Raw genomic sequence first — 144179 nt, 5'->3', positions numbered from 1 at the left:
CTATTCTTGATGTGATTAATTTGTTTGGTACCTTCTCGGGATACAGAATAAATTGGAACAAGAGTGAATTAATGCCCATACGGTTACAAAACACCTCCTGGCTAGAACATCTTCCACTTAAGTTATCTTCAGAAAAATTTACCTATCTAGGAATTGTAGTTACCAAACAATATTCCTTACTATTTAAAGAGAATTTCCCCTCGCTGATGCAAAAACTAAAAACAAACATACAATTTTGGAGAACTCTCCCAATTTCTCTGCTCGGAAGAATTAATGCCATTAAAATGGTCTTCCTCCCACAACTGCTCTACCTATACCAGAACATCCCAGTATTCATACCTAAATCCTTTCATAAACAACTGGACTCAATTATCAATCCTTTCATCTGGGATTATAAAACACACAGGATAGGTAAAAAACACCTCTGCAAATCCAAGATGGAAGGAGGACTGTCTCTCCCAAATTTTATATTTTATTATTGGGCCGCTAACCTCCGTGCGGTTACGTTTTTGCTGGATGACGCACGTCCGTCACCCACCTGGCTTAGTATGGAGCGTGAGGAGTGTCACCCCTTCTCTATTGGTGCTGTGATTTTGTCGCCTGTCAATCTGGAGAGGTCACTTTATCGTAACAATCCTATTATACATAGCACAGTCCGAATCTGGAAGCAAATTAAAACCCACTTTGAGCTTAGACCAATGTCATTCATGCTCCCTGTTGCCAGGAACCCCTCCTTTGCCCCCTCCAACCTTGATAACACCTTTGAGCAATGGGGAGAGTTGGGGATAAGTACCATAGGGGATTTATATATAGAAGGGACCTTTGCTTCCTTTGAGTTGCTGAGGGAAACTTATAATCTTCCCAGAAATAACTTTTTCAGATACCTACAAATCAGAGACTATGTTAGGAAACACCTCCCAACATTTGGGAACGCTAAGCCTTCCATGTTTGACGGATGCATAAAAACATCCCCCACCTCAGACAAACTGATATCTCGTTTATATGACTCTTTTCAATCGGTTAGCACACCCTCTACAGAGGCCATTAAGGCAAAATGGGAGGAAGAACTAGGGACTGACATTTCGATGGCAGACTGGGAAGATAGCTTGGAGTATATCCACACCTGCTCCATTAACTCCAGACATCGGCTCATACAATTCAAGGTATTACACAGATTACACTATTCCAAAACCAAACTGCATAGGATATTTCCTGATACATCCCCTTTGTGTGATAAATGTCAGGCTGCACAGGGTACACTTCTCCACTGCTTTGCCCTATGCTCTAGCTTGCATGGTTACTGGTGTGGAATTTTTAGGATCCTCTCTGAAGTTCTGGAGACTTCAATTGACCCAGACCCGCTTCTGATAATCCTGGGAGTGTCTGATTCCCTAATCGGACTAACCAACCCCCAAAAACAACTCATCTCTTACAGTCTCATTTCGGCAAAAAAACTAATCTTGTTGTTCTGGAAAAAGAGGGAAGCGCCCACTACCAAATTATGGCTCAGCGAATTGGCAAACACTGTACACTTAGAAAGGATTAGATATATTCTGAACAATAAATTATTAACATTTGATCAAATCTGGCAGCCTTTCCTCTCTTACTTGGACCATTCGGCGCTGTGAATTTGTACTTTTTAACGCACTCTCCATTGTAATATTTTAATCCACCTCTGGGCAGCACGTGCTGGCACCGCCACCCGAGCAGCGGGGAGGGGTATAAGGGGAAGGGATAAGGGGGGGGGAGGGATAAAGGGGGGGAATAAGGGGGGGTGACACCCACCCTCTTTCTTTCTACCTGTCCTTGTTTTGTATGTCTTGTTTTGTAATAATTGTTTTGTACCCAGAACTCTGGATCTTTTTATTTCTGTCTGCTCTTTTATGTTTAGTTAAAAATTGTATACCTGCCTTTCATACCTATACACCATTCCTGTGTGTGTTCAATAAAAATATTTGAACGAAAAAAAACTTGGGATACACCGGTGGTTTGGGTAATAGAACTTTCAAATTCAATTTCTGCATGAATTGGTCATTACATTTGATCTGATCTTCATCTAAGTCACAACAATAGGCAAATATAGTGTGCTTAAACTAATAACACACAAATTATTGTATTTTTCTTGTCTATATTGAATACATGATTTAAACATTCCCAGTGTCGGTTGGGAAAAGTATGTGAACCCCGAGGCTAATGACTTCTCCAAAAGCCAATTGGGAGTCAGGGGTCAGCTAACCTGGAGTCCAATCAGTGAGACGAGATTGGAGATGTTGGTTAGAGCTGCCTTGCCCTATAAAAAAACACTCACAAAATTAGAGTTTGCTCTTCACAAGAAGCATTGCCTGATGTGAACCATGCCTCGAACATAAGAGATCTCAGATGAAGAATTGTTGACTTGCATGAAGCTGGAAAGGGTTACAAAAGTATACCTAAAAGCCTCGATGTTCATCAGTCCACGGTAAGACAAATGGTCTATAAATGGAGAAAGTTCAGCACTGTTCTCTCCCTAGGAGTGGCCGTCCAGCAAAGATGACTGCAAGAGCACAACGCAGAATGCTCAATGAGGTTAAGAAGAATCCTAGTGTCAGCTAAAGACTTACAGAAATCTCTGGAACATGCTAGCATCTCTGTTGACGAGTCTACGATAAGTAAAACAATAAACAAGAATGGTGTTCATGGGAGGACAGCACGAAAGAAGCCACTGCTGTCCAAAAGAAACATTACTGCACGTCTGGAGTTTGCAAAAGTGCACCTGGCTATTCCACAGCGCTACTGGCAAAAAATTATGTGGACAGATGAAAGTACAGTTGAGTTGTTTGGAAGGAACACACAACACTATGTATGGAGAAAAAAAGGCACAGCACACCAACATCAAAACCTCATCGCAACTGTAAAGTTTGGTGGAGGGAGCATCATGGTTTGGGGCTGCTTTGCTGCCTCAGGGCCTGGACAGCTTGCTATCATCAATAGATAAATGAATACCCAAGTTTATCAAGACATTTTGCAGGACAATGTTAATTGAAGCTCAACAGAAGTTGGGGGACAACGACCCAAAACACAGAAGTAAATCAACAACAGAATTGCTTCAACAGAAGAAAATACGCCTTCTGGAGTGACCCAGTCAGAGTCCTAACCTCAACCCGATTGAGATGCTGTGGCATGACCTCACGAGAGCAGTTCACACCAGACATCCCAAGAATATTGCTGAACTGAAACAGTTTTGTAAAGAGGAAAGGTCCAAAATTCCACCTGACCGTTGTGCAGCTCTGATCCGCAACTACAGAAAACCTTTGGTTGAGGTTATTGCTGCCAAAAGAGGGTCAACCAGTTAATAAATCCCAGGGTTCACAATTTTCCCACCCTGCACTATGAATGTTTACACGCTGTGTTCAATAAAGACTTGAAAACGTATAATTGTTTGTGTGTTATTAGTTTTAAGCAGACTGTGTTTTATTGTGATCAAGATCAGATCAAATGTATGACCAATTAATGCAGAAATCCAGGTATTTCCAAAGGGTTCACATACTTTTTTCTTGCCACTGTACATGCATGAAAATACCATAAAATAAAAGGTAACATTCTGTACTGTCGCCTCATATAAAACATTTGCTCTCAAATCCAAAATACTGGAGTATAGAGCTAAATTAAATGTTTTAGCTTCACTGTCCAAATAAATACATAGGGAAGTGTATATCAATAGTGGAAGGTATATAATGTATAGCCTATGTTATGTTGTTCTTTTGTTGTGGACTTAAAATGAAGGGGAATAGCTTTGATTATCAAATTCTGTTTGGGGCTGCCTAAAGCTATTGCATTCTCTGCTCTGTCGCCCATTCCCAAGCAATCAACTTAGTGGAAACAAACCCAGCATGCTCTCTATGCTTAAAAGCCCTCTATTTTTGTACCATTGGCTTCCCTGAAAACAGGTACTGACAGGAATCGTGACGAAGACGCTGATGAAGCGACTTGTCGAATGTTGACAGCTGTATAGAACACATTTTGCTACGATACTCAAACTTAACTTATTAGCTACACTCATTGACACAGGAGAAACTTTATCCCTCATACTGGCCCTGACAACTGGTAAGTGTCCCCTCACTATAGCTGCGCTTCTCCACATGAACAGACTTATAGTGATCTTATCCAACTTTTAATACTCTTATGCTCATACTTGAAACATGCCATACTGTTTGAAATAGACACCAAAGTCGAACACACTTTACAAATAAATATCCTAGGATAAGTAATACAAAACGATGCCTTGATCTACTGCTCTGCTAACTAAAGTTGGAGTAGGAAGTTTACATACACCTTAGCCAAATACATTTAAACTCAGTTTATTTCACAATTCCTGAAATGTAATCCAATTAAAAATTCCCTGTCTTAGGTCAGGTAGGATCACCACTTTATTTTAAGAATGTGAAATGGCAGAATAATAGTAGAGAGAATTATTTATTTGGGCTTTTATTTCTTTCATCACATTCCCAGTGGGTCAGAAGTTTACATACAATCAATTAGTATTTGGTAGCATTGCCTTTAAATTGTTTATCTTGGGTCAAACATGTCAGGTACCTTTCACAATAAGTTGGTTGAATTTTGGCCCATTCCTCCTGACAAAGCTGGTGTAACTGAGTCAGGTTTGTAGGCCTCCTTGCTCGATTTTTCAGTTCTAACCACATATTTTCTATAGGATTGAGGTCAGGTCTTTGTGCTGGCCACTCCAATATCTTGGCTTTGTTGTCCATAAGCCATTTTGCCACAACTTTGGAAGTATGCTTGGGGTCGTTGTTCATTTGTAAGACCCATTTGCGACCAAGCTTTAAGTTCCTGACTGATGTCTTGAGATGTTGCTTCAATATATCCACATAATTTTCATTCCTCATGAGGCCATCTATTTTGTGAAGTGCACCTGTCCCTCCTGCAGCAAAGCACCCCCACAACATGATGCTGCCACCCTCGTGCTTCACGGTTGGGATGGTGTTCTTCAGCTTGCAAGCCTCCCCCTTTTTCCTCCAAACATAACGATGGTCATTTTGGCAAAACAGTTCTATTTTTGTTTCATCAGACCAGAGGACATTTCTCCAAAAAGTACAATCTTTGTCCCCATGTGCAGTTGCAAACCGTAGTCTGGCTTTTTTATGGCAGTTTTGGAGCAGTGGCTTCTTCCTTGCTGAGCGGCCTTTCAGGTTAGTGTCGATATAGGACTCGTTTTACTGTGGATATAGATACTTTTGTACCTGTTTCCTCCAGCATCTTTACAAGGTCCTTTGCTGTTGTTCTGGGACTGATTTGCACATTTCGCACCAAAGTACGTTCATCTCTAGGAGACAGAAGACGTGGTCCCATGGTGTTTATACTTGCATACTATTGTTTGTACAGATGGACATGGTACCTTCAGGCGTTTGGAAATGGCTCCCAAGGATGAACTAGACTTGTGTTTTTTTCTGATGTCTTGGCTGATTTCTTTTGATTTTCCCATGATGTCAAGCAAAGAGGCACTGAGTTTGAAGGTAGGCCTTGAAATACATCCACAGCAACACCTCCAATTGACTCACATAATGTCAATTAGCCTATCAGAAGCTTCTAAAGCCATGCCATCATTTCCTGGAATTTTCCAAGCTGTTTAAAGGCACAGTCAACTTAGCGTATGTAAACTTCTGACCCACTGGAATTGTGATACAGTGAATTATAAGTGAAATAATCTGTAAACAATTGTTGGAAAAATTCCTTGTGTCATGCACAAAGTAGATGCCCTAACCGACTTGCCAAAACTATAGTTAACAAGAAATCTTTGAAGTGGTTGAAAAATGACTTTTAATGACTCCAACCTAGGTGTATGTAAACTTCTGACTTCAACTGTAGCTAGATAAAGTGTAGGCAATGACTAGCTTAGACAGAGAAAGGGGACTGAAGAAGTTCAACTCTTTATTCAATTAATTTCAATACAGCACATGGATTCATCATGGATTGGGCATAGGTCTCTGATCGCGCAGAGATGACGTGCAGGAACTTCCTGCAGGAATTTGTAGTCTTGCTGAGGTCTTCTCTGTTGCTTATTAGCATTTCACATTTTTGAGAGCAAATTGAGGCAAATATATTGATAAAACTCACCTTGTCCGAAAGAGAATTACAGTTATCAAAACATTCAGGCCAAGGTAAGCCTACGCCACACATTAGTTTGAATTGTTTGGAAAATTCACGGACATTTCCTAGCGACAATAGTCCTTGCAGTGTTTCTGCCGTAAAGTCTTAGAGCCCCAAAAACTTCTCGGCTGCAGATATGATGTCTAGCTTCTTGGACTTCTTAGGCACTTGAGCTTTACAATTGTGGCTATAAATGACACAAAATCCACTTTCTTCACAATGAGTGTATCCAGATAACTCAATTGACTTAAAACACTAGCAACTGGTTGCAATGCATCCACCACCAAATGTTCAACACTGCTGCCTCTTGCCCCTCTGACTCTCTTCAACGTCTCCACATACAGTACCAGACAAAAGTTTGGACACACCTCCTAGGGTTTTTCTTTATTTTTTACTATTTTCTACATTGTAGAATAATAGTGAAGATATCAACTATGAAATGACACTTAAGGAATCATGTAGTAACCAAAAAAAGTGTTAAACAAATCCAAATATATTTTATATTTGAAATTCTTCAAAGTAACCAGCCTTTGCCTTGATGACAGCTTTGCACACTCTTGGCATTCTCTCTACCAGCTTCACCTGGAATGCTTTTCCAACTGTCTTGAACGAGTTCCCACATATGCTAAGCACTTGTTGGCTGCTTTTCCTTCACTCTGTGGTCCAACTCATCCCAAACCATCTCAATTGAGTTAAGGTCTGGTGATTGTGGAGGCCAGGTCATCTGGTGCAGCACTCTCATTGGTCAAATAGCGCTTACAGAGCCTGGATGTATGTCATTGTCCTGCTGAAAAACAAATTATAGTCCCACTAAGCACAAACCAGATGGGATGGTGCATCTCTGCAGAATGCTGTGGTAGCCATGCTGGCTAAGTGTGCCTTGAATACTAAATAAATCACAGACACCCTCATCCATGCTTCACGTTGGGGACCACACATGCAGAGACCATCCGTTCACCTACTCTGCATCTCACAAAGACACGAAGGTTGGAACAAAAAAACTCAAATTTGGACTCATCAGACCAAAGGACAGATTTCCACCAGTCTAATGGCCATTGCTCATGTTTCTTGGCCCAAGCAAGTATTTTCTTCTTATTGGCGTCCTTTAGTAGTGGTTTCTTTTTTGGCAATTCGACCATGAAGGCCTGATTCACGCAGTCTCCTTTGAACAGTTGATGTTGAGATGTATCTATGAAGCATTTATTTGGGCTGCAATCTGAGGTGTAGTTAACTCTAATGAACTTGTCCTCTGCAGCAGAGGTAACTCTGGGTCTTCCCTTCCTGTGGCGGTCCTCATGAGAGCCAGTTTCATCATAGCACTTGATGGTTTTTGCGACTGCACTTGAAGAAACTTTTAAAGTTCTTGAAATTTTCCAGATTGACTGACCTTCATGTCTTAATGTAATGAATACCTGTCATTTCTCTTTGCTTATTTGAGATGTTCTTGGATAGACTTTTACCAAATATGGCTATCGTCTGTATACCACCTCTACCCTGTCACAACACAACTGATTGGCTCAAACGCATTAAGGAAAGAAATTCCACAAATAAACTTTAACAAGACACACATTCTAATTGAAATGCATTCCAGGTGACTACCTCATGAAGCTGGTTGAGAGAAAGCCAATTCCCACACTGTAATTGTTTGGACACAAATGCTCTCGCCGCATACCTCACATAGAAGATGGCGCTAATAGAGATGGCAGCTTTGCTTCAAGTCCTTAGGAAACTGTGCAGTATTTTGTTTTTTTATGTATTATTTCTTACATTGTTAGCTATTTTTTTATAACCATGTGTATGTGACCAATAAAATTACATTTCCAAGCTTCACATATTCTGGTAGTCTCCTAAAGAAAATATATAATATCTACAGCCTTTTCCCCTTCCTTCCATTTACCATACGGGTCAGGCGACGTGCACTCGTGGGTCCTCCTCGTCTTTTTCCAACGAGCCTCCAGCTATAACTCCTTTGGCAGGAGCCCTGCTCCGTTACTTCTCTCGTGGATAATTGTGCCAGATCCAGTGCAAGCTTGTTCTGTTCTTCATCAACACAATTAACCAAAACAAGGCCGCTTCTAGTCACCTTGGTTGAATCCATCTTTACCACTGCTTTCTTCACAATTCTTGATATCACAAATGGATTTCCCAAATGAATCTCCTTGTCCAAAAACGTAGTCCAATAACAAATGCATTATTGGACCGGTCCTTCAACTTTTGCTCGTTTTGTTCCATTCTTTGATTTCACTATTTTTCATTCATTGTCACACACTTCACTTGCCGCACTTTCAGATTCTAGCACAGTCGCCATTATCTCCCAACCACCACCATGTAAGAGTTCTAAACACGTAGCTCCTAACCTTAACCCATTGTAAATGTAAACTTCTATGGGGTATGGAAGTCCCAAGGATTCCGGTTAGCACGGACCATTCGATTATAAGAGTTCCGGATGTGGGAGGAACAGCTGTTTCGGACACGATGACGTATATCCGCTTTCTTTTAGCTATCGGCTGGCTAGCAAGCTAACAACAACAACCGTTCGGATATTGAAGGACTTGTAATTGAATTTCACAGGTGATCAAGGCAAAGTACAGTACTTGAGCTTTACAGGTGATCAAGGCTTAGTACAGCCCCTGGAAGCTAAGGTGGGTACAGACAGAACGTTGAGTTGAGGATAACTAAAGATAACTGTTGTTAGCTAGCTAACGAATGTTAACTCTGATAGCAAACTTCTGCTGGTAGTATAGGCTGGTAACGAGATAGCTTGCCATTTCATTTAGCACGGATATTTGATGTTTGTTAGCTAACGTAAATTAGCTTGATTGTTTAATAAGTACTATCTAGGCTTGTCGATTAAGGCAGCCCCCCGCACCTCTCTGATTCAGAGGGGTTGGGTTAAATGAGGAAGACACATTTCAGTTGAATGCATTCAGTTGTACTGACTAGGTATCCCCCTTTCCCTTCCTTTCAGTGTCATAACTCAGAAGGGTCGCTTTATAAAAATGAAAAAGTTACATATGGTTAATTCTAATTAGCCGTAGCCAGCTAACGTTCTAAGAAAGCACCATCAGAGATGTGGTCCTCATTCCGCCTGACACTGTATGTTCTGACAAACCATAGCTAGGCATTGTAGTCTGTGCAAATCGAATCTACTTGCATAACACAGTGTAAACTTCCCCAAACAATGTGTCTTTCATCTTTTTTCAGGTTTCAATAGCGGTGACCAAGTATCAGCTAATGTTACATCTTGCAGCTGGATAACATTTTGTAGTCGTCCGCATTGGAAGAGACCATTCTGTTGTTCCAGCTCAACATATCTGGGCCATGTGCAAGGCACCATAAGACTCCAAGAGGACACTAACAGATGGTGTAAAACATGGACCAGGGTGTTGCCGACAGTCCTGCTATCATTGTCATTAAGGCACCCAACCAGAAGTATGATGACCAGACAATCAACTGCTTCCTGAACTGGACAGTGGATCAACTAAAAACCCATATCTCACATGTGTATCCCAGTAAACCGGTGAGTAGGTTATGGCTTACGTACAGTGAGATTGGTCTCAGTTTTCATTTCCCTTGAGGTCTGTTCAGATCAATAATATATATAAAAAATCATTGGTTCAGATGGGGATTGAACATTCAGTATATAAATATATTGCATAGTAGATTCAATCAAATAGAACAATAGAGCCATCCATGTCTGATGTGGGATGTCTTGATTCTGAAACGCACTTCCCTGTTTATTTAACTTTTTAATTCTTGGAGGTTACAGCCATCTGGGACAATTTGTCGCTATCCCTGAAACATCATATAGGCAGACTGTCAGTAGCACAAATGTTAAACTAGCTACTGTTTTCCCACTGGGCATAAACTGGTTGAATCAACATTGTTTACATGTCATTTCAACCCCCCCAAAATCTGTGATGACTTTGAATTAACGTGGGAAACGAATTGGATTTGCAAAAAGTCCTCGACGTAGTCTTTTTTTCCCCCACCCAAGTTTGAACCTAAATCCAATGACATGGTGAAATGTTTTGTTGATTTCACGTTGAATTCACTTTAGTTGATAACTCAACCAAATGTACATCAAAACTGACATCTGTGCCTGGGTTAGGCTACTGACATTGAACTGACATCTGGGTTAGGCCTACTTCTCCCTCAAATTTCCAGGGCTGCATTTGTATGCACAGTTACAGCAGCCATCATCGAGGATTATCTGTTGTACAAAGATGTAAGTGACTGGATGCGTTGTGATCTGATGCAGGGGTAGGCTATAAGTAGGATACATAGCCTAGTAGTCCAAGACTAATTTGAATTGAATCCTTTGTTTACGTGAATATTTTTCAATGAGTGGGCTTAATCCGATTAGTTGGAGAGCGAGAAACAGAACCTGGCTCAGTTTGTTTTGATGTGAATGAGCCAATTAGTAGTATAGGTTTATAAACCGTGTCATGTGTTTTATCTACCTTGTTTATTTGTCTGTGAAAAAAGGACTGCAGAATACTGACAGTCTAACTAGCTTAATTTAGTCTTCTGAATTCACCATCACATGGATAAAGCAATAATGAAAGGTTGTGCTGGGCCTGTATTTGAAAAGGTTCGTGTCTTGAAAGTGTGTAGATTTGACGTCAGGCTGGAAGGAGGCCAGTGAGATTCCTTTGTTCTCTGATTTCCTTATGGTTCCTGCTCAGTAAACACTGAGCACTTAAAATCACTCTCGTCTGGTAATCTCAGTCTGTTGTGTGTTCTCCAACTTCTCTGGTTAGCGTCATCTACCACTGTTTACCATAATAGTTTTAACCAGGTGACAGCCTTCTTTGTTAAAGCTGCAATATGTAACTTTTTGGGTGACCTGACCAAATTCACATAGAAATGTGAGTTATAAATCTGTCATTCTCATTGAAAGCCAGTGTAAGAAGCAGTAGATCTGTTCTATGTATGCTATTTCTTTGCTTCCCGGCGTTGTCATTACCCTACCCTACCCTACTAACCTAATCTTTGGTTTCCTAACACCTGTCGCAGGGATTTTTCTGCCATTGTAATCCTTGGGCGTATGGCCCAAGTGTTTTTTTCGGGCTACCTAAGCCCCGTTTTGATCCAGAAAAAAAACCTGTGTCAATCTGATTAACTAAACTGAGATTTAGGAGTACATGTGGCCAAATCATTTTTCAAAATGTTCATAGATGACCAGCAGGGTCAGATAATAAATACGTTGTTCTATGTTCTGAACTGTCTGATTTTCATTGTAGAGCTCCAAAGACCAGAGGCTGGTGTATTCTGGGAAGCTGCTCCTGGATCACTTAACACTGAAAGATGTGCTCAGAAAGGTCTGTCTGCTGCATTCATTTATCTTATATTTCATCTTCACCTGATATTCTGTCCAGAGATTACGGCAGTGTATGCATTCATCTTAGATTACATTCTTAAAGTCAAGATGATTACTTTGACAATTGTAGTTTAATGCAATAGTGTGGCTCTCCGTGTTAATGGCCACGGATTACTCTTACAGCAGGATGAGTATCACATGGTCCACCTAGTGTGTGCATTACGCACCCCTCCTGGGTCCCCCAAGGTCCTCAGGAGCCACAGTAACAAGGCCACTGGAGTCCCCTCTACTAGCTCCACGGTGAGTTACCGGTATGCATGCAACACCCATTGATTGCCACACATTTCATCATCCCAGCACACCTTGGGCTAGCCTGAGTGCCAGTCTCTTTGTGCTATCATGCCAACTCATTGTCATGCTAAAAATGGCTTGACAATGAGCTATGGAGATGACAAGAGCACAAACAGACCTGGCTTATCTAGGCCTACTTTCTATTGTAATCCACACCAGCTCCTGAGATGATTATACATACATACATACATACATACATACAGTTGAAGTTGGAAGTTTACATACACTTAGGTTGGAGTCATTAAAACTCGTTTTTCAACCACTCCACAAATTTCTTGTTAACAAACTATATTTTTTGCAAGTCGGTTAGCACTTCTACTTTGGATCCCTACAAATCAGCTTGGCTAGACAATCTGGACCCTCTCTTCATAAAATTATCCGCCACCATTGTTGCAACCCCTATTACTAGTCTATTCAATCTCTCTTTCATATCGTCTGAGATTCTTAAAGATTGGAAAGCGGCCGCGATCATCCCTGTCTTCAAAAGGGGAGACACTCTAGACCCAAACTGTTACAGACCTATATCCATCCTGCCCTGCCTTTCTAAAGTCTTCGAAAGCCAAGTGAACAAAGAGATCACCGACCATTTCGAATCCCACCGTACCTTTTCCGCTATGCAATCTGGTTTCCGAGCTGGTCATGGTTGCACCTCAGCCACGCTCAAGGTCCTAAACGATATCATAACCGCCATCGATAAAAGACAGTACTGTGCAGCCGTCTTCATCGACCTGGCCAAGGCTTTCGACTCTGTCAGTCACCGTATTCTTATTGGCAGACTCAACAACCTTGGTTTCTCTAATGACTGCCTCGCCTGGTTCACCAACTACTTCTCAGATAGAGTTCAGTGTGTCAAATCGGAGGGCCTGTTGTCCGGACCTCTTGCAGTCTCTATGGGGGTGCCACAGGGTTCAATTCTCGGTCCGACTCTTTTCTCTGTATATATCAATGATGTCGCTCTTGCTGCGGGTGATTCTTTGATCCACCTCTAAGCAGACGACACCATGCTGTATACATCTCGACCTTCGCTGGAAACTGTGTTAACAAACCTCCAAACGAGCTTCAACACAATACAACACTCCTTCCTTGGCCTCCAACTGCTCTTAAATGCTAGTAAAACGAAATGCATGCTCTTCAACCGATTGTTGCCAGCCCGCCCGACTATAGCATCACTACTCTGGATGGTTCTGACTTAGAATATGTGGACAACTGCAAATACCTAGGTGTCTGGTTAGACTGTAAACTCTCCTTCCAGACTCACATTAAGCATCTCCAATCCAAATTAAATCTAGAATCGGCTTCCTATTTCGCAACAAAGCCTCCTTCACTCGTGCTGCCAAACATACCCTCGAATCCTACCGATTCTTGACTTCGGCGATGTCATTTACAAAATATCCTCCAACACTCTACTCAGCAAATTGGATGCAGTCTATCACAGTGCCATCCGTTTGGTCACCAAAGCCCCATATACTACCCACCACTGCGACCTGTATGCTCTCGTTGGCTGGTCCTAGCTACATATTCGTTGCCAAACCCACTGGCTCCAGGTCATCTTTAAGTCTTTGCTAGGTAAAGCTCCGCCTTATCTCAGCTCACTGGTCACCATAGCAACACCCATCCGTAGCACGCGCTCCAGCAGGTATATTTCACTGGTCATCCCTAAAGCCAACACCTATTTTGGCCACCTTTCCTTTCAGTTCTCTGCTGCCAATGACTAAAACGAATTGCAAAAATTACTGAAGCTGGAGACTTATATCTCCCTCACTAACTTTAAGCGTCAGCGGTCAGAGCAGCTTACCGATCGCTTCAGCTGTACACAGTCCATCTGTAAATAGCCCATCCAACCAACTATCTACCTCATCCCCATATTTGTTTTTGTTTTTCTACTCTTTTGCACACCAGTATTTTCTACTTGCACATCCTCATCTTCACATATCACTCCAGTGTAAATTGCTAAATTGTAATCACTATTGGCCTATTTATTGCCTTACCTCCTTACTTCATTTTGCACACACTGTATACAGATTTTTCTATTGTGTTATTGACTGTACTTTTGTTTATCCCATGTGTAACTCGGTGTTGTTTTTGTCGCACTGCTTTGCTTTATCTTGGCCAGGTCGCAGTTGTAAATGAGAACTTGTTCTCAACTGGCCTACCTGGTTAAATAAAGGTGACATAAATTAAATAAAAAAAGTGGAGTTAGAGAAGTAAAATAATCCAAACATATTTGTCTGTTTTCTCAGATGGGTCAGAGCCCCAGTGTCCCCTCCCAGAGTCAATCAACCTCCTCTGAAGAGAGCTTTGACGCGCTGAGACATCGGACAAGCCCCACCCCTAACCATGCAGCACACCCTGCCTTTATGCAAGGGTAAGTCCTTATACACCAACACGGTTAGTTCTGGACACGTTATGATTGGCTAAGAGGTGAACTACTGTTGAGAGCTCTCACTTTATAATAGATTTTTGTGTGTTTTATGTGTTAATGCGCTTGTTGTCTACTGGTAATGCCCAAATCCCTTACCCCGCAGCTGTGTACTTACCTTGCAGCTACATGTGGAACCAGTTCCCACCACAGCAAGGCCCTCCCACCAACATGCTAGCCTACCCTGGCATACAGTACAATCCCATGACGCTGCTGTGGTGGCAGCAGGTGTACGCCCGGCAATACTACATGCACTAGTAAGTCTGCTGTCTCTCAATAACTGTGTGACAATATGCTCAATTACCCATGCTGTGTCATGGATTCACTGAGATTCAATCACAATTATCTCACTTTCACATGTTCTCTATATAAAACTAACCAGGTTCTCAGGTGGACGAATTATCTGACGCATGGAAAAAACGTCACGACCATGCTGATGGAACGAGGAAGTATCGGTACAATTTCATAATTGTCGACAGAAAATGTTTGTTCGACATGGGATCTTTTTGTGTCGTGAAAATGAATAGTGCGATAAATTGCGTTGGAAACGCCTTCATGCACAAATATTGTTTTTATGTGGATTTTATAATATTCGCATGAAATCTGTCAATAATTAGTTGGAAAACTAACTACTAATCCAGATTCTCTACATTAATTTCTCTCTCCTTTCTCTCCCTCTCTCTCTGTCTCTCTCCCTCGCCCTTCAGTCAGATGTTGGCTGCCTCGTCTAACCATCTCAGGCCTGACCTGCTCTCGGCCCAGCCTGGCCAATCAGATCCTCTGAACCCGCCTCCCCCGGAGGAGCGCCATGGCGACCCCAACATTCAGTTGAATGCCCAGGGAGCGGAGGCGCTGCTGAACGAGGAGGATCAGAACTGTGATTGGCTGGACTGGGTGTACACACTGTCACGCGCCGCCATCTTGCTCAGCATAGTCTACTTTTACTCATCCTTTAGCCGCTTCGTCATGGTGATTGGTGCCATGTTGCTGCTATACCTGTGAGTATTCCCATGCACCCTCTCAAACTAATGCTGTGTTTTTGTGTATGTGTGCCATTCTGAGGGTGAATGGGCAAGACAAAAAATGTGAGTGCCTTTAAACGGGGTATTTAAACGGGGAACTGCAACGCTGCTGGGTTTTTCACCCTCAACAGTTTCCAGTGTGTATCAAGAATGTTCCACCACACAAAGGATATCCAGACAATTCGACACAACTGTGAGAAGCATTGGAGTCAACATGGGCCAGCCTCCCTGTGGAACGTTTTCAACATCTTGTAGAGTCCATTTCCCAATGAATTGAGGCTGTTCTGAGGGCAAAGGGGGGTGCAACTCAATATTAGCAAAGGTGTTCCTAATGTTTAGTATACTCAGTGTATTTGTACAAATTGTGTAAATGGAAAGTGAGTTCTGAATACTTTATTTTAACCCTATACCTTTCTTTCCTGGTGTTCTTGGCTCTTTGACCCAACAAATGTGTTGTGAAATGGTCACCTATTATGTATCACAGGGTTTGTTATTGGCTGTTTCTCTGTGTTTTCGTTAGGCACCAAGCAGAGTGGTTCCCCTTTAACCTGGAGAACGAACTTCAGAACCCTGGGGACGGGCCCCACCAGGACGAGGTGGAGGCTGACCTTCATCATGACCTCCAAGAGACGGTAGGTCATCTGCAACCTCTGACCTTTTACCTTTAGTGTAAGTGCTTTTGAATGTCAGGATAGAACCCCTGGAATGATACAGTAATTTAATTTGCAATAGCAGTGATGCATGATTTATGTAATGCTTTTCTGGTAACGTAATATGGCATTGCTATGGTGAATGATTACAATTGTAAGACGGGGGGAAAAAATCTATCCAGTTTTATTTACAGTTTGTGTTGTTTTACCTACACAGGAGCGGGTGATGGATGACGGCTTAGGGGATGATGATGTGGACAGTGGAGAGGAAGGACCAGAGGATCCCAATGGTATTCCCCATGTTGGCTTCCTCAATACAACTTGGTCATTTATTGTCACGTTCTTCATGTCTCTTATACCTGAGGGGCCCCCCAATGCTGCCAACTGAGGCAATGAGCCATGGAAGTCAGAATGGCACTAGTGACTGGACTGAATACACTATCTTAGTATGCCCAGTGAGTTCACCCCTAGGTCTACACAATCATTGTACATCTACCTGATCACAGGGCACTACCGAAGAACTGAATGGTCACAGACAAAAAGGTTTTGAAGTGAACAACAGAATGACACTTTGGGGGAAAATGACATAATTTGAAACTTTCAATATCATGAGATCTAAATATTCTTCAGTATAATCTTCTCGGTCGTTGTAGTATAGGAAACTATGACTTGTAAGAAGACGGAGAACATTTATCCCTGTGTAATATTATCTGTTTAATACAATGATAATTAGCCCTATTTCTGTGTGAAAGAATGATCAAGTATGTACTGTCTGTATAGTTGCAATAATTGTTAAATTGTATAATAAGTGTATTATGTTAATATAAACTTCAAGCAATCAGTTAGAAAGTACCCTAAATCATATTTGTTGTGATGTGTTTGGAGCGTAATCTGTTAAAATGGAACCTTGTGGCGTTCGTTTGTTGGTAACGGTCGTGAGCATCACATACATGCTCGAGCTTTTTTTTTTAAGAAAATATTTTATCCAGTATAAAAAACATATATTATTGTTTTTTATATGAATTACTACAACAATGGTGCAGTAAAACCGTCCTGATACTGGGTTTCCATGGTTACTAAATAAATTGCGGAGTGTCACAAAAATGCTTGCTAGTTAGCAAACTAACGTTAGCTCATTACTTCGAAGTTTGACAAAGCAAATAACCGGTTGAAAATACTGAAACGAGTTGCCAGGCTGGTATCTCTGGCAATTATGTAATTTTTTGAGGCATTATCGGACTCGGAGTCTGAACCTGAAGACTCGATCAGGCCCAATTTTAGTTCTGAAAGGGACGATGAGTAATTGTTACAATCAACCGAAGTCATCCGGAATGGTGGAAAGAGTAAAGGCATTGAATTTGGCCGTCATGTCAACAAACGACAGGCACGGAAATGTGTTTCTCTCAACTAAGTTTTGCAAACCAAAGAAGATGGGAGTTGACGTGTCTGTTTTCATCAGAGATAAACTAGACCTAACTACGACGCAACGCGAAGTGCCTGAACACAGCCCTTAACCGTGGTATATTGGCCATATATAGTGTAACGACCCTGGGTTTATAAGCGCGGAAATCGACTCTGCCTCATGAGCATGCTTTTGCGGCACAGTCGATAGCGCGCCGGACCTCGGGATAGGAGGTCGAGGGTTCGAGACCTGCTCCCTGCTGTTTCATTACAATACCAACGTAATTAGAGCAGTAAAAATACATGTTTTGTCATACCCGTGGTATATGGTCTGATATACCATATACCACAAACACCCGAGGTGCCTTATTGCTATTATAAACTGTTTACCAACGTAATTAGAGCAGTACAAATAAATGTTTTGTCACGCGCGTTGTATACGGTCTGAAATACCACGTCTGTCAGCCGATCAGCATTCAGGGCTCGAACTACCCAGTTTATAATTATTAGTAGCCTATGACTGTCAGTGAGCATTCATTAATTTGATGACAAACCGGTGTGCCACTTTTTGACAGCTGTCTTGGTTGGACTTCTACATTGGTAGGGTCAATATGCAGGTACTGTATGTAGGCTATAACCTAGCTACTGTGCCTCGGCAGTCAATGGCCAGATGCAGAAATGTGAAGGTAATTAGTCTATTGCAGTGATTCCCCGCTCCCCCAAAATAATCGGCAGTCAATGGCCAGATGCAGAAATGTGAAGGTAATTAGTCTATTGCAGTAATTCCCCGCTCCCCCAAAAGAAACTCAGTCCAGCTTTAAACTTACTTTTGAAAGTTGTAATAGTAGAATGCACAAGGTGTAATTTCGAAATTGGGTAGTGCATCATCAGTTCATCTTATAATGCATACCTTAGAGAGCTATTTATAGAAATGTCCAGATCAACTAGCCCATGTCAGCTAACGTCCTTTTAGCCCATAGGTATTGCTGTAAACATTTTGTTGGTTTTATTTGTCAGGATCTGTATTATTCCTATTTCAAGTTCTTCATCAAAGCACCATCCTATTTGTATTGGCTCCACCTGATCATGGAGTACCCTCTTGTGATCAATGCTCTGAAGAGGCTCAATCTGTTCTCAGAGGCACTGTAGGAGTTGGAACGATCTGGTATTATTTTGCTAGCAAGAATGTATCATTTTGTAAATATGCAAGTGCAGATATTTATTTATTTCACCAAACAAAGACAAAGGAGAAACAATGGCTACCATTTAATTTAGATTATTTTTTTTCGCTGGGTCTCGTTTTTTCAGAGTTCCCAGTTGTCTTGAGCGCACCGAAGTCTGAGATATGCGAGTTCCCAGTTGTTTTGAAGACAGTATTAATCTCAGCGGAGGGAAGGAGAGAGCAGCAGAGGGTTCGCCTCTCATGGTCCCTGCTCTCTCCTTCCTTTCCTGTGGTGAGATTGACCAGAGAGAGGTTACGCTGTCTTGCACCTGATGGCGAAACTCGAGTCGCACCGCACCTGCATCTACATTTGCATCTGCCTCATTCACAAATAAAACATTTTCCTATGACCAGAGAAAGTGAAATATTCATCTATATTAAAATAGACACGACGAGCTGCTAATAATAATGAAAACGCAGCGCTATCGATACACTTGGCTACTTATTCATTGCAGCGGCAGCGCAATTGGAAGTAGGGAGAAGCGCGTTTTATGTTTTGCGATAGTGTTGAAGTAAAACAGTGTTGACTGCTGAATAAAAACTTAAACATGAACTCACTCATAAAAAGTGCAGCTCTTTGCTGTATGCTTTGACAGTTTCTCTCTGGTCATGGTTTTAAAGGTTATGAAATCTCACAGTCTAGTATCAAACTTTGCTTTGGCTGGGGTCGTGGAAGCTGCAGGCATGGTGATTTGAGCTATCCGATTGGCCAGCGCTGTAGGCACACTCGAAAGAGTTTGTCTTTTCAGACAAATGAAATGGTCCAAAAGGGAAACACTTTGCTTACCGGGTGCGCAGGGCTTCTGAATCAAGTGAACCTACCGCCAACAGCGCAAAAAATATATATGTTTGGTAATCAACTATGAATGCCTAGAAGATCGACCAGTCGATGACCACTGGTTTGTTGTAAGCCATGACAAGTAGTGGCATGATGGCACAAACAGACAGGTACCCAGGCTAGTTTCTCCCTATGATACTCCATAAAACCATGGTCTTTGGTATCCATGCGGTTTTGGTGCCCCTTTTTTTTGGGGGGGGGGGGGGGTCCTTTCCAGTGGCAGTTGTCTTGGAGGTGTCATCAACGTCCTGTGTCTCTTCTTCAACTACGGAGAAGTAAGAGAGAGTTTTGCACTTTGGAGCTGTGTACTGTGTGAAATCCATATGAAAGTTTCCTCACTTGGGGCTCCCGAGGGACGCAGAGGTCTAAGGCACTGCATCTCAGTGCTAGAGCCATCACTACAGGCCCTGGTTCGATTCCAGGCTGTATCACAACTGGCCATGATTGGGAGTCCCATAGGGTGGCTCACAATTGACCCAGCATCGTCCGGGTTAGAGTTTGGCCGGGGTAGGCCGTCAATCTAAATAAGAATTTGTTCTTAACTGATTTGCCTAGTTAAATAAAGGTAAAATTTAATTGAAAAAATTCATGTTTTGTTGAGATTCATGTAAATTGATTGTTCTAAACAGTGTATGGAAACTCTATCTTAGATCCTCATGGGGGTTGGCTGGTGGTGAATGCTATCTCAACTAGGGATGCACGATATATAGGTGAACATATCGGAATCGGACGATATTAGCTAAAAATGCCAACATCGGTATCGGTCTGATGTCTAGTTTAACGCCGATGTTAAATATCTACCGTGCATACCTATATAACATAGGTACATAACGTAATGAGTTGAGCAGTCATTTGAAAGAGAAAGAACATTTCAGTGAGACAACTCAAAGACGAAATCCATTAAAGCCAAGATAATGTAATTCGTTGACCTTGACAATCAACCGTTCTCTGTCGTGGGTGATGTTGGCTTTTGCCGACTGGTCGAGCACTGGTGCACACTACCAATTGCGCTATTTTTCAGATGTTGCCCTAACAGAGTTACACAGTAATAGCGTCACTGCTATTAACTTCACGACATACATACTATGGAACGCTGTTTGGGTATCAAAAAGGATACAGTAGCACTGTCCAAGCTGTACAAAAAAGTCTGCAAACACCGGCCATGAACGATGTTATTTACAATACCACGTTGGTAATAAAGCATAATTTGTTCGACCACAACTTCTGGGGTAGCTAGCTTTAGCTTGATACCTAGCTAGCACCAATACAACCAGCCTGAAAACAATGACCAGTAGAAACTGCAGTCATTTTCATTATTCTTAACAATGATTTAGGAATCCTTGTGAGAAAGTATTAGCTAGGTTGCCACTTGTTGTTTGCCCAGTCAAATTTAACTTCAGTTCATGAAAATAAATAGCTAGCCAGCTACCTAACCCTGTTGCCCAAAGCTAACGTTATAAGCAGCCAGCTAGCTTCATCTGGCTAGTGATGCTCTACCAGACCAGGTTATGTGTTGTGAAGCTAGCCACAGTAAGGATTAGGCACAATAGTGGAATTTGCGGATTGCCTTCAAAATAAAAGTATGTCATTGACAGTGATGCAAATTAATACAAAAAGTAGAATTATGCCATACCTTCCACTATTGTGGCTAATTCTTATTGTGGCTAGCTTCACATAGATGGGTCCGACCACCATTAATCAAATAAGAACTGTTTTATAAATTAGGATTATTTTAGATGATGACACTTAGCTATATAGTCAGCTAGCTAACTATAGCTACTGAAACAGATTATGTCCTTTTGATATGTTTTTGGGGAAGAACATTGTTTGCATCCATGAGCTAAGTAGGTTTTTTTTATGACCAGCACTATAGGTGCGCAGGACAACTTTACCAGCATCATAGCATATGTATAGATGAATCGTTATATATGAAATACGAGTGATAGTGTAATAACTACGTGAAAAAATTATGAACGTGTTAAATTATTTATGTGATGTGCTGTCATATTCAGGTCCTGGTTGGTCGTACCTCCCGGGTGGCGCAGTGGTCTGGGGCACTGCAACGCAGTGCTAGCTGCGCCACGAGTCTCTGGGTTCGAGCCCAGGCTCTGTCGCAGCCGGCCGCAACCGGGAGGTCTGTGGGGAGATGCACAATTGGCATAGCGTCGTCCGGGTTAGGGAGCGTTTGGCCGGTAGGGATATCCTTGTCTCAGTATGTAAAAAATTTAATAAAATGTATGCACTCTACTGTAAGTCGCTCTGGATAAGAGCGTCTGCTAAATGACTAAAATGTTTTTTAAAAAAGGTCAACAAGCTTATTTGACACTCAAATAGTGTTATTGGAAGTGTATCTTTTTTGACGCGCAAAGTAGCAAACGGTGTTCCATAGAAATCCTGGTAAGAATGAAGACTGAACAGCAAGTAAGTGAAAGAAATAGGTTTTGATTATGTTTTACTGGTAATGGGGACATACTGTACATAAATGCCAACAAATAACTTGTTGGTCAGTGTGGTGTGTGTGTGTGTAACGGATGTGAAATGGCTAGCTAGTTAGCGGGTACGCGCTAGTAGCATTTCAATCAGTTACGTCACTTGCTCTGAGACTTAAGTAGTGTTGCCCCTTGCTCTGCAAGGGCCGTGGCCTTTGTGGAGCGATGGGTAACGATGCTTCGTGGGCGACCGTTGTTGATGTGTGCAGTGGGTCCCTGGTTCGCGCCCGTGTCGGGGCGAGGGGACTACGTAAAGTTAAACTGTTACATTGATGCTGTTGACCCGGATCACTGGTTGCTGCGGAAAAGGAGGAGGTTGAAAGGGGGGTGAGTGTAACGGATGTGAAATGGCTAGCTAGTTAGCGGGTACGCGCTAGTAGCATTTCAATCAGTTACGTCACTTGCTCTGAGACTTAAGTAGTGTTGCCCCTTGCTCTGCAAGGGCCGCGGCTTTTGTGGAGCGATGGGTAACGACGCTTCATGGGTGACTGTTGATGTGTGCAGAAGGTCCCTGGTTCGCGCCCGTGTCTGGGCGAGGGTACGACGTAAAGTTAAACTGTTACATGTGTGTAACCTTTATTTAACTAGGCAAGTCAGTTAAGAATAAATTATTATTTACAATGACGGCCCGAACAATGCTGGGCCAATTGTGTGCCGCCCTATGGGACTCCCAATCATGGCCGGATGTGATACAGCCTGGATTCGAACCAAGGACTGCAGTTACACCTCTTGCACTGAGATGCAGTGCCTTAGACCGCTGCGTCCGTGTGTGTTAACTATTTAACTGTACTAGAATGCTTAAAAGGCCGCAAAAAAATGTAATATCGGTAATCGGTATCATTTTTTTTGGCAAGGAAAATGTTGTAAATCGGTATCGGCCAAAAATATCATATCAGTGAGTAATCTCAACTCATGCTATGTATTCCAGAGCACTCGGGTCATGTGGACTCCACCGCTGAGGGAGAGCTTCTCCTATCCCTTCTTTGTCCTGCAGATGCTGCTGTGAACACGTATTTTCAGTTCACATGCCATTCATCTTAACTATTTATAACCATCTTGGGCTTCACCACTCTTTTCAAAACCCTAATTATGTTTTATAGATAAATATTTAGTTAGATATATATTCACTTAGATAAATGAATACATGTCACTGATGATTCATGCAAAATAATAGAGTTGTCTTTGCACCATTTTGTAGGCATTCCAACCCTGGAGGAAGATCCCTAGTAATTTTTGGTGCTTGCAATGTGTTGTTCCTTCCTCCTTGGCCATTTGCCCGATTTTGTTTTGCTAACTCAGGTAAATAAGTCCACACACTGAGGTAAAAACGCATACCTGGGATGTAGCAGTCAATTTTCAAGATTCTGTTTATGTACTGAAGATCCTCAGCTGTACAGTAGGGTTCCGTGACAATACATTGAAATGCTTATGTTGTCTGTCTCTTCAGGTTGCATGTCTGTTTGCCTGTTATTTGATGGGCTATCTCCACTGCCAAGATGACGTCACTACTTGTTGTGCACCTGGTATTACTACTGAATTGATATTTAGACAGACTTGTCACAGGATTAAGAAACATACTGTTATCTGCTGTTGTTGTGAAATGATCAGTATAGTTCCAACATTAACATTTTTAATAAATGATGGTTTGATGATGGATCAATGTATTTTGATTTGATCAAATATTATTTATTTCTCTCTCTAGGCTTCACTTGCCATCTGCTTTATGTTGTTTGGGAATTTGGCACTTTGACATCCTTTTACACTTCTTCCCTGGTTGCTGGTTGGGTGAGTAGACTAGGAAATAGACTGAAATGCTTGCTAGTTAGCAAACTAACGTTAGCTCATTACTTCGAAGTTTGACAAAGAAAATACGCCGGTTGAAAAATACTGAAACGAGTTGCCAAGCTGGTATCTCTGGCAATTATGTAATTTTTTTGAGGCATTATCGGACTCGGAGTCTGAACCTGAAGACTCGATCAGGCCCAATTTTAGTTCTGAAAGGGAGATGAGTAATTGTTACAATCAACCGAAGTCATCCGGAATGGTGGAAAGGGTAAAGGCATTGAATTTGCATTGAATTTGGCCGTCATGTCAACAAACGACAGGCACGGAAATGTGTTTCTCTCAACTGAGTTTTGCAACCAAAGAAGATGGGAGTTGACGTGTCTGTTTTCATCAGAGATAAACTAGGCCTAACTACGACGCAACGCGAAGTGCCTGGACACAGCCCTTAACCGTGGTATATTGGCCATATATACCAACGTAATTAGAGCAGTAAAAATACATGTTTTGTCATACCCGTGGTATACGGTCTGATATACCACAAACACCCGAGGTGCCTTATTGCTATTATAAACTGTTTACCAACGTAATTAGAGCAGTACAAATAAATGTTTTGTCACACGCGTTGTATATGCCCAGGGACAAGTGTCATTTCGTCACACTCATTCCTGTACGGTGGTGTTTTCTAGGCCATCATCGCACTGAGAAACGATGTCGCACGAGTCTGCAAACCTGGAATCGTCACAATTGCAGTTATTTAGTTATATTCTGTGGTAAATTGGTGAAATTACGTTCCTCAGAATTTGACATTTTTTTGTGACCTTTTTCAAGAGAGATCTATTGAATTCCAATGGTATGATAGCATCCTAAGGGTCTCAGCTCTATACCCCCAATGTAACACCTGGTAACATGCAATTACATACAGACTATTGGGAAAGTATTCAGACCCCTTCTCTTTTTCCAAATTTAGTTACATTACAGCCTTATTATAAAATTGATGAAATTTGTTTTTTTTCCCTCATCAATCTACACACAATACCCCATAATGACAAAGCGAAAACAGGTTCTTAGAAAGTTTAGCAATTTTATAAAAAATATTTAAAAATTAAATACCTTCTTTACATAAGTATTCAGACCCTTTGCTATGAGACTAGAAATTTAGCTCAGGTGCATCTTGTTTCCATTGATCATCCTTGAGATGTTTCTACAACTTGATTGGAGTCCACCTGTGGTAAATTCAATTTATTGGACATGATTTGGAAAGGCACACGTCTATATAAGGTATGACAGTGCATGTCAGAGCAAAAACCAAGCCATGAGGTCAAAGGAATTGTCCGTAGAGCTCCGAGACAGGTTTGTGTCGAGGCACAGATCTGAAGATGGGTACCAAAAAAAAATCTGCAGCATTGATGGTCCCCAAGAACAAAATGGCCTCCATCATTCTTAAATGGAAGAAGTTTGGAGCCACCAAGACTCTTCCTAGAGCTAGCTACCTGGCCAAACTGAGCAATTTGCGGAGAAGGCCCTGATGGTCACTCTGACAGACCTCCAGAGTTCCTCTGTGGAGATGGGAGAGCCTTCCATAAGGACAACCATCTCTGCAGCACTCCACCAATCAGGCCTGGTAGAGTGGCCAGATGGAAGCCACTCCTCAGTAAAAGGCACATCAAAGACCGCTTGGAGTTTTCCAAAATGCATCCAAAGGACTCTGACCACGAGAAACAAGATTTCTGGTCTGATGAAACCAAGATTGAACTCTTTGGCCTGAATGCCAAGTGTCACGTTTGGATGAAACCTGGCACTATCGCTATGATGAAGCATGGTGATGACAGCATCATGCTCTGGGGATATTTTTCAGCGGCAGGGACTGGGAGACTGGGCCAACTTTGATTTGATTTGAGGGAGACATGGTGGAGTGGTAACGTGCGTGTAAGCAGTTGCTCCCGACGCCACTTGGGTACACTGCAGCATCCACCGAGAGGCTCTTGCTGCCAAAGCCTGCCAGCTTGAAAGACGTTTTGGACACTACAGTGAAAATGGTTAACTTTGTTAAAGCAAGGCCCCTGAACTCTCGTGTATTTTCTGCATTATGCAATGATATGAGCAGAGACCATGTAACGCTTTTACAACATTTACAACGTGCGCTGGTTATCAAGGGGCAAAGTATTGACACATTTTTTTGGAATAGAGAGACGAGCTTAAAGTTTTCTTTACTGACCATAATTTTCACTTGTCTGACCACTTGCATGATAACGAGTTTCTCACACGACTGGCCTATCTGGGTGATGCTTTTTCTCGTCTGAATGATCTGAATCTAGGATTATAGGGACTCTCCGCAACTATATTCAATGTGCGGGACAAAATTGAGGGTATGATTAAGAAGTTAGAGCTCTTTTCTTTCTGCAATTAGCTACTTCTGCTAGCATGTGTAGTACACGTGTCCAAACGCTCGCGCAGATGCAGGCAAACGTCAGACGAAAACTTCAAAAAGTTATATTCCAGGTCGAATAAACTGGTCAAACTTAGTAGAGAATCAATCTTCAGGATGTTGTTATCATTTATATCCAATAAGGTTCCAACCGGAGAATTCTTTTCAGTCTCTATAAGTAATGGAACGCATGACGAAATAATGAGGAAAGCGCGTGACCAAGAACTGGCAATCTGCCAGACCACTGACTCATTCCCCTCCCATCCGGTCCCACAACACAGCATAAGCTTCATTACACATTCTACTGACTGTTGACATCTAGTGGAAGGCGTATGAAGTGCAAACAGATCCATATATTACAGGGAATTGAATAGGCAATGACTTTAACAACGACCACTCTCAGAATTTTCCCTTCCTGTTTGGATTTTTTCTCATGTTTTTGCCTGCCATATGAGTTCTGTTATACTCACAGACATCATTCAAACAGTTTTAGAAACTTCAGAGTGTTTTATATCAAATAGTAATAATAATATGCATATATTAGCATGCGGGACAGAGTAGGAGGCAGTTCACTATGGGCACGAAATTCATCCAAAAGTGAAAATGCTGCTCCCTATACCAAAGAAGTTAACAAGGACAACACACAGGTCTTTCCATCATTGTATAATTTTTTGTGTGCAAATGAACGCAAGCTTACGGACAATGTCAAATGTGATATAGCAAAGAACCTGAGTGAGTTGGATGCACAATTACGCAGGTACTTTCTCGAAACGGACGACACAAACAACTGGATTCGTTATCCCTTTCATGTCCTGCCTCCAGTCCACTTACCGATATCTGAACAAGAGAGCCTCATCGAAATTGCAGTTCTGTGAAAATTGAATTTAATCAGAAGCCACTGCCAGATTTCTGGATAGGTCTGCTCTCATTTTCTTGCCTTGCCAAATCTCGCTGTTAAGACACTGCCCTTTGCAACCACATACCTATGTGAGAGTTGATTCTCAGCCATCACTAGCATGAAAACCAAATACAGGCACAGACTGTGTGGGAAATTATTTAAGACAGACTCTCCAATACAACCCAACATTGCAGTCATGTGCATCCTTTCAAGCACACCCTTCTCATTAACCTGTGGTGAGTTATTCACAATTTTTGATGAACAAATAAGGTTTTATATGTAAGATGGCTAAATAAAGAGCAAAATTATTGATTATTATTATTTGTGCCCTGGTCCTATAAGAGCTCTTTGTCACTTCCCACAAGCCGGGTTGTGACAAAAACTCACACTCATTCTTATGCTTAATAAATGTATCGGATAGTGTGTGTGTTGCAGGCTTACAATGATGTCAAAAAACAACATTTGAGAGTGCGCTGACCAAGGTGCTAGAGGGGGTGCGCAGCTGGAGGTTGAATGTTTGGGACTGGAACCACTGGTCTAGAATGTCATTGTATGCTGTAGCGTTAAGGTTTCCCTTCACTGGAACTAAGGGGCGTAGCCAGAACCATGAAAAACAGCCCCAGACCATTATTCCTCCTCCACCAAACCTTACAATTGGCACTATGCATTGGGGCAGTTAACGTTCTCCTGGCATCCGCCAAACCCAGATTAGCCCGTCGGACTGCCAGATGGTGAAGCGTGATACATCACGCCAGAAAACGCGTTTCCATTGCTCCGGAGTCCAATGGCAGCTAGCTTTACACCACTCCAGCCGACGCTTGGCATTGTGCATCGTGATCTTAGGCTTGTGTGCGGCTGCTCGGTCATGGAAACCCATTTCATGAAGCTCCCAACGAACAGTTATTGTGCTTATGTTGCTTCCAGAGGCATTTTGGAACTTGGTAGTGAGTGTTGCAACCGAGGACAGATTTTTACGCGCTTGGCGCGTCAGCACTTGTCTGTCCCATTCTGCATGTGTGGCCTACCACTTCCTGGCTGAGACGTTGTTGCTCCTAGACGTTTCCACTTCACAATAACAGCACTTACAGAGTGTGCAACGCTGTCAAGGCAAAGGGTGGCTACTTTGAAGAATCTAAAATATATGTTGATTTGTTTAACATTTTTTTGGTTACTACATGTTTCCAAATGTGTTATTTCATAGTTTTTATGTCTTCACTATTATTCTACAATGTAGAAGATAGTAAAAATAAAGAAAAACCTTGAATGAGTCGGTGTGTCCAACCTTTTTACTAGTACTGTATGTAAATGTGATATTTCTTTTTTATTTTTAATAAATTAGCAACAATTCTAGAAACCAGTTTTTGCTTTGCCATTATGGGGTATTGTGTGTAGATGAGGGGAAAAAACGATTTAATCAATTTTAGAATAAGGCTGTAACAAAATGTGGAAGAAGTCAAGGGGTACGAATACTTTCCGAAGGCACCGTAGGTCATTTATTTTCCTTTCACACACGTTTCCCTTGACCACACATAAGGTTCTGAGCTTTTACCACCACCTGCGTTTGACCTTGGCTCTACCTCGGTTGTCATGGAATATATTTTGATTTGTTTAACACTTTTTTGGTTACTACATAATTCCATATGTGTTATTTCAAAGTTTTGATGTCTTCCCTTTGTCTAGTACAAATAAAGAAAAATCCTTGAATGAGTAGGTATATCCAAACTTTTGACTGGTACTGTATATAAATAAAATGTTACTCATTGTGTATATATTCCATGTTATTATTTTTTATATATTTTTCTCTGCATTGTTGGGAAGTAAGCATTTCACTGTTAGTCTACACCTGTAGTTTACGAAGCATGTGACAAAACGTTTTCCAATAGAAAATGAAAACAAGTTTGTTATTGGTCACTTTCCCTCCGTTTCAGTCCGTTTTCTTCCATTTGGTGCGTTATGAACAAAGCCCTGTAATTTGTTCTCTCACACTGATTCCCACTGTGCTACACTTCACAGTTCCGGGATCTGGGACGTGGAGGATCAGGAGAACGGGAAAGTTGCCGCTATGTACCCTCCTGTCCATCAACTCCCGACCTCACTTCACCACAATGTTCCAGAACAAAGTCTACAAAGTGGTGAAAATCCCCAAAGCTGCCAAATATGACCTTTTAATATAGGGATATAATTTTGATTAAACATGTTAAATTTCACCTTCAATCTCAACTTCTTTAGTCTGGTGTTTTTCTTTAATCTCTACGCTACAGAATAATGCCTTTATCTCTTGAACAGTTTAAAAAGCTCTAGCTGAATCCCAAATCATCCTGTGTCCCTCGCCCCTCCATTTGCGCATTCACACGCGCCTCCACCATATGCACAAGTGTCTCAAAACCGAGTGACTGAAAATTATGGGGGGTGTAGAAGCTAATTGGACCCTCCGATAGCCACTTTGACTGAATCTGCTACACTGGCTTCCAGTGGTGTAAAAATGCTTGAAAGTACTACTTAAGTAGTTTATTGGGGTATCTGTACTTTACTATTTATATTTTAGACAACTTTTACTTCACTACATTCCTAAAGAAAATTATGTACTTTTTACTCCCTTCATTTTCCCTGACACCCAAAAGTACTCGTTACATTTTTAAATGTTGAGCAGGACAATAAAATGTTCTAATTCACAGACTTATCAAAAGAACATCCCTACAGCCTCTGATCTGGTGGACTCACTAAACCTATGCTTTGTTTGTAAATTATGTCTGCGCATTGGAGGGTGCCCCTGGCTATCCATAAATAAATAAAAACAAGAAAATGATGCTGTCTTGATTTGCTTAATATTAGGAATTCAAAATGATTTATACTTTTACTTTTGATACTTAAGTATATTTTATCAATTACATTTACTTTGGATACTTAAGTATATTTAAAACCAAATACTTCAAGCAGTATTTTACTGGGTGACTTTCACTTTTACTTGAGTCATTTTCTATTAAGGTATCTTTACTTTTACACAAGTATGACAATTGGATACTTTTCCCACCACTGCGGCTTCAGAGCGAAGTGGTATCCCATAACGCACTGCATTATTTTTGAGTTTGCGCAATTTAACAAATGAATATCGGCTTGCCTAATTATGAGTCACCTGTATTTATTTGTGTCTGATTTCGAGACATGACACTTTACATCTGAAATACTTCCCACATTAAATGTTTAACTGTTACCAAGGTTTTTATCGTGTAAAACGACAGGGGGAATTATTTCATTTGAATTTCATGCTTGTTTTATTATTTAAATGTGGAACATGAATTGCATCATTCAAGTCAAGGGTGTGTCCTGGAGTTGATGGGTTTATTTGATCCCTTCGCCACTCTTGAAGTCACCCTGCGAGTTTCGTCTGCAACACGTGACAACGGAGAGCCCTCCGAGAGAGTTGGTAGGGGTTTGGGATTCACCGTAAGTATTGCACATACTGATGGTGTGCTTTGCACTTGGCTTAAATATGCAGAGAGGAACAATAGACATTTAATTTACTTTTAATTGCTTTCCATCAACACTTACAAAAAATAGTTTCCATCCTACATGTTCTTATCATATTCAACAACATATTACAGGAGAATGTTCTGTGCTTGACTGACAGCAGTAATGAGGTCAGTGTAATACATGGTCCTAAAGAATACCCTGTTTATGGTACAGATCAGAGCCATATATTATTTATGGTAAAGATCATATAATACAGATGGAATCCATTGCACTGCAATACCATTTGTGTTCTACAATGAATTGTACCTACTGCATACATATAGTATCACAAATACCAAAACAACATTTGTAATGACTTAAAATAGCCAACATTTTACCAGAATTGTGTTCAAACGAATTACAACAATGCACATTTAAATTTTTGTTAAAAAATAGGTGTTTGGCGAAATGCATTAGATTTCTGTAAATTTCATTAGTGATATTGAAGTTACAATAATTCTGTGCACATTCACTGATATTGCATGTCAAAAATTACAATTCATACCCATTCGTGAACAAACACTACATCTGTGACATACAAACACATACAGTACATTATTGACAAATTAGTATGATGAAGTGTGTACTAATGAGTTCATATTTGTCATGTAATACATCAGGTTGGTTGTCGGGTTGCCGAGGACGTGACTTTCACAAAAACATTCAGAGCACTACTACATTCATATTTCACTTCGGTTTCAACCGATATGAACAGCCTGTCGATATGCCGTCCTAGTTTGCTCGTCTCTCTTACGCATTTTGGGCAATGTGTGTGTGTACTACTTGAACATTAATACTATGTCTACAATTTGAATAAAAGACCAACAAAGAGCATTCACAAGGCATGTAAGCTCTTGTCTGTATAAATCAGCTACACAATAATAGTCAATAGAGGAGACACACAATGTGGATGGGGTTTGACAACCTCCCCCTAGACAGCTCAATAGAAGCATCACTCCAGACATTGTATCGTACTGAAAACTCGTATATTATTGCTAAAACAGGAGCATGTGTGCTAAGCAAATGAGAAATATATAATTGCATTTTACAGATCATTTTTGGAAATATTTTTCAGCATAAAAATGACATCTGCAATATTGAACCTACTGATACGGTGTACATTGTGACACACAAGTATCAAAACTTGTACAGCATAAATTGTACAATATTGTGAGAATACAATTTGACTGCACAGAATAACGTTGTTCATTGCTTTTAGAAGAAATCTAACGGCACATTACTTTTTTGTTCACTTTCCTGTTTACCAAAAATAATTGTCCCGAGAATAATAAATCCAACAATAATACACAAATAGGTTATAATAGTGAATTACCTATTAGACAAGCGATGAGTGTAAAAAAACTTCACACAAATCAGAAATCATGTTGATTTCAAAGTTGTAACTTTTTCTAGACATTTGAGCAACAGTTCTGTGGATCTTCAGATTCAATGGTTTTTAACTCAATTCGGGCCTGTGCACTAATTCCTACTGGCAAACAAATCTAAAGTGCTTATTGTAGTATTCATCCCATCACTTTCTTAACCTTAAAATTAGTATTTCAGAAAATGTTCCATAGAAACATACAACAGAAAGCACAGAAACAGCATAACAACATATACTTACAAACAAAGAAATATTCTCAGTTGAACAACTTCATCTGAGCAGCAATACCAATAGTGAGAATGCAACTTGCAGAGTATACAGTACAGATACAGTACAGGGGCAGTGAAAAGATGTCGCCACTACAACCGTTGTCAATGTTTCACAAGCAAGAAAGATTATGGGGGTAAAGGCGTCCGAATGTCTACATTCTTCGTTTGGTTTGCAACAGTTTAGATTTAGATTACCCGTGTTAAGTCACGATGGAACCAGTTTGCACTGACGAAAATCACAGAAATAACAACTTGAATCACCATGGCTTGACTGACATGTGTTTCTGGAGCTGGTTTGTGTTTAGTACATTTTTGGAAAGGAAATATATATTATTTAAAAAATGTAGACAAACCAGAATAGCTCACATATGACATGTGCCCCAGAAAACAGGATGCAAGTGTGAATCTCTTAATTGGTAATAAAATATCACTTAAAATGTACATGAGAAAATATACCTTATATAGTACAATTAAGTAAATTTACGCATACACAACAATTGAAGAAGATTCCGCATATGTGTGACGGTGGTAGGCCCCATCCTTTGGCATCTGTGGCAGTGGGTGGGAAATGATTGGTTGACACGGGGTTTCGGTAGGCAGTGTGAGTCTGGTTCATTCATGTCCCGGCAATGTGCTCGCCACTGCGGGGCAGTCAGTCCTCTGTGCACTGGGGGGCCTCAAGACCCCCATAGCTACACTGGACCACTGGAGGTCACTGGAGCTCAACTGTTGACCCAGCAGACCCACAAAAGGGGCTTCTTTTCCAGAGACCAGTCTGATTGCTCTGCTCAAGTCCTAGCTTGCTCACTGTACCAGGGTGGCCCTCTGTGGGGTTAGGTGGGGATGTAGGACAAGGTCTCCTCCATCACAAGGCAGTCTCTAAGGCTGAACTCTCTCCTCCTGCCTCGGTAGTGTCCATGTTGACTCTAACACAGGCTACTTTCTCCTGGCTGCCAGAGACAAGGGAGGGAAGCAGATGGGAAGAGAGACATCAATGGGCTGGTTGTGCTGTGCTGGGCCAGGATATCAATGTGTCAAGGATGAGCAGCAAATGTGTTTCTGATGTAAGTGCAATGCTGTCTGTGAAAGTGTCAGACGGCAATGCTCAAATTAAACTCAAAGCTCATACCATGCTCTAAGAATATACGGTTGTTAACACCCTAGACTTGAAGATGGCGGGTTCATGTGTTAAATTATGTTGTTCTTAACTATTATAATTGGGACGGAAGGATGAAACGTGGCAGCAGCCAGCTAGATCCTCAGGACATGTAAGAACCTCAGGGCAAAGCGTCTTCGACGCTTTGCTTTTATATATCGTAGGCAAATATATCCGTAGGCAAATACAATATTCATGAAAATAGAATGTATCCTTGTTTTATGGAAATATCCAAACACAATTCAGATCTCACAACATACAAGCGACTGAACATGATGCAAGTTATGACACAGCAAAAGCAAGATCTTAATACTCTCGTTACATACGAATGGATAGATTGTCCTTATCATACCTATTAATTCATGGGCTAGTCAAAGAATTTAGTCGATTATTTAGTTATATTAGATTCGTTACTGTACATAAGAGTAGTCACAGAATATAATACAATTATATGATCTACAAAGGGTAAGTTATCAATGTGATCTTGTCTTAATCAGATTTCAGTAGACCTGAGGTGTGCCTGGGAAAAAAGGCCCCTCCATTTTCAGGACAAAGAGGGGTGACAGCTAAAGACGAGTCGTGGTCGGCATAGCTACCTTTGGCTACGCTTCATAGACGGGCCGAAGTCGGCGCTCAACGCCACTGCTTTGCACGCCCCGCTTTTGGCCATTTCCTCAGAGATATTAACATTGCCGAGGTCACATGAGCTACATGCAGCGAGGGACAGGACAGAACAAGGGAGGGGAGACAGACATGCATGCATATGGATAAGGTAAACAAACAAAAGATTGAAGCAAACAAGGGCTACTTGGCACCAGTTCTCGGTCAAAAGCGTTTCTCTGTCATGGTATCTCGCACTGAAAATGTGTAACAATTGCTTTTGGAGGCAATTGTGACTATTGGAGGATGGTTGTCTGGGGTGAGTTCTCTATGTAATCAATGTGTCCATTAGTCATTAGTATTCACATGGTTTTAGAGCCTTTTTACCTTGCCATGATACGATGTTGCAGTATGTATCATCATAACAATCCCCCCCCCCAACACACAAACGCAACACGCAGGGAGTGTGTGTGTTCGATAAAAAGGCCTTATCTACAGGTATAGTAAATAGCCAAGTTACGATTTTGGCCATGCGCTCACTGACGTTACTGTATATTCCTGAATAGGGTTAAAACTCAGCACGTGGGCTGGATATATCAGACACCCACCCCTACCGCCTCTTCATCCACTGGGAGGGTATGAGCGATTATTCTGTACGATCTGTTCAAGATAAACACGTTACCGAACTAACATCGTCACGGTTCCCTTCACGTTGCAACACCGAGAATGTAGAGATGGAGATTTTTTTGTTGTTGTTTTATATCATAATAAAATGATATCGTCAAATCATACAAAGATAAAGCCAAAGAAAAGGGTGCCCTTCATTTATTGATCCAGTGTAATGTCGTGTATTGTACTCCTGTTGCGCGGTGGGCGCCACTCACCTCCCTGAGAACGTTTTGACTGGGATCTTGAGCAGGTTCCCACCGTCATAATGGACCTTCACAGCGTTCGCGCCCACCTGTTCTTCTATGAGCAATAAAGCCTGGGACCAAAGGGACAAGCGGAGAATTACAATCGAGTGTACCCATGAGAGTGCAGTCAAATTGACATCGTTTGAGCGGCTTTGTCCGATCTAGTTGGATTTCTGCGGGGGGAAAGTCATGTTAGCGTGCTAGACGGTGAATGTTGTCGGGGGGGGGGGGGGGGGGGAACAATGGCTTTAAAGTGCCACCGTCTGTTACCCGTTTCTCCCTCTCCTTCTTCTTCTTGTCATCCTCTTTCTTCTTCTTGCTCTCGGGCATCAAGTCGTCCAGATAGCTGAGCTCCCTCTTGGTAAAGAAAAAGTCGAGAAGCTTCCGAATGAAGACGAGGGCCAGCACCTTTAAGCAAAAACAGGATATTTTAAGAGGGAGAGAGGAAGCAAAAGAACTACACAGGCACATACACACGGTTTGAGATATTTTCAAGTTTACAAACACCCTTGTTGGTAAACAAGATATCACATTTTTCCAGTTTGTAATTGTGGAGAGTGATATTAACCATGGCGAGATAGAGTGATGGCAGTACTACTATAAAACCTTCCGCTCTATGGGTATTACCATCATGGGGAAAACGACAGCGGCCGCGGACGCCTTGATGACCCACAGCAGTATGAGGCAGGTGAGCTGCACCAGGGTGAAAACATGGACCTTCCACAGGGGAACGTAGCGCAGGTAGATCAGGTCAGGCTGGTGCTTGGCTGGCATACCAAACAACTTGATACGGTCAAAGAACTAAGAGAGAGGGAGAGAGATGTGAACATTGTCCTGAGCACCATTTCATCATCCGTTTCGCATTTTTTTGTCAGGAAACACATTTGAAATGAAAGAGTTCAACTGCAATGACATGTTTTCTTGATCAAAGGGAGTTTAATTACAAAAAGAGTAAGCTCATCATTACAGACAAAAGCATTGCATTGCTTTACTGTCTAAAGATCCAAATCTCTGATCATATCTTCAACTAATCATTGAATATAATCTCACCTGAATGCCTTTGAGTGAAGAGGCTCCCATGTAGAGGAAGACCCCGTACAGCACCGGCATAGGAATGAACTGGAGGTTGGGGGAGAAAGATTGGACATTACAGTATATAATAATAATAATCGTAATCATTTCAAGCGCCTTTTAAAAAATCATCCATGTCAACATTTCAACTGTAAGGTGAACACATAAGAGTCATTCTCATTGCATTATGGGTCCAGCGCCCATCGTCTTATATTAATAACCCATCTTATTTTTTATAACACTTTTCTGAAACCCAAAGAGGTGTCACCTTGAGTGCGGAGGTCATGAAGACGGAGCAGCCCATGAGGACAAATATCATGAAGCCGGTGACCCTCTGCTCTCTGATGCCCAGGAACTTGGGCTGTTCTCCTGGCGCCGAGCAGCCCGACTCCACCTTTTAGATTTGATTCGATCACATTAGACGAATGTCTAGTATACTCAAGAGAAATACATTCTTTTTCTAACAAAAACCCAACTCACAACTAATCACTTACAACAGAGGTGTCAAACTTAATACCTGGTGGGCCGAATGTCTGCTGGTTTTTGTAATTTCCTATCAATATGTTCAGTTAAGAGCTAGACAACCAGGTGAGAGCAGTCCCTAACTAATTGATGACCTTAATTGATCAATGCGGTACAAGGGAATTGCGTTTTACACCGCTGACCTAGAACGAATAAACAAAAGACAGCAGCAGGCTTGCCAACCTTGAGGCTGTTGACGTGGGAGATGGAGAGCACGGTGGCGGCTACGAACCAGGGCAGGCCCATGATGGAGCAAACCCCCAGCATTACCGCCACCACCAGCAGGTCCAGATGGTAGCCACAGCCTTTCTACATGACGGAGAAGAAGGGGGGGGGGGAAACCAGGGGGGAAAAGACGAGGATAAAAAGTGATTATAGTATACTGTAGTTGGGAGCACCGAATTGTACACAGTGAATACGCTTCATGAAAACACTAGCTACATTCAACACAGTGAATGATAATATAATGGACAGGACAAGGTGACAGAACAAAACGTCCTTGTAAGAAATGCGTCTGTTCCACCCCGACTTGACGGTGTGAATGGAGTCTGTAGACTACGGAAGTCGATGCCATAAACCAGCGCCGGCTCACCTTGAGCTTGTGCTCCTTGCGGTTGATGATGACGGCGGTGATCTGCTGGTCCATGAAGATGAGGATGGTGCAGAGCAGAGCGGGCAGCGCCGCCACCAGCAGGGTCCACCAGGGGTTGGTGCCCAGCGGGGAGATCAGCCAGCCGCGATGCTTGGAGGTAGGCTGTAGACCAGAGCATAGAGTTAGCTTTTAAACTATAATGCTCATAGCTGGAGGTCAGGCTATAGTGTTCGAGTTAAGTTTATTTGTCATATGCACAGGAACGCATGGTGTAAACAGTACAATGAAATGCTTGCAGGTTCCCCTCTCGACAATGCGACAACAATAAGAATAGAAAATAATTAAGTAATGCAAATGTATAAAAAGAGTAGAAGCTCAATAGAAGCTAAAATAAAATAGATATTTAGCAGAGGTATAAATACAAGGAAGGCACATTACAATATTTACACGTGTGCCGGGAGAGATATGAAGTGTGTTGTGCAATATTAAACAGAAGTCCAATAGCAGCAGTGGTGTGTGTGTGTGTGTGTGTGTGTGTGTGTGTGTGTGTGTGTGTGTGTGTGTGTGTGTGTGTGTGTGTGTGTGTGTACCTGCATATGTGTGGGCTTGTGTGAGTGAGTGACTGAGTGGCTGAGTGACTGAGTGGCTGAGTGACTGAGTGGCTGAGTGACTGACTGACTGAGTGAGTGAGTGACTGAGTGAGTGACTGAGTGAGTGACTGAGTGAGTGACTGAGTGAGTGACTGAGTGAGTGACTGAGTGAGTGACTGACTTAGTGACTGACTTAGTGACTGACTTAGTGACTGACTTAGTGACTGACTTAGTGACTGACTTAGTGACTGACTTAGTGACTGACTTAGTGACTGACTTAGTGACTGAGTGAGTGACTGACTTAGTGACTGAGTGAGTGACTGACAGTGACTGACAGTGACTGACTTAGTGACTGAGTGACTGACTGAGTGAGTGCAGGTGTGCTAAGGTACGGAGAGTCAGTGTAAATGGTCAGTTCCAGTTCAAGTGTTTGGTTTGTGGGTAAAAACTGTCTCTGAGCCTCGTGGTCCAAGACCCGATGCTCTGATACCGTCTGCCAGACGGTAGGGGAGTGAACAGTCCGTGGCTGGGTTGTGTGTGGTCCTTCATGATGTTTTTCACTGTACATTACATTGTCCTGTGTACACTTTACTGTATCCTGTGTGACTTTGATTGATTTTAGCTATAATGCTAAGGCTAGTAGCTAGCTATCGCATTACACTATTACACCTGCCGTGGTGCTTGGAGGTGGATCTGCAACAGGACAGAGAGTTAGCTTCGACGCTAAGGCTAAAAGAAAGCCATCCCGTTGCGCTCGACAGATCTGAATAGGTCAGTGTCCACATTAGTTTACTGGTATCACTACTGCCTCTAGTATCAGCCCAGGATATATATATATATCATTGCTGTCATCAGTATCACATGACATGTTGATATGATCAGTATGCCATATGGCAGTACGCCGTCTTTTGAATGCCTACACAGAGATACAGTATCAAAAGAGTCCTACCTCAAAGCGGTCGGGTACGTTGAGTTTAGGAGAGGGGATGCCCATCAGATAGTCCACCAGCACCATGATCATAATGGTCAGAAACACGGCAAAGTCACTGATGGTGGAGCGTACCTGCATAATAATGACATTTTGCATAAACGTGGTAACGTGTAAACAACAAATCCATTGTAATTCCCTCAGTGGGAACACCCACGCACAGTAGCTAATGGTAACAGCAAAGCGTGAGACATATTGTGTGGGAAGAATGTGACGACCTTGAAATTAAACTGTGAATGTTGTTGCAGCACAATACCCTTTTAGAGGAACATGGACACACGCACACGCACACGCACACGCACACGCACACACACACACACACACACACACACCCTGATCGCAAGTGAATAACACACCATTGTAGGGAAGTATCGCTCGGTCTTGATCTCCTTGAGGAAGGAGGAGAGGAAGAAGGTGGTGAAGAAGAGGATGATGGACCAGAAGAGGACATCTGGGATGTAGGGGCCGTGGTGACCACAGGCAGGACCAGCAAACTCTCCATGGAGCAGGTTACACATCTGGCAAAGAGAGTAAAAGGGTCAGAGAAATACACAGGCTCAACAGATGTTTTTGCAGTGTGTGTGTTCCTTGTGTGTGTGTGTGTGTGTGTCCTTTGACTGACCGATACGTTGAGACTCTTCCAGGAGATAGTGTCTGGTGTGTGTCCTGTCTGGTTCCACGTCTGCAAGATCTCAGTGGAGGCGTTGGCCGGTGGAGAACACTGACACCTGAGTCAAGAGAAGAAATCTTACACACTCCATGCCTTACACTCCCCACACAACCATCATTTCCCCTTTTCCATCTTTGGGCTCGAGTCAGTGGTAATATCATCTGAAACACTGCAATCCAAATAGAAAAGGTACATTTCCTGAATAAAATGTGTGTTTGGTCAGCAATGTTTTTTTAAGGCAGCGAAAAAATGGCAGCTCCCACTTCCCGCGGCTTTTGCCCTCCGCCGAGGCTCTCTGACCCAGACTCACGAGTAGAGGGTGAGGTTGTCCAGCTCGTTGTGCATGTTGACTGGGTAGTGTTCCCCCAGGTGGAAGAGCTTCTCCAGGGCCTCGTAGATGAAGATGATGCAGATGAGAGCGGCGAAGGCCTCCTCTGTGAAGCGGGTGATGTAACAGACCAGGGAGCTAGCGTCCGTGGCAACCAGGACCAGGCAGAGGAAGGCCGTCCACAGGCCGATGCTGGTCCTCAGAGACAGGTAGGACAGGCCGTAGTCCCTGGGTAGGAGAGGAGAGGAGTTCGAGACTCAATAGTGGGGCTGTCAAATCACTAAACAATGCAATCGAGTTGACTCGCGGGATTCTCTGCGATTAATCGCAAATTACGAATTTGCTCAAAGTGAGCTGTAATTTAAGATTTTACATACAAGAAAACATAACAAGAATATTGATGTCTTGATTTTATCTAAAGCAACGGTTAGAAAAATTTGGTAAATTAAGAAAGCACACTTTATTTAACCTCAATATCAACTTTACAAGGCATTGTACTCGATTAGGGGCTGTATATATAATGTATTTTGGATGTTTTCAGTGTAATTTCACATTCATAGGTACTGCAAGCAGTGAGCTCAAAGCATATAAACGTTATGACAGTTGTAGGGGAGGAGCAATCACTCGGACCATGCCTTATGAAATGATTGAATGACCTTGAGCCTGTCCCGACTTCTTTCATAACTAGTTATGGCCCCGAGTTTTTCCTGACCATGTGATTTGACCAAGAAAAACTCCAGGCACTTGATTTACTGTGCATGTATAAAGTACATAAAACTCAGAAAGTTACTGATCAGAAACAAATTAGAAATCCCCAAATGGCAGGTGAGCTTGTACTTGCAGGTTGTTACCACCAGAGGGCCACAGTGCAAATGACAGTGAAACTAGGATATGGTTGCACACTCACTTGCAAAACTTGAAGAGGATCTTCTCGAAAACTAGGACAGGCCCCGTACTGCCTAGTATAGTGAGGGGCTGCCCCGCAAACAGAGAGAAGGCCACTCCTGTGAGGGATGCCCCAAACAGAGACTCTATGGCACTCTGTAGCAAAAGAAGAGAGGGAGGGGAAGAAGCAGTGAGAACGGGAGGAAGTGGTAAATACATAAGAGGAAACCAGAGAGAGGGAGAGACTAAGGGGAATAAGGCAAAGCGGACAGAACACCCCACATAACATAGCACATCAGTTTAAAGTGACATTCCAGATCAGGCTGCCTAGCATCAGACAGTGTAGATAAACTGCTTTACTTCATCCACCCCGTCGGCCTGTCTGTACTTATATCCCTCCGCCACTGGCCTTCTAATGAGTTTACTCAGACGCATCACACACCCCGGCACGCTGACGCTAGCTACGCCAACAGTCTCCCTCTGGAGTTACTGTAGGATTTGTGTGTGTAACTCATTGTCAGGATCAAAGCATGGAGACAGTATTCTGAGTAGCTCGCAGTGAGGAAGAGGGACACTGTCTAACCACATCCGATGTGCTTATAGTGATATGAATCCTATATGCTTTTAGTGATATTTGTATATAGTATTAAGCAAATAGGGTAAGACCTTTTGGTAAGACCTTTTGTTAAACGTATACATAATTAGTGCAAGGCTTACATCGACTTGTTGAACTCTAAGTGACTTGCATACATTAAGGGATACTGCACAGATAGAAGAGAGACTGCTGTAATCGGAGTGGCATTCATTGACACTCGTGGACAAGGACCCACTCACTATGTTTCCCTTAGTGGCCTCGCCCAGCAGCCCTCCGAAGGTGATGACAGGGGACATGCAGGCGCAGTAGAGGAACAGGACGGAGGCCAGACACTGCAGGTTCAACGAGTCCCGGATGTCGCTCCAGTAGAACGGGGCCTTCCGCTTTATATCCATCACCAGGCCTCCAAAGATCCTAGAGGAAGGGCAAAACCACAACGCTTTACAGCAGGCTAACTAAAGTATCCCAGATTACATCCTTAGACATCTGGATTAGGTTTTTTGGACCATACAGGGGACCGTACAAGCCACTGGGCACACACCTGTCGAGTCAACGTTTTCCTCGCCATTTCAATGAAATGACATTAAACCAACGTGGAATAGACGTTATTGACATCTGTGCCCAGTGGGAACGCATTATTGGACTCCGAGATAACTCTTTTGGATCTATAGGGCTCCCAGAGATTTGTTAGGACCCACAGATAACTTTTTCAGAACATCAGTGTTGTACGGTACACCATAACCTAGGTACTTTCTGATACTGTAACATGAGAAACGGTTCACTGACTGAGATGATCAAGCCTGTCTAGTAACATGACGACTGGGCCAGCAGCCCAACTTTTCAGCGCCTTTGGCGTTCCAGTTCGACAATTATACTGACCAAAAATATAAACGCATCATGCCACAATTTCTAAGATATTACTGAGTTACAGTTCAATAAAGGAAATCAGTCAATTTAAATAATTTCATTAGGCCCTAATCTATAGATTTCACATGACTGGGAATGCAGATATGCATCTGTTGGTCACAGACACCTTAAAGAAAACGTGCCTCACAATGGGCCTCAGGATCTCGTTACGGTATATCTGTGCATTCAAATTACCATCAATAAAATGCAATTGTGTTCATTGACCATAGCTTATGCCTGCCCATACCATGGAACATTTCCGGTATCTTTTGTTTCAGCTCAGTACACTGAACAAAAATATTAACGCAACATGTAAAGTGTTGGTCTCATGTTTCATGAGCTGAAATAATTGATAGAAGAAATTTTCCAAACGTACAAAAAGCTTGTATCTCTCAAATTGTGTCCACAAAGTTGTTTAAATCCCTGTAAGTGAGAATTTCTCCTTTTCCAAGATAAATATATAAAATGAAATTGTATTAGTCACACAGATGTTATTGCGGGTGTAGCGAAATGCTTGTGTTCCTAGCTCCAACAGTGCAGTAGTATCTAACAATTTACAACAATACACACAAATCCAAAAGTAAAATAATGGAAGTAATATTTAAAGTAAGTATGGAAGTAATATATATATATAGTAAGAAATATATAAATATTAGATTGAGCAATGTCGGAGTGGCATTGACTAAAATACAGTAGAATAGAATACAGTATATACATATGAGATGAGTAAAGCAGTATGCAAACATTATTTAAACATTGTTAAAGTGACTAGTGTTCCATTATTAAAGTGGTCAGTGATTCCAAGTCTATGTATATAGGTCAGCAGCCTCCAAGGTGCAGGGTTGCGTAACCAGGTAGAAGCTGGCTAATGATGGCTATTTAACAAGGTCTGATGGCCTTGAGATAGAAGCTGTTTTTCAGTCTCTCGGGGGCTGGACGGCTCTGGCTGGTCCTGGCTGGACGGCTCTGGCTGGTCCTGGCTGGACGGCTCTGGCTGGTCCTGGCTGGACGGCTCTGGCTGGTCCTGGCTGGACGGCTCTGGCTGGTCCTGGCTGGACGGCTTTGAAGGCTCAGTACAGACGGACAGCTCTGACGGCTCGGGACAGACGGACAGCGCTGGGCAGGCAGGCAGCTCAGACAGCGCTGGGCAGGCAGCCAGCTCAGACAGCGCTGGGCAGGCAGCCAGCTCAGACACTGGCTGCGCTGGAGAGGAGGAAGGCTCTGACAGCGCTGGACAGGTGGGAGCAGCTGGAGAGAGAACCCAGAGAGACAGCCTGGTGCGGGGGGCAGCCACCGGAGGACTGGTACGTGGAGGTGGCACCGGGTATACCGGACCGTGAAGGAGGACACGCGCTCTTGAGCACCGAGCCTCCCCAACCCTACCAGGTTGAATGGTCCCCGTAGCCCTGCCAGTGCGGCGAGGTGGAATAGCCCGCACTGGGCTATGCTGGCAAACCGGCGACACCATTCGTAAGGCTGGTGCCATGTATGCCGGCCCGAGGAGACGCACTGGAGGCCAGATGCGTTGGGCCGGCTTCATGACATCCGGCTCGATGCCCAACCTAGCCCTACCAGTGCGGCGAGGTGGAATAGCCCGCACTGGGCTAAGCACACGTACTGGGGACACCGTGCGTTTTACCCCATAACACGGTGTCTGACCAGTACGACGCCCTCTCACTCCACGGTAAGCACGGGGAGTTGGCTCAGGTATCCTACCCGGCTTTGCCACACTCCGCGTGTGCCTCCCCCCCCCCAATACATTTTTGGGTCTGACTCCCGGGCTTCCGTGCTAGCCGCGTACCTTCATAACCCCGGTTCCTCTCTCCGGCTGCCTCCGCTCTCCTCGCTGCCTCCAGCTGTTCCCATGGGAGGCGATCCTTTCCAGCCAGGATCTCCTCCCATGTGTAACAACCCTTGCCGTCCAAGACGTCTTCCCATGTCCATTCCTGTGTCTGTCTCTGCTGCTGTCGCTGCCCGTTTACACTCCGCTTGGTCCTAGATTGGTGGGTGGTTCTGTAACGGTTTCTCTCCTCCTCTTCGTCTGAAGAGGAGGAGTAGGGATCAGACCAAAATGCAGCGGGTTGTGAATACATAATGAATTTATTCAAAGACGAAGACGAACACGAAAAACACTTGGAAAATTACAAAACAACAAAACGACGTAGACTGACCTAAAACATGAGAACTTACAAATACACGAAGAACGCACGAAACAGGTACAGACTACAAACCAAAGCTACAGTCCCGTGTGGTACGAACATACATACAGACACGGAAGACACAACCACCCACCAAAACCACGTGAATCACCGGCTGCCTAAGTATGGTTCTCAATCAGGGACAACGATTGACAGCTGTCTCTGATTGAGAATCATCCCCGGCCGAACACAAACATCCCAACATAGAACAAACACATCGACAACCCACCCCAACTCACGCCCTGACCAACTAAAATAATACAAGGGAAAGGAAAAACAGGTCAGGAACGTGACACTAATGTCCACACATCAGCTACAACGAGTCAGCCTACCATTACTTCTGTGCTAGAATTTAGAACTTCCTTCACACAAAGTACGACAAAAACTCAAAAGATGCCCATAGGTTATTCTGTGACTTTGGCTAATCCACTTTTTTTTTTGCCTTGGTATCGAGTATTGATATTGAGTATTATGATACTAAACCTGGTATCGAAGTCAAAATTCTGGTATCGTGACAACACTACCATCAATAGGGTCTGCCAGAAAAAAATGTGGAGCCCCCAAATGTGGTACACATTTATAGACACTTCCTACAAGAATTAATTGACATTTTAGAGATCTTTGGTTAATGGTAATTTCCTAACTGTGATGCTTAGAGCTAGGTTCCTTGCTGAGGGGAACCCTGTTAGTTTCCCACCGAGGTTGGACACACTCCTGCTCTCTGACCCAGACACCACTCAACCCATTCACACCCAGGTTCCTACCTCACACACAAACTCCGCTAACTTACACAAACACACTCAACCTACCAGTCTCAGGTCTAAGTCACCACACCTTTGTGTGTTCAGAGACTGCATAACACCCCGTAAACACTATCCCTTATCCCTACCTTAGTCCCTCTCTCTCTCTCTCTCTCTCCCTTATCCCTTATCCCTTATCCTCCCCCCCTCTACCTCTCTCTCAGTCGTTCTCTGCCGGCATGCTGCTTTTTATAGCAGCACGCCGAGAGTGGATCTGGGGAGGGGTAAATAATGCAGTGCCCAGTCTGCGAGGTGTGTGTGTCCGGGGGGGTGTGAGGTCACAAATAATCACACTCTACCAGCAGGGCAGCCACGCGATCTCAGAGGCTTTCACCCGCAGACCCTGAGTATTTACTTATGTCAGCATCGTAATTGTAACGTGTGCAGTGCATTGGTAATGTCACAGTATGTGGGCATGGTATGTTATTCATTTTTGTCTTCATAAACAGTCTCAATAATGGATTACCTTATACGTGTTTAATGAATTTCATCAAGAATAAAAAGCATCAAAACAGTAAAAAAAAAAAAAGAATTTTACAACCTATTGCCTATGTCATACCATAGTATTTAAAACAAAGTCTTAGGCAGTGTCTCAAATGATACCCTATTCCACATGTATGGTAGTCCACTACTGTTGATCACAGCTCTTTCTAAGAAATAGGGTGTCATTTGAGATTTACCCTTATCAACTCTTCTCTATGGGGCAATTTCCCCCAGACACAGATTAAGCCTAGTCCTGGAATAAAAAGCAAGCTCAGTAGGGAATCTCCATTGAAAATGCTTTTAGGTCCAGAATGAAGCTTAATCTGTGTCCCTGGAAACCTCCCCTATGAATTCGTACGCATAGCTCACCGTCCGGTTCTCTGCAGCTCGGGCCCAGCTCCGTGGCCTTCGTCCTCCTCCTTCAACATCTCCCCAGAGGGTGAGGGCGACCCGTTGGGCTGGGAGGGAATCTTCCTCTTCAACTACAAGTGAGAGAGACATTATAGGTTTGGCTCAGATGGTAGAGCATGGAGTTGGCCACGCCAGGGTCGTGGGTTTGATTCCCGCTGGGGCCATCCATACGGAAAATACATGCACGCATGACTAAGTTATTACAGGGCTGTTATATCCTCTACTGCCACCAGGAGGCACAGTCATACACATCATGGAAACATCATCGAAAACGAACATGCAAGCCAGTGTTCTTCAATCCTGGAGACCCACTGGTGGTACAGGGTAGACTATACTTCCAATACATCTGATTCAACTAATCATCAAGCCCTTGATTAATTTAATCAAGTGTGCTCGTGCTAGGCTGAAACAAAAACCCTTTGTGGCTCTCCAGGATCAAGATTGAAGAGCACTATGTGACCAATCATCTGAAATCAGGCTTGACTTCAGACTTTATGTTGATTTTCTGTTTCTGTTTATATATGTCAATTTAGACCCTCACCTGCGATGGGACGTTCTTGGGGGGTTCGATTCGTATCGAGGGGTCCCATTCTCCTGGGGGCAGGACTGTCACCTGGTCCAGAAATTCATCTATCCCAGACAGCAGGTCCATCCGATCTTTGGCCTTGTACGCCACATCATGGAATATCTACAGAGAAATGCAGGAAAGAGTATAGCTTTTACATTTTGATCTTAAAATGTATCTAGTCTGAACGCCACACCCATCCCCCTGATGGGGAAAAAGTTACTCAAAGGAGTTAGTCTATTCTATGCCTCTCGGGGGGAGCTAATTCATGTTTATGACTGAATGTTACCAATCTTCATAAGACTATAAGGATAAGTGCACAAACAGCAGCACGTAAAACGTCTCCCGTCCTCTCACCTCATCTGTCATCAGTGTGGCCATGGATCTGCCAATCTCATGGTACTGAGGGCCTTTACCGTGTGGACCCAGCAGCAGAAACAAAAACCTGTGGGGGACACAAACCATTTTCACGCATTAGACTAAACGCAATGTCGATGGCCAGGTATAGGCAGATACATTGTGTATTATTCAAAACCCAACATAATTTAGTATAGTTGGTGATATGACTCCAAATACAAAATGGTTTAGGCTACTGGTAGGGGAGCAGGTGCATGAATAAAACCTAGAAACAGCAGGGAAAGAGCAGTGAAAGAGTGGGTGAAGAGATGTAGTGTACCTACCTGGTGGGCACGGGCACCTCCGTGAGCCCTGTGATGAGGACGGCGGGGGACAGGCGTACGAAGGCGATGATGGGCCTCTCCAGGAAGTCCACCTCCCCTACCAGCACGTTGGACGCCTCGGCGCCCGGAGGAATCTTCTTCATGAAGTTCATGTCCACCTAAAAGGAGCGGAATGGGACAGAGAGAGAGAGAGACTTTAGGAAGTAACAACTGTATGAGACAGTGTCTCCCAATCCTGGCTCTGTTTCTGTCAATCCTGGTCCTGTGGACGAGAAAATAAAGGTGAAAATTAAAAATAAAATAAAAACTAGCACACCTGATTCAAATAATCAAAGGGTTGATGATGAGTTGATTAGTTGAATCAAGTGTGTTAGTTTTTATTTTATTTTTAATTTTCACCTTTATTTAACCAGGTAGGCTAGTTGAGAACAAGTTATCATTTGCAACTGCGACCTGGCCAAGATAAAGCATTGCAATTCGACACATACAACATGTTAGTGTTAGGGGGAGAAATAAAAATAAAAAATGCATCCCTTTAGGTCTTCAGAACCAGGATTGGGAAATAGAGGACAGCGCCGGACTGAATTCTTAATCCCACACACTCCTTTTCTTACCGCGCCCGCCCGCTCCTGCTGACTTCTCGTCCGTCTCCCGCCCACTCCTTTTCTTACCGCGCCCGCCCGCTCCTGCTGACTTCACGTCTGTCTCCCACCCACTCCTTTTCTTACCGCGCCCGCCCGCTCCTGCTGACTTCTCGTCCGACTCCCACCCACTCCTTTTCTTACCGCGCCCGCCCGTTCCTGCTGACTTCTCGTCCGACTCCCACCCACTAATTTTCTTACCGCACCCGCCCGCTCGTGCTGACTTCACGTCCGACTCCCACCCACTAATTTTCTTACCGCGCCCGCCCGCTCCTGCTGACTTCACGTCCGTCTCCCACCCACTCATTTTCTTACCGCGCCCGCCCGCTCCTGCTGACTTCTCGTCCGACTCCCACCCACTCCCACAAGAACTGGTCCCAAATCTGTCCCCAGGCCCGCAATGCCAGCAGCTACCACTGCTGGCTTGCTTCTGAAGCTAAGCAGGGTTGGTCCTGGTCAGTCCCTGGATGGGAGACCAGATGCTGCTGGAAGTGGTGTTGGAGGGCCAGTAGGAGGCACTCTTTCCTCTGGTCTAAAAAAATATCCCAATGATCGGGGACACTGCCCTGTGTAGGGTGCCGTTTTTCGGATGGGACGTTAAACGGGTGTCCTGACTCTCTGAGGTCATTAAAAGATCCCATGGCACTTATCGTAAGAGTAGGGGTGTTAACCCCGGTGTCCTGGCTAAATTCCCAATCTGGCCCTCAAACCATCATGGTCACCTAATAATCCCCAGTTTACAATTGGCTCATTCATCCCCCTCCTCTCCCCTGTAACTATTCCCCAGGTCGTTGCTGCAAATGAGAACGTGTTCTCAGTCAACTTACCTGGTAAAATAACGGTAAAATAAAATAAATAAATAAAAAATGTAGGTGTATGGGACACAGCTTGCTTTTGCATCCCCGGTCCCAGCAATGTAGATAACACATGACATACAAAACAGAAAGACTAACCGTTTCGAAAATAACCTTGCACAACTTTAAAAGAAGCACTACGATTCGCAGGCAGACAAATTCATGCGTCATCAATGTTTATTTCCAGCCAATGTCGGAGCCTAAACTATAGCCAATCCTATTTAGGAAGTCATTTTCCATGGAAAGACAACTGCGCCATGCTTCTCCGACCGTGCATATAGGCTACAGGCTATTTAAACTAGACCACACAGGCGCATTTGTTCTCGCGCGCCCAACAAAAACGAGGAAGCAGAACTAGCCTATACGAGTTTGTGAACTGTGACACAAAAAGGTGTTTTTTATACAATAGATAACACATACAACACAGAAAGACAACCGTTCAAAATTATCTGTGGGACGGTAACATGTTTTCATCCCAAAGTTGTGTCTGACCGCCCGCCCACAGCATGAAAAATGCCAACCGCGCTGCTATGATCTGTCGGGGACCGTAGGTCCCGCGGGATACACACGGCAGTGCGGCCCTATATTGGGAAACACTGGTATAACAAATCAAGCCGAGCAAAATATATACGTTATGTCATGAAAAAAAAAGGTGAAATAAAATCTACCTGGAGCCCAATTGTCACAACAGAGTAAGGAGAGACTTCAAATGAAAGGAAGGAATGAATGGGGATGGAGGGATCATGCTCAGTGGCAGATGGACGCTAGGGTTGGAGGAAGCTACGGTGTTAGTGGCGTAGAGGGAAGCTATAAGGGGCAGTACTGAGCAAAGGAGTCCCTTTCATCACAAGGTCGGTTGTTTGAACGATGTAACAGAGCTGGGAGACCTTGCCCACTGAGATGGGTAATATCTGCATCTCTCTCTCTCTTCCACAAACACTCTGTCTCCTTCTCCCTCTTTTGATTAGACTACCCCAGTCAAGTATGAGCTTGCTTCTTGGCAAACTCATGAAAGCTGATGACTCCTCACGGCCGCCAGCCTACTTATTTCATGGCTGAAAAGAGTCATAAATGGATATAATGAGGGATAAGATCTCACTTAACCAAACCCAGTTATTGAATTAAAACAATGTACAGTTCACTTTGAGACTGGCTCTTGGTTCTAGCAGGCAGGGAGTGGGTGAAGTTTCTTATGCTCAGAGAGTAAGGGCTGTGATTGATGATGGTTGTCTTGGGTGTCTGGATGAGAGTGGCTGATGATGGGGGGGGGGATTTCTTTGCCCAGTAGCAGGGGTTACCTTGCTAAAGTCCACACTGCTGTTCTCTTTACTGACCCCAGCTCTGGAGGGCCTCCTGTCTCCAGTCTTGCTGCTGCTATCCAGGTTACTGGGGACAGAGTGCGTGGACATCAGTGGCCCTGTAACGACAGACAGACAGACAGAGACAGACAGACATGGGATAGCGGCAGAAGAGTGTTAGAAATTTCAGCTCTGGAGGACCGAGGCACCTGCTGCTCAGTGCATTCTCGTGGATACATTAGAATGCCTACATTTGATTACATTGTGTTTTTCATATATCATTTATATGCAGAGTTTGCAAAGCATCAAAACACAATACAGGTTCTTCTTTTGAAATGTATTCAGAAATCATGTAGCTATACTCTGACTGATTTGCAAATCTTTTTCAATAGGTTCTCTGTATAGGCCCAGACTACATATGCATATATAATAGTATTTGATACATAGATTTATACACTCTCAAAGACCTTAACAAATTGCTAACATAATGAAAATTCGTTATGGCCTGCAGTGATAAGGGTTCAAGATATGGCACATCCGCCTCCCCACTTCAATGCACCCTATAGCCATGTGAGGTGAGCCGTACACAGGAAACGCCAGCACTTCAGCGAGGGAGACATGCATTGAGGAAATGACCACAGAAATGAATGAACTGTAACATAGCGACACCACACACTCCCCTCCCTCTGTCTCAATCACCTAGAACGTAGATGAATGTTGAAAATGAATATGAATGGGTGAGTTTCCTTGTGGTCCTCCTTGACCTGTGACCTGTTGTAACCCGGCCCTGCGGGCTACTAGGCAGCCATGTCTGGATGAACAGAAGCGCCATCGCTCACATTCCTTACAAAGCCTCTGGGAGTGACGGGGATTAGTGGAGGTTGCGTCCGCGGACACACTTCATTCAGGAAGATAAAGCCCGGAATGCGGGCTCCACACTGGACCTCAGGCCACGGTCCATATGCAAACGAGTCCCAATAATCAAATCATATCGTTCCAAAACCAGGGGCACACGAGGACAAAAACTACTGACTCTATGATAATCTGCCTTCATCTGCATACTAAGAGCTGACACTACATGTTATGTGTGGTACTGTGGCATGAGTGCTTCCGTGGCATTAGACAGTTCATTAGACAGTTATTACCAGAGAATCCGGCAATCAAAATGTGAGTAGGTGTACTGTATATACAGTTTCGGCCAAATAATTTGTCACCCTTTCACTTTTCATAAATAATTCTCTATTTCTTCTAAAATAGGTTTAAAAAATAATAATAAATATATATATATATATATATATACACTACATATATACTACATGACCAAAAGTATGTGGACACCTGCTCGTCACCTGCTGGGATGGCTTTTTACTGGATCTTGGAACATTGCTGCGGGGACTTGCTTCCATTCAGCCACATAAGCATTAGTGAGGTCGGGCACTGATGTTGGGCGATCATGCCTGGCTCGCAGTCGGCCTTCCAATTCATCCCAAAGGTGTTCGATGGGGTTGAGATCAGGGCTCTGTGCAGGCCGGTCAAGTTCTTCCACACCGATCTCGTCAAACCATTTCTGTACGGACCTTGCGTTGTGCACAGGGGCATTTTCATGCTGAAACAGGAAAGGTCCTTCCCCAAACTGTTGCCACAAAGTTGGAAGTACAGAATCGCCTAGAATGTCATTATATGCTGTAGCGTTAAGATTTCCCTTCACTGGAACTAAGGGGTCTAGCCTGAACCATGAAAAACAGCCCCAGACCATTATTTCTCCTCCACCAAACTGTACAGTTGGCACTATGCATTGGGGCAGTTAACGTTCTCCTGTCATCCACCAAACCCAGATTCGTCCATCGGACTGCCAGATGGTGAAGCGTGATTCATCACTCCAGAGAACGTGATTCCACTGATCCAGACTCCAATGGCAGCGAGCTTTTCACCACTCCAGCAGACGCTTGGCATTGTGCATGGTGATCTTAGGCTTGTGTGCGGCTGTCCGGCCATGGAAACCCTTACATGACGCTCCTGACAAACAGTTATTGTGCTGACATTGGCTGAAATAACCGAATCCACTAATTTGAGGCGGTGTCCACATACGTTTGTATACATACTGTATATACACTGAGTGTACAAAACATTAGGAACACCTTCCTAATATTGAGTTGCACACCCTTTTGCCCTCAGAACAGCCTCAATTCGTTGGGGCATGGACTCAACAAGGTGTCTAAAGCATTCCACAGGGATGCTGGCCCATGTTGACTCCAATGCTTCGTAGAGTTGTGTCAAGTTGGCTGGATGTCGTCCTTTGGGTGGTGGACCATGCTTGAAACACACGGGAAACGGTTGAACGTGAAAAACCCAGCAGTGTTGCAGTTCTTGACATGCTCAAACCGATGTGTCTGGCACCTACTATCATACCCCGTTAAAAAGGCACTTAAATATTTTGTCTTGCCCATTCACCCTCAGAATGGCACACATACACAATCCATGTCTCAATTGTCTCAAGGCTTAAAAATCCTTCTTTAACCCGTCATCTACACTGATTGAAGTGGATTTTCACCTGGATTCACCTGGTCAGTCTGTCATGGAAATAGAAGTACGCTGTTTTGTACACTCAGCATCCAACATTGCAGAAGAAATTTTAGTTTTGTAAACTATATAAAGTTTATCATTTTAATTTAGAAAATAAAGACAAATGGCATGGACACAATTATTGGCATCCCGGAGCTAGTACTTGGTTGCACAGCCTTTGGCCAAGATAACTGCAGACAAATGTTCTTGTAGCCATCAATGAGCTTGCGCACCTTTCACGGGTCATTTGTCCTACTGTTAAGCAGCAAGCTGCTCTAGTTCTACGATGTTTGAGGCGGTGCCCTCCACCAACTGCTGTTCACAGATCTCGCCATAAGTTTTAGATGTGATTAAGATCTGGCCTCTTCTCTCGCCACTCCATTACGGTCCATCGTCTCTCTTGAACCATCCTTGGGTGCTTTTGGATGCGTGTTTTGGTGTCGTCGTCCTGCTGGAAGACCCACAACCTTCAATGGAGACCCAATTTTTGCACACCGGGTTGAACATTGCACTCCAAAACACCTGCAGGTTCATTGTGCTTTGTGCACGTTCAAGGCCCCCAGTACCAGAGTCAGCGAAGCAACCCCACAGCATTATCAAACCTCCCCATCTTTGATTGTAGGGAGGGTGTTCTATTCATTGTATGCTTCTAAAAGCTCCAACAAATCATCCTTAACCGCCTGTCTATGCCAGCAAGGGATTCAAACTCAAATGAGCGATACTCAGAACGAGGTGAAGCAAGTACGTAGTATATCGTTTGTTGGCAAATGTTGTCATGTTGTCAAGCATGGGATTCAACGTTCACTCGCGCGATACTCACAACGCCGTCAATTACTTTATATTGTTTCGTGGCAAACGTTGTCTTTACAGACATTAAGTAATGGAAGATTACAGAACCACACTGATAAGACAATAAGCTGCCACCCTTAATGCATGTTTCTCTCCAAACCAGCAGTCTCTAGTTGTCATGACCCAACCTTCCAGAGTCAGCTCTCTTCTACACACACTGCTATATATATATACACATACCGGAGATAAAGACTATCCAGGTCTGGGAAGACAAATAGTCACGGTGGATGACACCACCCTCCCACCCCAACCCCACTCTACGGCTTTATATTTAGCATGCTATTTGCACACGTAGGAGTCTCTAGCGAGACTCTTAATGGAGAAAACGTCTCTGAGACATCTGTGTGTTTATACTCAGGAATTACGGAGGAGCGACGCCAAACAATGCTGCTCTGGAAAAAGACGAGACGTCTTTAAGTTGTTTGAGTCTGTCCCGACTGTATATTCACAATAGGACAGTCATGCAGAGCAGTGACAGTTATAGCTGGGAGGATACGCCATGATATGAGACCTGTTGCCATAGTGGCGAGTCTGGCGACTCAACTCTTACACTGACTGGATTACAGTCAGGCCCTCAAGGGATGGGAAATGTGCAGTCGATTAAACCCCCTTCAGGTTTCATCTTAGGACTGAATGAGGAAAAAAAAGGTTTGCAATGAAAAAGTGGACAAAGAAATATCACAGAACCAGTGTTCAACCGAATCTTTTTTTCTTACTGTTGGACAAAAATATACGGGCCTGAACAGAATTTCTACAGGCCCGGACATGGTGTAGTTAAAATGCATTGCCCAAGCTGGCAATGGCAGGCTTCCTCTCTATATTCAGCTAGCATTAGGCTACATTTGGTTATTAAGGAATGTATCAAAACGCTGTGTAATAGAATCTAGCGATATAATTATTTAGAATTGCATGAATTGGTTAAGGGGGATACCTAGTCAGTCATACAACTGAATGCATTCAACTGAAATGTGTCTTCTGCATTGAACCCAAGCTCTCTGAATCAGAGAGGTGCCGGGGGGGGTGGGGGTGGGGGGGGGGGGCTGCCATAATCAACATCCTTGTCTTCGGCAACCAGTGGGTTAACTGCCTTGCTCAGGGGCAGAACAACAGATTTTTACCTCGTCAACTCAGGGATTCAATCCAGCAACCTTTCGGTTAGTGGCCCAACGCTCTAACCACTAGCCTACCTGCCGCTCTAACCACTAGCCTACCTGCTGCTCTAACCACTAGGCTACCTGCCGCTCTAACCACTAGCCTACCTGCCGCTCTAACCACTAGGCTACCTGCCGCTCTAACCACTAGCCTACCTGCCGCTCTAACCACTAGCCTACCTGCCGCTCTAACCACTAGGCTACCTGCCGCTCTAACCACTAGCCTACCTGCCGCTCTAACCACTAGGCTACCTGCCGCTCTAACCACTAGCCTACCTGCCGCTCTAACCCTAGCCTACCTGCCGCTCTAACCACTAGCCTACCTGCTGCTCTAACCACTAGGCTACCTGCCGCTCTAACCACTAGGCTACCTGCCGCTCTAACCACTAGCCTACCTGCCGCTCTAACCACTAGCCTACCTGCTGCTCTAACCCTAGCCTACCTGCCGCTCTAACCACTAGCCTACCTGCTGCTCTAACCACTAGGCTACCTGCCGCTCTAACCACTAGGCTACCTGCCGCTCTAACCACTAGGCTACCTGCCGCTCTAACCACTAGGCTACCTGCCGCTCTAACCACTAGCCTACCTGCCGCTCTAACCACTAGGCTACCTGCCGCTCTAACCACTAGCCTACCTGCCGCTCTAACCACTAGGCTACCTGCCGCTCTAACCACTAGCCTACCTGCCGCTCTAACCACTAGGCTACCTGCCGCTCTAACCACTAGTCTACCTGCCGCTCTAACCACTAGCCTACCTGCTGCTCTAACCCTAGCCTACCTGCCGCTCTAACCACTAGGCTACCTGCCGCATTCGCTTTGTTTCATTTTGAGAATATTTTTTTTACATCTCAAAATAGGACAGTGCCCCTTTAAGACGACTGTGTTTCAAAAGAGAAGATATTGATCTGGCCACAGTAGGCTAGCCAAGACAAATGCTAGGTGTCTTTTTGTAGCTTTCTTCGTGCAGACTATCAACAGTCGCCAGCGTATTGCTAGCATGTTCACTATTGAAGGTTGACGTTTGTAAATCAATTTCCCTAAAGTAAATGGATTGTTGTGAGCTCTTCTTTTTACTCTGGACGGCTCGCGTGTGCCGCGTGAGCGGATCAACTTATGTACTGCTCGAGAAGTTGTGAGTCGCGGTCAGCGTGGTTGAATGAATGGCCAATCATATTTCTCAAATACAAAACAGCATGACTTTTCCGCGTGTAGTCTTCAATGGTGTTCAAGACTGCAACACGGCAGGTAATCTCTGCCATCCCCTCCGATTATAAAGTGGACGAACTACAAGCACGTATATCCTACCAACGGGACATTAAATACAGGAATGTCTTATTTTTTCACAGAGTCGTAGCTGAACGACGACATGAATAACATACAGCTGGCGGGTTATACACTGTATCGGCAGGATAGAACAGCAGCCTTTGGTAAGACAAGGGGTGGCGGTCTATGTAGATTTGTAAACAGCTGGTGCATGATATCTAAGGAAGTCTCAAAGTTTTGCTCGCCTGAGGTAGAGTATCTCATGATAAGTTGTAGACCACACTATTTACCAAGAGAGTTTTCATCTATATTTTTCGTAGCTGTCTATTTACCACCACAAACCGATGCTGGCACTAAGTCCGCACTCAATGAGCTGTATACGGCCATAAGCAAACAGGAAAATGCTCATCCAGAGGCAGCGCTCCTAGTGGCCAGGGATTTTAATGCAGGGAAACAAATCCGTTTTACGTCATTTCTACCAGCATTTTAAATGTGCAACCAGAGGGAAAAAAAAACTCTAGACCACCTTTACTCCACACACAGAGACACGTACAAAGCTGTCCCTCGCCATCTGTTTGGCAAATCTGACCATATTCTATCCTCCTGATTCCTGCTTACAAGTAAAATTTAAAGCAGGAAGCACCAGTGACTGTCAATGAAAAAGTGGTCAGATGAAGCAGATACTAAGCTACAGGATTGTTTTGCTAGCACAAACTGGAATATGTTCCGGGAATCTTTCGATGGCATTGAGGAGTACACCACATCAGTCACTGGCTTCATCAATATGTGCATCGATGATGTCATCCCCACAGTGACTGTACGTACATACCCCAACCAGAAGTCATGGATTACAGGCAACGTCCGCACTGAGCTAAAGGGTAGAGCTGCCGCATTCAAGAAGCGGGACTCTAACCTGGAAGCTTATAAGAAATCACGCTATGCCCTCCGACGAACCATCATACAGGCAAAGCATCAATACAGGACTAAGATCAAATCGTACTACACCGGCTCCAAAACTCGTCGGATGTGGCAGGGCTTGCAAACTATTACAGACTACAGGAGGTCAGAGAACTGGCCGTGTGGTGCCAGGACAACAACCTCTCCCTCAACGGGATCAAGACAAAGGAGATGATTGTGGACTACAGGAAAAGGAGTACCGAGCACGCCCCCATTCTCATCGACGGGGCTGTAGTGGAGCAGGTTGAGAGATTCAAGTTCCTTGGTGTCCACATCACCAACAAACTAACATGGTCCAAGCACACCAAGACAGTCGTGAAGAGGACACGACAAAACCTATATTCCCTCAGGATACTGAAAAGATTTGGCATGGGTCCTCAGATCCTCAAAAGGTTCTACAGCTGCACCATCGAGAGCATCTTGACTGGTTGCATCACTGCCTGGTATGGCAACTGCTCGGCCTCCGACCGCAAGGCACTGCAGAGGGTAGAGTGTACGGCCCAGTACATCACTGCCATCCAGGTGCTAGAACGATGCTAGAACGAGGAGCGGAATGACTCTCTTTGCAAGTCACGGGCTGAATTTTTCCCTTACCATTCCCTTACCTACGAGATCCTGACTTGTCAGTGACGGAAATAACCAGTGACGGAAAACCCTAACACCAGAACTACTGCTCCCTGCTATCCCACACATCCCATTCCTTCCCAACAGATTCTAAGGTTTCCTGTTATGTTTCCGTAGATCTGTCCATTAGAGATTACATAGCGGGTAAATGTCAACTGGAACGCCAAAATGCACTGAGAAGTTACTGGCCCGGTAGGCCCAGTGACTGAGGAGATCCACTGGCTCGACATGTTTTTACTGGCGCCGCCGCAGCGGGCCATTGTTAATGTCGGACCCTGCAGAACTATGGTATGGTACATTGTGAAACACATTCTCGAGGGGAGCCATGCACACACACTGAGCAGAGAGAAGTAGAGGGACCAAGCCAAGCAAGGTGGGGTTAGTGTGGAAGGGCTGGATGAAGAAAGGTGGAGACAGAGAGAGAAAGGAACGTGAACAATAAATAGCCTAGGAATGGCGCGAGATATGAGAGAAAAGGAGAGAGTGCAGACAAATGTATTTGATAAGACTAAACTAGAGAAACACAGACAGAGAGGTATGCAAGAAAAGAACAAGGTAGAGGGAAACAGTGTGAGGTCTTGTTGAGTTAATAGAGGAGGGGTATAAAAAGTGAACCTTGCTGGGGGGTTTGTCATGGATTTGTAGTCGGGTAGGGAAGGAAGGCACAGCCAGCATGCTGGTGCTAGTGTTCTCTGTTCAAGCCGTGACTCACACTGGCAGGCTACACAGATATTTGCCTTCTAAGGGCAGCTGCTGGAGCCCTTTAGTCTGCAGCGACGGTTGCCGATTGGTATACGCCTCCTCATCCTTTGTAATGTCGGTGGGTGGCGACTCGTCATCCTCAGGCGGTGACACCACCACCTCCGGGATGGCCTGGGGGACCGGAGCGGGGCCAGGGGCACGGGGAGGGTCTGGGGAGCGGCGGGGAGTAGGGGGGGTGTTCTGGGGGGTGGTGAGGGGCGAGGGTCCGGGGGATGGCCCCCCAGCGGAGGTGGAGGAGGAGGAGTTAGGCAGGAGGAGGTTGAGGAGGACGGAGACCCGGGACTCTCGCCTCTGGGACAGGTTGGAGACGGAGGCCCCCGGCTTCAGGGAGTGGCGGGAGGCAGAGAGGCCCTCCCCTGGAGCGACGGGAAGACACAACAACAAACAAGGGAAAAGAGGGAGAGAAGAACGGGAGGAGGGAGGAAAAAGGGGGGGTGGGGGTGGTAAAAGGAGGAACATATGAGGGAGAATGTCATCAGAGAGGTGGTTTTAGGGGTGCATTCTCTGGGGGCAGAGAGAGAAGGTGGTGGGAGCTTGGGAGGAGTGTGGTTAGAGAGAGACAGAGGCGTCAAGAGGTTCTTGCAGGGGAAAGGTGAGGTGTCCACAACAGACCAATAGGCTTGTCCACTCACCAATCACACAGTGACAGACTGAGGGGGAGCATTTTGGGTAGAGAGATGCTTGCAAGCAGGAGAAGAGGTGTGGGCTGGTTAGCATAGTGTCAGGGTACAGTATATTGTGCATACAAATACAGAACCACACACAAACCAGACATATTTCAAATCTGTGCAATAACTTACTATGATTGTGTAGCACATCAATATATGACATTTCACACGTATTTTATACCCAGGCAACATTGCATTCAATGCATTCAATAGAACAAAATGTGACAGTAGGACAGAGACCATTACAACTGTAGCACGAGCTCGTTATTTCACTCACATAGAATAGTCACACACCATACTCATCGTACACATCACACCCTAAGGTCATGCTCAGCAAACGAAACATTTCAAACTGCAAGAAGAGCATCACCCCGACCATTCCGACAAAAGAGTAGAAGCCATTGTTAATTCTGAGGCCAAACCCTGAGCCAGGCCAGCCACACGCACCATCCGCACCCAGATGTATCTTTTACCGTGGGGGGGGTAGTAGTTGTCTCTATGAGGCTTATGTTCTCATTGTAGCGTCTACTCACTTCATTAGTTTGACACCTCCTGAACTGCCATGGTGGATTTGGTCTTGTGTGGCTCAGTTGGTAAGACCGTGGCGCCTAGCAACGCCAGGATCCTGGGTTCAAATCCCGCTGGGGCCACACATACTAAAATGTATGCACTCACTGTACTGTAAGTCACTTTGAATAAAAGTGGCGGCTACACGGCATACATTACATACATGATTGTTGTGGTCATAGCATCTCCAAACATACACTCTTAGGGAAAAGGGTTCCAAAAGAGGGTTCTACATGGACCCCAAAAGGGTTCTACCTGGAACCAAAAAGGGTTCTCCTATGGGGACAGCCGAAGAACCCTTTTGGAAGGCTTTTTCCTAAGAGTGTGTGTGGGAGATGCTGTCGCCTTTCCTTTTTTGGAATACCAAGGATTGCAAAGATTATGTGAACCCCCTCGAGGCTGGAGGAAAAAGAAATGGACTGTGCGTGGTGCAGGGGATCTCACCGTGTCTCTCAAGCAACAACGGGTCTGAATGTTTCTTGCCTATGTCTGCGATTGAGCGCACCAGCGGGATGCGGTTGCTGAGCTTCCTCTCGTTCTGATGGTGGTGTCTCTTCAACATGGCCTCACGCACCTTCTGACACAGCTCCTCCTGCAGCTGGCCTGACGCCACCATGCTGTCAATCAGCATGTCTGGACACACACATGTAAACACACACACGTATGCATTGTATTGCATTGTAACGTTGTTCATTTGGAGGTTTACACCACTGGTACACACACACTTGCAAATGAGCTTTCACGCATTCACACACACACACAAATTCAGTTTCACCTTATTCAACCAACTTTTCATTATTGCCTTGTTTCTCACACACACACACACACACACACACACACACACACACACACACACACACACACACACACACACACACACACACACAAATTCAGTTTCACCTTATTCAACCAACTTTTCATTATTGCCTTGTTTATCATTTGCACACCCAAATCGAAATAATCAAATAGCATGCACATGAGCGTACACACACGCACACATACACACAAACTCTTCTGATATGAATATACCTGCAATCTCCTCGATACAGGTGGCCCTCATGTCTAGCATGACGGTTCCGTTGAGGATGCAGCTCCTCAGCTCAAACAGGCTATGTAGAGACAGGGTGGCCACGTAAGGCTTGCTCCAACGCTCCCCTCCATCTTCCACGTCCTCCTCAAACTTCAGCCACCTAAACACGCACGCGCAAAGACAAGCACACACAATAAAAAAAATTGAAATCAAATTTCCCCCAATGCTGACTAAGAACAGCTTGACCAGAGGTTAAGACCAGGCCTGGACAGATCAGACAATTTGCATTCCCTTGAGTGGTTCCCTTTTGAGAGGTAATGGAAAAGGTTTGATAACGTTTTTCCGGCTTTTACCTCCTGTCAGCCCGAAACCAGTTTCAACCAGTTTTTTTAAGAGAGGTAAATTGCTGTGTATTTGTGTCTGAGCCGTGAGCGTAGGCTGACATTGTCTGGGATGGGGATATTGCCATGGCTATGGAGGATGACTAAGATAGATTGACTCACAGCCAGACTTGTAGGCAGTAGAGCTCTGTCAATCTTACCCATTACTCATGATAACACATTGCCACTCACACACAAGACGCGTCACTATCTTATAGTTCTCTGTTCCCCAGCCCCCGCAAGACAATTTCAAGGGGGTTATAAAAGGCCACAGTTTACCAGCCTACCGTTTTGGCCATTAAAAAGTTGGTTTCCCTGAATGTTTTACCACAGTCAAGAAGACGACTTCAACATTCTTAAGACGCAAAGCTAAACTCATCGACGTTTCATGGAAAACCTACGGTAGCAATAAAGTGCCGCTGAATTTAGACCTGAACGAACAAAGAACGACACGATGAAGTCACATGGACCCTGGAGTGTGGAGGCTGGACCCTGGGCTGGGCTGTGAACTACCTGGCGGTCTCCTTCCACTCGGTGGCGCTCCCGTCCCTGAAGGACAGCTCGTCCAGCTCGGTGAACAGGTCGTGGGGGACGTGCTCCACGTCGTCATCTTCCGTACCCAGGATGAACTGCACCCTCTGGGAGGGCGTGTCTAGAGGGGGAGGGGGGAGGGGAGAAGAGAAGAAGACAGAGATATAGAGACGAGGACTGGAGGAGAGCGTGCGAGGAGCAGGATCCAACGCTTAGCTTCTGAATGGACTGCTGGGAATTCCCGTAGATGTAGACGCACACACACACACACACACTCCCCCTCCATCAGTGTCACTGCTTGCTCCTGGAGGCCTGGGTTTTGCCTTTAAGAGAGACGTTCCATTCACAGCATGCACACTCTCTCTAAACGAACGGACAGATAGATAGGTCTCCATGTTTCTGCCTCCATTTGAAGAGCTCAGCCAAACACTCACAGATGTCTGAGAGACTTTGCCAGGTACCCTGGCTACCACAGGTTTCTGTTTCTGCCCCTGGGAAGCATGACACAACACACTTTTCAAATTGAGAATAATAATCCAAATGTTATTTAGGAGAATGCTTGAGGGTAGCAGCTGGGGTGGGAGTTGTTTTGAGTTGATGTGATTCCAATACGCTATGATTATGTCTAGTGCTACACTACTGACTCGTTATCCAAATTAGCCCATGGTAGCCTACTACAGAAACACATTATTTACATAAGTATGCAAACCCTTTGATTTGAGACTAGAAATTGAGCTCAGGTACATCCTGTTTCCATTGATCATCCTTGAGATGTTTCTATAACTTGATTGGAGTCCACCTGTCGTAAATTCAATTGATTGGACATGATTTGGAAAGACACACACTTGTCTATATAAGGTCCCAAAGTTGACAGTGCATGTCAGAGCAAAAACCAAGCCATGAGGTCGAAGGAATTGTATGTAGAGTTCCGAGACAGGATTGAGTTGAGGCACAGATCTGGGGAAGGGTACCAAAAAATGTCTGCAGCATTGAAGGTCCCCAAGAACACAGTGGCCTCCATCATTCTTTAATGGAAGAAGTTTGGAACTGTCATGTCTACTCCCGCTCCCCCTCTCCGGTGCTCGACGTCGCCAGATTATTCATTATTACGCACACCTGCCACCATCGTTACGCGCACCTGCGCCCCCATGTGACTCACTTGGACTCCATCACATTCCTGATTACCTCCTCTATATCTGTCACTCCCTTTGGTTCCTTCCCCAGGCGTTATTGATTCTGTTCCTGTGTTTTATGTCGGTACACTACTCATGTTTCTTGCTTTATTTATTATTACATTCACTCCCTGTACTTGCTTCCTGACTCCTGGCGTACACGTTAAAGAAAAACGCCTCACCAAAGGTATGCAACCGGGATGTTTTTTTAATTTTTTACTGGTGACATCGGGTCTAAGTGCAGCTGCCGAAGCAACCGGGGATGCCTCAGCCGGCTCGTCAGGCTCCCAGGCCTCAGTCGGCTCGTCAGGCTCCCAGGCCTCAGCCGGCTCTACATGTTGCCGCACCTCAGTTGGCTCTACAGGTTAATGCGCATAGGCAGAAGCAACCGGCCCGCTCCTGGTCCTCGGGACCGTCCCTCTGGTCGGCGTCCTGCGGTTGGGGCCGCGTGTCAGGGAGGGGGTACTATCATGTCTACTCCCGGTCCCCCTCTCCGGCGCTAGACGTCGGCAGTTTATTAATTATTACGCATACCTGCCACCATCGTTACGCGCACCTGTGCCCCATGAGACTCACCTGGACTCCATCACATTCCTGATTACCTCCCCTATATCTGTCACTCCCTTTGGTTCCTTCCCCAGGCGTTATTGATTCTGTTCCTGTGTTTTATGTCGGTACACTACTTGTGTTTCTTGTTTTATTGATTATTAAATTCACTCCCTGTACTTGCTTCCCGACTCCTAGCGTACACGTTACAGGAACCAACCAGACTCTTCCTAGAGCTGGCCGCCCGGCCAAACTGAGCAATCGGGGAGGGCCTTGGACAGGGAGGTGACCAAGAACCTGATGGTCACTCTGACAGAGCTCCAGAGTTCCTCTGTGGAGATGGGAGAACCTTCCAGGAGGACAACCATCTCTGCAGCACTCCACCAATCAGGTCTTTAAGGTAGAGTGGCTAGACGGAAGCCACTCCTCAGAAAAAATAGGCACATGACAGATCACCCGGAGTTTGCCAAAAGGCACTTAATGGACTCAGACCATAAGAAACAAGATTCTCTGGTCTGATGAAACCAAGATTGAACTCTTTGGCCTGAATGCCAAGTGTCACATCTGGAAGAAACCTGGCATCATCCCTACGGTGAAACATGGTGGTGGCAGCATCATGCTGTGGGGATGTTTTTCTGCGGCAGGGACTGAGAGACTAGTCAGGACTGAGAGAAAGATGACCGGAGCAAAGTACAGAGAGATCCTTGGTGAAAACCTGCTCCAGAGCGCTCAGTACCTCAGACTGGGGCAAAGGTTGACCTTCCAACAGGACAACGACCCTAAGCACACAGCCTAGGGTCTGAATACTTATGTAAAATTGATATTTCAGTTGTTTTAAAAAAAGATATAAATTAGCAACATTTTCTAAAAACTTGTTTTTGCTTTGTCATTATGGTGTGTGTGTAGACTGATGAGGGAAGAAAACAATTTAACCTATTTTTAACGTAACAAAATGTGGAAAAAGTCAAGGGGTCTGAATACTTTCCCGAATGCACTGTATGTGCCACCACAAATTTATTCAATTGCATGAGGAGATGAACGAGGACCACCACGGAAGGTAGAATAGAAGTTAATTGTGAGAAAAAAAAAGACACTACATTAACCTATTAAATTGTTGTCAGCATATATAGTGTCTGACTTTCTTCCTTTTTTTTTTTTTACTATTGCTTTAGTCAGCTAATGGGTAAAAATGGTTAACTTATTAAATTGTTGTCAGCATATAAAGTGTCTGACTTCATAAATGTATTACACCGTTTCCTATTCCTTTAGTCAGCACCTCTACGAACATTTCTAACAGTCAGCTTTCTACTGGACTTTAAGGTAGAAGTTGGTTACCATAAGTGGGGTCCTCACGGTCCTCCTCTTCATGGTCCTCCTCCCGCTCCCGCCTCTTGCGGTGGTGTTTGTGGCCTCTGCGATGGTGCCTGCGTTTGCTCTCCCGGCCCAGGGGCACATGGACCTCGACGTAGACCGCCCTGTGGCCTAAGACAAACCAGACCAGACCAGAGAGAGATTACCTGGTTTCCATTTTCTCTGAATAACCTACTTAGATAGGGAAGGAAAAGACCATCACTTTTTTTCACATTTGTTTATTTCTGCTGTTACTTTTTTCCACAATCCCTCATTATAGTTTCTGTTCCACTGGATTGCTAGATTGTTGCTCTGAAATGCAAATGTCCTAGTTTCTGTGCCAATAGTCACGTTGGAGGAGGAGTCGATGCACTTTGAATTGTGAGATACTCTCAAGTTAGGGAATAACGAAAATAAGACATGAGGGGAGAAGAGAAAGGAACGGATAAGAGAAAGACATGAGTCTATCAGATGAATATACAAAGAGAAAGAGATGAAGGGAAGGAGCCATAGAGTGTTTTAGAGGGATACAGAGACGGAGAATACAAGAACAGAACAATGGGAGAGGGAAAAGATAACGAAGGGAGAGAGAGAGAGAGAGAGAGACACACGACAGATACAGCGAGGGAGGAATCGGAGATACGTGTGGCAATGATACTGTCGCTAGCAGCATTCTCCAGACGTGAGCCTCAATTGACACTTCCTTCAACCCTCGAGTCTAAGTAGCCGTACTGCTATTAGCCCATAGCATTGAATAACAGATTCATACATGGAAAAATCGAAAATAAAGATCAAGAGGAAGTTTATTTTGAAGTGTGGGAGATATAGAAGAAAAAGAAAAATACTTTGACACACATTTAAACCCTTTTTAGGCACTAAACTACTTCAATATACACTGAGTGTACAACACATTAACGACACCTTCCTTTTATTGAGTTGCCCTCAGAACAGCCTCAATTCATCAAGGCATGGACTCTACAAGGTGTCGAAAGAGTTCCACAGGGATGCTGGCCCATGTTGTGTCAAGTTGGCTGTATGTCCTTTGGGTTGTGGACCATTCTTGATACACACAGGAAACTTTTGAGCGTGAAAAACCCAGCGGCATTGCAGTTCTTGACACAAGCTGGTATGTCCACCATACCCTGTTCAAAGGCACTTAAGTCTTGCCCATTCACCCTCTGAATGGCACACATACACAAGCCATGTCTCAATTGTGTCAAGGCTTAAACATCCTTCTTTAACCTGTCTCTCCCCTTCATCTAGACTGATTGAAGTGGATGTGACATCAATGAGGGATCATCATTTTCACCTGGATTCACCTGGTCAGTCTATGTCATGTTCTTAATGTTTTGTACACTCAGTGTATACGTCCATTTATTTTAAAAAACTGGTACCGGGCTACCTTCAAGTCCTGTGACGCTTATGGGGGTCGTAGAGCAAAACCACTGACATGTACGTGTTTCCATAGACATGTCATAATAGTTTGTAGGCTAAACCGTTCGGACACTACAGGCGTTTTCGTGAGAAGACCGATTTACGGGATGTCTCATGGTCCGACAAAACACGGAAGGTCAATATCGGCGGATGTGGCGGATTGAGACGCAGCTCATGCAAAACATATCTCTAGATTAAACAGACTTAAACGATTTGTATGCGGATTGTTTTATCAAAAGGGTTAAACATCTCTCCTCTGTCTGCCTCGTTCCCAGGAGATGGACCACAGAGGATCACTCTCAATCACAGCTGGCTCACTGCCAGCTCTGTTTCAAGGCAACACAGAGTTATTTTCTAAAATGAATATAACTTAAATATTGTCCTCATCCTGGAAAAATGCACTGTGAATGTATTTTTTTTTTTATTCTTTTTTTTTAGGGGTGTGAATGTTTGTGAGCACGTACTGTGAATGTTTCATGTTTCAAATGACTCATCATACTGATTTGTACGACCCTAAATAGCCTACTGACTATTTAGTGCTCTCTTGGATAACCATTCCGTATACTGCGCTGCAACCTCAAACGAAATATGCAGCCTTTTTCTGCCAGGGCCAGGTATTGGTATGTGTTGTCTTTGCTCAGTACCTAGTAATTAGAGATAATGACAGGTCCTGTTTGAAATCCCCTTGAATGTACAGCTCCGATCGAGAAAGCTAGCATCGTAACCTAGACAGCCGAGATACTCAGAGGCCATGTGGACAGCTAATCATGTCCTAATCTCCCAATGTGCGGCTAATCAAAGTTAGATAACCAGAGAATGTTTGCGGTAAGGAGACACCACCGTACTGTTATGTACTGTAGTTTTATGTGATATGACACTACAATACCACAGCTGATACTATCCCAGCGGGCAAAACTGGTCAAAATCCTCCCATAACCAGTTTCTGGTTGCAATGACATCATTTCAGACGTTTTTTCCCCACTGGCAAGGCATTTCATCCCATTGGAAATCCTTATTTGTAATTGAAACCAAAGCTCTAGGCTAATTCGGGAAAATTGTGACATAATTATACATCATTATTTTTTATATAGCCCTACAGGTGTGTTTAAAAAAAAAAACACACAAAGAGTCTCCAGCTGAACTTGAATAAAGCTGTACATGACAGATAAGTGCAATTACAGTTACAATATTCCTGTGGGCTCATGTACGCCTGGCTAATGAACATACCCTTCTGGGAAGCTACAGGAGTGGAGAGCCAGGCTGGGGCTGGCATTAACCTTGCCAAGAACTCAGCAACACCTGTTCTTTCTATTCACAGCACGTCTCTAGGCCTATATGTGGACAGGAAGCGCCCACACAGAGACAACTAAACAGGCATGTAGACAACAGTAACAAAGGAAAACGCACATACTGTAGCTATACACACACTGATACCAAGGTTGCAGTCAATTCAATATCAATTCAGGAAGTAAATTGGAAGTGGAATTGACCCCCAATTCCTGACTGCTACACCACTCCAACACATTGACTATGCACACAGGACTAGACATACACAACGTTACAGTAAGTGGGTAGGGCTGTACTGTAGGGTCTTACTCTCCAGCTCTTCCGTCTCATAGTTGGTGTGTGTGGTGGAGCTGGTCTTCCCGAGGTCAACGATGGCCTCCTCGTCAAGACCCTGAGAGACAGAGATGGAAAGAGGTGGCAGACCTTTAATGGACCAATAAAGGGACAGTTGAAACCAAGACTGAGCCAGAGGCATATCGAAAATGACTTTAGAAGACCGCCAGAGAGAAATAACAGCACATCCAACCATTAGTCTAGGTTTACCACCGAAATCACCGACAAGATAGATGTCTGTCTGATATTCAGGGAACAATATGTGTAACAGCAGCTTTTGTTGCCTTCGCAGAGAACAAGCTGCTTTGACACACACGCCATTTCAGTGTGTTCGATTTGATTTCAGGATTCAGGGGGGGGGAAAAAAATCAGGCTACTATAATATATTGTCTCCGGGAATAGGCATATTTAACAGTATTCCTGCACCTGGGCTAGGAAATGTTAACCTGATCCCACCATCCAGAACACTGTGCTCTCGTTTCGTTTCACTTAACTGAATCCGTGGAGCAAAACAGAATGAGATCAGCATGGTCCTAACGAAGCTAGGGGAAATGTAGCTTATCGGATAGGATGAAGATTTGTCACCTGGAGGAAAGGTAATGGTAATTTATCACAAGGATGTTTCAGTGAGTCTTCGTGGGGAGATACACTAGGGCCCTCAAATTAAAATCTGGACCTCGAAGCCAGTTTCACTGCTTTAAAAAAAAAAAGATCTAAATCAGGGACTGATTTAGACTTGGGATACTAGGTGGGTGTAATTCATGAATTATCAGGTAGAACAAGAACACCAGCAGGCTCCAGAACTTGCAGGGTATGATTTGAATAGCCCTACACTAGGGGATTAGGCATATATCTGCTTTAAGTATTCTTCATGGACCTGTACTGATACAGTACAAGCATAAGGTAACATAAATCACAGTTTGGCAAGAGTAAGTAAGTAGATGTATCATTTAGCATAAATGTACTAAATGGGGCAATTTAATAATAAAGTCTATTTGTTAAGGAACAGTTTCAAACATTGACACATTGAATTAGGCCTATCGTTAGTCAGGGCAAGCCCTTTTTTTTTTTTTTTTTTTCAACCAAATCTATTTTGGGGTGTAAATAGCATGCTATAGAAGAGTTCAGACACTTTTTTGTGATTTCACTTGGTTTTGAGAAACTTACCCCACCAGTGATAGACCTCCTCAGGCTCATTCGGCAGTATGTGGGCACGCAGAAAACACGAACAAAGCTCCAAAAACACCGAAATACGTCCTTTCAGAAACGGCAAAGCTTCCAGTATAGTGATGCAGGTCTTTAAATGTTGTACACAATGAAATTGTGGCATTCCAAACTATCCGCAATTATAGATTTTATTTTGTTGAACTCAAGCAATACTTTTTAGTGTGTAAGCATGTGTGTCCTTTCAGCAAAAAATAGAGATCTTAAAAAAAAAAAAAATTAAACACTGTCCTTTAAGCTTGCTCGAATTTGCAGCATCAGTCCATAGATGGACTTTGAAATAATATAATATTAACCAGCACTGTCAGCAATGCTCAGTAACTGGCTTTTAACTTTGGGAGTTACACACATCAGTTCCTAGATGGGCTTTAAAATAATGTCATAATAAAACTGAGTCTCAGTGATATGGTGGTACGAGCAGCAACGCAGATATTCAAATGAGCGCGACGTAACACTTTGCTCTCACACAGGCACACAGAATATCTGCGCATGTGCAAGGGCGCGCTTCACGCTGCTACAACGTGATAGCTACAGGACCAAAGCAGAGGAGCCTCATGCTCAAACGGTCTTAGTGCAGTAGAACAGAGGAGGTTCTGCCTGAAGATGAAAGTTAATAGAAAAACTGTTGTAGGCCAGTTACAGTTGAAGCCGGAAGTTTACATACACTTAAGTTGGAGTCATTTTCAACCACTCCACAAATTTCTTGTTAACAAACTATAGTTTTGGCAAGTCGGTTAGGACATCCACTTTGTGCATGACACAAGTAATTTTTCCAATAATTGTTTACAGACAGATTATTTCAATTGACATCATTTGAGTCAATTGGAGGTGTACCTGTGGATCTATTTCAATGCCTACCTTCAAACTCAGTGTCTCTTTGCTTGACATCATGGGGAAAATCAAAAGAAATCCGCCAAGACCTGGAGGCGAACATAGCACAGCAGGCATATGCATCGGGAGCTGCTGGAGGAACAGCGTCAGCAGACCGCTCTCCTGCGAGCTGATCTCAGCCAGCTGACAGCCGCCCAGGCCAAGATAGCGGCAGGCGCAGCAGTCTCTCGTCCCAGGTTTATACTGAAGCTGACAGAGGCTGACGACATCAAGGCTTACCTCCCAAGCCTCCGAGAGGACGGCGGCTAGGGAGAAATGGACCCATGAGCAATGCGGCCGGCCTGCTAGCACCCCTCCTATCAGGCGCGGCACAGAAGACCTATCAGGATCTGACATGTGACCAGGCGACGCATTACGAGGTGCTGAAAAAGGAAATCCTGCGCCAGTATGGTTACACCCTGATTAACAGGGCACAAAGATTCCATGATTGGGCGTATGATCTTAGAGCAACCCCCGATCACAAATGCATGATCTAATTAGGCTGGCCAAGAGCTGGCTAACTGCTGAACCCCTGACGCTCATGACATCGAGAAAGTGGTCATAGATACATTTATACGCTCTCTCCTGTTCTAAGTTGAAAGGTTATCCAGCCAAGCTAACCCGCAGAGTGAAGATCAGCTGGTAGAACTGGTGGAAGGACAACAGGTGGCCTTGGAGGTCCTGCGCAGTGGACAATCAAGAAGGCGGAACCCTCCACTCGACCGAAGGAGCAAAAAAGGAAGGAGGACCATGCTGGGAGCCGAGCCAAGGATGGGGGGGGGGTTGCCAACAGCTAGCTTCCCAAGACGATGCCTCTTCCTGAACCTGGACAGCAGGAAGTGCTCCAAGTGTGGCGAGCCGGGACACATCACCTGGGACTGTCCAAATCACGATGTCCCGAGGCCTTTGGCCTCAGCTAGTGAGGTAGCCACCGGGTGTCCTTGCGGCTTACTGAGGGCATACTGTGCTGAGGAGAATGGTACTTCCCCTGTCACCCCGGTAAGAGCCAACAGAAAGGACACCACAGCACTTTTGGACTCCAGGAGTATGGTGACCCTGATCCAACCTGACTTCGCCCTGTCCCCGAACCTGACTGACACTGTGGCCATCACATGCATACACGGTGAGACTAAGGACTACCCTACCACACTCCTCCACCAACAGACCACAAAGAGACAACACACGGGAACAATGGGAGTCGTCCCAAACTTGCCTGTGCCGGTCCATGTTCATGTTCCGCCAACTGTGGACCATGTTCCGCCAACTGTGGACCAATATTTTTGGAGATGTGATGAACCGAGGGAACCAGAAGGGAGGAGGGAGGGACACCAGAAGGAGGGATGCCCGGATGTGTGGATTCCAGGAAGTGGACCCCCAGGCATCAACCGATCCCCTCTCAGAGGGGGACTCTGAAGTCAGACTGGAGGGAGAGGTGGCGAGTCTGGACGACATGTTCCCAATGGATCATGAGGTGGCACCAGAGCCCGTCTCTCTAGTGGGTCGGTTCGGCAAGGCCCAACTGGAGGATCCCAACTTGGCCAGCGCTCTCTATCAGGTGACCATAGTGGACGGAGAGCCCGTGGGGGGGGGGGGGGGGTAAGTCAAATAACCTACCCCCATTTCTCTATAAAGAAGAGGTTGCTATATCAGGTCGTGAAGAAGAATGACGAATGTCTGGAGTTGTTGTTGGTGCCCCATCCCTTTGTACCATCTGTCCTGCCGTTGGTGCACTCCCACCTTCTTGGGGCTCACCTAGGTGTGGGAAAGACCTTAGACAGGATCAAGGCAAGATTTTACTGGCCAGGGGTGAAGAAAGCAGTGGAAGAATACTGACGCAGTTGCCCAGAGTGCCAGCAGGTGGCTCTAAAACCCCCATTTTCGCAGTCCCTTAATTCCCCTACCCATTATTTCAGTTCCTTTCAGCAGGATCGCAATGGACCTGGTGGGACCTCTACCCAAGAGCAACCGAGGGCACCTATACATTCTACTGATTCTGGATTATGCCACCAGGTACCCGGAAGCCATTCCCCTGCACACCATGGCCACCAAGGGAGTCGCACGTGAGTTGGTTATGCTGTTCTCCCGAGTAGGCGTTCCCGACAAGATATTGACTAACCAGGATTACCCCTGGAGAACGGAACGGACAACGAGAACGGCTTGTGGACTGTGAAGTAATTAGTGAATTCCCCCTTCTTCCCCAGTGTACAAAAATCCCTTAAATTTCCCATTTGCATTCTATTTGTGCTACTGGTGCATGTTTTGTTATTGAACTTGGTGACGCAGAAACCCCACACCCCTGAGCCTGCTACAGCATCATTAAATATATTGAGGCAAAAATTACAGACAGTAATGTACAAATAGCTAAATCAAACTCACCTGGATGTACATGAAATTGATTTTAATATCATTTAAATATATAGGTCTATACAGGGGTTGGAACAGTAATTCTATTCTGAACAGAACCACTATTCTTTTCGTTCCATTCTACTGTTCCGACCTGCAAAATAAAGTTCTGAACCGGTTCGAACTTGAAAAAGTTAATCCATTCTTCTGTAATTAAAAATTCTCCCTAATTTCTGAATAACGCTTGTAATGTCAGTAGGCTACAGTATCCTATGCTTCAGAAGGGGAGAGGCAGGTAGCCCACACACGAGGATTTTCAGCTGGCAGGCAGACACTGGAATACGTTTCTGAGTGACAAAGAGAGGGCTTTGTTGTGTTTTTTTGTGGGACTGAAAAAAAAGCCCGGAAAGTAAAACAACGCTATTAATCGGTTCCCATGCTTTTAAAATATTGGTTCTGTTCCAAAACAGTATAAATCACTTTAGTTCTGATTCTGTTCCTCCAGTTTTTGGTTCTGTTTCCTGAACCGGTTCCAACCCCTGGGTCTATGTAGCCTATACTGTATTTATATTTTAATACAGTCATCTCGGTTTTCATTGAATAATCATTTTATCATAAGCTTGTTATTAACAATTGCAAAGAAATTGGCATCTTTGTATTTGTAGTCATATTCATTCTGAAGTTATCAGCGGTCACAGAATGACAGATCAAATCAAGATGTTTATCTTTAGCGGCGATCTTCTGTGTATAAAGTGACACGGAAGGGCCAAACATTTTCTAACAACGCACTTAACTGTTCTGGCCTGGAAGGCAAACGGATTTGGTAAATAGCAAGCGTTTTCAAGAGCAATAGTTTTAGGAAACAGCTGGGAGATTTAACGATGCTCCTGTGAAGGTTCTAACGATGAACTTAGCCTTAAGGTGCTTTTGGGAAACAGGGCCCTGAACTATGATGCAGCAGAACATCTTTAATTTTTAATAAGGTGGCTTTGGAAAATAAATGAAATCACCAAGATGTCTGTGACAGGCTATGGTTACATTGAAACGCCACAAATAAAGCAATACTATGAGCCCAATGAAATTAAATAGCGTAATAGTCGTGATCGTGGCAATACATCAGAGCACTAGACAAAAGGACCATTTACACCGTTCCAAAAATGTATTCATATTTCACGCCTTGTAGCAACAACACTGCCTAACAGAAACGTTCACACTTCATAGTGACAACCTCTTGGTCCCAAAGTCCAATTAAAACCTTTTTTTTTTTTTTTTTTTTAATCAGTGATATACTGATAATAATAATTACACTTGATATGTGACCAGAATCCAACCAAACCTAATACAAAGCCTCTTAGCCCTCATTAGTGATGTTTCACACCATTCCCCTCTGTTTCCTTTGGCCCCCCGATGAGGACAGACAGACAGACAAGTCTCTCAATCTATTTCAGCCCCACATGAGGTATTGTGACTGGGAGAGGAGGCTATTTTTGACCTGCCTGAGCCTCCATAACGGATGCAAAAAATACCACCGGGTGAACCACAACTCTGCTGGCTTAGGTCTACTATACTGAGGAGTTTGGCTGGATTAAGTTGGACACGGGGACATGTTGTATGGCTAAAAGAGGGGGAAAGTAATGTTGCTGGAAGTAGAATTCTCTAGTGTTTCTGGCGTTTATTTCTGTAAAACCAGGAGTGCTGTCCACTGGACTGCTCAGTTATGGTTAAGAAAACATCAGAGCAGCACTTGTCTGTGCTTGCACTTGTCCAGTCCGTCATTACAGACAGGTTATTTCAGAAATTCTTAATACAATAGAAATAAGCCTATTAGGGCTGGGTGCTATACCGTATTTTACTAAATGCCGGTATTGATGCAGTGACTGTTTTTTTTTTCTTCTTTACCTTCTATAATGGTATTCCAATGTTTTGTTTGTTAAATCGGATACACCAATCCGTTTTTATAGTTTACTCCGCTACTTGTGTCGTCTCTCTCTCTCACCAAACCCCGCCCCCTGTCACTCAAGGAGCGCAGTTGTTGTTACTCGATCACAAGGTCATTTGCAGACAGTTCACTCAGAGTTACTGTACTGTCTTTGGTTCACTCTTTGGTCGGCATGGTCAATGGAGCAGATGCCACAATATGTTGATGACAACCATGCTGCCTTCCACTTTACTTCTTAATATAAATCCGCAAGTGTTCTATAATTACACTATTAGTTTGTGTATCTTACTGTTTGCAAACAGCTAGCTCGTCTTTTCTTAGCAAGTTATGTCTCGAATAAATCGTGTTAGCCGCTAATGCTTATCGCTAGCTAGCTACTAAATTATCGCTAGCTTTACGCTAGCTAGCTACTATGTACTGAGTCAGAGCAAGCGTAGCTAGCTAATAAAGCCTGATACAAGTGCTGTTGTAGGCCTAAATCAGCATGTTGTTTTCTAAATGAGAGGAGAACAGGCAAAGCATGAATATGTTAACTACATGAAGTAAGAGAAAACATTTAATGTAGCCAAAGATTATAGGGTCCCACACCCCTGGGAAACGCTGACCAACACTTTGCTTCCTACCCTGTCACAATAACGCATCCAAAAAGATCCTATTAGTATTCTAATTCCTAATTCTATGAATGCCTCCCTGGTTTTGCCATCCATTGTCATGTCAAAAGTGCCCAACATTTCACCCAAGTGTTTTGATCTAAATTGCAAGTCAAATCGCAAATGCAATATTTGGTCAAAAATAAGGTCTACATTTTTGTGCAGCCCTACATGACAGTGTGGAAATTATCTCAAATTAGATTGTTTTATACTGTTCAATCAGAATGGGGAAAGACATCCTAGGGTCATGCCATATCGCCCAGCCCTAAGGCCTATATGGTACTTGGTTGGTTAAGTGATGAAGAAGAATAACAGTATTATTGAGGGCTTTAAATGCAACATCTCCTCCATTGGAGGAGGATTTGAGATATCCCACCAATCACAAAGAAACACTGCTGCTAAGCAGCGGAGAGAGCTGACACAATGGGTGAGGATGTTAAACACAGTAGGAGGATAGGAACATGATATGCACAGAGCACATATCTCTGACATTGGGGTCCCTTTTGCCCCGACCCCTCTCTCCACTGAAGTATACAAGCCCCTCTTGCACTGAGCCCCCATTCTCATGAAGAGCACGTATGCTCGAGCCACGACAAAGAGAGACACACAGATACAGACACACAGAGGTACACCACAGGCACATTTGCAGTGCTCACAAAGGCAGTTCCCCAAGGAGCAGAGCATCAATGGTGAAGGACACTGTTTGAAGGACACTTCATGGTGGTAGCCTAGCGGTTAAGAGCGTTGGGACAGTAACTGAAAGGGCGCTGGTTCGAATCCAAGAGCCAACTAGGTGAAAAATCTGTTGTATGTGCCCTTGAGCAAGGCACTTAATCATAATTGCTCCTGTAAATCGCTTTGGATTAGAGGGTCTGTGAAATGACTAAAATGTGAATGAGAGCGCTGTCTGAGAGACAAACGAGATTGCCAGAGCTGACTATTCTGCCAATCAGTGTGCAAGTGTGTCTTAGGACTGCCAACACAAAGCTGTGTTTTAAATCTAAACTAGGCCTAGCTAAAAGTCTTACAAGAGTCAATTAAAATGGAACAAATTGTATTTTTCATATCAGTCACAGCACAAGTGACATGCGTCTTGAAAAAACATGTCTACCACACACAGCTAGTCTACCTGTAAACAGAGAGTACACACATATAAAACATGCTCTTTCCATGACATAAGACTTATATGTGAATCCAGGTGAAAGCTATGATCCTTTTTTTATTTTTTATTTTATTTTACCCCGTTTTCTCCCCAATTTTCGTGGTATCCAATCGCTAGTAATTACTATCTTGTCTCATCGCTACAACTCCCGTACGGGCTCGGGAGAGACGAAGGTCGAAAGTCATGTGTCCTCCGAAGCACAACCCAACCAAGCCGCACTGCTTCTTAACACAGCGCGCCTCCAACCCGGAAGCCAGCCGCACCAATGTGTCGGAGGAAACACAGTGCACCCGCCCCCCTTGGTTAGCGCGCACTGCGCCCGGCCCGCCACAGGAGTCGCTGGAGCGCGATGAGACAAGGATATCCCTACCGGCCAAACCCTAACTCGGACGACGCTAGGCCAATTGTGCGTCGCCCCACGGACCTCCAGGTCGCGGCCGGCTGCGGCAGAGCCTGGGCGCGAACCCAGAGACTCTGGTGGCACAGCTAGCGCTGCGATGCAGTGCCCTAGACCACTGCGCCACCCGGGAGGCCAAGCTATGATCCTTTTTGATGTCACTTGTTAAATCCACTTCAATCCCCGTAGATATAGGGTATGAGACGGGTTAAAGAAGGATTTTTAAGCCTTGAGACAATTGAGACATGGATTCCGTACGTGTCATTCAGAGGGTGAATGGGAAAGACAAAATACGAAGTGCCTTTGAACGGGGCATACCCTTCATCTAGGTGCCAGGCGCCTCGGTTTGTGTCAAGAACTGAAACGCTGCTGGGTTTTTCACGCTCAACAGTTTACCATGTGTATCAAGAATGGCCCACCACCCAAAGGACATCCAGCCAACTTGACACAACTGCGGGAAGCATTTGGAGTCAACATGGGCCAGCATCCCTGTGGAACGCTTTCGACACCTTGTGTAGAGTTCATGCCCTGACGAATTGAGGCTGTTCTGATGCCAAAAGTGGTGGGTGCAACTCAATATTAGCAAAGTGTTCTTAACCTTTTGTACACTCATTAGGATGGCCTTTGGGTCTCCATCTCACCCCTCAAGAGATAGAGAGTCATCACACTGGCCAGGGAACTGCAGCAGTGATCTATTCCATTCCTTTCCATGTGACTGTCTTACGATGACATTGAGATTCACGCCACCTATACATTACCATAATCACTTCTCTCCTGTTTGAAATACCACCTTGGGAGAACAGTGAGCACCCGCCTGCTGAACTGATTTTGATGTCCCAAATGGCACCCTATTCCCTGCATAGTGCACTACATTTGACCAGAGCCCTATGGACCCTGGTTAAAAGTAGTGCACAGTATAGGGAAAAGGATGCCATTTGGCAAGTAACCGACTACTCTTCTGCTGCTCATGGATTTCCACGGCAATTAGCTCTCTGACAGTCTCTTGATGGGGGAATGGTAATAAAAGTGAGAGGTGAGCCAGGAAATAAAGACGGGTTTGATAGCGGGCCAGAACTAGTGGAGTGATGATGCTGGGCTGGGCCCAGTGGGCTGCATAACTACTGTTGTTGACTGTTCATTGTGATGGGGACTTGGGGAGGCTAGAGACTGAATCAGTTTAATAAATTGACCGGATACAAGGCATCAAATAGGCTAGGCTATACTAAGCCAGCGTTTACACTTGAGAAAAGCAGATTATTCCAGGTTCATTACCAGTTCAAAGCCTCTTAATAGATTTCCGTAGGCACTAGGTATATTTTATCTTGACGTTTAAGAGCATGTAAAGAAATAAAATAACTGTCATATCTACTTTTTACTATTTTCTACATTGTAGAATAATAGGGAAGACATGAAAACTATGAAATAACACATATGGAATCATGTAGTAACCAAAAAGCGTTAAACAAATAAAAAATATATTTTTGATTTTAGATTCTTCAAAGTAGCCACTCTTTACCTTGATGACAGCTTTGCACACTCTTTACATTCTCTCAACCAGCTTCACCTGGAATGCTTTTCCAATGGCCTTGAAGGAGTCCCCACATATGCTGAGCACTTGTTGGCTGCTTTTCCTTCACTCTGCCGTCCAACTCATCCCATAACCATCTCAATTGGTTGAGATCAGGGGGATTCCATGACTCTCCTTGGCTAAATAGTCCTTACACAGCCTGGAGGTGTGTTTTGGGTCATTGTCCTGTTGAAAAACAAATGACAGTCCCATTGAGCACACACCAGGTGGGACGGCGTATTGCTGCAGAATGCTGTGGTAGCCATGCTGGTTAAGTGTGCCTTGAATTCTAAATAAATCACAGACACCGTCCCCAGCAAAGCACCCCCACACCATCACACCCCCTCCTCCGTACTTCACGGTGGCAACCACACATGCGGAGATCACCCGTTCACCTACACTGCGTCTCACAAAGACACGGCGGTTGGAACCAAAAATCGTACATTTGGACTCATCAGACCAAAGGACAGATTTCTACCGGTCTAATGTCCATTGCTCGTGTTTCTTGGCCCAAGCAAGTCTCTTCTACTTATTGGTGTCCTTTAGTAGTAGTTTCTTTACAGCAATTCGACCATTAAGGCCTGATTCACGCAGTCTCAACTGAACAGTTGATGTTGAGATGTGTCTGTTACTTGAACTCTGTGAAGCATTTATTTGGGCTGCAATTTCTGAGGCTGGTAACTAATGAACTTGTCCTCTGCAGCAGAGGTAACTCTGGGTCTTCCTTTCCTGTGGCGGTCCTCATGAGAGCCAGTTTCATCATAGCGCTTGATGGTTTTTGTGACTACACTTGAAGAAACTTCCAAAGTTCTTGAAATTCTCCGCATTGACTGACCTTCATGTCTTAAAGTAATGATGGACTGTCATTTCTCTTTGCTTATTTGAGCTGTTGTTGCCATAATATTGACTTTTACCAAATAGGGCTATATTCTATATACCACCCCTACCTTGTCACAACACAACTGATTGGCTCAAACGCATTAAGACGGAAAGATATTCCACAAATGTACTTTTAACAAGGCACACCTGTTAACTGAAATGCATTCCAGGTGACTTCCTCATGAAGCTGGTTGAGGGAATGCCAAGAGTGTGAAAAGCTGTCATCAAGGCAAAGGGTGGCTTTTTGAAGAATCTCAAATATAAAATATATTTTGATTTGTTTAACACTTTTTTGGTTACTACATGATTCCATTTGTGTTATTTCACAGTTGTGATGTCTTTACTATTATTCTACAATGTAGAAAATAGTAAAAATAAAGAAAAACCCTTGAATGAGTAGGTGTGTCCAAACTTTTGACTGGTACTGTAACGGCATTCCTCCTCCTCTTCATCTTCGGAAGAGGAGGAGTATTGAGGGAACCAAGGCGCAGCGTAGTGAAAAGACATATTTTATTAACGAAACACGAACTTGATTAAACTAACAAAAACAACAAACGGTGTAGACAGACCTAGACGACGTACTTACATAAAACAAGAAAAACGCACGAATAGGAACATAGGCTACACAAACCGAACAAACCGTAAACAGTCCCGTGTGGTGTACAGACACAGACATGGAAGACAATCACCCACAACGAACACTGTGACAACGCCTACCTAAATATGACTCTTTAGAGGAACGCCAAACACCTGCCTCTAATTAAGAGCCATACCAGGCAACCCAAAACCAACACAGAAACAGAAAACACAGAATGCCCACCCAAACTCACGTCCTGACCAACTAACACATATAACAAATTAACAGAAATAGGTCAGGAACGTGACAGGTACTGTCTACACAGTACATTCGGAAAGTATTCAGACCCCCTGACTTTTTCCACATTTTGTTACGTTACAGCCTTATTCTAAAAAAAAAAAAACTCATCAATCTATACAAAATACCCCATAACGACAAAGCGAAAAAAGGTTTTTAGAAATGTTTGCAAATTTATATATTTTTTAAAACCTGAAATATCACATTTACATAAGTATTCAGACCTTTTGCTACCCAATTAATTCTCTTTTACTTGTCTATTCAAAATCAAATAGAAATTCACTAATTGTAGGCTAACTGTAAGCCGCCCTGCACAATCGATGAACCAACAGCATTGCCTCGGGTTAGTTCTCTCCCCGACTCATGGAAAGACATTTTGGAGTGTAGCATAAGGTCCATCCAGTATGCACAATAATACAGTCCACACTCAAAGGCGAGTACTCCAATTTGTGTAATTTTGGAGTATAGGCTTGACCAGTTATGGAACAAAGACATCCTAAATCAGTTTGTTTTATGTTTTTCTGCCATGTGTAATATGCGGTAGGCTATGCGTTGTATAACAGCACAATCAACATTTATTTTATTTTATTTTATTTTTTTATTTTTTTATCCCCTTTTCTCCCCAATTTTTCGTGGTATCCAATCGCTAGTAATTACTATCTTGTCTCATCGCTACAACTCCCGTACGGGCTCGGGAAAGACGAAGGTCGAAAGCCATGCGTCCTCCGAGGCACAACCCAACCAAGCCGCACTGCTTCTTTAACACAGCGCGCCTCCAACCCGGAAGCCAGCCGCACCAATGTGTCGGAGGAAACACCGTGCACCATGCCCCCTTGGTTAGCGCGCACTGCGCCCAGCCCGCCACAGGAGTCGCTGGAGCGCGATGAGACAAGGAAATCCCTACCGGCCAAACCCTCCCTAACCCGGACGACGCTAGCCCAATTGTGCGTCGCCCCACGGACCTCCCGGTCGCGGCCGGCTGCGACAGAGCCTGGGGGCGAACCCAGAGACTCTCGTGGCGCAGTTAGCACTGCGATGCAGTGCCCTAGACCACTGCGCCACCCGGGAGGCCCCTACAATCAACATTTTAATTCAGGCTTTTCTTTCGTGCTTGGGCTCATTAGCCTAATAAGCTCTAATATGCATATGGGTGTTTTTTGCATTCATCATCACCTTAGAAAGCGCTGTTCATTTTGTTGTTAGGCTTTGAAACAACGTCCACAAACAACCATGTTTTACACTGTTTCAACCTGCTGTTGAACTTCTTTCTCTAAATTGATCATCACAGTGAGGTGAGTTTTAAAAGGCATGATACTGTTTTGATGATAAGTGTTTGATGTGATTTTCAACTGCGATTGCATTGATGCCAGTGTGGTTATTGGGACAATAGAGCCCTGAGTACCAGGCCATTAGAGACCTGATGGTCATTAGCGAGTTGGGTACTACCAACGCATGTCCAGAGTGCATAAAAGGAGATTACCGTGACTCAACAGCGATCACTTGGAATTTTATTGCGGTCGTGACTCATGACTGCCGGTGTGGCGGTATGACGGTCACCACAACAGTCCTAGACGGGAGATTGTTTCTGCGGTAACGTGGACTCTTAAAAACGTGATGATACTTTGTTGCTCCTTGCTGAAACAAGAAACTAGCAAATGACACTTTGGTTGCCTAGGCAACACCCCACAATGCAACAGCACACACAGAAATAGAATTAATCAAATGGGTTTGGAACCTCTAACACTGGCAATTTGACTGGTAAACTCATGGGTACACTCGCAAAGGCTGCCTGGTATTGTGATCCAATACTTTCCACGGTAATGTAGAATGTTCGTTCAAATGATGTAAACTGATGTGGCTCATGCAATGGAATGTATTTTTGGTAATGTCAGTTCAGTTGAATTAACAAATCACAGCACATACTGATGGGTACACTTCCAGCTTTTACTTCCTGCTTTGCTCCTATTGGGTACACTCGCAATGGCCGACAGTTCTAGTCATTCTATTTCTATGACGGCACATGCAGTCAGGAGCGAAAAAGATATATTACGGAGACCGCGGTCATTTGGCTGGCCAAATACCGTCATCCATGGTTTTGATTTAGCTTAACATGTTAGACCAATAAACTGTATGTGTGTGTAAAGGGTCAGTTACTGTATAGTCTACAATATCTGTTAAAATGGGGGCTACCTTTTGAAATTAAATTCACTGAGCATTGAACACTGGTGCTTGTCACCGTGATTGTGTGTGAATGTGAAATGAATCGGTGTGGATGACTGGTGTTTAGTGTAGGAGTGATTTCAGAGACAGCCAGGTTCCCTCTATTCCAGGCTGTTGTTACTGGGCCTTGTTCCAGGCAGGGGGGGGGGGGGTGACATAAATGAGGAGTCACATAGCTCTAGAGACACACACCAGTCCTCTGAGTTGTATCTCCACCGTCACACATGGGCCAAACGCAATACCAGAGCCAGCAGCAAATTGCATGCCCCCCGCCCCCAGAAAATAGGCTAAAGCATAGGCTACACAGTCACGGAAACCATTTCCATTCCTCTCTAAAACACATTTTCCTCTCCTTGTATGTACAACCTAATAACCACAGGTGTCTACATATTCCCCCTTCCATGTCATTCTCGCCTTATCTAGGCTATTTCAATAGCCAAACATTTTGCATGTCCCTCAATGTGTCTGACATCAACTTATGTTCAATAGATAAACAATAAACATATACATAATCTATACATTTTTATCAAAGGAGCATACTCTAGTCTGCTGCCCCATATTCCTCCTCTACTCCTCTCACGCTCTTTAAAGCAGCCATATCTGTTCCTGTCTCATTTTCTCCCATTCTGGCTCCTCAGGGCTAGTGAAGAGCAGGAAGGACCATTTCCTTTCTAAGAGGCATTTGTTGGTGAGGCAGGCAGGGACTCTCCCCCTATCACTCCCCCCCACCCCCCTCTGAGCTACATCCAATATTCTATTCGGTAACCACGACCACTATTCTATGGTACAGCAAGACAATGTCGGAGATGGAGAAGACACACACGTACACACACACAAAACAAACAGACAGAGCAGACCTACCGTCAGCACATGCTCCCCTTCATGGTTCCCCTCCATCGGGGCTAAAACATCAGCGGTAGCCGAGGCAGCTGTGGCGTTAGCTGGCTTTGTCTCTCTGTTATCTCCCCTGTGTGTGTGTGTGTGTGTGTGTGTGTGTGTGTGTGTGTGTGTGTGTGTGTGTGTGTGTGTGTGTGTGTGTGTGTGTGTGTGTGTGTGTGTGTGTGTGTGTGTTTCTGTGAGCGTGTGTGTGTGTGTGTGTGTCTGAGCTCTGACTAAGACACTGGAATACCGGGCTGCTGTTGCCTGCTCGTCTGTGTTTATACGGAGGGAGAAAGCAGAGTGCTGCCTGTCTTAAAACAGACCTGCTCCTCTCTGACAGCCCGCTCCTTTCTCAGCAGCCAATCCCCCGCCACCATGAATATTTCATTTGCCCAGCCAAGAGCGCACCCAGACGTGCACGCAAACAGAGAGGACATACACAGACACAGAGGACACACACACACATACCCCCCCACACACATACACACTCAATCACCCACAATGGCATTCAGGGCACACACCCGCCCGCCCACACACACACACAAACATTACCGAGAGGGCGTAGAGAATTGAAAAGGACAGACAGAGATGTACTCATTAAATGTCTTTGCCTCCTTTGATTCTGATGCATTAGTGATCTTTATCACAGTCTCAAGGTCATGTACCCGTCTTTCAGCACCTTCTAATCCCATAGAGACTCATGACCACATGAGGTCGTCAAACATAGGGAAATAACAGTGTAACATCATACTTATACAATGGTAATAGACAGAAGATGGTAAATCAAGGTCTCTGCCCCAAATGGAACTACTTTTGACCAGAGCCCTACAGAAGTAGTGCCCTGCACTATGGGTCCTGGTCAAAAGTAGTGTACTTCATAGGGAATAGGGTGCCATTTGGGATGCCTATGCCTAAAGAAAAGAAAATGTTCAACTTTTAGTCGCAATCACAGAAAGCTAGCCTACAACAAGCAATGAATGGCTAAAGACAGGACAGAAGACATACATCTGATCATTGCCTCACGTACAATACAGTTCTGATGAAGCCGGGGGGCAGGGTGACACCTAATGGCCAACTCTGAATCTCACATGGAGGCAAAGCATTGGCACGCCAGCTGACACACAGTACATTTTTAGATTCTAGAAGACATTCTAATCCAGAGTGACTTACAGGAGCAATTAGGGTTAAGTGCCTTGATCAAGGACACATCGGCAGATTTCTCACCGAGTTGGCTCTGGGATTCGAACCAGCGACCTTTCAGTTTATTTATTCTAAACCGGATTTGAAGGTCAGGCTCTCCAATGATGTTCTTGTACTATGTGTACTGTCAGCAAGACAGTGACTCATTTTGACCAAGATGAGTCCTAATTAAGTATAGGCTCTGGTCAAAAGTAGTGCAGTATATAGAGAATAGGGTGCCATGTGGGACTCAGCCTGCAACAGGAAGTCTATTCTTCTTTGTCATGGACTCACCACCAGCTCTGGAGACCATTTATCCACCACTGCACGGAGAGAGACTGATCACATGGCCGACAGCAAAGACTCACTCAAGTCTTTTAATCTGAGAGGATTATTAACCAGATTGGATTAGTATAGTAGAGGGCTGGAGAGCTGAGAAATGAAGCCAACAGGTGGGATTGACCAATAGCCATGATCAATTAGATTACCCCAGATCATCCGTGAGAAGGCTGGGCACCCTGGCTGGAGGTGTGCCGTGCTCCCCCTGGGGCATCATTTTACTCCTGGGTTTTTTCTGGATCAAAATGGGGCTAAAGTGGTGACCATGGGCATGGCCAATGGTGAGGTTGCTGACCAACATTCTTTAAACCCGCCTGTTGGCAGCAGTAACAAAATGTAGCTGTTTTAAAGCACATTTCCTGCAATTTTACATATTTTGCCATGTGACTGAGAACATTTTGCCACTTTGAAGCACATTTCCTGCAATTCTACCACGGCTTAAAATTAGGCGGGTCGATTTTGTATTGGCGGGGTAAAATGTATATTTCACCAGCCAAGATGGCGGGTGGTCAGGGCTCCACAGTGCGAGCATTTGTGAATGAAAATAGTCAAGTATGATCACATGTATAGCCAAATAAATGCTGCTGTATCTGATCTCAAATTATTTCTTCCATTTTGTTTCAAAGCTGGTAAATTTCAACGCACAAAGTCAAAGAACTACGAATCCTACTCTAGCCAATCCCGCCTCGCGCTGCAACACTGCCTGGCTGGGGGATGTGCGCAGGTGAAGAGCTGAGTGAAAGATTCATTTTGAGAAGCGCTCTGCACAGTAAGACAAGTTGGTCTAATTTACTTGAAAGGAAGTCTACTGACGTGAGACTTTGTCCTTGTGTTTCTTCTTCTTGTTTTGTTCACAAGCTAGGTTGTTTTTCAATGTTTGAGTTTCAACTGTTAGACAAGAGAAGACAATTGGGCAACTACTCAAACTCTCAATCGCACAGTCGCAAACATGACTAATGTCGCGTTACCAAGGTAACCTTTCACCCTTAAAAGGGAAGGTGAAATTGTTTGTCTCATCTGTGATATTTTGGTTAAAAGACTCAGGTCACAAAAAAATGAAATTAAACAATATACCACATTATTTCTAACTAGTAATACATGTATTGTTTTAGAAACATTACAAAGCATGTTCATCCATTTGCGGTATTTTGTTTGTGTAATTTTAGCTGTAAAAAACATATTTTGGCTGGTAAAAAATCTGAGTGGCTGGTAGATTTTTAGATCTACCTGCCACAGTGGCTGGTGGACCAAAAAGTAAATGTTAGGCCATGAATTCTACACATTTTGCTAAGGTTTATGCTATCTGAGTGACTCAAACATTATAACAAAATCAATGGTGGCACCATGCCTTAAAAATACTCCTGAATGCAACATTATTGGAATTTTTGATTCTCCCAGACTGTCTATCTTATATTTGTGTGATTTTTTTTGTTCTCAAAGATGATCTTCTAATATATATATATATACATAGGTCGTTTTCTACATACTCTATATCTGGTTTTAGCCTAGTCGTTTACGTTTACACGGAAAACGTTTTTCATTCCCACATTTTTTTTCCTACATGTACTGTTTGGACATAGGTGGCCCGAAAAAAAACAGCCCGCCCAATGCAGAAAAAACTCTGTCCTTCAAGTTGATTTCACTGACCAATTCAATTAGGCCTACACCCTATTTGGGTGAGACAGAGAGGAAGAGGCCTCATTTCTGAAGGTTTCACTATGCCACAACAATGGCACATTCAAGGTAGGGCTAGGCTGTGTACCGTATTTTACTGGTATTGATGCACAGACCGGTTTACTTTACCTTCTATAACAGTATTTTAATGTTTTGTTTGTTAAATGTGATATGCCATGTATAACGCCCATTTTTATAGTTTACTCTGCTACTTGAGTCATCTGTCATCTCTCTCATGCTGCTTTCCACACAGACCTAGCTCCTTGCGTTCAGTCTGCATGGTCAATGCAGCACTTCAAATCAAATCAAATTGTATTTGTCATATGCGCCGAATACAACAGGTGTAAGTAAGCACTTCAAACATTCAAATACCGTTATAGAAGGTAAAGTGATGACAACATATGTTTTCCCTTTGCTTCGTAATATAAATACATTAGACTAGCGTTCTATAATTACACTATTAGTTTGTGTTTCTTACATCTGCAAACAGCTAGTTTGTCTTTTCTTAGTGATTTGGGCCTAAATTGTGCTAATTGCTAGTTAGCTAATCGCTAGCTAGCTGGCTGGATAGCTAGCTAATAAATGTACTGAGTCTGAGAACACGTAACTAGCTATATACAGCCTGATAATCCCAAGGATGGTGCGACCTAAATCAGCATGTTGTTTGTGCAACAATATCTTCTAAATCAAAGAGGAATACGCAAAGCATGAATATGTTACCTACATGAAGTAGCTAAGAGGAAACATTCAATGTAGCCAAAGGTTATAGGGTCCCCTAGGAAACACTGACCATCACTTTGAATCCTACCCTGTCACAAGAACTCCTCCCTGGCATTTTCATGTCAAACAACACAGAATGGAGGAAGACCCATTGAAATCACTTAGAATGTATGTGTTGGCACCCTAGATTCACGCACTACTCATAAAGCAAATGTCAAACTTTTATTATTCAAAACATAAAATACTGTCATTTAAAAATAAAAATACAGTGATATGATATTTTGGCCATTTCACCCAACTTTAATTCAAGTCAATTGCTTGACTCACCAGTCAAGAAGCACGCTATATCCAGCTATTACAGTGATCTTGCGTGACTTAAAATAATCTAAACTAGAAAGGTAGCTTACTTCTCTAATATCAGCCAAATGTGTGTTTTCAACTGGATGTTTTTGATAGATGGAAGAGTAGCCTACTCTTGTTTGTTTATCTACGCTCTTAATCTAACTAAGCAGCAATCACCTTGTCACTTAGGTGGCAAAGATTATGGTACCCATCCAAAACTGGTGCCAGGAGCACAGATTTGGCCCCATCTTTTAGTGATGCGGGGAAAAAAATAGGTAGTTACATAATCGGGTTATTCTTTTTGACAATATATCACTTTGACAATATCGCAATATTATTTTTGCGCTAGTTTGCTGAACCTGCACGAAAACTCCTGTATTTCTCTTTCGTTTTTTTCTCCATCTTCTTTTTAAATATGGAGCCAATTTGTTTTCATATCTTTTGTTTCCAAGGCTGATCAAAACTAATTTTCTCATGGCTCATGCCTAGGCAACAGAAGACTTTGCTACAACACTTTCCTTTCAGCGAGGAGCAACAAAGTTTCATCACAATGTAAAGAGCCTATGTTACCGCAGAAATGGACTCAACCGAACAAATGCCCGGCTGTCCCGTCTTTAGTCAGATGTCCCCCACAAAAACAAAAATTAAACGGTTAAAGTCATTTTATTTTCATCCATAATTGGCAGTTCCACGATTATACTAATTGTACCAGCCCTAACTGAAATACACCCCTCCAGTTCTGGAGGATATGACAAATGCCTGAACTAGGTCTATGTTAGTACAACTATGTTACTTTATCATAGCCCGAAAAACATCATTTGCACAGACATGACATTTTGAACTTACGAAACATGAGGTCCAACAATCAAATCATAAAAACACTGCCTTTTGTAGGGCCCTATAAAATCAGTAAAAATGTTTTGCCTGATTCCGTAATTTCCCCTAAAATTCATTTCTTTCAGTTATTCCAGGTTTCCGTTTCCCCCTGTTTTTTATGTAGAAAAACAACTAAATTCGATTTTCTAAGTCCACAACAATGTTTAAACTACATCAGGAGTCCACTTTTGAGGTCTGGGAAAAATTTGTGAAATGTAGATTTTGGGGTGTAGTAACCCTTTAATTCCAGTGAGCACCAGCAAGAGGCTGTTGTGAAGCTGTGTTTTTGCATTGCACACGTGATGGTAGAGTTTGCAAACCAAATACCCACTGGATAGATGCAAATAATCATTGTATCATTATGCCTGGTAAGCATAGGCTACGTTGTAGTGAACATTTAATTGAATGCCTTTCCATCTACCAGAAGACTTTTCATTAGCATCATCGCTAACGGTTACACAAAGTGGTAAACGCACATACACAGACGTGGAATTCTCATTGTCTCTTTAGAAAGTTGCAGGAAATACGAATCAATGATGCATTTTGTCCATGTCTTATGATTAACTTGGGCAAGTTAATTCATTTTCAATACATTTAGTTGATTCCCTAAGTTAAATGCATTTTTGAATATTGTACAATTCCGTTTCAATGTCGGATTCTGTGATCCCGTCCATGTTACCCGTATCGCACATTTATAGGGCCATACTTTTGTATACTGAAGGTGTCGGACTGGAAATGGGTTGACTGCTTTGGGGGGTTGGAGTGGGGATGGGGGACTTTCTGCACTCCAGCTCACGGCTAAACCACCGTCCTCAGGCTCCTCTCAGCACCTGACCTTGGGAAAGATCCAGAGCAGGAAATGTTTCAGTCTAATTGAGTCTCGTAGACAGACAGGCTATTGTCCAGACTCCAGTATGAATGTTCAGACATGAAGAAGCTAGTATACAGACTCCTCAGACTAAGCTACCTCATGTAAATTCATATGACTGCAGAATCAAGTCTCCACAAACCGGCAAAGCTTACTAACTACTGGGCTTCATGGGCTCTCGAGGTTTCCTTTCATTTGATAACCTGTCCTGCTTATCCTGACACACGCAGATATAGGTGAAGCCCAATGAAATCAGATTGAACAATACACCTCAGTGGTAGGGAGTAGAGACCAGAATCACCAGCCATCATTTTGGTCTGTTTCTCCTTTAGGCTTATACCCCATTGTACCTACTTCACGACTTCACTCCTACAAATCATGCTTAGACGAAGCAATAAGTTCAGTGCAGTAAAAACTCAATCAAATTCTCATGACTGGAATTTAATTAGGGAGGGGGGAGAATTCTGTTGGCAAATAATGACATTTCATTTTAAAGTAAGTAACCAAGCATAAACAAACAAAAGCGTACAAAAAAGGTATTATTTTCACATTCTTGGCCGTGAGCCTGGCAAGAAAAACAGCACTTAAAAGCTTACAGTCTTAGCCCACTACAGACTGTGCTTTACTTCAACCCTACCCCAGACTATACCAAGCATTATAAATACAGTACTGTATAAACAGAAGCCCCATTGTGTCTTGTGTAGGTGCATGCGGTACAAAATGTAGGGTGAAGATGGAGGCTTTGTTGGATACCGGAGTCCAGCAATTAAGGAAGACGTCAGCTTCTTTGATAACGCCTCTACAGAGCTTTAAATGGAATAGAGCAGAGAGCCTGAACCTGCTGAACTAAGAACCTATTTCAGATCTTAGTGGGGGAAGACAGCAGGACACAAAGCCTTTTGGCACGATTCTCCTGGCACCTGAGATACAATTCCATGACAACAGAGGTAGAGCCAAGGTTAAACGCAGGTGGTGGTAAAAGCTCAGAACCTTATGTGTGGTCAAGGGAAACGTGTGTGAAAGGAAAATAAATGACCTACGGTGCCTTCGGAAAGTATTCGTACCTCTTGACTTCTTCCACATTTTGTTACAGCCTTATTCTAAAATTGATTAAATCGTTTTTTCCCCTCATCTACACACAATACCCCATAATGGCAAAGCAAAAACTGGTTTCTAGAAATTGTTGCTAATTTACTGAAAATAAAAAACTGAAATATCACATTTACATACAGTACTAGTCAAAAGTTTGGACACACCGACTCATTAAAGGTTTTTCTTTATTTTTACTATCTTCTACATTGTAGAATAATAGTGAAGACATAAAAACTATGAAATAACACATTTGGAAACATGTCGTAACCAAAAAAGTGTTAAACAAATCAACATATATTTTAGATTCTTCAAAGTAGCCACCCTTTGCCTTGATGACAGATTTGCACACTCTTGGCATTCTCTCAACCAGCTTCAAGAGGAATGTTTTTCCAATAGTCTTGAAGGAGTTCCCATATATGCTGAGCACTTGTTGGCTGCTTTTCCTTCACTCTGCAGTCCAACTCATCCCAAACCATCTCAATTGGGTTGAGGTCGGGTGACTGTGGAGGCCAGGTTATCTGATGCAGCACTCCATCACTCCCTGGTTAAATAGCCCTTACACAGACTGGAGGTGTGTTTTGGGTCAATGTCCTGTTGAAAAACAAATGACAGTCCCACTGAGCACACACCAGATGGGATGGCAAATCACTGCAGAATGCTGTGGTAGCCACGCTGGTTAAGTGTGACTTGAATTCTAAATAAATCACAGACACTGTGACCAGCAAAGCACCCCCACACCATCACACACCCTCCTCCATGCTTCACGGTGGGAACCACACATGCGGAGATCCTCCGTTCACCTACTCTGCATCTCACAAAGACACGGCGGTTGGAACCAAAAATCGCAAATTTGGACTCATCAGACCAAAGGACAGATTTCCATCGGTCTAATGTTCATTGCTCGTGTTTCTTGGCCCAAGCAAGTCTCTTCTTCTTATTGGTGTCCTTTAGTAGTGGTTTCTTTGCAGAAATTCGACAATGAAGGCCTGATTCACGCAGTCTCCTCTGAACAGTTGATATTGAGATGTGTCTGTTACTTGAACTCTGTGAAGCATTTATTTGGGCTGCAATCCGAGGTGCAGTTAACTCTAACGTATCCTCTGCAGCAGTCCTCATGAGAGCCAGTTTCATCATAGTGCTTGATGGTTTTTGTGACTGCACTTATAGAAACTTTCAAAGTTCTTGAAATTTTCCGGATTGACAGACCTTCATGTCTTAAAGTAATGATGTACTGTCGTTTCACTTTGCTTATTTGAGCAGTTCTTGCTATAATATGGACTTGGTCTTTTACCAAATAGGGCTATCTTCTGTATACCACCCCTACCTTGTCACAACACAACTGATTGGCTCAAACGCATTAAGAAGGAAACAAATTCCACAAATTAACTTTTAACAAGGCACACCTGTTATTGAAATGCATTCCAGGTGACTAACTTATGAAGCTGGTTGAGAGAGTGTGCAAGAGTGCAAAGCTGTCAAAGCTACTTTGAAGAATCTCAAATATAAAATATATTTGTGTAATTTTCATAGTTTTGATGTCTTCACTATTATTCTACTATGTAGAAAATAGTAAAAGATGAAGAAAAAACCTTCAATGAGTAGGTGTGTCTAAACTTTATACTGGTACTGTAAATATTCATACCCATCACTCAGTACTTTGTTGAAGCACCTTTGGCAGCGATTACAGCCTCGAGTCTTCTTGATTATGACGCTTCAAGCTTGGCACACCTGTATTTGAGGATTTTCTCCCATTCTTCTCTGCAGATCCTCTCAAGTTCTGTCAGGTTGGATGGGGAGCGTCGCTGCACAGCTATTTTCAGGTCTTTCCAGAGATGTTCGATCCGGTTCAAGTCCGGTTTCTGGCTGGGCCACTCAAGGATATTCAGAGATTGTCCCGTATACACTCATGCTTTGTCTTGGCTGTGTTCTTAGGGTCGTTGTCCCGTTGGAAGGTGAACCTTCGCCCTAGTCTGAGGTCCTAAGCACTCTGGAACAGGTTTTCATCAAGGATCTCTCTGTACTTTGCTCTCTTCATCTTTCCATCGATCCTAACTAGTCTCCCAGTCCCTGCTGTTGAAAAACATCCCCACAGCATGATGCTGTCACCACCATGCTTCACCGTAGGGATGGTACCAGGTTTCCTCCAGACGTGACGCTTGGCATTCAGGCCAAAGAGTTCAATCTTGGTTTCCTCAGACCAGAGAATCTTGTTTCTCATGGTCTGAGTCCTTCAGGTGCCTTTTGGCAAACTCCAAGCGGGCTGTCATGTGCCTTTTACTGAGGAGTGGCTTCCGTCTGGCCACTCTACCATAAAGGCCTGATTGGTGGAGTGCTGCAGAGATGGTTGTCCTTCAGGAAGGTTCTCCCATCTCCACAGAGGAACTCTGGAGCTCTGTCAGAGTGACCATCGGGTTCTTGGTCACCTCCCTGACCAATGCCCTTCTTCCCCGATTGCTCAGTTTGGCCAGGCGGTCAGCTCTAGGAAGAGTTCTGGTGATTCCAAACTACTTCAATTTAAAAACGATTGAGGCCACTGTGTTCTTGGGGACCTTCAATGCTGCAAAAATATTTTGGTACCTTTCCCCAGATCTGTGCCTTGACACAATCCTGTCTCGGAGCTCCACAGACAATTCCTTCGACCTCATTGCTTGGTTTTTGCTCTGACATGCACTGTCAACTGCGGGACCTTATATAGACAGGTGTGTGCCTTTCCAAGTCATTTCAATTGAATATACCACAGGTGGACTCCAATCAAGTTATAGAAACATTTCAAGGATGATCAATGGAAACAGAATGCACCTGAGCTCAATTTCGAGTCTCATAGCAAAGGGTCTGAATACGTATGCAAATAAGGTATTTCTATTTTTAATTTTGTATACATTTGAAAATATTTCTAAAAACCTGTTTTTTGCTTTTTCATTATGGGGTATTGTGTGTAGATTAATGAACAAATAATTGAATCATTTTAGAATAAGGCTGTAGCATAACAAAATGTGGATAAAGTCAAGGGACCTGAATACTTTCCAAATGCACTGTATATCGGGAAGGCAAGGGGATGCGGTCACCATGCATGCAGTAATTGAGGGGAAATGGATATGGGAAGAGTTCGCTGGTCAGTCATAGGACCTATAGGTCTAAATGCCCAAAATTATATTTGAGAAAATTATTCCCATATCATCTCAAACTATGGGGGATATTCTTAAATTGAGGATGAAGGAGTTGTGAAAGCTATGGCCTGATTGAATTTCATCTCTTGAAAAGTGGTTCTAAAGCTTTCCCACCAAGTGCATAAAAATCCTGTAGGAGCATGTCCACTAATTGACTTAGAGGGGATTGGTGTACACACACAAGCTATCATTTGTTGGGGAAAGTAAGCCCACCAAGTAATGTACTCTGAGCCTGTGTATGAATGAAAGCTATTTTGGTTTCACTCAGTGTCGGGTGATTGATGTCTAAAATCTAAGTAGTTTCATTTGGACTTGCCGAGCACAGGCAAGGTCTGTGGCCATGACAGCGCTGTCCATTTGGATGGGCATTGGCTTCAATCAGGCCACAGCTTTCACCTCATTTGTTTATCTATTTCTGTTGGTTTCATTTTTTCTATAATTTCCCTATTTTTCTCTCTGCATTGTTGGGAAAGGCCCGTAAGCATTTCACTGTTAGTTTACACCGGTTGTTTACAAATGATGTGACAAATAAAATGTTAGTTGATATCATAATCTAATACATTGAGGTTTACAATGATTGTTTGTCAGGAGTTTCAGGGGCTCTCCACAAATGCCATAAACAGATTCAGGAGGAATCATGCGCAGTAGGAGAGGTCAGGAGGGTTACACTTAAGTGATAAGGCATTATCACTTTTATACAAAGGGTTACCAACAAATTCAAATACCGATTGATATATTTTCATTAAAAACGTTATTTGGATTAATTTATTCATACTATTTCATCCTTCCACAAGATATAGTCCCGACACAAATCTAGGGTTGCTACCAAAGCCGGCTGGTCTTTCGTTCTATTGGTTCGGTTGCCAGAGACTCGACCCAGTCATTCAGTCTTTTTGTTCTGTACAAGCAAGGGATAAATGTTGTTTGTCCTAAATATTTCATTGCCATACTGGCTGGCAACGTTCTTATCCCTTGCTTGCTAGCCAACTACGGCAAACTTACAGTCACGTGCAGCCAGAATAACAACAGTAGCCACATTTGCATTTCTTTAAGCTGTTTTCTAGTGACATTTATTTGGATACATCCATAACAATAAGCTAATGAGGTGCAATTTCGCCTGGCACAGAAAATGTGCTTTCTCGTCAGGACACTGTTGTTCAGGGGAGCTAGCCAACAACACAGCCAACACAATCACTTCAAACTGAAGCTGGAAAGACTGCAAACTGGCTTCACTTCGTTTCGTTGTACCTTTTTTCAATTTACATTTCTTTGTATATATCCATACAAATTATGCCAGCTGATTCGTGATTTCAACTGGCTTATACAAGTTTATACAAATCTCTGCTGTTAAAAACTAAATGTTAGTCTAAAAGAAATGTGAGATAATGTCTACATGCTTTGTATAGTGGAGATCAAGTTTATAACTTACGAAACGTCATAGATTTAGCTGGTGGTAACTTGTGGAATAGACACCGGCTGGAATGCACTTTTAACCAATCAGCATTCAGGATTAGACCGACCCATTGTATGATTGAGGGTTAAATATGGGAGACCAGCTAGGCCTATATGATGACATTCCTGGTAACACTGTATTTAAACAGTCCCAAAGGTGAACAGAGCAAATCTAATGCTCTGCTGACATAAGAACAATCACGTATCCTTCAAGTCAAGATGGAGGGGGGAGCAGCTCTGACAAAGAGTGAAGCTGGGCTTCATTAAACATGTCCTTTTCAAGCAGTCATTTGTCTGAGGTCTCCTGTGTCACAGTCAAGCCACTGATTGACTGGAGGCAGCCTTGAGTGGAAAGATGCACGCAGGGCAGCAAAGGGTCAGGTTACTCCAACCTCTCACCTCCCCAACACACACACTTCCTAAGACATCATTATGATAACACTGCAATTGGATGAGGAGGAATGGCAAGTATACTTACCTTCTAGTAAGTGACAGCTAAGGAAGGACTGATGAACGTAAGAAAGGATGGGAAACCACATATAAAGATGCACTCGATTCTTAGCCTGAGTACCAGTTGATTTGTGCTATGATGCCAAGTCCTTGTCACTCATAGCCATCCCATACATGTTATGCTTGACAAGGAGAACAATGCAGCAGGCAAGAGCACGAACCAATCTGGGACCAGGCTACCAACTCTAATCTCACTTTAGAGAGCACTGCCACTGTGGACAGAAGATATAAGTAGGGTATATAGGTTTTGGGCCATGTTGCTCTTTTGCCTCTTCAACACTTATCTTTCTCTCACCAAAATGAAAGACCCACCCAACAAAACAGGAAGTACAGTAAGCCATTATTATCACGCATGCCTCACAGCACATTACCTGCTAACTAGTCCACCTGGGCTGTCATATCAGTATAATTTTAACAGTCAAAACTAAATTGATCAAAGCATATTTAACTTGCAACTCAGTCAGAGAAAAGTAAACTTTACTAGCTAGCTAGCTATTTACTTCAACATTTTCTTAGGACAGTCAATGAGAAGTTCATGATTCGCTCATCCTCCTCACAAGCGTCATAGCGACAGAAACAGAAAGCCACGAGTGTCTTGTTGACATTAGCTAGCAACTTGGCTAGCATCCCCCAAAGCCGAAGCTAAATCTGACACAGTATTAGAAAACTAAATAAAATAACTGTTGCTTTGCATAAGTGCGGTTGTCAAAACATTTTTAAATCGTATTTTCTCACCATGTGTTTTAATGGAAAAGCTATTCAATCCAGTACAGAGACCGGACCACTGTGGCAAAATAATCTTTCTCCATCTCTCTCTATATATATATATATCACATTACGTTATCGATGACTTACTGTCCTCAAAAGGGGTCTTTCCTGTTCACTGTTTTCTTCCATTTCACCTGTCGCCTCAGCAAATGTGATAGACCGGTGACACTTCAATATACTAAAAGAAAATGTGACGGTCTGGTAAGGTTTCGCCACTCTAGCCACTCAGCGTACGTTATAAAGACGCCCTTCGACACGATTGACAGCCTTTCGCACCACTAGCCGATAAATGATTGGTGTCCATAGCCAATTCAATCTAAGGAATCCCAGATGGACGTTGCGTATCTCTGTCCTCTCCTCGTGCGAGTTTTGTGACAAAGCAAGCGACTAGCAACATGGTCTTGAACAGGTCCTGAGCAGACAACAGGGATGCAAATTCTATTCAAAATAGATACGTCAAAGGGGACGTAGTAAATCAACATACATTCGAGACATTTGTCGAATACTGAAATGTGTAGACTATATTTAGTAAACCACAGAGCAGAGAACTGTGCTTTGAAAAGCAAAAACACAAAAGAGAGCATGCTGCACTCTTCATCGTCCATGACAGTCAGTGACAATCACTAGCTAATTGTCAGTTTTCTGTAGGCTTGCCTTGAAAGTCGGCTACTCTAAAACAGGGTTTATCAACCTATTTCAAAGCTCACTGAGGCCCCTATGCCAGGGGTTCTAGGCCACTGCAATTAAGAATCACTCTTAGGGTGCGTTCGTAAATTCACTCTGGATACTATCTACTCTGATTTCAGAGCACTCTCATCTGAGTGTAACTGATGAATTTACAAACGCACAATCTGACAAGGCTCTGAATGAACGAACACCCTGATCGCACTCTGACCCTCCAGATTGAATTTACGAACACACCCCTAATCTCTAGACTAGAGGATAGGTCAAGTTTCCATAGCAGCCCACAGAGATCATCATTATTTCCAATTAGAACCAGAGTTATAAGTCATGTAAGTTAACTAATTACACAATTTGGAACAAAATCATTGTGACTGATATTAAATTATGCATTACTCTTCAGGAGACTAAATGTACTATGAAGCACTATGATTTTAAAATATAGGCCATGAAAAAATACGATGAAATAAGGTAAGGCCTCTGAGCCTGATCAGTGTGAGGGACAGAATGCATTTTCTCATTCTAACCAGCAAGTGGCAGTCCCGTATTACTCAATTTTGCCCTAGCCTGGAATATAACGTATAGATTGTTATATTTACTCAACATAAATCATTAACTATATAAGGAATATAAGGGCAAATTAAGTTATTGATTAAAACTACCTAGACATTGCAATATTTTCTTAATTGTAAAAGGTTAGTATCCTGTGACATGGTTGGGTTCATTTCCATTTTAATAAACTACATTAAATTCTAAAAATGCATTTGTTTATTGAATGGAACATGTATTGAAATTGATTTTAAATAAGGATTTTTCTATTCTTGAATTGGAATTACAGTTCCAAAATGCACTAAAACGCAATCATACCCAACCCTGTTAGGTTTGGCCTGATCAACAAGCTATTCCATTCAATTTGAAGCCCTCGGATCTCTCTATCTTTTAAACCCCAACACCATCTCTCAGACCAAAGATACACCCATCGTCATTCTGAACAGTACAACAAGAATCAAACAAAGGTTCAACAAGCCAAACCCTGCCTTCAGCAGTGTTCGTGGGAGACTATAAATAAGGCTCCCCCAAAAAGGCATAATCACACGGCAGAGCTGAAATAGAACTGTGAGGTGGGAGATCAAACTATCACCTCTTAATTGTGCCCTGATTCTTAACAGGCTGAGAGCCCATTAACGCACAGTGAAAAGCCGTCTTCCTTACTTAAAACATGCACCATGCTGAATGCAGCTGGGAGAGATCAATCTGAAATATCATACACACATGAAAGCTGCGTACGCCTCCCCACCTGCACTGGACGATACTAACACTAACAGATGCAAATTGCTACATTTACAATGCATGAAGAAAACAGAGTTTTCACTCTTAAAGCACCAAAATGGAGAGAAAAGGGTAGTGATTTCACAGTTTAAAAATGGGAAGTGTCTAGCCCTCGAGGTTGACGTCTTGTAGTGATATCAATATCAAGGAACCCTCTTGTAAAAGCAGTAAGGGGGGACTTTCTGCAGTTGTGTTTTGGTAGCTCAGCTGTAATGTCCTAATATTGTGCAATTTGGTCAGCCTCAACTGAACTCTAGAAATGCATGCAGGTTAATGAAGTTTATCCATTCAATAGGCTTTTCACATAGGCTTTTACTGATATCCTCAACCACACAAACAGCTGAAATCCTGTCCATACGATGCAATAGATTGGAGTGTTTAACGTGACACTGGCCACCACACTGATGAGTATTGAACAGGTCAAGTTGTGTGACAGGAGGCTGCAGAAATCAAGAGTCTCAAGTCTCTTTTCCTACAGATTTACAGGATGTCGTTTTTTTCTCGTGGTGATGCTCTCCCAGGCACTAGGAGAGAAGGGGTTAGGGAATGTGAAATTCCCAACTCTGTCGGAAGCGCTCCTCCAAATTGCCAATGAATCGATTTTGACCACAGACCTGTTCCACTCGGCCGCCTCCTGACTCCACTTGGCCCTAACCCCCCCCCTCCCGACCAAACCATGTCTGCAGTCTTGTGGGAGCTTTAGTGCCCCTGAACCCTGGTTGGCTCCACTGAGACCCACAGCATGGGGAGGTAGAGAGGGAGGGGGGGGTATGGAGAGACCCATCCAGTCTAGTTCACCCAAATGGACACAGCGGCGGGTAGGGGATGTGGTCTGGAGATAGAGGGGGGCAAGGAATGGGGGGGGGGTTCTACGACCCACCAGCAGAGGTGCGTCCCAGCACCCCCTGGGAAGAGCGCTGGGGATTTGAAATCAATGCACTGTTAAGTGCAGCCTAGCAGCGGGACACTGTCTCTTGTTCTGGCATTAGTCATGCGCCACAGAGTGGGGCCCTATCAAGGTTCGAGGAGGATGGAGTAGGCTACCATGCAGGTCCTGCAAGTGGCAGCGCCTCTCTGTTTCTTGAGTGTCTCTGCTAACACTCAACGCCCTACTCAGGAAACTTAGGGTCTTGCTAAGTTGAGACTCAACTCACACATAGGCCTAACACATAAGGGTCCTGTGAGCGTTTCACCCCATGCCGCAAACACGGTCCACGCCTTCCCTGACGGTTGAGGATAAGATTCAATGAGCAAATATGTTTTTTATAGTTGTAACGCTCGTCTTCGGGTGAAAGAGAGGAGGACCAAGGCGCAGCGTGGTAAGTGTTCATGATGATGAATTTTAATGCTAATCCAGCAAACAGAACACTACAAAATACAAAACAACAAACGAAGTGAACAAACGAACAAACACCCACAACTCAAAAGTGAAACCCAGGCTACCTAAGTATGATTCTCAATCAGGGACAACGATTGACAGCTGCCACTGATTGAGAATCATACCAGGCCGAACTCAAAACCCCAACATAGAAAAACACACATAGACTACCCACCCCAACTCACGCCCTGACCATACTAAATAAAGACAAAAATAAAGGAAATAAAGGTCAGAACGTGACAACAGTACATAACGTTCTGAGGGTTGCTAGAAAGAACGCTTTGTCATCATTATGAAAATCAAATGTCCCCCAATGAAAACAAATTGAGATTTTAAAGGAAAGTCAAAGGAGAAGTTGCTGGAACATCATTGTATTAAATCAGGGGTGTCAAACTCATTTTGCCCTGCGGGCAGCATTCGGTCTTCACCAAGGTCCGGAGGGGAGCACTGAAAATGTGTTATATTTCCTCGCTGTCAAAATGTGCCAAAATATTTTCCTCTATCCACCAATTTGGGAATTTTTGATGCTCCCTGACTGTCTAGCTTTCGTTTCGGTGATTGTTAGCGAGCTGTACAGAGTGAAGAGACTGTATAAACATCCATGATCATTTCTACAGTTTCGATTTGGTTTTAGTCATTTCAATTTAGATTGATGTTGTTTTTTTTACGGGGGGGGGGGGATCTAAAACATCAGCCATAGGATTTTGCACATCATCATAATGAATGTATGCACCACTACAGCCCCGCAAACACTGTGGCATCCGACACCATAGCATGTTAGAATAAGATATGAGAATTCTAGTGGTCCCCATTTCAAACCAATAACTTGGTCTTGCTATTAATGTTGACAAGAGTCTTGTAAGATATACTAGTGCTGAGAAATACTGTACACACACGAGTAAAAAAGTGTGAGTTAAAAGTGACACCCAGCCCCAGTTTCCCCTATAGAGGAATGTAGAAGTGTCACAAAGCTCAATAGATGGATGTGTTTGCCGTCTACGTATGTGCGAAGAACCGGTTGCTGACAATACAGGAGTCAAAGATGTATTTTCCTTGCTTGCTGAATCATTTTTTAATGTAAAAAAAATATGCTGAGAACTGCATGAAAGACTCTTCAACAGGATACCAATAAAGCACATAGGTTTGTATGAATGACTTGACATGGTGGCCCATAGTGGTCCATAGTGGTGGCACTATGGTGGTCAACCAAATGCCTATCTTCTCTTGTTACAGATCTGAGCTGTGACTTTTCATTCGACATAATGACATAATATGCAACACATCAAAAGAGGATATATCACAAAGAAGAAACCTTTTATTTGATTTTAACATGTATTTAACCAGGAAACCTTCAATTAAGACCCAGTCTCTTTCACATCTCTAAAACATTCACCACCATCTCAATGCATTCTGACCTTTGGTTACTTTTTGAAGGGGAGCTTTAGAATTCTCCTGACCCAGAAACATGTTGTTGCCTGTGGTCCCGTTTAGCCACTGAGAGCAGTGATAGTATGTGACTGGAGAGATGAGGAAACTGCCTCAGGTTCCGGTCTGAGGATGTCAACCCTCCTTGGCTCTCTGTCTCAGCGGCTTTTCTCGTGGCTCTTACAGGCCGCTCTCGTATGGATTATGACTCCTGGGTGCAGAACTGCAGGCACTCCATTACAACGCCCTGGTGTCATTATTATTTCCATTGCAATGTCCTACCATCCACCAGGGGCAGCGTGAGCAACTATTACCACATAGTACGCTCGCAAGCTACGGCTCTGAGGTTCATGGGTTCAATCCCAGTGCTAGGCGCTCGTTTTACATTTGATTTTAACCCTATCCAAACCTTAACCCTTTCCTTAACTACTCGGAATGAATGCCTCAACTTAACTGTTGAGTTGACTGAAAGCTAACATACAGGGCATTCGGAAAGTATTCAGACCACTTGACTTTTTCCACCTTTTGTTCCTTTACAGCCATATTCTAAAATTGATTAAATCGTTTTTTTCCTTATCAATCTACACACGATATCCCATAATGACGAAGCAAAAACAGGTTTTTAGACATTTCTGCAACAAAAAAAAGACATGCACTGAAATATCACATTTACATAAGTATTCAGACCCTTTACTCAGTACTTTGTTGAAGGACCTCTGGCAGTGATTACAGCCTCGAGTCTTCTTCGGTAAGACGCAACAAGCTTGGCACACCTGTATTTGGAGAGTTTATCCCATTCTTCTCTGCAGATCCTCTCAAGCTCTGTCAGGTTGGATGGGGAGCGTCACTGCACAGCTATTTTCAGGTCTCTCTAGAGATGTTCGAATGGGTTCATGTCCAGGCTCTGGCTGGGCCACTCAAGGACATCCAGAGACTTGTCCCGAAGCCACTCCTGCATTGTCTTGGCTGTGTGCATAGGGTTGTTGTCCTGTTGGAAGGTCCTGAGCGCTCTGGAGCAGGTTTTCATCAGGCATCTCTGTACTTTGTTCCGCTCATCTTTCGCTTGATCCTGACTAGTCTCCCAGTCCCTGCTGCTGAAAAACATCCCCACAGCATGATGCTGCCATCACCATGCTTCACCTTAGGGATGGTACCAAGTTTCCTCCAAACGTGACGCTTGACATTCAGGCCAAAGAGTTCAATCTTGGTTTCATCAGAACAGAGAATCTTATTTCTCATGGTTCGAGAGTGTTTAGATGTATTTTTGGCAAACGCCAATCAGGCGATCATGTGCCTTTTACTGAAAAGTGGCTTCCGTGTGGCCACTCTACTATAAAGGCCTGATTGTTGGAGTGATGCAGAGATCGTTGCACTTCAGGAATATTCTTCCATCTCGACAGAGGAACTCTGGAGCTCTGTCAGAGTGATCATCGGGTTCTTGGTCACCTCCCTGACCAATGCCCTTCTCCCGCGATTGCTCAGTTTGGCCGGGCAGCCAGCTCTAGGAAGAGTTCTGGTGATTCCAAACTACTTCAATTTAAGACTGATGGAGGCCACTGTGTTCTTGGGGACCTTCAATGCTGCATACATTTTTTGGTACCCTTCCCCAGATCTGTGCCTCGACACAATCCTGTCTCGGAGCTCTACATACAATTCCTTCGACCTCATGACTTGGTTTTTGCCCTGACATGCACTGTCAACTGTGGGACCGTATTTTGACAGGTGTGTGCCTTTCCAAATCATGTCCAATCAATTGAATTTACGACAGGTAGAGTCCAATCAAGTTGTAGAAACATCTCAAGGATGATCAATGGGAACAGGATGTACCTGAGCTCAATTTCGAGTCTCATAGCAAAGGGTCTGAATCTTGTGTAAATAAGGTATTTCTGTGTTTTATTTTTAATAAATTTGCAAAAATGTCTGAAACTGTTTTCGTTTTGTCATTATGGGGTATTGTGTGTAGCTTGATTAGGGAATTTTTTTTAAATACATTTTAGAATAAGGCTGTAACGTAACAAAATGTGGGAAAAGTCATGGGGCCTGAATACTTTCCAAATGCACTGTGTAGACAGATGTGTGCCTTTCCCTATCATGTCCAATCAATTGAATTTAACACAGCTAAACTCCAATCAAGTTGTAGAAACATCTCAAGGATGATCAATGGAAACAGGATGCACCTGAGCTCAATTTCGAGTCTCATAGCAAATGGTCTGAATACGTACTGTTATAGCTGTCGCTCTCCTCATCCTCAGAAGAGGTGAGGAGAGAAGGATCTTCGGACCAAAATGCGGAGTTAGGGAAATAAGCCATTTTTATTACACATACGACGTAGACTAAACAAAACAAAAACACTTTCAAAACTACAAAATAAGAAAACGACGTACAACGGAACCTGAACATAAACTTACATGGACAAACGTAAACTTACGAACAGGAACGAACATCAAAACGAACGAACAGCAAAACAGCTCCAAATGTGAAAAACATCGACAACACGATAGACATCACAGGAGACAATCACCCACCAACACACAGTGATAATGCCCTACCTAAATATGACTCTTGATTAGAGGAAAATGCAAACCACCTGCCTCTAATCAAGAGCCATACCAGGCAAACCAAAACCAACATAGAAACGAATAACATAGACTGCCCACCCAAAACACATGCCCTGACCATAAACACATAAAAACAACATAAAACAGGTCAGGACTGTTACAGTACCCCCCCCTCAAGATGCGCACGCCGGGCGCACAAGCACAAAGTCCAGGGGAGGGTCCGGGTGGGCAGTTGACCACGGTGGTGGTTCCGGCTCAGGACGCTGTCCCCTTACCACCTTAGTCACTCCCCTCTTCTGTCTACCCCTTCTAATGACCACCCTAAAACCACTTTCCCCTAAATAAACGGCCAACACCAGAACAAGGGGCAGCACCGGGACAAGGGGCAGCACCGGGACAAGGGGCAGCACCGGGACAAGGGGCAGCACCAGGATAAGGACCAGCACCGGAATAAGGGGCAGCACCGGGACAAGGGGCAACCCCGGGACAAGGGGCAGATCCCGGCTGAAGGACTCTGGCAGGTCCTGTTTGGACGGCTCTGGCAGGTCCATGCTGGCTGACGGCTCTCTACGCTCATGGCAGGCTGACGGCTCTTGACGCTCATGGCAGGCTGACGGCTCTCGACGCTCATGGCAGGCTGACGGCTCTCGACGCTCATGGCAGGCTGACGGCTCTCGACGCTCATGGCAGGCTGACGGCTCTCGACGCTCATGGCAGGCTGACGGCTCTCGACGCTCATGGCAGGCTGACGGCTCACGACGCTCATGGCGCTCTGACGGCTCTGGCTGCTCATGGCTCTCTGACGGCTCTGGCTGCTCATGGCTCTCTGACGGCTCTGGCTGCTCATGGCTCCTTGACGGCTCTGGCTGCTCATGGCTCACTGACGGCTCTGGCTGCTCATGGCTCTTTGACGGCTCTGGCTGCTCATGGCTCACTGACGGCTCTGGCTGCTCATGGCTCGCTGGCGGCTCTGGCAGATCCTGTCTGGTTGGCGGCTCTGGCAGATCCTGTCTGGTTGGCGGCTCTGGCAGATCCTGTCTGGTTGGCGGCTCTGGCAGATCCTGTCTGGTTGGCGGCTCTGGCAGATCCTGTCTGGTTGGCGGCTCTGGCAGATCCTGTCTGGCTGACGGCTCTAGCGGCTCCTGTCTGGCTGACGGCTCTAGCGGCTCCTGTCTGGCGGATGGCTCTGTAGGCTCATGGCAGACGGGCGGCTTTGCAGGCTCATGGCAGACGGGCGGCTTTGCAGGCTCATGGCAGACGGATGGCTCAGACGGCGCTGGGGAGACGGATGGCTCAGATGGCGCTGGAGAGACGGATGGCTCAGATGGCGCTGGGGAGACGGATGGCTCAGATGGCGCTGGGGAGACGGATGGCTCAGATGGCGCTGGGGAGACGGATGGCTCAGATGGCGCTGGGGAGACAGATAGCTCTGTAGGGAGGAGAAGGAGAGACAGCCTGGTGCGTGGTCTAGGCACCGGCTGCGCTGGAGAGGAGGAAACAGCAGGAGAGAGAACCCGGAGAGACAGCCTGGTACGGGGGGCTGCCACCGGAGGACTGGTACATGGAGGTGGCACCGGATATACCGGACCGTGAAGGAGGACACGTGCTCTTGAGCACCGAGCCTCCCCAACCCCACCAGGTTGAATGAACCCCGTAGCCCTGCCAGTGCGGTGAGGTGGAATAGCCCGCACTGGGCTATGCAGGCGAACCGGGGACACCACCTGTAAGGCTGGTACCATGTACACCGGCCCGAGGAGACGTACTGGAGACCAGCTACGTTGGGCCGGCTTCATGGCACCCGGCTCGATGCCCAACCTAGCCCTCCCAGTGCGGCAAGGTGGAATAGCCCGCACTGGGCTAAGCACGCGTACTGGGGACACCGTGCGCTCTACCGCATAACACGGTGTCTTACCAATACGACGCCTTCTACCTCCACGGTAAGCACGGGGAGTTTGCTCGGGTATCTTACCCGGCTTTGCCACACTCCTCGTGTGCCCCCCCCCAAGAAATTTTTTGGTCTGACTCACCGGCTCCCAACCGCGTCGTCTCGCTGCCTCCTCATACCAGCGCCGCTCAGCCTTCGCTGCTTCCAATTCCTCCTTTGGACGGCGATATTCCCCTGGTTGAACCCAAGGTCCTCTACCGTCCAAGATCTCCTCCCAAGTCCAGAAGTTCTTATTGCTCCGTCGAGCATTCCCATACCGCTTGGTCACTGTTTGTTGGTGGGTGATTCTGTTATAGCTGTCGCTCTCCTCATCCTCAGAAGAGGTGAGGAGAGAAGGATCTTCGGACCAAAATGCGGAGTTAGGGAAATAAGCCATTTTTATTACACATACGACGTAGACTAAACAAAACAAAAACACTTTCAAAACTACAAAATAAGAAAACGACGTACAACGGAACCTGAACATAAACTTACATGGACAAACGTAAACTTACGAACAGGAACGAACATCAAAACGAACGAACAGCAAAACAGCTCCAAATGTGAAAAACATCGACAACACGATAGACATCACAGGAGACAATCACCCACCAACACACAGTGATAATGCCCTACCTAAATATGACTCTTGATTAGAGGAAAATGCAAACCACCTGCCTCTAATCAAGAGCCATACCAGGCAAACCAAAACCAACATAGAAACGAATAACATAGACTGCCCACCCAAAACACATGCCCTGACCATAAACACATAAAAACAACATAAAACAGGTCAGGACTGTTACACGTACGTAAATGATGTATTTGTTTTTTTGTTTTTTTATACATTTGCAAACATTTCTAAAAACATATTTTCGCTTTGTGATTATGAGGTATTGAGTGATGAGAAATGTGTTATTTAATCCATTTTAGAATAAGGCTGTAGCGTAACAAAATGTGTAAAAAGTCAAGGGGTCTGAATACTTTCTGAATGCAGTGTACATCAAAATATTCCGTAATTAAAACATCCACACATACGTTGCTGCAGTTGTGCACAGGGACTGCATTTTCTTTCGTGATTGAGTTGCGCTCTTACAGTATGTGAAAACAGCACATTGGGACCAATGAAGGCCTATGGGAAGGGCACATACTGTACAAAGTCCCTATACACCCAGACAGACCTATACCGGTGCTGTAGGACTACATGTTGAAATTACGGCTTGCCAGTTTATTCAATATACACTGAACAAAAATATAAACGCAACATGCCACAATTTCAAAGATTTTACTGAGTTACAGTTCATATAAGGAAATCAGTCAATTGAAATACATTCATTAGGCCCTAATCTATGGACTTCACATGACAGTGAATACAGATATGCATGTGTTGGTCACCGATACCTTTAAAATAAAGTAGGGGCGTGGATCAGAAAACCAGTCAGTATCTGGTGTGACAACCATTTGCCTCATGCAGCGTGACATCTCCTCTTTGCATAGAGTTAATCAGGCTGTTGATTGTGGCCTGTGGAATGTTGTCCAACTCCTTTTTTTTCTTTTTTAAACTTTTTTTGTTGTTGTCATTTAGCAGACGTTCTTATCCAGAGCGACTTACAAGAGCAATTAGGGTTAGATTTTTCACGTAGTCAATTTTATGGATTCGAACCAGCAAATTTTCGGTTACTGGCCCAATGCTCTTAATCGCTAGACTACAGGTCAATGGCTGTGCAGAGTTGCTGGATATTGGCTGGAACTGTAACACACTGTTGTACACCTCGATTCAGAGCATCCCAAACATGCTCGACGGGTGACATGTCTGGTGAGTATGCAGGCCATGGAAGAACTGGGACCTTTTCAGCTTCCAGGAATTGTGTACAGGTCCTCGCAACATGGGGCCATGCATTATCATGCTGAAACACGAGGTGATGGCGGTGGATGAATGGCACGACAATGGACCTCAGGATCTTGTCACGGTATCTCTGTGCATTCAAATTGCCATCGATAAAATGCAATTGTGTTCGTTGTCTTTAGCTTATGCCTGCCCATACCACAACCCACCGCCACCATGGGCCACCCAGCAAATTGCTCGCCCACACGACTCCATACGCGCTGTTTCCCATCTGCCCGGTACAGTTGAAACCAGGATTCATATGTGAAGTGCACACTTCTCCAGCGTGCCAGTAGCCATCGACTGTGAACATTTGCCCACTGAATTCGGTTAAGACGGCAAACTGCAGTCAGGTCAAGACCTTGGTGAGGACGACAAGCACGCAGATGAGCTTCCCTGAGATGGTTTCTGACAATTTGTGCAGAAATTCTTTGGTTGTGCAAACCCACAGTTTCATCAGCTGTCCGGGTGGCTGGTCTCAGACGATCCCGCAGGTAAAACAAAACGGATGTGGAGGTCCTGGCCTGGCTACACGTGGTTGTGAGGCTGGTTGCAGGTACTGCCAAGTTTTCAAAAATGATCTTATGGTAGAGAAATTAACATTAAATTCTCTGGCAACAGCTCTGTTGAACATTCCTGCAGTCAGCATGCCAATTGCACACTCTGTGGCATTGTGGTGTGTGACAAAACTGCACATTTTAGAGTGGCCTTTTATTGTCCCATGCACAAGGTGCACCTGTGTAATAATCATGCTGTTTAATCAGCTTCTTGATATGCCCCACCTGTCAGGTGGATGGATTATCTTGGCACTGGAGAAATGCTCACTAACAGGGATGTAAAGAAATGTGTGCACAACATTTGAGAGTAAGAAGCTTTTTGTGCGTATGAAACATTTCTGTGATCTTTTATTTCAGCTCACGAAACAACCAACATTTTACATGTTGCTTTTATATTTTTGTTCAGTATAGATTCAATCGATTGCTAATATAGAGCTTAACTGATAATGAATAAAAAATGATTTTGTTATGGGAAGCTAAGAAAACAATGTGCACATCGGCATCATCCCACTGCACCCAGCTCCTATATGCAACAATGTCTGAGTTTCAAGAGCATGCTGTTGAGGTGTCTATTGATTACTGTACCTTTTGCATGAATGGTTTTGAACAGCGACTGGAGTCTATCGACTTGTTGTTGGAGTTCTGACTTGTCACGGCTCCCTGAGCTCTCTCTTGTTTTGTCCAGGAAAAGATCTATGATGCACTATGCAGAAATCGATCCCCTATTTCCTGGTTGCTACAATTCGCCTAATTTCAGTTTAAGCGACAAAACGAGCAGGTATAGCGCAGAGAATCATTGTACCATCTAAACCGCTGTGAAAAATATTTTCCATAACCAAAAATATTGTATTTTCAGCTGTTTGAAGCTGGTGTACAAAACAGAAAGTAATAGATGCAGTAACAACAGGAACAGGAGGCATAGAAATAGCGCACATAGAACAAATTCTCCACTTTCTTGAACTGCTTTCAATGAGAATGACAGGTCTATAACACACATTTCTAAGGGAATTTGGTTTGGTCGCCCAGAAAGTAAAGCTTTAAGTCAATGAAGGGAGGGCGTTTAGAGAACGGCACACTGCAGTGCAGGGCAGTGCAGTCCAACACAAGATAGGCACTTTAGTAACTTTAGTAACACACCACACAGAATGTCCTGCTTTTAGGTTCCTCTCCTTCTTTCTTTCTTCCTCTCTCACATTTCTCACACGCTATGAGCAGAGATTGTGTAGTTAATGCAAGTCTGTATATGCTGTAAATAGGCTCTTCTCTGAATGTTTGGTGAAAGCAAGTTAATCTCCCAAGTGTCATGTTAACAGCAGAATTTCACTGTATAGTGTGGTCTGCAAGAGAGAAGGTCCAGACCATATAAACTCAGCTAAAAAAGAAACGTCCTCTCACTGTCAACTGCGTTTATTTTCAGCAAACTTAACATTTGTATGAACATAACCAGATTCAATAACTTAGACATGAACTGAACAAGTTCCACAGACATGTGACTAACAGAAATTGAACAATGTGTGAACAAAGGGGGGAGGGGTCAAAATCAAAAGTAACAGTCAGTATCTGGTGTGGCCACCAGCTGCATTAAGTACTGCAGTGCATATCCTCCTCATGGACTGCACCAGATTTGCCAGTTCTTGCTGTGAGATGTTACCCCACTCTTCCACCAAGGCACCTGCAAGTTCCCGAACATTTTTGGGGGGAATGGCCCCAGCCCTCACCCTCCGATCCAACAGGTCCCAGACGTGCTCAATGCGATCCGGGCTCTTCGCTGGCCATGGCAGAAGACTGACACTCCTGTCTTGCGGGAAATCACACACAGAACGAGCAGTATGGCTGGTGGCATTGTCATGCTGGAGGGTCATGTCAAGATGAGCCTGCAGAAAGTGTACCACATGAGGGAGGAGGGAGGAGGATGTCTTCCCTGTAATGCACAGCGTTGAGATTGCTTGCAATGACAACAAGCTCAGTCCGATGATGCTGTGACACACCGCCCCAGACCATTTAAAAAAAAAATCATAATTCACCTTTATTTAACCAGGTAGGCAAGTTGAGAACAAGTTCTCATTTACAACTGCGACCTGGCCAAGATAAAGCAAAGCAGTTCGACACATATAACAACACAGAGTTACACATGGAGTAAAACAAACATACAGTCAATAATACAGTAGAAAAATAAGTCATTATACAATGTGAGCAAATGAGGTGAGATAAGGGATGTATAAAGGCAATAAATATGCCATGGTGGTGAAGTAAATACAATATAGCAATTAAAACACTGGAATGGTAGATTTGACAGTAGATGAGTGTGCAAAGTAGAAATACTGGGGTGCAAAGGAGCTAAATAAATAAATACAGTAAGGGAAGAGGTAGGTGTTTGGGCTATTTATAGATGGGCTATGTACAGGTGCAGTGATCTGTGAGCTGCTCTGACAGCTGGTGCTTAAAGCTAGTGAGGGAGATAAGTGTTTTCAGTTTCAGAGATTTTTGTAGTTCGTTCCAGTCATTGGCAGCAGAGAACTGGAAGGAGGCGACCAAAGGAGGAATTGGCTTTGGGGGTGACAAGTGAGATATACCTGCTGGAACGCGTGCTACAGATGGGTGCAGCTATGGTGACCAGCGAGCAGAGATAAGGCGGGACTTTACCTAGCAGGGTCTTGTAGATGACCTGGAGCCAGTGGGTTTGGCGACGAGTATGAAGCGAGGGCCAGCCAACGAGAACGTACAGGTCGCAGTGGTGGGTAGTATATGGGGGCTTTGGTGACCAAACGGATGGCACTGTGATAGACTGCATCCAATTTGTTGAGTAGGGTGTTGGAGGCTATTTTGTAAATGACATCACCGAAGTCGAGGATCGGTAAGATGGTCGGTTTTACGAGGGTATGTTTGGCAGCATGAGTGAAGGATGCTTTGTTGCGAAATAGGAAGCCAATTCTAGATTTTACTTTGGATTGGAGATGTTTTATGTAAGTCAGGAAGGAGATTTTACAGTCTAACCAGACACCTAGGTATTTGTAGTTGTCCACATATTCTAAGTCAGAACTGTCCAGAGTAGTGATGCTGGATGGGCGGGCAGGTGCAGACAGCGATCGGTGGAAGAGCATGCATTTAGTTTTACTTGTATTTAAGATCAGTTGGAGGCCACGGAAGGAGAGTTGTATGGCATTGAAGCTCGTCTGGAGGGTTGTTAACACAGTGTCCAAAGAAGGGCCAGAAGTATACAGAATGGTGTCGTCTGTGTAGAGGTGGATCAGAGACTCACCAGCAGCAAGAGCGACATCATTGATATATACAGAGAAGAGAGTCGGCCCAAGAATTGAACCCTGTGGCATCCCCATAGAGACTGCCAGAGGCCCGGACAACAGGCTCTCAGATTTGACACACTGAACTCTGTCGGAGAAGTAGTTGGTGAACCAGGCGAGGCAGTCATTTGAGAAACCAAGGCTGTTGAGTCTGCCGATGAGGATGTGGTGATTGACAGAGTCGAAAGCCTTGGCCAGGTCAATGAATACGGCTGCACAGTATTGTTTATTATCGATGGTGGTTATGATATCGTTTAGAACCTTGAGCGTGGCTGAGGTGTACCCATGACCAGCTCTGAAACCAGATAGCGGAGAAGGTACGGTGGTATTCGAAATAGTCGGTGATCTGTTTGTTAACTTGGCTTTCGAAGACCTTAGAAAGGCAGGGTAGGATAGATATAGGTCTGTAGCAGTTTGGGTCAAGAGTGTACCCCCCTTTGAAGAGGGGGATGACCGCAGCTGCTTTCCAATCTTTGGGAATCTCAGATGACACGAAAGAGAGTTTGAACAGGCTAGGGTTGCAACATTTTCGGCAGATAATTTTAGAAAGAAAGGGTCCAGATTGTCTAGCCAGGCTGATTTGTGTGGGTCCAGATTTTGCTGCGCTTTCAGAACATCAGCTGACTGGATTTGGGAGAAGGAGAAATGGGGAAGGCTTGGGCGAGTTGCTTTTACGGTGCAGTGCAGTTGACCGGGTAGGGGTGGCCAGGTGGAAAGCATGGCCAGCCGTAGAAAAATGCTTATTGACATTCTCAATTATAGTGGATTTATCGGTGGTGACAGAGTTTCCTATCCTCAGTGCAATGGGCAGCTGGGAGGAGGTGCTCTTATTCTCCATGGACTTTACAATGTTCCAGAACTTTTTTGAGTTTGTGTTGCAGGAAGCAAATTTCTGCTTGAAAAAGCTAGCCTTTGCTTTTCTAACTGCCTGTGTATATTGGTTTCTAACTTCCCTAAAAAGTTGCATTTCACGGGGGCTGTTCGATGCTAATGCAGAACGCCACAGGATGTTTTTGTGTTGGTTAAAGGCAGTCAAATCTGGAGATAACCAAGGGCTATATCTGTTCCTGGTTCTACATTTCTTGAATAGGGCATGCTTATTTAAGATGGTGAGGAAGGCATTTTTTTAAATAACCAGGCATCCTCTACTGACGGGATGAGGTTGATATCCTTCCAGGATACCCGAGCCAGGTCGATTAGAAAGGCCTGCTCGCTGAAGTGTTTCAGGGAGCGTTTGATAGTGATGAGTTGAGGTCGTTTGACCGCTGACCCATTACGGATGCAGGGAATGAGGCAGTGATCGCTGAGATCTTGGTTGAAAACAACAGAGGTGTATTTAGAGGGCAAGTTTGTTAGGATGATATCTATGAGGGTGCCCGTGTTTACGGCTTTGGGGTTGTACCTGGTAGGTTCATTGATAATTTGTGTGAGATCGAGGGCATCAAGCTTAGATTGTAGGATGGTCGGGGTGTTAATCATGTCACAGTTTAGGTCACCTAGCAGCACGAGCTCTGAAGATAGATGGGGGGCAATCAGTTCACATATGGTATCCAAAGCACAGCTGGGGGCAGAGGGTGGTCTATAGCAGGCGGCAATGGTGAGAGACTTGTTTTTAGAGAGGTGGATTTTTAAAAGTAGAAGTTCAAATTGTTTGGGTACAGACCTGGAGAGTAGGACAGAACTCTGCAGGTTCTCTGCAGTAGATTGTAACACCGCCCCCTTTGGCCGTTCTATCTTGTCTGAAAATGTTGTAGTTAGGGATGGAGATTTCAGAGTTATTGGTGGTATTCCTAAGCCACGATTCAGACACGGCTAAGACATCCGGGTTGGCAGAGTGTGCTGAAACAGTGAATAAAACAAACTTAGGGAGGAGGCTTCTAATGTTAACATGCATGAAACCAAGGCTTTTAGGGTTACAGAAGTCATCAAAAGAGAGCGCCTGGGGAATAGGAGTGGAGCTAGGCACTGCAGGGCCTCTACATCGCCAGAGGAACAGAGGAGGAGTAGGATAAGGGTACGGCTAAAAGCCATGAGAATTGGACGTCTAGGACATCCGGAACAGAGAGTAAAAGGAGCAGGTTTCTGGGGGCGATAAAATAGATTCAAGGTATAGTGTACAGACAAAGGTATGGTAGGATGTGAATACAGTGGAGGTAAACCTAGGAATTGAGTGATGATGAAAGAGAGATTGTCTCTAGAAACATAATTGAAACCAGGTGATGTCATCGCATGTGTGGGTGGTGGAACTGAAGGGTTGGATAAGGTATAATGAGCAGGGCTAGAGGCTCTACAGTAAAATAAGCCAATAAACACTAACCAGAACAGCAATGGACAAGCCATATTGACATTAACGGGAGGCATGCTTAGCCAACTGATCATAAGGGTCCAGTGAGTAGTGAGGTTGGTTGGGGTCACGGCGATTCAGACAGCTACTCGAGCCATGGGTAGCAAGCTAGCAGAAGATGAAGGTCTATTTTTAGCCACCCCGTGCGTTTCCGTCGGTATATTAGTGGGTTCCGTGTGATAGAGGGGACCAATCCAATTGTCAATATAGTTATAGTGGCCCAAGAAGATTGTTCGATAGACCTGTTCAGATAGCAGCCGATATGCTCAAGACAGCTAACGATTAGCGGACCACAGTTAGCAGATTGGCATTCAGGTTACGTCGCGATGGAGGGGCCAGTTGAATAACTCCCACGGGCAGATAACGTCGATATTCCAGTCGTGAAGGCCCGGTGGGGCTCTGCATCGGCAGTAAAACGGGTCCGGATAGGGGATTGTAGCCCAGGAGTGGCTGATGGAACTCTTCAGCTGGCTAGCTCCGGGATAATTGGTGTTTGCTCCAGATTCGACGTTAGCCAATAGTCACTCGGATTACAGCTAGTTAGCTGCAAGATCCAGGTGTAAATGTCCAGAGCTTGCGGTAGAAATCCGGGGATATGGAGAGAAAATAGGTCCGGTATGCTCTGGTCTGAGTCACATTGTACAAAACTGCCGATAGCTTTCCGAGCTAAAGGATAGCTGATGACCGCTAGCCGTGGTTAGCTGAATACTAACGTTAGCTAGTGAGCTGGCTAACTTCTGGCAGGCTTCTGTTGCGGATTTCGGATACGAGGTGAATAATACTTTTGGGGAAAAAACAGATCCGCACCATATTTGGTGAGGCGGGTTGCAGGAGAATGTTTTGAAGTTGAGTTTCTAGAAAAAATATACAAAAAGATATGCGAAGAAAAAGACAAAAATACATAAAATACATACACACGGGACAAGACGAGGACAAAAGGACGTCTGACTGCTACGCCATTTTGGAAACCTTGAAGAAGCTATTGAAATCGAATATAAACGCAATAAAAGCGTTGTTTCTTGTACTATTGTCTCTTGTGTCTTTAGAGGACTGTTTCACTTTGATGTCCTTTTTCTTCTTCTGTTAACTAGATATTCTTTGTTATTCTTTGTTAGCTAGCTAGCTTCTTCCAGGAGAGTCCCTAGCAACTGCTTAGCAACTGGTAAACAATTCAGCTAGCTAAGATAACTGTACAATTTTATGAAAAATAGTTACTTTTTCAAAAGCCTATCTTCTTTGTATGTTACTTGTTTTGTCTCCAATTCAGTCTTGCAGTTTTCTTTTGCTTTTTTCCAATGTACTTCACTCTAAAAACCATGTAAATTTCAATATGTGTAGGAGCTCATTTTTTCAGCAGCTGCTGCTCAATTTGTAACTCCGGAGAACCATGACGGACCCTCCACCTCCAAATCGATGGGCGCTCCAGAGTACAGGCCTCTGTGTAATGCTCATTCCTTTGACGATAAGCGCGAGTCCGAACATCACCCCTGGTGAGACAAAACCGTGACTCGTGAGAGAAGAGCACTTTTTGCCAGTCCTGTCTGGTCCAGCGACGGTGGGTTTGTTCCCATAGGCGATGTTGTTGCCAGTGATGTCTGGTGAGGACCTGCCATACAACCTATTGCGGACAGTCTGATCACTGATGGAGGGATTGTGCGTTCCTGGTGTAACTCGGGCAGTTGTTGTTAACATCCTGTACCTGTCCCGCTGGTGTGATGTTCGGTAGTACCGATCCTGTGCAGGTGTTGTTACACGTGGTCAGCCACTGCGAGGACGATCAGCTGTCCATCCTGTCTCCCTGTAGCGCTGTCCTAGTCGTCTCACAGTACGGACTTGGCCACATCTGCAGTCCTCATGCCTCCTTGCAGCATGTCTTAGGCACGTTCACGCAGATAGAGCAAGGACCCTGGGTTTTTCAGAGTCAGTAGAAAGGCCTCTTTAGTGTCCTAAGTTTTCATAACTTTGACCTTAATTGCTTACCGCCTGTAAGCTGTTAGTGTCTTAATGACCGTTCCACAGTTGCATGTTCATTAACTGTTTATGGTTCATTGAACAAGCATGGGAAACAGTGTTTGAACCCTCTACAATTTGGATATGAATTGTCTTTGAATGTATTTATTTTTGTGCTGAGTTTATGCTATATAGGTCCTCAGGCACCACCAGCCCTCTAGTGTATCGCATCAAGGCTACTGGCCCCTTGATACCTTAGTGGCCCTGTGCTGCAATGCCCTCTGAGATCTATACAGGCTACTTTTAAAGCACTCATTTCCTTCAAGGCAAACTTTACTTGTTAAATATCTTGAGCGTTCACTTGACAAGCCTAAATGTCAAGCTACCATGACACCTCATGCCTGGTGTTATAGGCAGAGGTCAATACACAAGAGCAAACAAGAGCACTTAGCTCGTCAGATGCTACGGAATACAATGATTCACTGACATTAACACAGAGCAAACAAGGAAGATATTTTGCTCTAAACTCTGTTCCCCCAAGAGTCTATTTCTTGCATGCTTCCTTCCTGAAAGGCCAGAGCAATCAGAACTCTAGCTTGTTAGGAGGTGTTAATTGGAGTTAGTCACATTTTTCACTTTCTGTCAAGGAGTCTGACAACAGAATTAATTAGAACATGGGGTATTTAAGTCAATTCTAATGGGAATCATTGAGGACAGGATTTTTACGTTCTCACTAATTTCTCATTGCGAATGTTATGACTTCTCCCTTCACTACAACTAACCATTTGGACATTGGATCAACTGTAGTGCAAAAATGTCTGTGAAAAGGAATATACAGTGCCTTCGGAAAGTATTCAGACCCATTGACTTTTTCCACATTTTCTTAGGTTACAGCCTTATTCTAAAATGGATTTAATTGTTTCCCCCCCCCCCATCAATCTACACAAAATACCCCATAATGACAAAGCAGAAACTGGTTTTAAGAATGGTTTGCTAATTTATAAAAAAACAAAAAAACAACTGAAATATCACATTACATAAGTATTCAGACCCTTTACTCAGTACTTTGGCAGTGATTACAGCCTCGAGTCTTCTTGGGTATAACTTGACACATCTGTATTTGGGGAGTTTCTCCCATTCTTCTCTGCAGATCCTCTCAAGCTCTGTCAGGTTGGATGGGGAGCGTTGCTGAAAGGCTATTTTCAGATCTCGCCGGAGATGTTCGATCGGGTTCAAGTCCGGGCTCTGGCTGGGCCACTCGAGGACATTCAGAGACCTGTCCTGAAGCCACTCCTGCGTTGTCTTGGCTGTGTGCTTAGGGTGGTCCTGTTGGGAGGTGAACCTTCGCCCCAGTCTGAGGTCCTGAGCTCTCTGGAGAAGTTTTTCATCAAGGATCTCTCTGTTCTTTTCTCCATTCATCTTTTCCTCTATCCTGACTAATCTCCAAGTCCCTGCCACCACCATGCTTCACCGTAGGGATGGTGCCAGGTTTCCTCCAGACGTGACGCTTGGCATTCAGGCCAAATAATTCAATCTTGGTTTCATCAGACCAGAGAATCTTGTTTCTCATGGTCTGAGAGTGTTTAGGTTCCTTTTGGCAAACTCCAATCGGACTGTCACGTGCCTTTTACTGAGGAGTGGCTTCTGTCTGGTCACTCTACCATAAAGGCCTGATTGGTGGAGTGCTGCAGTGATTGTTGTCCTTCTGGAAGGTTCTCCTATCTCCACAGAGGAACTCTAGAGCTCTGTCAGTGAGGTATTTCTCTTTTTTTAAATCTGCTAACATTTCTAAAAAACCTGTTTTCATTTAGTCATTAGGGGGTATTGTGTGTAGATTGCTGAGGATTTCGTTTGTTCAATCCATTTTAGAATAAGTCTGTAAAGTAACAAAACGTGGAAATAGTCAAGGGGCCTGAATACTTTCTGAAGGCACAGTATTATCCATTATTTAGACTGGTTTACACCAGTTTAATGGTGAATTAATATATAGTTTTGCATGATCAGGAAGGTTTCACAGCTAATTTCCTGCAATTCTACCCATTTTGCCATGCCATGCAATATATGATAATATGACAATTGCAGAAGAGTGACTAACAAAATCTATAGGGGCCTCCTAGAGGTCAGGACCCCTTGGTACGTGCCGTTCGAGCCCAGTCAGTAATTCAGCCATGAATACTACAAGTTTAGATATCTGGCCACACTGATTTACCAATCTAAAAAATGTTAGCTGACATGGGCTAATTGACTAACTGTCAGTGACTGACATAACAAGAGGAAAACTGATGATGCACAACCAAATTTCGAAATTGCACCTTGTGTATTCTTCTACTATTCTAAGCAATAATCTCTGCCCCATGCCAATATTTGTAGAATTGCAGAAATCTTTGGTTTAAACTGAAACATGTTCCCTACTCCCCCATTGCAAAATGTGTAGAATTGATAGAAATAAAAACTTACATTTTCTCTCTCCATAGTCAAGAGGGGGGCAGGGGGTGGGGGGTAACTGAGTCCAGTTATATGCATAAATGAGCTAGCAAACTTATAGGCCTAACAATATCCTGTACTTACTTCTTAACGGAAGTGCACAGTCTTAGTATACAGTTAACAGTCTGGTTTTTGTTGAACTTTACTGTTGTTGTATGGGGCTGGTGGTGGACTTTCGCGATGCTGACACCCAGACCGTACACCATCCACCACACCTCATGTCATATTGAATGAACTCATACATTGTAATAATAACAGGCTAATATTAATAACAATAATGATCAGTAAATTATTATCTATAATATGGATATGGTTGTGGTCTTTGTAGATGAATGACTACAGTCGTATTTTGTCTAAATGGAGTTATCTCCAACAGGCTGCATTAAGTCCATCACAAAAACTTGAATGTTGTATTTTTTTTTTTTTTTTAAATAAACTAAAAATAAGGCAAATTTTGACAAATTATACATGTATCTCAGACCAACGCGCTCGTGCGGGGCTCACGACAGCTATATCTCCAAGCGTCTCAAATTAATGCTTCGGAATTATTGCGAAAGGTACGAATTAAACAAAAATATTTGGTTCTCCAAGATGATCAGGGGTGATAATCAAAAAGATTTGTCATCAACATCCGGGGGGAATCCTCATCTACAAATACTTTCTGGCTTGCACACGCTCGTGCGCGTTCGTGATCACAATGAAAATGGTGAGTAGCCTCATGATAATCATACTGTAGCTAACTAAAGTTACACTTAATTGTTTGTGGTTGGGTCAACCATCCCATAATACCAAATCATTTATTATGTTGGATATTTCCATAAAATAGGCATATAACTTAATTTTAATTAAAGTTAGACTCATCGATAATACGTAAGCTAGGTGCAGAAAGTAAACAGAATAGCGGGTACATTTTGTAGTATTTACAGACATTCGATCTCTTCCTGTCTGTTGTCGCCACATGCTTCAAAATTTCAACTATTGTTCCTGTATCCAAGAAAGCGAAGGTAACTGACCGAAATGACTATAGCCCCGTAGCATTCACTTCTGTCATCATGAACTGCTTTGAGAATCTAGATTGTGGTCATATCACCTCCAATTTACCCGACACCCTAGACCCATTACAATTTGCATACCGATTACACGGACGACGCAATCGCCATTGTACTGCACACTGCCCTATCCCACCTGGACAAGAGGAATACCTATGTAAGAATGCTGTTCATTGACTACAGCTCAGCCTTCAATGACATGGTGCCCTCCTAGCTCATCACTAAGCTCAGATTGCTGGGTCTGAACCCCTCCCTGTGCAACTGGGTCCTAGACTTCTTGACGGGCCAAGGCCAACCAGGTGATGAACGTAGGCAACATAGCGGCCACACGGGTGCATGCTCAGCTCGTGACCACACACATCTCCAACTCAATCAAGTTTACTGATGACACCACAGTGGTAGGCCTGATTACCAACAACGATGAGACAGCCTACAGGGAAGAGGTGAGGGCCCTGGCAGAGCGGTGCCAGGAAAGTAACCTCTCCCTCAATGGAAACAAAACGAAGCAGCTTATCTTGGACATCAGGAGATGGCAGAGAGAATACGACCCCATCCACACCGACGGAGCTGCAGCGGAGCGTCAAAAGCTTCAAGTTCTCTGCGTGCACATCACTGAGGATCTGAAATGGTCCCTTCACACCGACTGGTGCAACCGCGCCTCTTCAATAGGCTGAAAAAAAATCAGCTTGCCCCACTACCATCCAGAAGGTGGAGACGGTACAAGTGTATCAAAGCTGGGACCGAGAGACTGAAAAACAGCTATCTCCAGGCCATCAGACTGTTAAACAGTCACCACTAGCCAGCCTCCGCCCAGTACCCTGCCCTGAATTTCAGACACTGTCACTACCCTGCACGTTAGACTGCTGACCTATGTACATAGTAATTGAACATTTGAATCAATTACTATACACATACATATTCTGGACTCATTCAGAAGCTAATTTCCTGCAATTCTATTTTACCATGATTAAATATTGTATTCTTGACATCGCTCATTCTAATACTGTACATCGCATTTATTTATATACAGGATTCTTGACTTAGCTCGCCGTACAGATCACTCTTAGTAAATAGTGTAAATTCATTCAGTGTATGGATTTTATTTGGATTACTGTTAGTGTTATTCATGTTTAAATTGGATTAGTTCTGATTTAACTTTTTTGTACTGTTCTACAAATGCTGTTTTGTTAGGAGATAGGGAGTGCAGCGAAATGCTTATGTTACTATTACATCTGCTAAACTGTAAACGTTTATTTGATTTGCGCAACAATTAAGAACGTTCAAGAGTGAGGCTCAACTTCTCCGCTGTTTTGGCAGCCCTGGCACATGCGCAGATACTATGTGACTGTATGAGTGCAAAGACTCACATCTCAGTGGCTGCGATTGGCAATGTAATTTCACGGAGTCGTCCTTAAGTAAATATATATTGTTGATAAGAAACGAGACAATTTGCAAAGTGGGACATTGTTTATGAAAAGCTTGTTTTTATTAGCCATTTCATAACACCTCCATGAAGACAGTTTGTACAAGATACATCACATACTAAAGTGCACAAATACTGTACAACAAAATGACCTTAAATAAAATCACATGAGTAAAAAATTAAATCAACTGGGGACATGCTTTAAAACTTGTCACAATGCATGTGTGTTCGTAATTTGTGCAGCTTGCTTGGGAGCACAAAGCTTCGGCACCTTTAGATAAAAGGGTATTTAAAAAAAAAAAAAAAGTGGGCACTCAATTTAAAACAAAAATAATACGATTTTAGTAGTCTTTAGGGGCTTGTGTAAAAGGCATAGTAGCCCATGCCTTTGGGGTTGTCTTTGTTGTACTCTTCCGTTGTGGTCAAGTTCTCACACTTGATGGTGGGGGAGTTCTCCGTGCTCGACCCACCAGGTGACATACGGCGTCTCTTGCAGACCATGGAGTACACGCCCGAATCGGTAGAGTCCACAGATTTCAGCGAGTGGGACGTCTCTACCCAAGTGGAGGCTGCGGTGCTCTCCTCGGGCAGCTTGTCTTTGCTAACAGCCAGTTGGTCGTCTGTGAAGGCTGGGGGGCTGGGCCGAGGGGACCAGGGCAGGCCTGTGGTCATCTTTCTCTGGTAAGTGCTTCTGGTGCCCCAGCCGGCTGCCATTGAGGCGAAGGCCGAGTCGGGGTAGTAGCTGAGGGCGTGGGAGGTCTGGAGGGGCAGGGGCTTGATGCCGTAGGACAGCAGACTGCTAGCTGAGTAGTCCTGGTCGTAGGATAGGTCAAGCTTGTTGGAGCCCGACTGCTGGACTGGGGTGACGAACCAGCGCTGAGCCGAGCTGGCCCCGGCATCCTCAGCCTGTGGGGAGAGGAGACTGTTTGTCTGGGGCACAGCCCGCTCCCCAGTGTAGAAGCGGTTCTGTGGCAGGTTGTTGACAAACTGGTCCTGGAAGAAGGGCTGCATGGCATAGCGGGCACCCGGCACAATCTGGTGAGAGCGAGGGGAGGCTGTCGGGGATGGGGTCAGCCTGTCACCCTCTGGGGCTGTGTACATCCTGTGGAAGAGAGACAAAAGGTCCAAGGATGAGTTGTTTGCAAAAGAAAAACAAGTTCACACTAGAGACTAAAAGTAGCAGAGCAGAAAAAATGGCCACAATACCACATGCAAAAAAGGAAGTCATTGTCACTTACGAGTCATAGTTGTCTCTGAAGCCTTTAGCAAAGGGGTTGTGGTCGATTTTAAGCTGTGTGATCTGGAAAGGAGAGATCGATGTTCAAGCCATGGTCAGAAGTGTTGACAACTTATTTTATAGACAGTCAATATTCACAGAGTATACCAAACACTAGGAACACCTTCCTAATGTTGAGTTAGCGCCACCCCTTTCCCTCAGAATGTCCTCAATTCCTTGGGGATATGGACTCTATGGTGTTGAAAGCATTCCACAGGGATGCTGGCTCATGTTGACCCCAATGCTTCCCACAGTTGTTAAGTTGGTTGGATGTCCTTTGGGTGGCGGACAATTATTGATACACATGGGAATCTTGTGAAAAACCCAGCAACGTTGCAGTTCTTGACACAAACCGGTGCACCTGGCTCCTACTACCATACCCTGTTCAAAGGGACTTATATCTTTTGTGTTGCCCATTCACCCTCTGTATGGCACACACACACAATCCATGTCTCAATTGTGTCTCAAGACTTAAATCATTATTTAACCCATCTCCTTCCCTTCATCTACATTGATTGAATTGGATTTAACAAGTGACATCAACAAGGGATAGTAGCTTTCCCCTGGTCAGTCTATGGCAGGTGTTCTTAATGTTTTGTGTACTCAGTGCAGAAACTTAAGAATTCTTAAGATTTATCTAGATTGATAGTAGTGGGTATCGTACATCTGTGTTCTGGTAGGCAGTGACTGCAATGAACTGGTTCTCTGGGAAAGTGAAGGTCTGTGTCTTGGCATCACTGCCTATGTCCTCCACTCCCTCTTCGGTGACCTCCACGATGTGCAGCCGAGGCTGGTATTTGTGCAGAGACTGCAAGACAATCATCTACAAAAAAAAGGTGTGAATTCAAAGTTAGTGCTTGGGTTTTTCATGCTTTCAAAACAGTTAATGTGGTCAGTTATTTGTCACGTCACCAATTACTTTGGAGATTTTTGCCAGCAGCACTGTCAAAATAAATAAAAAATATGCTTTTGGACTGATTTGTGATCTAGAACACCAAAGACCACTTTTTAAAACTAGCCAAAGATATTTGAGTCCAAATGAATAAATTGCAGTGTAGGCCTCACCTGTGTGTTGTTATTGTTTGCCCCCTTGTTGTTGGTCAGCTTCAGTTTGCCAAAGGAGATCTCTTGCCTCATCCAATGAGCTCCAGTGTTCGGGGATTCAGGATGAACATACATCTTGTTACCTGTGATTGAATAAATTGTGGGACATAGAACATAAAAATATTAAAGTACAATGCAGCACAATTTCAAAACAAAAATATAAGGAATAACACTGATATTTTCCCCATTTCTTAATTTGAACTTCTGTTACAAGTGTCGAACTCTATACATTTCCAAAAAGACCAGCAATTTGCCAATTTACTACTATGGAATCACATGCTCAGGATTTCAATTTTCAAAAGCAATCAGATGTGAAACTGGAGCTATTAGGCTAATATGTAAATATGGTTCAATTGCACAGGTAAAAAACATTTTTGGGAGAAAATGGAAGATTGACGTTTACTATTTTCATGTTATTAAACCTCATTGGTAAGCCATTTTACACCATATGGAGAAAAAAAAGATGACTAATAATTTAATCCGTTTACCAGGAAAACTGGAAACGGGTCAAGCACATTATAGACCAATGTTACCAGCTAACAATGTTTGAATGGTTGTCCATTCTTTTAAAATGGGTATAATCAACCAACAAAAAATATTTATAGGTAAAGTGCTAGTGTGGTTGGAAACGACCAGCAGCACAGCATAAATACCCAGTTAATTGGGTGTAAATGTTAGGTAAATGTGTATTGACATTAACGAAACGTTCCTAATTGACAGGTTATGCGTCATCGAAATTTAATTTAATTTCCGTTAATTGAAATGTGCTTCTGTAGGCCTGTAGAGAACTTCTTTTGAAAATATCCCTCTAAATAGGTAGCCTACATTACAGGCGCATTTCATATTAGTCTCACCTTGCATGTTGTTGTCTGCTTTCCCACAAGTAACCCACTTTCCTCCTTGAAATCGCCAGTGATTTGGATCGGCCAACACGACCTCAACAAACACGTTATAATGCGCCGTCAAGTTAAGTCCAGTGATGTTGAAACTGAGAAATGGAAACATCCGCCTGAAAGAAAATACAATTTGTCACAATTATTCAATTTCAAGTGTTTACTCAAACGAAAATTATCAGAAGAAGTCGTTGCAGTCAAGAGAATTCGTAAGGTTAGGTCATGGCATGAACTAATCAATATGACACTTTTCCTCACTTAGGCTATGCCTGCACGAAAAAAAGTCTTAAACGTTTGTATAGACTACATAATTTACAAATACACAATTAAATATGTTCAAGTCGGCATGTATGGCTATTCATAAAAATGGTGCGAATAACATTTGTCAAAATATGCAAATATGACACCGAAATATAAACGACTCTTGGAACATCAGATGGGCGGATATTTAGTAAGGTAACCATCATCAAACATGACATTCCGTCAACTTGTCTCCAACGTCTCTGCTCACCTGCCCTGTTTCGTGATGATCATCTCCGTCTGGAATCGGTGAAACTTGAGCCACAGGGGCCGGTTGCAGAGATAAACTTGAGCCCTCGTTCCCGGTGTGGACCCCGGGAGAGACATGGAACCGATACCTGAACCCGTTCCCGGATAGGAGGGGTACAGGCAACCTGGACCCTGGCCGAATTGGTAGCTACTGCCAAACTGACTCCGGCTAGGGCACACGGAGGAAGAAAACCCCGTCGGAGGCAAGACCGATCCGTAATGAAGGGAGGAATACCTGGATCCGTTTGACCCGCTGTACATTGTCCCAGTTTGTCCTGCGTATGGAAAGAGGGAACACTGATTTGCCACATCGGAGCTCGTCTGTGAGGACGAGATAAAGTATCTGTCAGAGCCAAGTTCATCTATGTGGTACCGCCGGCCAGTGGACTGGTCGTCTTCACCGAGGACCGGTGAGCTTTTTCTTCCGTCAGGGGCAGCTTTAGTCCCGGTGAAGGCATTGCCCTCTCCCTCACCCATCATGGCGTTCCCCACTCCGCTCAAATATTTATTGGGACGGTTACTTGGTTCGGATTCCGTCCGGTCAACTTCTTGATATTCGATCTGCAATGGCCCCGGGCTATTATTTGCACTATCTGACGACGAGAGGTTATAAAAAGTATTGGGTAAGTTGATGGTTGATGCGCTGGGAAGAATATTCTCCAGCTGCATTATTTTTGAAATAGCAAACACTACAAAAATTTAAAGGATCCAAAATTGGGCTACAACCATCAAGACGCTACACCACTGCGCCCTGGTATGAGTCCTCTGTGTGCGGCTCACCACTCCTCTGCTAACTAATGTTGACCTTCTCAGTTGCACCTACGAATTTACGCTCACTATATGATTATGATCTGCTCACGAATTGTTCAAGGGCTCTTATAAGATCGCCTTATTCACACACCCAACTCACGGCAAGCATCAGGGGAGGAGCTTTTGGGGATCCGTGGAATAGGCTACAGCCCTTCCCATGCCCATTGGTTCAACTCACTGATTTTAATTCAATTAGATATAGGCTACCATAATTGACATTTGGCTAACCATTTTAAATCCATTGTACATTTGCGCTGACTTTGGGTAGCCTATAACGAAGTCACTTTTTAGATATTCTGATAATGATTGAGGCTATTCTACAGGCCTATGACATTGAATTTGCTAAATTGTTAATTATGCGCAATGTTTGGGAATATTATGGATAAAAGCAATTAGCCTATATGCATCAACTTTTGCTGAACATTTTACAGTTTGATTAAAGTATGCCTGAAGGACTAGAAAATCAGTTTCTTCCCGTAAACATAGCGAAGTAATTGGGCGATATCCACACACAGGGTGTTCACCCACTGACCAGAGTGGGTGAAAACGCGCTTTGGTTATTAAATATAGTATGAAGAGATGATTATTCATGTTCTGAATCGTTCTGTACGGTCTCTCTCTAACATATCATTAGCGTTCTGTCAAAGGTCGGATTTAATATAATGCATCCGATAATAAGTTGATATAGCGGTGCACGTTTCTCGTAACAACTGGAGAAAATTACTTTGTGGTCGTCAACTTCAAAGTTGTTTACGCGTGTCGCAAAATTAACATGACGAGTTGAATTACATGTAAAAGATGTTGGAAATAAAAAACTAGGCTCAGTAAGTACTCAGTTGAGATTTCAGAGATGGGCCTAGGCTTGTTTTCTTTTTTAAGAATTCTTCGAAAAAACAGGAATGTCGAATTAATATTAAAAGCGTATACTAAAATACTACATGTCATGTCTCAAACGCGATATCCATCTTACATCTATACTGTGGATTCGAGAAGAAAGATGAGTTAAGTGGGAAAATGAGCCTGTCAAGTAACAAATAGGCTAGATTCTGTGCAAGAATTAACACGATGCAATTTTTCCAGATTTTTGACCACTTTTTTCCCCTCTGGCCTACATTAATTTAGTCACCCTAATTCTGGACATCCTACAAGGGTAAACACTCCAATAACGTTTGATCGGATTGTGATGGAGACATGAGGGTTGGACCTTTGGGTTTCTTATAGGAATATCTACACAATTAACATATTTTACTCTTGTTAAAATTTTGTAAAAAAAACTTGGATTTAAACTATTTCGGATTATTTTGTTACTTTACGCATTCAGCGGGGCTATATTGTATGTACGAATTCGTACCCTTTGCAAGTTACAACAACAAACCTCTTGCAGTTAGTCGATTTTTCCCACAAACAATTCCTAGCAGCGTCTAATCAGTCGGCACGTGCGCTAAACGTCACATTTAGGCTCCCTATGCATATCAACTCATTATTTGTTGTTTTCTCTGTTGAGAACTCTTTTGTATGTCAAATGGAAATGCCTGCCATTGAAAAATCTATCTTCGAATACGAGGAAATTGTGCATGTTGGAGTCAAATTATAAGACGTTAAAATGATGTGAAATAATAATACACCTTACTTTATTTACATCATTACGCACGCGACATCAGCCAGTCCTCATCTGTCTTCCAGTCCTCATCTGTTCTTTCTGAAGTGACACGTTTGTTTGCAGCACCAATTATGTGAAGTGACAGTGAGCCTGTTTACAGGAAACGATGAAAAAAGTGAAAGTGTTACCTGTGAGGTCTGTGGTTTACACAATTAAAAGAAATAATCAATTTTTGAGATTAGTTTGTTATTAATCTCACAAAAAGGCTACTCGTGAAACATATATTCATAAATGACCATCAATTGAATAACCTATAATTAAAGGGAAAATAGTCTAAACAATCATGGCTCTCAATCAAGAAAATAATATGTAGCCCAGGCAAGGCCTACTTTTGGGAATGGTTTAATTGAATGGGATAGCAAGATGATTATTCTACATGTAATCAAATAGCCTAAACCTATATTTAAATAAACTGATGTTGATAGATTTTTTGTATTTTATTTTAATTGTAATATAATCATAACTCTTAGATTTAAAAAATATATATATTTTAATTTAATGTGTCCTCATAATCAAACGGTTATGCTATATGAAAGGGATATGCGGATACAAATCCCACAGGGTTGCTCTTTTCCAAGAAAAGGAAAACGGCCAATTATTTTTCCGTCTGAGGTAACCGGTGATGTATAACGAAGAGACAGCTCGGGAAAGAGCCACAGCGTTATCTAAATTCCTTATTCAGAATACGACGAGTACATGTATAGAGGCTTGGCAGACGATGCCTGCGTGCCCCAAGAAGAAAAACACGACACTGCCACTTCGCGTTGACACCCATAAAGCCCATTGGCCACTATTACACATTCAAAAGTTGACGCAAACGTAGCTTTTAGATTTGTCATTTTTATTTGGCTGTCTGCTAAAGATAACATAAACAATCTTATGTTTGAGTAGACATTATGTTCCATTTCTTTTAGAAACGAATTGGTTTAAATGGGTTAATAGTAGGATATTCCACAAACATACACAAATAAAAGGGATAGGAATTATATATCTGTTATGAAATGTATCCCCTAACTAAAACTAACATCCCCAGAAAAAAAGGTTTAGGCATACAAGCTACTCGATAATGCTCACTGTTCACTGTGAAGTATTGTAGAGATGTGAGAATTAACTTAGTGTTGAGCAGCAACCGCCTTGTTTCACGTTGGGACTAACTGGGACAGCGTTCTTTAGTGATTGTGCAGAGCAAACAGAAATAACATCAGGCTACTATAATTCCAATGCTGAAATTGGGCAATCCCATTTACCTAATGCTTATATCTCCTTTCAGACATTTACTGCAATGCACTAGCAGCGCGTGGGTAAAAAACACGGGGGAAGCCAAACCAGGGGGAAAAAAGTATATTACAACCTATGTGTTGTGGTAATTGCGTTGTTTACTCTTTATTAATTTAGTTCATATGCCACCGTGCCCACTGGGCAAAACCCGGTCGAATCAACGTTGTTTCCAAGTAATTTCAACCCAAAAAATCAACGTGATGACGTTGATTCAACATGGAAAACTAAATGGATTTGCAAAAAGTAATCAACATAAGGGCATTTCATATTTTTTTCTCCCAACTTTTAACCTAAATCCAATGAAATGGTGAAATGTTTTGTTGAATTCACTTTGGTTGACAACTCAATCAAACGGACATCAAAAGATTGAACTGACTTCTGTGCCCAGTGGTTGATATAGAGTAGCACAGTATGAGTCATAATACCCATAACATGGGAAATGGTTCCAATCATACATTTTTCCCATAGAGGATTCTAGAAACACTTCAAATAAGGCCTGTGTTTCGTGTAGGTTTACCCTGGCGTGACGTTTTAATCGCTCTAGGACAAAGTAACTTTTTTCAATATATTCACCTGTATTGACCCCCCAAAAATGATAACCACATTTGCAGCAAATTAGCATATCAGAAAGAACTAGAAAATGCCATGATCATCAAGACGAGACTGCCGAATCGAGGCAATGGTAGGAATCTCTGGATTAACTATCTAATGTTAGCCAAATGTAGTAATGAATAAATTGGCTACATTTCTTTAAATGGATAATTCTGTGCACTGTCTTGTGCAAGTTTTAAATTGACACCATACATGTTAGCAAAGGTGTCAGCTAGAGATGAAGTGCAAAGCTTGCAGGGATTTGTAGTCTTACATGTCTACTTTGATACTAGTTAGCATTTTCGATTCTGAGTAAACAGAGACCCATATATTGATAAAAGTCACCTTGTCTGAGAAAGATTTACATGGTTATCGAAACGTCATGTCAGGGTAAGGATACACAAAACACAGCCTTTACTTCAAGTGGTTCCCTATGGGAAAAGGAATAGTGGAAAAACTATTGGAACCATTTCCTGTTTGACCGCTAGGGTTTATGGGTATTATGACACCTCCACTGTGGGGCTCTATGTAAGCCAGAGACAGCAAGAAGACAACAGTCACACAGTGACAGAATAAATTCAACACACGTTTGTTTCATCACAAAACCAGAGAGCAACATCTGTCCAGTGAAGTTCACAAAGCATATTGCATGTAACAAACAGTTACATGACCTACCTACAAATTGATGTTTCCCGACATTTACGGACTGCAAGTCGGAAAGAAAACAGCAAAGGTCCTTTGCTGTTGTTCTGGGATTGATTTGCACTTTTCGCACCAAAGTACGTTCATCTCTAGGAGACAGAACGCGTCTCCTTCCTGAGTGGTATGACGGCTACGTGGTCTCATGGTGTTTATACTTGCGCACTATTGTTTGTACAGATGACCGTGGTACCTTCAGGCGTTCAACTGTATATACAGTTGAAGTCGGAAGTTTACATACACTTAGGTTGGAGTCATTAACTAGTTTTTCAACCATTCCACAACTTTCTTGTTAACAAACTATAGTTTTGGCAAATCGGTTAGGACATCTACTTTGTGCATGAGACAAGTGATTCTTTTAACAATTGTTTACAGACAGATTATTTCACTTATAATTCACTGTATCACAATTCCAGTTGGTCAGAAGTTTACATACACTAAGTTGACTGTGCCTTTAAACAGCTAGGAAAATTCCAGAAAATGATGTCATGGCTTTAGAAGCTTCGGATAGGCTAATTGACATAATTTGAGTCAATTGGGGGTATACCTGTGGATGTATTTCAAGGCCTACTTTCAAACTCAGTGCCTCTTTGCTTGACATCATGGGAAAATCAAAAGAAATCAGCCAAGACCTCTGGTTCATTCTTGGGAGCAATTTCCAAACGTCTGAAGGTACCACATTCATCTGTACAAGCAATAATACGCAAGTATAAACACCATGGGACCACGCAGCCGTCATACCGCTCAGGAAGGAGACGCATTCTGTCTCCAATAGATGAACGTACTTTGGTGCGAAAAGGGCAAACCAATCCCGGAACAACAGCAAAGGACCTTGTGAAAATGCTGGAAGAAGGCAGTTCCAAAAGTATTTATATCCACAGTAAAACGAGTCCTATATCGACATAACCTGAAAGGCCGCTCAGCAAGGAAGAAGCCACTGCTCCAAAACCGCCATAAAAAAGCCAGACTACGGTTTTCAACTGCACATTGGGACCAAGATTGTACTTTTTGGAGAAATGTCCTCTTGTCTGATGAAACAAAAATAGAACTGTTTGGCCATAATGATCATCGTTATGTTTGGAGGGAAAAGAGGAGGCTTGCAAGCCGAAGAACACCATTCCAACCGTGAAGCATGGGGGTGGCAGCATCATGTTGTGGGGGTGCTTTTCTGCAGGAGGGACTGGTGCACTTTACAAAATAGATGGCATCATATGGAGGGGAAATTATGTGCATATATTGAAGCAACATCTCAACACATCAGTCAGGAAGTTAAAGCTTGGTCGCAAATGGGTCTTCCAAATGGACAATAACCCAAAGCATACTTCCAAAGTTGTGGCGAAATGGCTTAAGGACAACAAAGTCAAGGTATTGGAGTGGCCATCACAAGGCTCTGACCTCAATCTTATAGAACATTTGTGGGCAGAATTGAAAAAGCGTGTGCGAACAAGGAGGCCTATAAACCTGGCTCAGTTACACCAGCTCTATCAAGTGGAATGGGCCAAAATTCACCCAACCTCTTGTGGGAAGCTAGTGGAAGGCTACCCGGAACATTTGACCCAAGTTAAACAATTTAAAGGCAATGCTACAAAATACTAATTGAGTGTATGTAAACTTCTGACCCACTGGGAATGTGATGAAATAAATAAAAGCTGAATTAAATCATTCTCTCTACTATTATTCTGACATTTCACATTCTTAAAATAAAGTGGTGATCCTAACTGACCTAAGAAAGGGAATTTTTACTCGGATTAAATGTCAGGAATTGTAAAAAACTGAGTTTAAATGTATTTGGCTAAGGTGTATGTAAACATCCGACTTCAACTATATATATATATATATAAACTACTGTTCAAAAGTTTGGGGTCACTTAGAAATGTCCTTGTTTTTTAAAGAAAAGCACATCTTTTGGCCATTAAAATAACATCAAATTGATCAGAAATACAGTGTAGACATAGTTAATGTTGTAAATGACTATTGTAGCTGGAAACGGCTGATTTTTAATGGAATATCTACATAGGCGTACAGCAACCCATTATCAGCAACCATCACTCCTGTGTTCGTATGGCATGTTGTTAGCTAATCCAAGTTTATAATTTTAAAAGGCTAATTGATTATTAGAAAACCATTTTGCAATTATGTTAGCACAGCTGAAAACTATTGTCCTGATTAAAGAAGTAATGAAACTGGCCTTCTTAGACTAGTTGAGTATCTGAAGCATCAGCGTTTGTGGGTTCGATTGCAGGATCAAAATGGGCAGAAACAAAGAACTTTCTTCTGAAACTCATCCATCTATTCTTGTTCTGAGAAATGAAGGCTATTCCATGTGAGAAATTGCCAAGAAACTGAAGATCTCGTACAACGCTGTGTACTACTCCATTCACAGAACAGAGCAAACTAGCTCTAACCAGAATAGAAAGAGGAGTGGGAGGCCCCGGTGCACAACTGAGCAAGAGGACAAGTACATTAGAGTGTCTAGTTTGAGAAACAGATGCCTCACAAGTCTTCAACTGGCAGCTTCATTAAATAGTACCTGCAAAACACCAGTCTCAACGTCAACAGTGAAGAGGCGACATCGGGATGCTGGCCTTCTAGGCAGAGTTGCAAAGAAAAAGCCATATCTCAGACTGGCCAATAAAAAGAAAAGATTAAGATGAGCAAAAGAACATAGACACTGGACAGAGGAACTCTGCCTAGCGCAAACTCTGTGCAACTTCCGGTGTGCGTTTACTGTGAACACTGAGGCTGTCCCCACTTTAAGTTACCGTTTTAACAGTGGACAAGTAGGCTACTGTGGCTATTTGATCATAATGTAGGCCTACCAGTGTGGCCTACCATCAAAAACAATGGAGAAAAATGTATCCTATAACATGGAAATAGCTAGACAAAAAAAGCTCTTTTACCTGACTCGCTTTTCAAAGATGGCTAAAAATGCACACATTTTGAGCTCTTGTAGGATGCAACCACTCCTGCATTGTTCACTAGAAATTAGTTAGAATTGGGATAATAACTAACTAACTAGCAAAGAATATGAACAAATCTGCACAGGTGGCTACATGCAGTTCTCGCTTTGATCTCAAAACAAGCGCATCTACTCGTGACTGCTCATGCTGTAATCACAGTCCAGTTCAAAATTAATGGCACATATCTATATATGGCAATGGTCTATTTGCATATAGGCCTACTACAGCTCTGATTGGCTTTGCCGCACTGGTCTGTGGAGAGTATAGGCCTGAGTCATGCCTGCAACAAAATATCCTGCACAGTTAGTTTTGCATAGTAAGTCTTGCATAATACGTTTTGTTTTGGTATGTTACATTGAAAGTAGCTAATATTGCGTTGATTCGATCGCAATTCCCAAAGTAGAGTGTAACTTTGACAGTGTTAACTAAAATTTAAAACTCTAGAAAGTTGAGTGCGCTAGCTGATATTTCTTCTGACTGGCAGTCAGAGGGGAGCTGTGCTGTGTGAACCCTTGCAGCTTAGAGGGAACATTGCATGTAGGATAGATAATAAACAGAGTAGCAGCAGCGTTTGTGAAAGTGTGTGTGTGTGTGTGTGTGTGAGTTGGAGTCAGTGTAGTATGTGTGTGGGTAGAGTCCAGTGAGTGTGCATTGAGCCGGTGCAAGAGTCAGTGCAAATATGAAGAGGGTCAATTCAAATAGTCAGGGTAGCCATTTGATTAACTGTTCAGCGGTCTTTATTTTTTTTATTTCACCTTTTATTTAACAAGGTAGGCCAGTTGAGAACAAGTTCTCATTTACAACTGCGACCTGGTCAAGATAAAGCAAAGCAGTGCGACACAAACAACACAGAGTTACACATGGGATAAACAAACGTACAGTCAATAACACAATAGAAAAATCTATATACAGTGTGTGCAGATGTAGTACGATTAGGGAGGTAAGGCAATAAATAGGCCATAGTGGTGAAATAATTACAATTTAGCAATTAAACACTGGAGTGATAGAGGTGCACTGGGGTGCAAAGGAGCAAAAAATAAATAACAGTATGGGGATGAGGTAGTTGGGTGGGCTAGTTACAGATGGGCTGTGCAAAGGTGCAATGATCGGTAAGCTGCTCTGACAGCTGATGCTTAAAGTTAGTGAGGGAGATATAAGTCTCCAGCTTCAGGGATTTTTGCAATTCGTTCCAGTCATTGGCAGCAGAGAACTGGAAGTTGGCTTTGGGGATAACCAGTGAAATATACATGCTGGAGTGCGTGCTATGGGTGGGTGCTGCTATGGTGACCAGTGAGCTGAGATAAGGCGGGGCTTTACCTAGCAAAGACTTATAGATGACCTGGAGCCAGTGGGTTTGGCGACGAATATGAAGCGAGGGCCAGACAAGGAGAGTATACAGGTTGCAGTGGTGGGTAGTATATGGGGGTTTGGTGACAAAACGGATGGCACAGTGTTAGACTACATCCAATTTGCTGAGTAGAGTGTTTTGTAAATGACATCGCCGAAGTCAAGGATCGGTAAGATAGTCAGTTTTACGAGGGTATGTTTGGCGGCATGAGTGAAGGATGGTTTGTTGTGAAATAGGAAACCGATTCTAGATTTAGTTTTGGATTGGAGATGCTTAATGTGAGTCTGGAAGCTGGTCAAGGGCAGTCAAGTCTGGAGTGAACCAAGGGCTAGATCTGTTCTTAGTTCTACATTTTCTGACTGGGGCATGCTTATTTAAGATGTTGAGGAAGGCACTTTTAAAGAATAACTACGCATCCTCTACTGACGGAATGAAGTCAATATCCTTCCAGGATATCCAGGTCAGGTTGATTAGAAAGGTCTGCTCGCTGAAGTGTTTTAGTGAGCGTTTGACAGGGATGAGGGGTGCTCGTTTGACCGCGGACCCATTACGGACGCAGGCAATGAGGCAGTGATCGCTGAGATCCTGGTTGGTGGAAGGTGGTCTATAACAGGCGGCAACAGTGAGAGACTTATTTCTGGAAAGGTGGATTTTTAAAAATAGAAGCTCGAACTGTTTGGACACAGATCTGGATAGCATGACAGAACTCTACAGGCTATCTCTGCAGTAGATTGCAACTCCACCCCCTTTGGCAGTTCTATCTTGGCAGAAAATGTTGTAGTTGGGGATGGACATTTCTGAATTTTTGGTGGCCTTCCTAAGCCAGGATTTAGACATGGCTAGGACATCAGGGTTGGCGGAGTGTGCTAAAGCAGTGAATAAAACAAACTTAGGGAGGACGCTTCTGATGTTAACATGCATGAAACCAAGGCTTTTACGGTTACAGAAGTCAACAAAAGATAGCGCCTGGGGAATAGGAGTGGTGCTGGGGGCTACAGGGCCTGGGTTAACCTCTACATCACCAGAGGAACAGAGGAGGAGTAGGATAAGGGTACGGCTAAAGGCTATAAAAACTGGTCGTCTAGTGCATTGGGGACAGAGAATAAAAGGAGCAGATTTCTGGGGTGGTAGAATAGATTCAGGGCATAATGTACAGACAATGGTATGGTATGATGTGAGTACAGTGGCGGTAAACCTAGGCGTTGAGGGACGATGATAGAGGTTTCGTCTCTGGAGGCACCAGTTAAGCCAGGTGAGGTCTCTGCATGTGTGTGGGGTGGGACAAAAGAGCTATCTAAGGCATTTTGAGTGGGACTGAGGGCTCTACAGTGAAATAAAACAGTAAGAACTAGCCAAGACAGCAGTAGACAAGGCATATTAACATTAGAGAGAGGCGTAAAACAAACACAGGTGTTGATCAGGAGAGCTAAGACAACAACGGGTAAATGGCAATGAATGGGCAGAGAGTGTTAGTTAGGTACATACAGGACCTGAGTTCGAGGCTGGGGCCGACAGGTAAACAAAATGAGCAGTTGCCATACCAAGCTGTGATGCAGACAGTCAAGATGTATTGGCTGTCTGGTGCAGCTGTAGAACATTCTGAGGATCTGAGGGCTCCCTCACTATGAGGGAGCCCTATCTCTCCACTGCAGTCTCACTTTGGATGGGTGAAACTAGAAGCCGGTGCTGAATGCATCTTTTGAATGCAAACAGTAGACAGTTAGCTGTAGCCAGAGCTATATTTTTAGAGAGTTGGGCCAATGCGGTTTCTGCATAATGATGCATTTGCATGACACTAAAACATATTACGGCAGCCATGTTAGCTCCCCATTTTAACGTGTAAATATTGGTTGGGGCAAACTAAAAAATTACAGCAAAGCCACAACACTAAACAAACTGTTAGGGCCTACATAAAGCTGTCCCAATAGCATAGCTTTCTCAGCACCACGGAGTGATTCCTTACCACAGCTACACCTGGATATCAGCAGAGCCTTGTCTGACAGCGAAACAGTTCATTCAGCCTCATTTACTGCCTTTTTATAAAAATATAGCTGATGACTTGCTTAAACTAGTGTGGTTTCTACTGACAATTAAGATGTACATACTATGGAATAAGGGAACGACGAGCGGATAAGAGGCAATCCATAATTTCGATGAAGACATTGTGCGAGCTAGGACGGATGCAGTCAATCTAACTATTTGTTCAGCACTTTTGAAATGTACAGCGGCAGAATTCAGAACATGGGCTGTTCTTACAGTTTTCTCCCTCTACACCAAGTCAGAACCGTAGGATAAATAAAGGGGGCATATAAGCAGACAATGAAAGCGCTTACAATATTTGATGATTACATTTCTCTAATACAGGCTATAGGCTACATGTGCACCACCAAGTCAGAATAGTAGGCTAAGTTATAAAGGGGAAGAGACCAAATTATTATCATTTATGCAGCAGCATACTGTAACGGCGGTCCTCCTCCTCTTCGACCGAAAAGGAGGAGTATTGAGGGAACCAAGGCGCAGCGGAGTTTGAACACATAATTTATTAACGAAAACACGAACTTGACTAAACTAACAAAAACAACAAACGGTGTAGACAGACCTAGACGACGAACTTACATAAAACAAGAAGAACGCACGAATAGGAAACATAGGCTACACAAAATGAACGAGGAACAAACAAACCGAAAACAGTCCCGCGTGGTGTACAGACACAGACACGGAAGACAATCACCCACAACGAACACTGTGAAAACGCCTACCTAAATATGACTCTTAATTAGAGGAACGCCAAACACCTGCCTCTAATTAAGAGCCATACCAGGCAACCCATAAACCAACATAGAAACAGAAAACATAGAATGGCCACCCAACCTCACGTCCTGACCAACTAACACACATAACAAACTAACAGAAATAGGTCAGGAACGTGACACATACAAGACATTTTTGGACTCACTTGAATTGGAAGGTGGTCCTTCTTGTGTGCAAATTTTGTCATCACTGTCTGGCATTCTCTGGATTTATGGTGCTTTCAAGTCAACTAGGAACTTGTGAATGTTTATCTTTTTAAGCTTGGAAAAGATACCCTTAAACCCAGACTTGGACCATACACCCACTCCACTGAATAGCAGGCTAGTGATTGCTATCCAACTCTTGCAGTTAGCCACTGATTCCTTCCAAACCACTCGTTGTTGAATTTTCGATTGCCAACTTGTTGGGAAATGTTTGTATCCAATGGTTGATAAGCACCGATACGTTTGCTCTATAATTTCTCTTCATATGACAAGGATTGAAAAGGATTTGCCAGTAGATTGTCGACTTGGTTCATGATGATGACTGCTTGCAAGCTAAGATTTTAAAAGTATGATGTTGACATGATCAATCCAATCAAATCTACAGTAGATATAACGTGATTTGACAAAATTTTATCTGTGCCCAATGACCTTCTTGGATGGGCACTTCTAATGTAAATCTATGGCAGCACCCAAGGGGCTTGAATTTTTTAGCTCTCCCTGTAGATTTTGCGGTGACGTAGTGTCCCCATGCCTGACAGAACACTGAGTGAATCACGGCACAACTAGAGAACATTACCAATCCCTACGCTCCGTTTTGTCCAATGGCTGCCCCACCACCACAGAAGCACTGAGCTAGGCTGAAACACTTCCATTTTGGAGCTGACTTACTCAAGAAAGCAAAAAACAGACCATGTTTGTATGCATCTTTATTAACTCCCACAAAAATGTTTTAAAATTGTTTGCAAACTGATTTTTTTTGTCAGTGAATCCTACTGGGGAACTTCTAAAATGATTACACTGGAGAGGCTAAAGGGTTATGTGAAACAGGGTAAGTCAAAATCAGTAATTAGCTTTTAGACTAGGGCGAAATCACGAAGGGCTGTCTTGACTATCAGTCTTGGAAGCTTCAGGGGAAAATGGACAGAGCAAATCAGAACATGAGGCAATGATAACCAGCCTGGTGTTGTAGAAATCCTATTTGATGATTTGGACACCAGAGGAGGCTGGTGGATGGAATGGTGTCAAACACCAGGAAAACCAGAGCAACAATTAGGTTTAAGTGCTTTGCTCAAGAGCACACATACAGATTTTGTAACCTTGCCTCTGGGATTCGAACCAGCGATCTTTTATTTGCTGGCCCAACACTCTTAAACACTAGACGATCTGCCGCCCCTATCAGTGAGTTGAAGTTCAGGGCACTGAGGGCAGAAGCGCACAGGACCATGCCACTGAGGTCACACTGATGGGGTAAAGGGGAACTTTACAGTCGGTAGGCTTGGCTTTAGGCAGTGTCTCGGTATTAAAGACGAGGCTCTCTATTTCTCAGCAAACAGCTGTCAACACCTCGTTAGTCTAACTCCACCGAACTGTGCTTTTAAGCAGTTAGAGTATGATCAGTAAATTATCATAAATCCATAAGTAAAAGTAGTATATCTACTATCTATGTTGGGGGAAATAGGCAAGGAAGTGGAAGTTAGTCTCTGCTCACTGGGAATAAATCAAGCCTGAAAGAGAGGCACACTGTTTTTCAAAACAGTCAAGAAGAATATAATAAAAAATCTGTTTATCTGAATTATTTCACAACCGATCATCATACTTTACAGCTATGTTTCACAGATGACTGCATGCATGTGGCGAGAAAAACTCGATAAAACAAACAATAAAAAAGCAAACGCTATCATTTTAAAGGGCATAACCGCACGGCTTCAAGTTTTGTTGGTTTTTCCAAAGTGACTCCAAAGCTGCGGACGCCGTTTGAAAGTAGAAAACAGAATAAATGTGATTTATGCAGCACCTACACATAAACTAATTCCAAATGAGGCCGATGTTTAGGTCGAATCGTAAAGGAGCTCCCGTTCTGACCTGTCAGCATGTTCCTTGACCACCCATAAAAGTCCAAGTGTGTCGGAGATGACCTTGGATGGCCTGGGGCCAGGGGCTGCGCGACAGGGGAATGGAAGTCTTACCATATTGTTGTCAGAGTAGATAATCAGCATAGCACATGAAAGGAATACATTCCAGGTTTTATGGGCCAAGGCGGCTGCTGAAGCCTTTGCTCGGGAGTGAATTCATGTACCCCATTGCAAGGATTAATAACACCGGGCTCATTAGTGCATCCCAACTACTGAGACCCCTGGCGGGAGGCATGATGGGAAAATAACCAACTTCATCGCGCGCCATCCTGACCATGCTCTCCTCCGCAAATCATCATCCTCTCTTGAACATTTTTATTGTAAAGAATTTATCTGACAATTCTATCATGGAAGGTCCCTCAGTATATTTCCCACTGTGTAGCAAGAACAAACATGGAATCAAAGGGATGGTGTTTACGCAAGTCAAAGCTTATGTTACCACACTTGCTGTCTTTGAAATAGACAGATTCCACACATTTTATTTGGTTATATATTGCTTTCTTCAATGGCTATAGAATGGCATTTGGTATCGCTTCTGCTTTCTCTTATCTCATTTTGTGCTTAAATTGCTGAAATACCAATGGTAATGAAGGATGTGGTTTATAGGACCTTGATTACAGGTCAGTTCTGCAACATTTTTGTCATGCACATGTTCTCAATTTCCTTAATGACATTTAAAAAAATAAATAAAAAAATAAATAAAAAGATAAGCCACACCATTAAATTGTGTAAAAATGTCGAATGTATTCATGCTTGATGTGTATGTCATTCCAGATACTCTACTCTGGCAGAGCAAATTATGTAATAGAAGTTTCGCCCTTCTCCATCGTCTGCCAGCCAGTCACTGAGGTTGCCAAGGGAGTTCTCCACTATGCATGCAGCACATTGCACATCATCCAATGTATAAACTGAAGCTACAGAAAAACAACACATCTTCAACACATTAATGCACAAAATCAGAGGAATGTTACTTATTCACGTTCCACAGATAAGCCTCAGTATATCTCAGGAGGCTGTTTCTGTGTTTGTACTCTCTGTGTGTGTGTGTATGGATGGAGGGGTGGATTTATTGTCGCATCCTGAATCTAGGGGAAGTGTTTAGCCTAGGCTGAGGCTCAATACTTGGATATAGGGAGGAGGTTTTTAGGGGGCTATGATAATCTACTGTGTTAAGATAACTCTTCAGTCAGGTACCTACACTGCTTGCAGAGAGATAGGCTTGAAAGGCACACAGACTGTATTTGATCCCAAGGCACTCCAACATGATTTTTGGATTACTGCACTACGGGAAGTGTCACCATCGGGCCTTCTCCTGGGACAGGGACACAATATGGAAGACGGGCCCTCACGGGCCCAGCAAGTGTCAGGCTTGGTGTGCACTTTATGTCTGACTTTCCAACCACTCCTACAACTAGGACAAATCTTTCAAAGTACATTAGGATTAGATAAACAGTATTTTCTAAGCTTGAAGTACATACTGTAGTTCTGGACTGGAGTGTCCTATTCTTTTTGAATGGCCTATGTCAAGGCAGTAGTCCCGTTCTTCATTTGCACCCTCTGGCAAGTTTAGTGTAAAATATTAGTCCTGCTGACAATTGTAACTTTATTTAAGGATTATGGTGCTATTACTGTGATTGCATGTATCTTGTGAGACATGTCAATGTTTACCATTACATGTTGACACACAGAACATATTGAGGCTAGTCTGTGGATACAAATTCCCACTGCATGGTTTTGGCACATGTAGCCAACTCGTATCTTCTCTTAGTGAAGCATGGGTAAAACATGTGAGCTTGTGAAATCCAAGATGGATGCCAGTCCTTTGGCCTCCGTCTCACCCTCACCCTCATCCCCATTTGAACATCAACCTTTGTTGACCCACTTCTCCACTTCCATCCCATCCCATACCAGAGGAATCGACATGAGGGGCCAAGCAAAATGACAGGTGCTAAAAGTTTGACACCATTGGCTGGATATGTGTTCTGTGGAACGTGAGGCGTAAGGAGTGGGGAGGAGGGGGGAGGGATAGAAGGATGGTAGAGTTGTATCGACTTGGCATCAAGCCTTGGAAGAGAACACACCCTTGACAGGCACACTCTCTTGGCCGGGGTGGGGGTGGGGGTGGGGTGGGGGGGTACTCTATCCCACAAGCACTATTACAGCCGAACAAGGTGGGCTTTTATCACATTGCTAATCCTGACTCAGAAACTGCATTTCGTACCCTCTTTATTGTGGTTAAATCAGTGAGTCAGAAGTGAGAATGTAGCATCTAGAGAAACACAGAGGAAAGCCCAAACTGACTCACTATGCTAGTGGGAGGATGGCTATGTAGACATGTTTAATGGTTTAAGGGTGACCCTGCGGTGAAACCGTGCCATTGCCCAGGGATCTCGAGTACCTCTCTGGGGGCCTGCACTTACAATGCTGGACTTGGCTTTCCATTGCACTTCTCTTTCTGTCAATCTCAGTACATGTCTAGCTAATATATTTATATGACTTCACTTACTTGCAGAAATATTCTTGGCTCTCAGTACATTTTCTCAGACATCAATCAAATAATGAACAAATCAATCGCTCATTGAGTATTCGGTTCTGAAGGAATGCATCCAGTGACAAATGCAATTAGGGACCACAGAATGGAATTGTATTTAAACATTCCCTGTAATTTGGCAGCTGCGTGTTTTAGATGTATTGGAGCAGGCCACACACACATGCACCGCACACTCATATGCACACACACAGAGAGACCTGTGTGCAGCGGACCCCTTCAATATTGAACACAGGCGCAGGCCCTGCGTCTCTGTATTTACATGTAAATGGCCTACAACAATCTGGGTCCCTCCTGTACTGTAGGATCCCTCCAAAAGGCTGGTGGATGGATGGGTGACGACTAGTCAGATGGAGAGACCACATCAGATGGGCTTGCATGGTTCTGGAGCCAAAGCTGCAAAGGGAGAGCCTGGCAGTCAGGGTAACAGCAGGGACTCCCACATACATTGTGGCGGCCCATAGCGGTACAGTCTAACTGAAGAGCAGCACAGTGTCAAGTACAAAAGCAAAGAACCCTATGTCAGAATGAAGATTTTTTTTAAATAGAAAATGAGCTTACATGCTCCCCAAAGCAACGTCCAACAACGTGGAAAGTCAGAGAGGTATGGATCCACTGGGCACACACTGGTTGAATCAACCATTATTTCAATGAAATGACGTTGAACCAACGTGGAATAGATGTTGAATTGACAGTGGGGAGTGGCTGTTTAATCCTTTTTCAACCCAGCAGGTTAAGAATTGAGAGAAATTGGACGGAACATTTGGTCACAGTACAACCCATTGGCAGCGACTGTAAATGACTGCCTCCACCACAGCCATACGAAGAGGTATCAAGACAAACTCCCTCAGGTTGGACTTGAGTGACAAGAAACATTGAACAGCGACTATCACGAGTCTCCAAGTAACACGGGGAAGGGAAAGCAGTCTATCTGTTCCTTTGGATCGTCTGTCGAGTGTTTGTCGCGTTTGTCATGTTTGCCGTGTCCTTCTGTGCTAGCAGGTTAGACATGGTGGAGGTCTAGACACATCGATCAAACATTCTGTCGGTCAGGGACGGAGACGCTTGCTTTCGAAGATCATCTCATTGCTTTGGACCTTGGTAGAACAGAACAGATGGGACCAGTTGGCCCCCAAACCCGGCACTAATGCTCCGGGTTCTGTTTCAAAAATCTGTTGTATAGGCAACGAACGACTGGTTCCCCCCTCCGCAACAAATGCTTGCATGTTATTAGTCACTCATGCACATAGACATCCACATACAATATTAAGTTGCCAGATAATGTGCAACTCACAAATGTATAGAATAAGAAGGTTGAGAGGCCAATTCAAGTGTACAGCCCACTTAGGATTTACCATGAAAACATTTTTTAGGTGAAAAAGCAGACAATGGGCTATGTCTTGAATATTCAATGAATTTCCATCGAGCAATGAGTATAAAAGATACAAAAAACATGACAACTACTAAGTGAAACTCCCACTTGGACTGGTATACAAGAATCCTCTTTCCTTACCAGCTCAGTAAGAAAAATGAGACGCAGGGGATCCCCTATGAAAAGGGAAGCAACACGACTCTTTCCAATCACACACAAAAAAAAGTATGATAAAGCAGCAGAGGACATCCCAACATAATATATGCAGGTAGGCCTGATTTGAAGAGCGCTTCCCCCCTCCAGCCTAGTGGTTAGCACGTTGGGCCAGTAACCGAAAGGTTGCTAGATCGAATCCCCGAGCTGACAAGGTAAAAACAAGGCCTAGGAACAGTGGGTTACACTGTTCCTAGGCCGTCGTTGTAAATAAGAATTTGCTCTTAACTGACTTGCCTAGTTAAATAAAGGTTCAATAATAAAAATAAACAAAGCTCCACACCAGCAAGAGCAGCGATCACACCTTCAGCGAGTAGGCTGTTGAAAGGGGAGCCCCGGGCTGAGGCGGTGTGTTTGTGTGTTAGACACAGCGAGGTACATTTGCGTGGGAGGTGTTAGAGTTGAGACCCCTTCATATACAGTCAAAAAGAACAATGTATGAAAGCAATACTTGATCATACCATTACCAATGGGCCCTTGATTCAGGCTGTTCAGAGGCGTTGTTGGGATCAGTATTTTGTTGAATTCTGCTATGGCATTTCGGTATTTTCATTGGGCTGTTATGGTGGTATTAGTCTAGTGACCCTTAAAGGGGCCATCTGCAGTTGCTACATCCCATTTTGGACTTATTCATTCATGATATGTACCCATTGATTCTTGAAGAACGTAACTTCAATGCCTCATGAGCTTAGTTCAACTGTTGTACCACAAAATACCGTATAAGCTTGTTTGACTCAAATGTTTGTAAACAAAGTACATGTAAACAAACAGGGTATAGCCTCAAAACATGGTTAAAACTTTAATATTGATATCATGAATGGTCCGTCCTTGCATCCATAGCTTTTTCTATGAATTTGAGACTGGTTACGTATCTCCAGCCCCATCCCAGCATGCTTTGTTATTGTTTCAACTGCTGATTGCTGTATTAATCAACAGCAACACTCAGCTTGGTTGGTTTGGTATGTCCTTATATTTGATATATTAAAAGAGCTGTGGTCTGTATCCTAGTTTGTGCAAATATCAGGCCACATAGAAGTTGTTCAGGACAAGTCTTTTGACTTTTGAGGTTCCTGTTGCTCGCAAGATTTGGGGGTGTGGTGAGAATTGTGGGTAACCGGGCACGCCTCTGATCCTCATCTAGTCTATGTGTATGTGTGGGTGGGCTTGAGGTGAAGTGAGTGTGTGGGTGGAAGAGTGAGTGGGTGGATGAGCCGCTCCAAGGGGGCCTACTTTCGCTTTCTCACTCTTTGTCTTTCGCTCTCCTCTCTCCTGACACAATATTGTGTACAATCCTATGTACCAGCCAATCATCCCCTGTTCATAGTGATTTATTCAGTGAGGCTCTCTTTCAACCTGACAAAATAACCTGAGCCGGTTTCCACCCATCACTGTCCGTTCTGATCTTGGCAGGGTCTGCATGGCTTGAGGGTCAGTGCAAGGGTAAGGCATGGCTAGCCGATCACTGCCAGTGCCAGGTACGTTCCGCTCTGTGCTCTTTGTGTTCTGTGGCATGCCTAAAATGGGTCTCTGCCTCCCCACTATGCTCCTGCCTGCCAGTGCCTGTGAGTGTAGCCGTGTTTCCCATAGCAGGAAGAGGAGTCTGTGACCCTGCTCCTGCCTGCAGCCTGCTGGTCCTCCTCCCTGCCGAGACCAGAAGGCCTGCTCTCGAGCTCTGCCAGCTCTGCCACAGTCTGTGGCACTGATGTCATAATGGCAGGAGCCTGTAGGCGGCTGCTATTGGTGAGTTCTATTAACACCGGATTCCCAAGTTCCATCAGCTGGCTGTGTAATATTTTTGGGGGGTTTGTTTTTGTGGTGGGCCAAAGAATTTTAGGTTGAAAACAAGATGTTCTTCAACATCCTGTTAATTAATGCACATGTACACTTGGTAATGTGCAGATGTTGTTGTGAAATCTTTAGGGTCTTTGGAAGGATTTTGACCACAACCAGGTATTGAGTTTTAGATGGCCGTTTTGATACGGGTGCCCTCCCCACGTCTATGTTTATGGTTCAATCCTGTCTCCTGTAAAGAGCAGCAGCAGGGGCGAACCATCACATTTGGTGCCCAGCGTGGGGGCGGTTGGTAAGCTGTCATGCTCCAACTATCCCATGGAGCTTTTCTTCTGTCTTTTCAGTAAAAATTTTGACTAACCTCATTTGCATCTGCTAATTAGATCCTGTTAGCATAATTCATACACATGACACCCTTTTGAAGCTAATGAATAGATACGTCTCCAGACAACTCGCAAAGAGTATAATGAGGTTCAAGTTACTCGTAAATACATGTTTCTGAAGGGCGCAATCTACAAGAGAAAATGAGATGCATCACATT

The 144179-nt window shown here is 43.7% G+C and overlaps 3 protein-coding genes across 7 annotated transcripts; 1 reads left to right on the top strand and 2 right to left on the bottom strand.

Moving 5' to 3' along the window:
• The first annotated feature begins 8589 nt into the window (after window positions 1-8589).
• Window positions 8590-16768, top strand: LOC129831388 (homocysteine-responsive endoplasmic reticulum-resident ubiquitin-like domain member 2 protein). The gene is made up of 9 exons (XM_055894749.1): window positions 8590-8786; window positions 9349-9664; window positions 11391-11468; window positions 11651-11767; window positions 14059-14183; window positions 14363-14494; window positions 14945-15235; window positions 15780-15891; window positions 16127-16768. Exons 2-9 carry the CDS (start codon window positions 9518-9520, stop codon window positions 16295-16297), a joined length of 1173 nt encoding a protein of 390 aa, XP_055750724.1. The 5' UTR covers window positions 8590-8786; window positions 9349-9517; the 3' UTR covers window positions 16298-16768.
• A 13707-nt stretch (window positions 16769-30475) lies between these two features.
• LOC129831386 (sodium bicarbonate cotransporter 3-like) lies at window positions 30476-95573 on the bottom strand. Of its 5 annotated transcripts, none has more exons than XM_055894745.1 (27): window positions 95421-95573; window positions 67319-67400; window positions 64274-64420; window positions 61203-61341; window positions 60309-60469; window positions 59724-59912; window positions 58020-58400; window positions 49914-49996; window positions 47085-47242; window positions 46762-46849; window positions 46381-46527; window positions 45798-45910; window positions 41281-41455; window positions 40469-40602; window positions 39544-39789; window positions 39186-39291; window positions 38920-39081; window positions 38525-38638; window positions 36986-37147; window positions 36577-36702; window positions 36140-36265; window positions 35851-35919; window positions 35428-35601; window positions 35071-35208; window positions 34771-34871; window positions 33883-33993; window positions 30476-33080 (listed from the first exon to the last, which is right to left on the bottom strand). In XM_055894745.1, exons 1-27 carry the CDS (start codon window positions 95460-95462, stop codon window positions 32996-32998), a joined length of 3759 nt encoding a protein of 1252 aa, XP_055750720.1. In that variant the 5' UTR covers window positions 95463-95573; the 3' UTR covers window positions 30476-32995. The 5 variants fall into 5 exon arrangements, with proteins under 5 accessions (XP_055750720.1, XP_055750718.1, XP_055750719.1 ...); XM_055894743.1 differs by having other exon boundaries at window positions 49878-49996; window positions 95421-95572; XM_055894744.1 differs by lacking the exon at window positions 95421-95573 and adding an exon at window positions 82329-82686 and having other exon boundaries at window positions 49878-49996.
• A 24083-nt stretch (window positions 95574-119656) lies between these two features.
• On the bottom strand, window positions 119657-124390 carry LOC129831387 (eomesodermin-like). The gene is made up of 6 exons (XM_055894748.1): window positions 123404-124390; window positions 122854-123008; window positions 121961-122082; window positions 121560-121718; window positions 120858-120919; window positions 119657-120721 (listed from the first exon to the last, which is right to left on the bottom strand). The coding sequence occupies exons 1-6, from the start codon at window positions 124108-124110 to the stop codon at window positions 119971-119973; spliced, it is 1956 nt and encodes a 651-aa protein (XP_055750723.1). The 5' UTR covers window positions 124111-124390; the 3' UTR covers window positions 119657-119970.
• Between the last annotated feature and the right edge of the window lie 19789 nt (window positions 124391-144179).

Source organism: Salvelinus fontinalis, chromosome 32 (assembly GCF_029448725.1).
Source record: "Salvelinus fontinalis isolate EN_2023a chromosome 32, ASM2944872v1, whole genome shotgun sequence".
NCBI classification, from domain to species: Eukaryota; Metazoa; Chordata; class Actinopteri; order Salmoniformes; family Salmonidae; genus Salvelinus; species Salvelinus fontinalis.
Note: the sequence above shows the minus strand (reverse complement) of the source record. Positions and strands in the feature narration are given on the sequence as shown.

Bases quoted from the DNA above. Each gene is read 5' to 3' on its own strand.
- LOC129831388 (XM_055894749.1), top strand. From the start codon at position 9,518: ATGGACCAGGGTGTTGCCGACAGTCCTGCTATCATTGTCATTAAGGCA. The intron at 11,768-14,058 runs GTGAGTTACCGG...CTGTTTTCTCAG, and splicing joins TCCCCTCTACTAGCTCCACG to ATGGGTCAGAGCCCCAGTGT. The intron at 14,495-14,944 runs GTAAGTCTGCTG...CTCGCCCTTCAG, and splicing joins CGGCAATACTACATGCACTA to TCAGATGTTGGCTGCCTCGT.
- LOC129831386 (XM_055894743.1), bottom strand. From the start codon at position 95,462: ATGGAAGAAAACAGTGAACAGGAAAGACCCCTTTTGAGGACA. The intron at 64,421-67,318 runs GTAAGACCCTAC...GGTTTGTCTTAG, and splicing joins TGAGACGGAAGAGCTGGAGA to GCCACAGGGCGGTCTACGTC. The intron at 39,790-40,468 runs GTGAGTGTGCAA...TCTCCTACCCAG, and splicing joins ATCCTCTTCAAGTTTTGCAA to GGACTACGGCCTGTCCTACC.
- LOC129831387 (XM_055894748.1), bottom strand. From the start codon at position 124,110: ATGCAGCTGGAGAATATTCTTCCCAGCGCATCAACCATCAACTTACCC. The intron at 123,009-123,403 runs GTGAGCAGAGAC...ATTTTCTTTCAG, and splicing joins ATCATCACGAAACAGGGCAG to GCGGATGTTTCCATTTCTCA. The intron at 122,083-122,853 runs GTGAGACTAATA...ATTCAATCACAG, and splicing joins AGCAGACAACAACATGCAAG to GTAACAAGATGTATGTTCAT.